The sequence below is a fragment of the Coregonus lavaretus genome (genome assembly GCF_964263955.1).
Source record: "Coregonus lavaretus genome assembly, chromosome: 18".
NCBI classification, from domain to species: Eukaryota; Metazoa; Chordata; class Actinopteri; order Salmoniformes; family Salmonidae; genus Coregonus; species Coregonus lavaretus.
In genome coordinates, this window is record NC_140005.1 from 41,463,658 (window position 1) to 41,585,553 (window position 121,896).

General features: G+C 42.5%; 2 protein-coding genes across 2 annotated transcripts; both read right to left on the reverse strand.

The window, feature by feature from the left end:
* Nucleotides 1-4,686: 4,686 nt before the first annotated feature.
* kcnk13a (potassium channel, subfamily K, member 13a) lies at nt 4,687-21,517 on the reverse strand (the record flags this gene model as incomplete). The annotated part of the gene is made up of 4 exons (XM_084181503.1): nt 4,687-4,845; nt 5,671-5,919; nt 6,223-6,761; nt 21,187-21,517. 4 exons carry the CDS (start codon nt 21,515-21,517, stop codon nt 4,687-4,689), a joined length of 1,278 nt encoding a protein of 425 aa, XP_084037629.1.
* Nucleotides 21,518-33,889: 12,372 nt separating this feature from the next.
* Nucleotides 33,890-118,147, reverse strand: tdp1 (tyrosyl-DNA phosphodiesterase 1). The gene is made up of 16 exons (XM_084181502.1): nt 117,907-118,147; nt 115,355-116,016; nt 115,214-115,257; nt 115,048-115,103; nt 109,116-109,212; nt 108,586-108,620; nt 103,366-103,458; nt 101,666-101,836; nt 101,429-101,507; nt 101,073-101,249; nt 89,475-89,523; nt 89,105-89,171; nt 84,366-84,473; nt 60,913-61,015; nt 58,966-59,071; nt 33,890-34,674 (listed from the first exon to the last, which is right to left on the reverse strand). Exons 2-16 carry the CDS (start codon nt 116,007-116,009, stop codon nt 34,601-34,603), a joined length of 1,914 nt encoding a protein of 637 aa, XP_084037628.1. The 5' UTR covers nt 116,010-116,016; nt 117,907-118,147; the 3' UTR covers nt 33,890-34,600.
* Nucleotides 118,148-121,896: the final 3,749 nt, after the last annotated feature.

The following is a 121,896-nucleotide window of genomic DNA, read 5'->3' on the forward strand; positions in this document are numbered from 1 at the left end:
GCATTGTGTGACAAGTGCACATTTTAGAGTGGCCTTTTATTGTCCCCAGCACAAGGTGTACCTGTGTAAGGATCATGCTGTTTAATCAGCTTCTTGAGATGCCACACCTGTCAGGTGGATGGATTATCTTGGCAAAGGATAAATGCTCACTGACAGGGATGTAAACAAATTTGTGCCCAACATTTGAGAGAAATAAGCTTTTTATGCGTATGGAACATTCCTGGGATCTTTTATTTCAGATCATGAAACATGGGACCAAAACTTTACATGTTGCGTTTATATTTTTGTTCAGTATAATTTCAGCTGCACAAGTCTTCTATTGGGTTTTATTAATTTGAAGTTTAACTTTTAAATCCTGTTTTGTGTGTCAATTATTCTATGTAATGATTACAGTGCTAACAATGTGGATCCTACAATGCTACCTAACATGCAGTGTTCACAATGGGCACAGCACGGCACTCACTGAATCATGGCTCTTTTAACAATAATAAAAGGTATTTAAAACAAACTGTCCAAGATATCTAAACTGAGATTGCCCCTATAGTCATTGGTTCCCCTCCATACAATGTAAAGTGCTTTATGCATCAGGAAAAGTGTCACAAACCACCACCATATTATTGCTATAATAATAGGCTACTGGTTTACACTTGGTTTGAGGTGTCTCTGACAATCCATGAAAAACCTATTGCAATATGAATATACACTTTTTTTAAACTAGATTTAGGGCTCTATTCAATCTGTATCGCTGGAGTTTTACAGATTGCATGCTAGAAATGTAAAGGTAATTTCCGATTGAGCTGACATGCAATGTTTAGCATGAATGCAGTCCCCGCTAACATGGGAACGTTGCCTTTAAATTAAAATCATGTTGTAATCCTGAATTTCCGCTATATGGATTGAATAGAGCCCAGAAGCAATTTTATAAATTTCACACAAGGTGTGTTTGTGTACGTGCTCATGTTTATATAGCTGATGCTCCATACATTACAGGCATGTGGGACAATATTTCCAAAGAACAACAACGCATAAATCAGTATCAGCTTTGCCTCTGTGATACACAGGTAGGCTATACCAGAATCGGAAGTCTGTGGATGTTCACTTGTCTCTGACATCAGATTTTATCAGATCCACCAAGGATTTTTGCAGGGATATGTTGTGCAATCTATGGCTGGAGATTCGGACATGGGCTGGATTTGTATAGAGCTCGCCAGCTTGTAGTCCTAAAAAACGGAAATGATTTACATCCGGTTCGTTCAGCCATTCCTATGGGCAAAGTGAATGGGGAAAGAATTGGGTTTTGGAATAAACGCAGAAAATAAAGGGCTCTATTCAATCAGATCCGCTTCAGCCAACATCCGCATTGCGGTTGTTTTGATGGTGTCTGAGCTGGAACTGCTTTAGAGCTGTCAAATCCACAAGTGGCTCCTGCCATTATACCTAAAGCAGACATTGCCATTGGCTGCACAGAGCATTAACAGAAACCCCATGCAGCGTTGTTTACAAGTTCAAACACTGGAATGTGAGATGTAATCTTCACCTCAATTAGGATGAGAGAAATCCTCATTTCGTTGAATGATTTTTCAATTTGAGCGCAATTATTTCTATATAGCCTACATTTTCTCGTTCTAAATGCTAGTGAGGCAGGTGTGGCTTCCTGACAATGATTGCAAGAGCAGCTGCTCACCGATTTGAATGCAGTTCCATTTCCGACACCGCCAAAACGTCAGCTATGCGGGGGTGCGTTCGTAAATTTACTCTGGCTATCTACTCCGATTTCAGAGCAGTCTCGTCTGAGTGTGCCAGAGCGCAGAATAACTGATTCATTTATGGACGCTCAACACCCGTTGAAAATGGCCTGTGTCAGTAAAAGTCGGCAAAGAAGCGTAATTAAATTGTTGCCAGCAGCACAGTTACAGTCACCAACACTCACATGAAAGCAGCCGAACCAGCTCCGCTAGAGCGAGTAAAATAGTCAGAGTGAGGTGTTCTCTCATTTGTGTCTGGAAGTAGCTAGCAAGCGTGCCAACGTTAGCCAGTTAGCTTGACTGCCGTTGTGAGGTCAGAACGCTCGGATCAACGCTACTCCTCGGCTAGAGCGTCCAGTGTGTGCGCTCTGAATTTATGAACGGACAATCTGACAACGCTCTGAATTTACGAACGCCCAGAGCGCACTCTGGCACTCCAGATTGAATTTACGAACACACCCCCGGGTGTCCGCTATCGTGGTTAAAGCTTGATCAGATTGAATCTAGGCCAAGGTTAACACAGGCTTATGAGATCTTATACATTTTGTTCTATGAGATAATATCAGTTAACATGACCTTTATGAATTATAAAGCCTTTGTGTGCCTTGTTTTTTAAATTACATAAATCCTTCACAATTCACAAAAAGTGAGGTTAGCTGATGAAGATGACCTTATAGAACAAAATGTACAAGATCTCCCAAGCCTGTGTTTACCACAGAAAACGAAAATGTCCAATAGGCTTTGTTCAACGAACCATGGCGGAGTTAGTGCCTACAAGAAGATGCCATTACTATAATTGCTCTCTATTATCTACGCTGGGTGGTTGCCATGGCAACATAAAGCATCATCTTTCACACCTGAATGTGTGTGTATTATGTACCAGCTGCTTTCCCTCGGGTCTATCCTGTTGAGAAAATACACTTTTCCCACACAAACTAATTTAAAAAGTTTGAGGGCTTGAGAGAAACGGTTTATCCCTGATGTTAATTTGGGTATGATACATTTTATGAAGTATTAATCTTTGTGTATTAGTAGGGCGAACTGTTTGACAGCGGCAACATAAACCTGTTTGATGTTTTTCGCTGCCTCCAGTGAAGTGCCAACTGCCACATCATAAGAAACAATGTGCTCTTACAAAGTTTAAAATAATAATACAAATAGAAACCTTAAATTATAGCAGTGACAGATTATGAGAATGCATTGCCAGAAGGTTGCAAGCCCCTCCAGAAAAGAGGCCTATACACTGCTGACATAATGTGCAATATGATCATAACATAAACTAACGTTAAAACACTCAAAGAAAATAACCAGTCAATTCAAATGTCTATCTCAACATCATGTTTATACAATCCCTTTCATTCTCATTAAATCCTAACACATTGCTCTGTTTACATTCTTTTAACACACTGTTACAGTGATTTCTTGCATCGTTTCAAGTAGCGCACAGGGACTGCAACAGGGAGAGCTGGGAAGACGATATTATAAACGCTTTTTATGTAAAACAAGGCTCCAAACCCTGCACTCGACAGTGTCACCGACGCCGTGCGTTATGTCGTGACTCAGGAGTCCCCTGATTTAAAGTGGCAAACTTCCCCGACACAAATTCAAAGAAGATCAACCGGAGAGAGGAAAATAAAAAAAAATAGCGTGGGGAAGAAGAAAAGGTCTTTTGATGCCCTGCATCATCCATTATTCAGGTGTGTGTGGTGACTCCATGTCTCCGCTCCAGACCACCCCACACACACACACACACACACACACACACAAACACGTTCTCCAGCTACAAACAACAGCTGTCCGATTAGCAATTCAGAGTCACATGTACATTAAGTTCTACCTTCAAAAGACACTGGGGCTCTTTAATAATGATTTCCTCCAAGGAGAAGTGGAGCGCTGACATAAATGCAATTTACATAGAAATTCTGTTTATATGCCTGCATACTGTAATTGATTTCCGTTTATCCTGACACATTGCAAATGTCTCCTTTTGAACTCTATTGAAAGGTGTTGGGTAAGGTTCAAATTAGTATGTGCTATTTCAAATAATAGATTTTAAGATATTGGTCATTTTTCTCTCTAAATTTTTCTTAATAATTTTTTAAAAAACCCAAAGAGAGTAAGTACTACTCTGTTACAGAGAAATGACAGCTAGCACTTTTATAATCAATCAAATGTATCAGTAGTGTTTTCCTTGTAGTTTATAACATTTTTGGAACAGTATTTAAAATATAGTGTAATATCTTGAAGATTTTTATAGCAGAGTGAAGGGGAGTTCATCAATCAAGATCTTTATGCATTTGACAACTGATTTCAACTTCTGAGCACCTATTCAAGCATAAAAGCATGATCTGTCTCCTACAAAAACAAACAAACATGAGCTGTCAATAACAAATACTGTACAAAGATCAATAAGGGAAAGGCAAACATGATCATGGACAAGACCATTTGGCGTCATAACCCCTAACATCTCCACCACAATGGCTGATGTGTCGCGGTCACTGAACATTCTGGCACAAAATGGCTGCCATGCATCACGAGGAGTGCCACACATTGCTGATAAACGATGAGTCATTATCACGCTATGTAAAGCTCTGATGAGGTCTGCTCTTTGAGACTCCATATGATGTTTTCTAATATTCTTATTGTAGTTGTTTTCTCTACAGTGTACAGTGTCTCTATGGATCATGTTCAGTGGGCTACAGCAATGGTTCCAAAACTGTGACCTATGTAAAGATTTTGGACCCGACCCAAACCAGATTTTTGGAATCCCTCCTTCAGTGAGCACTTGGTGTCCACTTTGTCTCTCGGATCACATGTCCTTGAGACGTCAACACATGGCTTTGAGAGACATAGTAGCGTATATTTTCATAGTTTATGACTTCTGCTTTGATCATTCTCTGTATGGTGTGAAGTAATCCTACATAATGACGGTAACCAGTCATCAGTCCACACTGGTCTCAGCCAGCCTGTTGTTCATGATGCCCAGCGCCCCTACTCCTCCAGAGAAACCATTCTGTCTGTTTTGGTTGGAGACGGAAGGCCGAGGGATCCCATTGATTGCTGCCTCCGACAGCTGCTTCTCCATCAGGGCCAGGTTCACCTGGAGAGACGAGCATAGGTTCCCATGACACTTTCATAACTAGATCAACGATAATACATTATAAAGGCTCCTACATGTTTATAACAAGATATGAAGCATACCTGCAGGCTTTAAAAGGTAGCAGCACCGCAGATATTGAGATGAGCGTGATGCAAGACTTTGCCCTCACACACAGTCCCACAGAGTATGTGCACATGTGTAAGGGTTCGCTTCAACGCTTCTTAGGGCTCGATTCAATCCATAGCGCAGAAGATCTGTGTTGTAGCCCGGTTTACATTTAAAGGTCATTTTCAATTGAGCCGACATATGCAGCGTTTACCATGTATGCAGTCTTCGTGAACGTGGTAACATTGCCTTTAAATGTCAATCGTGCAACAACGTAGATCTTCCTCGCTACGGACTGAATCGAGCCGATATTGTGTTTACTTTGTGCATGCAACGTCATCTCACCGAGTGTACCTTTAAGTGTTACCAGATTTTACTGTCCCTTTGCACAGTTAAATTAGCGCAGAATTTGCATCTCCAAACTGCTTGCTTACCAAAAGGATATACACAAATATATTTCCAACAATACAGACAACAGATCACACATTCCATATTGAATGACAGCACTAAGAAACATAGATCAGGTGCAGTCTGAAACGCTGATTTCAATTGGTCCCTAACCCTATTGGCCACACCGGGTACTAGATACTGTAAATACAGTCAAAACATGCCAAAGACCCATGCCCTCAATTTATAAAAGTGCAGGGGCAACACTTTTGACTAGAGATGAAAGTGACAGAGTGAACTTTTAACGTGCTTTTTACCCGGCGATGCTCTAACCTTATTGGCAGCCAGGAAGTCCCTCATGGAGATCATCTCCCCCGACATCCGCCGTCCTCCATCAGTCTCACTCTCGTTCAACGCGTCCGTTTCTATGGAGACAGTCCGCCGCGCCCGTGAGTGTCCGTGTCCAGTGCCGCTGGGCATCACGGCATTCCGGCGCAGGTGCAATCCCTTCGCGATCCCGGCGGGGCAGCAGCGGCCTCGGCAGCAGAAGATATCCAGCTTTCTCAGCAACCAGTTGAGAGTCTGCTTGAGTTTTGGGAAACATTGAAATTCTGTGACATTATTAATAATAGTGCTCTGGTAAAAAACTCACATACCTAGAGAAAGAGGCTGGAGAGTGTGTGTGTGTGTGTGTGTGTGTGTGTGTGTGTGTGTGTGTGTGTGTGTGAAAGAGAGGAGGAAGAGCAAGAGAGGGATAGCCAATAGGAAAGGACAGAGTAAAGAGAGAGTGAACGCACGCCATCTCCCACAATGTGTGTCCGTGCATGCGTGCAACCACAACTGCTCATAAAACAAACACACATAAATAAAACAGAAAATCATCACCTGCTTGATGACAATGGATATGATGTTGAACAGCGAGTAGATACAGCAGACACCCATCAATATAAACAGGAAGTTCCCCAGTCTGTAGGCTATCTGGTTCCCGTCGTACGTAACCCTCTGGCTGCTTACCATGTCCCCGAACCCGATGGTGCTAAACGCCACAAAACAGAAGTACAGCGAGTCCAGATAGCCCCACCCCTCCACCGCTGAATACATGGCCGAGGCACAGCAGGAGATCACTACAGCGGCTACACAGAGAATCAGCATCACGCAGTACACTGAAGGCTTCCATCCAGCCAGACTGTCCCTGTCTCTATCTCTGGGTCCTGGCGGTGGCGTCCCCCTAGGGCCATCGTGAGGCATGACGCCCTGGCGCCGGCGCTGCAGCGCGTGGCATGACTTGAGCACGAAGGCGAGCACGGTGATGATGCGCTCCAGGAAGAGGTTGAAGAAGAGGATGGTGGAGGCGCAGCCGATCAGGCCGTAGAAGATGAGGAAGACTTTGCCGCTGACCGTTGTCGGGGTGGTCATGCCAAATCCTGACCAGAGAGAGGGGGGAGGGGTGGAGGAGAACAGAGAGGTATGGAGGGAAGGGGAGATGGAGGGAGAGAGAAAAGGTAGATGTTCAGGAGAGAAATTAAAATGGTGAAGGTTCATTCATCATAATTACCTTACTCTCCCTGTCTGTTAATGCCCACCCCCTCATCCCTCGTACACTTCTAAGGAGAAGAAAGTAAACCAGGTTGCCATAGGTGACAATACCTTTTCTTGGCATCTCTCTCTCCATCGCTACACTCCTCCGTCCCATTGAGTTCAATGCTAATTTAGCGAATGGGTTTTTCATGACCATTCTCACAGATGTGCTCCTCAGAGATGAAAAGATACATCCCTAAGAACTCATCCTTTTAAAAAGAAAGAGAGCCAGGGCTGAAGAACAGGCTTGAGACTACTGGAGGAGAGGGAAAGGAGATGCTAGCTATACTATGCTAGCACTGCCTTTATTGGCTTCTGTTTGTGTGTCTAACGTTTCATTCTCTTATTGATATCGACGGAGGTATACGTTTTTGAGCCGTTTCCGCTCTACTTCCTGAACTCCTCCCGTCGATGCAATCCACTTCCGTTCTGCCGGGCTGGGTTTGTTTTGCTAGCTAGCTCCGTTGTGCCGACAAAGCACTGATATCGCAGTGACAAAGAGGATATAAAAATTACAATTACAACATGAAGAAAAGTGGTTCGGGAACGACGTGTGCGGTAGTTGGTTGCAAAAACTTGAGAAAGCACCTGAACGAGTGGTTAGATAGAGAGTGCTACGACCACAAACCAGCTACAAAGAGGCAATGTCCATGCGCTCCATTGTTTAAATTTTTTCGCAAGCCTGATACCGACTCGGAATCAAGGACCTGGCTGAAGGCATTGAATCTAAAGAAACCACCCCTCAACGTTTTTGTTTGTTCCTATCACTTTGTTGACCAAAAACCTACCAAGGATAATCCTTTCCCAGAGTTGTGGTTGGGATACAATCGCCCTCCCCAGCCAAAGAGGCGTCAACTCACCCAGCGGACCACTGCCTCCCCCCAGATAAAGAAACGCAGACTTGAATCTGAGGGTAAGTTCAGCAACTTTAGCTATGAAGCTGACAATACTGTTAATTATGAAGAAGTTGTCATACATTAACGTTGCTACCGGTATTTTGCTAAGGCAGTTGATTGTTTTGGAGATGGGACAAACAATGCCCACGATAGCTACATCATTAATTGTGTGTGTGTGTGTGTGTGTGTGCCTGCCTGCGTGTGCCTTAGTCTACATCATAAATACAATGCAAGGTGGCAGGCTGTTGTGATGATGATTGTGTGTGTGCGTGTGAGTGCAATGTTGTAGTACACATTTTTCCATTGTGATGTTTGTAGTGAGAGGACTCTATGCCTGCATTAATTTTGCTCCATCCATGTTTTCTCTTCCCCTTTTTAGATGCTCCAGAAACCTGTCAGCCTGTCTGTGAGGCCGAGCCTGCTACACCAAAATTTTGAGATGCCCAGACCCAATGGGAGGATCCGTCACATATTGATCACATTTACTGTTCAACAACACAGTCTGTTAAAGTAGACAAGGCCACACAGTGCGAGGCAGAAATGGGTCCTACTGTGACCAGCACCACGGTCATTGATGATGCTAGGTCCCGGCTGTATACAGGAGTGCTTATGGTTCAATTCTTCACCCTGGTGACGGTGTTGTTGCCTTTCAGTAAGCCATCAATTACCCTTCCTGTTGTTGACCAAATACTTATGACGTTGATGAAACTAAAACTAAACCTAATATTAGGAGATATTGCTCACCGCTTCAATGTGTCTACATCCATGGCAAGCATTGTGATTTGTCACTGGATTGACGTGATGGGTGAACAGTTCAAAGTCCTGATCCCCTGGCTTCCAAGAGAGACCATTCGTGCCACCATGCCCTTGTCGTTTCAGAGGAACTACCCTCGAACCACCTGCATCATTGACTGTGCCGAAAGTGCCATGCAGAGAGCCACAAACCACGACTCAAGGAGTGACACTTTCAGCCAGTATAAATCACGCAACACTGTGAAATATCTCGTCGCTGTGGCCCCTAATGGGCTAATCATGTTTATATCTGATGCCTATGCTGGCAGAAGCAGCGATAAGTTTATCACCATGGACAGTGGGTTCCTAGACTATCTGAGGGCTGGTGATGAGGTCATGGCGGACCGTGGGTTCACCATTCGAGACTTGCTTGATGAGAGAAGGGTCAGTTTGAACATCCCTGCTTTCACCTACAGGCGCAATCAGTTGACCAATGAGGAGACGACACGCACCAGGCGAGTAGCCAATGTCCGCATACATGTGGAAAGAGCAATCCAGAGACTGAAGGTGTTTAAGATTTTATCCCAGACTGTTCCCATCAGCATGGCACCGAAACTGGACAACATCTTAACCATCTGTGCTGGCCTAGTTAACCTGAAGAGTCCACTGATCAGTGAGGTTTATAATCTTGCCCTGTGTCCCTGTCTACCAACACCCAGCCATGTTGTTCATTAAATACAGATAAACACAACAAATACTGCGTGCATTGTATTTTTTAATATTATATATGAATATTTTCATAGTGATGTAATTGTGTGGGCTGCTTTTGTATTTTACTTTTTAATACCTGTTAAGATTAAACACGCAATCTTTCTTGTTGAAGCCATTTGTTTAGTTTCCTCAAAACAATTAATTAATCCAGTGTTATTTATGTACAGTATGAGCTTACTATGAATTATGAACTGTGTTAAAATAAATTGTAGCACTCTAAGGATTGAAATTACATCAAACTTTATTTTCACTCAAACAGTAGGCACACTGATATATTGCACAGCATAAAGAGATCATGTAAACAATGGACATCTGTTGGCTCCTGTGGGCATGACCTAAATAAGGCAGTTTATTTTGGTTTTAAAATGCTGAAATATTTACTGCAGAACTGTAACCTTCCCTCAACAAAATCATCAACAATTTTTCGGGAGCATGTGGGCAAAGTAGAATGTGCGCAGCCTTATGATATGCCCCTGGACAAAGCCTTGGTCGTAGGGTACTTCGATTTCTAGGTGCTCAGTTTTGTTCCAGATCACCAACTTGGAGTGCTGAAGCCCTGTGCAGTGCATCCCAATTTGTACCTGCATGTAGTAGCCTTTTCTCCAGTCAAAGTAGTAGAACCGTGTTCCCAAGCTAGCGTCGACATCGCTGTGTTTACACCGGCAGACGTTGTGCAAACAACTTCCGGCGGAAATGAAATGCATTTGTGTAGAGTTATGGCGCCACCCGGGATACAGCGCGTAAACTTGTCTATATCCTATAGCCTTTACCCTATAACCTTTCAAATAGCCCGTGGTCTCTGAAAAATACTTTTTCAAACCATTAGCATAATATTCTCCCTCCACACCAAAAAAACATGTAATTTATATACAGTTGAGGGCGAAAGGTAGCCTATCGGTTTGAGAGTTGGGCCAGTAACCGAAAGGTCGCTGGTTCGAATACCTGAGCCAACAAAGTGAAAAATCTGTCGATGTGCCCTTGAGCAAGGCACTTAACCCTAATTTGCTCCAGGCCGCCGTACTACTATGGCTGACCCTGTAAAACAACACATTTCACTGCATAAAACAACTTTATTATTTTAGTTTTACATTGTTTTGTCAGGTCTCAGAAAAAATTGTTTTATTGACAAATCTAATAAATAAGATTGAGTATGACAAGACCCCACACCACAGTATGATATTTATTTCAGCCTTGACCATGGGGAGAGAGAGAAGAAGCTTGTTGTCATTCTCACTAAACCTCAGTGTTCAGAAAAGAGTGGTATGTTTAATAAAGTTTGGTTTCCCTTGAAACATATCATTAAGAATGCATGAGGTGTCTGTCTGCATAGTGGGGCTAGCCTGGGGGGGTTACCCCATACTGCGCAAACAGCCTTTGAGCATCATCATGTGCTATATGAGCATCATGTACTCAACTTCAAACCTCAGGCTGTATCGTCCGCTGCCCATAGGTTATATACTGTATTTGTGTTACACACTCTCAGTAAAGGAAATATGGACGCCAGGAGGGAGGCAAAGTGCTCAACAGTATCTGATTTGTAATGGTTGACAGCCTACTGGAAACAAGAAAAAAAACAAGAATATATAGCTGCGAGCAGAAATGAACAGGGTTCACAGGATGACAGAAAGGACACAAGATCAGTTAGATAAAGCAAAAACTCTATCATGTAGGAACTATCTTCCTTTATGTGCAATCAGTGAAAGCATTAACATGTTTCTCTCAATACCACAAGGATGACACTAGTGAAGTTTAGTCTAGTGCTGTAGGTTGGTCTTTGAATGCAGCAGGTAATCATTCATAAGGTCATTACTTAATGTATTGAGCTTATATACAAATTCTGAGGTCAATTTGACAAATGGTTTAAGCTAAGATTTGTGAAAAAATCTAGTATCCTATAGATGTCACTGGTGCCAATTACATCTATTGTGCCAACAAATGGTCTGATGCAGACATCTAAGGTTGAAGTGACTTTATATTCACACAGCTTCTAAGGACATATAAACTCAGCAAAAAAGGACCCTGTCTTTCAAAGTTAATTCGTAAAAATCCAAATAACTTCACAGATCTTCATTGTAAAGGGTTTAAACACTGTTTCCCATGCTTGTTCAATGAACCATAAACAATTAATGAACATGCAGCTGTGGAACGGTCGTTAAGACACTAACAGCTTACAGACAGTAGGCAATTAAGGTCACAGTTATGAAAACTTAGGTCACTAAAGAGGCCTTTCTACTGACTCTGAAAAACACCAAAAGAAAGATGCCCAGGGTCCCTGCTCATCTGCGTGAACGTGCCTTAGGCATGCTGCAAGGAGGCATGAGGACTGCAGATGTGGCCAGGGCAATAAATTGCAATGTCCGTACTGTGAGACGCCTAAGACAGCGCTACAGGGAGACAGGACGGACAGCTGATCGTCCTCGCAGTGGCAGACCACGTGTAGCAACACCTGCACAGGATCGGTACATCCGAACATCACACCTGCGGGACAGGTACAGGATGGCAACAACAACTGCCCGAGTTACACCAGGAACGCACAATCCCTCCATCAGTGCTCAGACTGTCCACAATAGGCTGAGAGAGGCTGGACTAGAGGGCTTGTAGGCCTGTTGTAAGGCAGGTCCTCACCAGACATCACCGGCAACAACATCGCCTATGGACACAAACCCACCGTCGCTGGACCAGACAGGACTGGCAAAAAGTGCTCTTCACTGACGAGTCGCGGTTTTGTCTCACCAGGGGTGATGGTCAGATTCGCGTTTATCGTGAAAGGAATGAGCGTTACACCGAGGCCTGTACTCTGGAGCGGGATCGATTTGGAGGTGGAGGGTTCAATCTTGGTTTCATCAGACCAGAGAATCTTGTTTCTCATGGTCTGTGAGTCTTTAGGTGCCTTTTGGCAAACTCCAAGCGGGCTGTCATGTGCCTTTTATTGGGAGTGGCTTCCGTCTGGCCACTCTACCATAAAGGCCTGATTGGTGGAGCGCTGCAGAGATGGTTGTTCTTCTGGAAGGTTCTCCCATCTCCACAAAGGAACTCTGGAGTTCTGTCAGAGTGACCATCTGGTTCTTGGTCACCTCCCTGACCAAGGCCCTTCTCTCCCAATTGCTCAGTTTGTCCGGGTGGCCAGCTCTAGGAAGAGTCTAGGTGGTTCCAAACTTCTTCCATTTAAGAATGATGGAGGCCACTGTGTTCTTGAGGACCTTCAATGCTGCAGAAATGTTTTGGTACCCTTCTCCAGATCTGTGCCTCAACACAATCCTGTCTCGGAGCTCCAAGGACAATTCCTTCGACCCCATGGCTTGACTTTTGCTCTGATATGCACTGTCAACTGTGGGACCTTATATAGACAGAGGTGTGCCTTTGCAAATCATATCCAATCAATTGAATTTACCACAGGTGGACTCCAATCAAGTTGTAGAAACATCTCAAGGATGATCAATGGAAACAGGATGCACCAGAGCTCAATTTCAAGTCTCATAGCAAAGGGTCTGAGTACTTATGTAAATAAGGTATTTCTGTTTAGTTTTTTTAATACATTTCCAAAAATCTGTTTTCGCTTTGTCATTATGGGGTATTGTCTGTAGATCGATGAGGATTTTTTTTCTCCATTTTAGAACAAGGCTGAAACGTAACAAAATGTGGAAAAAGTCAAGGGGTCTGAATACTTTCCGAAAGCAGTGTATATTAGGGACTATTGTGATGAGTCCAAAAACTACATTTGGAGTGCATCTGACTTTTAGTCCATGAGAAGATTTTTTAAGATTATTTTGTCAAAAAAGTGTTACATTGTCAAAAAAGTGAATTGTTAATAGTTTCATTCTTTTTTAAGATATACTGTATATTTAAAACTTAACATGGTTCATCATGGTAATGTCTGATGACCCTAAAAACTCAAGTTGATAGGCAATTGTGGAGCTTTGGAGCACATTAAATGAAATGTTGGGCAAAAAGGCAAACTCCGCTCCATCATTCATTGAATCAGATGGCTCATTCATCACAAAACCCACTGATATTGCCAACTACTTTAATGACTTTTTCATTGGCAAGATTAGCAAATTTAGGCATGACATGCCAGCAACAAATGCTGACACTACACATCCAAGTATATCTGACCAGATTATGAAAGACAAACATTGTAATTTCGAATTCCGTAAAGTAAGTGTGGAAGAGGTGAAAAAAGTATTATTGTCGATCAACAATAACAAGCCACCGTGGTCTGACAACTTGGATGGAAAATTACTGAGGATGATAGCGGACAATATTGCCACTCCTATTTGCCATATCTTCAATTTAAGCCTACTGGAAAGTGTGTGCCCTCAGTCCTGGAGGGAAGCAAAAGTTATTCCCCTACCTAAGAATAGTAAAAAACCCTTAATTGGCTCAAATAGCTGACCAATCATCCTGTTACCAACCCTTAGTAAACTTTTGGGAAAAAGTGTTTTTGACCATATAAAATCCTATTTTACACTAAACAAATTGACAACAGACTTTCAGCACGCTTATAGGGAAGGACATTCAACAAGCACAGCACAGACACAAATGACTGATGATTGGCTGGGAGAAATTGATGATAAAAATATTGTGGGGGCTGTTTTGTTAGACTTCAGTGCGGCTTTTGACATTATCGATCATAGTCTGTTGCTGGAAAAACGTTTGTGCCATGGCTTTACACCCCCTGCTATATTATGGATAAAGAGTTACCTGTCTAACAGAACACAGAGGGTGTTCTTTAATGGAAGTCTCTCCAACAAAATCCAGGTAGAATCAGGAATCCCCAGGGCAGCTGTCTAGGCCCCTTACATTTTTCAATCTTTACTAACGACATGCAACTGGCTTTGAGTAAAGCCAGTGTGTCTATGTATGTGGATGACTCAACACTATACACGTCAGCTACCACAGCGACTGAAATGAAAGCAACACTTAACAAAGAGCTGCAGTTAGTTACAGAATGGGTGGCAAGGAATAAGTTAGTCCTAAATATTTCAAAAACTAAAAGCATTGTATTTGGGACAAATAATTTACTAAACCCTAAACCTCAACTAAATCTTGTAATGAATAATGTGGAAATTGAGCAAGTTGAGGAGACTAAATTGCTTGGAGTAACCCTGGATTGTAAATTGTCATGGTCAAAACATATTGATACAACAGTAGCTAAAATGGGGAGAAGTCTGTCTATAATAAAGTGCTGCTCTGCATTCTTAACAGCACTATCAACAAGGCAGGTCCTACAGGCCTTAATTTTGTCACACCTGGACTACTGTTCAGTCATGTGGTCAGGTGCCACAAAGAGGGACTTTGCAAAAATTGCAATTGGCTCAGAACAGGGCAGCACGGCTGGCCCTTGGATGTACACAGAGAGCTAACATTAATAATATGCATGTCAATCTCGACTGGCTTAAAGTGGAGGAGAGATTGACTTGATTACTACTTGTATTTGTGAGAGGTATTGACATGTTGAATGCACCGAGCTGTCTGTTTGAACTACTGGCACATAGCACGGACACACATGCAAGCCCCAAAAGACATGCCACCAGAGGACTCTTCACAGTCCCCAAGTCAAGAACAGACTATGGGAGGCGCACAGTACTACATAGAGCCATGACTACATGGAACTCTATTCCACATCAAGTAACTCATGCCAGCAGTAAAATTAGATTTAAAAAACAGATACAAATCAACCTTATGAAACAGCGGGGACTGTGAAGCAACACAAACATAGACGCATGCATACAAACATACGATCATATATGCACTATACACACATGTACACATGGATTTCGTGTTATAGATACACTACCAGTCAAATGTTTGGACACACCTACTCATTCAAGGGTTTTTCTATATTTGTACTATTTTGTACATTGTAGAATAATAGTGAAGACATCAAAACTATGAAAGAACACATATGGAATCATGTAGTAAACAAAAAAGTGTTAAACAAATCAAAATATATTTTATATTTCAGATTCTTCAAATAGCCACCCTTTGCCTTGATGACAGCTTTGCACACTCTTGGCATTTGCTCTACCAACTTCACCTGGAATGCTTTTCCAACAGCCTTGAAGGAGTTCCCACATATGCTGAGCACTTGTTGGCTGCTTTTCCTTCACTCTGCGGTCCGACTCATCCCAAACCATCTCAATTGGGTTGAGGTCGGGGGATTGTGGAGGCCAGGTCATAGCCCTTACACAGCCTGGAGGTGTGTTGGGTCATTGTCCTGTTGAAAAACAAATGATAGTCCCACTAAGCCCAAACCAGATGGGATGGCGTATCGCTGTAGAATGCTGTGGTAGCCATGCTGGTTAAGTGTGCCTTGAATTCTAAAAAAAATCACAGACAGTGTCACCAGCAAAGCACCCCCACACCATAACACCTCCTCCTCCATGCTTTACTGTGGGAAATACACATGCAGAGATCATCCGTTCACCCACACCACGTCTCACAAAGACACGGCGGTTGGAACCAAAAATCTCAAATTTGGACTCCAGACCAAAGGACACATTTCCACCGGTCTAATGTCCATTGCTCGTGTTTCTTGGCCCAAGCAGGTCTCTTCTTCTTATTGGTGTCCTTTAGTAGTGCTTTCTTTGCAGCAATTTGACCACGAAGGCCTGATTCACACAGTCCCCTCTGAACAGTTGATGTTGAGATGTGTCTGTTACTTGAACTCCGTGAAGCATTTATTTGGGCTGCAATTTCTGAGGCTGGTAACTCTAATGAACTTATTATCTGCAGCAGAGGTAACTCTGGGTCTTCCATTCCTGTGGCGGTCCTCATGAGAGCCAGTTTCATCATAGCACTTGATGGTTTTTGCGACTGCACTTGAAGAAACTTACAAAGTTCTTGAAATTTTCCGTATTGACTGACCTTCATGTCTTAAAGTAATGATGGACTGTAATTTATCTGCTTATTTAAGCTCTTCTTGCCATAATATGGACTTGGTCTTTTACCAAATAGGGCTATCTTCTGTATACCCCACTACCTTGTCACAACACAACTGATTTGCTCAAACGCATTAAGAAGGAAAGAAATTCCACAAATTAACTTTTAAGAAGGCACACCTGTTAATTGAAATGCATTCCAGGTGACTACCTCATGAAGCTGGTTGAGAGAATGCCAAGAGTGTGCAAAGCTGTCATCAAGGCAAAGGGTGGCTATTTGAAGAATCTCAAATTAAAATATATTTTGATTTGTTTAACACTTTTTGGGTTATTACATGATTCCATATGTGTTATTTCATAATGTTGATGTCTTCACTATTATTCTACAATGTAGAAAATAGTAAAAATAAAGAAAAGTTTGTCCAAACTTTTGACTGCTACTGTATGTGGTAGTAGAGTAGAGGCCTGAGGTTGCACACTTAATATGTTGTGAAATCTGTTATGAATGTATTGTAATGTTTTTAAAATGTATAACTGCCTTAATTTTGCTGGACCCCAGCAGCTAATGGGGATCCATAATAAATACAAATACAAAGGATTTAAATGTAAAATCTGATTTCCTTATTTAGCAATAACTCAGTCATCTCTTAACCAATCCCTTCGCTTTTCTCAAACGAAGTTAAGAGATGTATCATGGGCCTACATACCGAATTTGGTGTTAAAATTTCCAAGAGGAGGAAAATCTATCCTGACAGACCTTATTTCACCTTGAGGCAAGATTGTTCAGCATGTGGAAAGACACCTACATACAAAGTTTCAAGTCTGTAGGTCAAACGTGGCAACGGATATGAGGGTTTAATTGAGACTGCTTATAATGGTACCCCCAATCTGTGCCACTCTTTTTGACCAAACCAAATCAAATCAAATGACTTGCTTGGACGGAGCTCAAAAAAGGTTCCTATGGTTCATGAGAAGATTTTTGAAGTATTTTTAGCTATTTTAGCATATTAGCGTATGTGCTAATATGCATCTACTGGTATAGTGTGGCCATCTTTGAATTCATCAACGTTATTTTCTCAACATCTTTAAGGGCTATTATGACCAAATTTGGATTGCATATGACATTTAGTCCCATGAGATTTGTATGATTATTTTAAGCATTAGTGTTACTTAGTCAAAAAAGTGAATTGTTAATAGTTACCTTATTTTTTAAGATATCAATGTCAAACTTAACATGGTTCATCATGGTTATGTCTTTGATGACCCTTAACAGTTTCATGTTGATAGGCCATTGTGGAGTGGATTTACAAAGGATATAAATGGCCACGTAAAATTGGATTTCTTGATTTATCAATAACTTAAACATATTTTTGGCCAATCCCTTAGCTTTTCTCAAACTAAGGGCGTTTTCAAATATGGAATTAGATTCCCTAGTTTGGTTTCCTGGAGCATTCGTGAGAATTATACAAAATACGTTTAGGATGTGATTTGCGAGACACATTCCACATGGCTTTAGCATGCTAGCTTGTTTACAACGGTCAAAAAGTTGTGTGACTCGCGCTGCTGTGTCACAATACCTGGTACTCTGGTCCTGGATGTTGGACCCGCTACTCACGCAGGTCCAGGATACGTTTCAGCCAGGGTTCGTTTGCATTTCACACATGCTTTATTGCGCGGATCAGGGTACCAAATGCTCTAGGATCTGGATCATACAGAGATATGTGAAAGCGCACTAACTTAAGACATCTACCATGGGCCTACATTCCAAATGTTGTGTCATTTGGTCCTATGGTTCATGAGAAGATTTTTGAGCATATTTTTGCATATTAGCGTATGTGCTAATATGCATCTGCTGGTATAGTGTGGACATATTTGAATGCATCAACATTATTTTCTCAAACTCTTTATGAGTGATGAGTCCAAAGACCAAATTTGGAGAGCATCACACTTTTTTTCATTTTGATGTTTTTCAAAGGTTTTCCAAAATTTCCAAAATGGAGGAAAATCTATCCTGATGGACCTTATGGGCCCTTGAGATACATTTGTTCAACATGAGGAAAGATACCTACCTACATACAAAGTTTCAAGTCTATGTCAAAGGGGGCAATGGATATGCTAAGCTACAGGACTGTTTTGCTAGCTCCGACTGGAATATGTTCCGGGATTCTTCTGATGGCATTGAGGAGTACACCACATCAGTCACTGGCTTCATCAATAAGTGCATCGATGACGTCATCCCCACAGTGACTGTACGTACATACCCCAACCAGAAGCCATGGATTACAGGCAACATCCGCACTGAGCTAAAGGGTAGAGCTGCCGCTTTCAGGGAGCGGGACTCTAACCCGGAAGCTTAAAATAAATCCTGCTATGCCCTCCGAAGAACCATCAAACAGGCAAAGTGTCAATACAGGACTAAGATCGAATCGTACATTACACTGGCTCCGACGCTCGTCGGATGTGGCAGGGCTCGCAAACTATTACAGACTACAAAGGGAAGCACAGCCGCGAGCTGCCCAGTGACACGAGCCTACCAGACGAGCTAAATTACTTCTATGCTCGCTTCGAGGCAAGTAACACTGAAACATGCATGAGAGCATCAGCTGTTCCGGACGACTGTGTGATCACGCTCTCCGTAGCCGATGTGAGTAAGACCTTTAAACAGGTCAACATTCACAAGGACGCAGGGCCAGATGGATTACCAGGACGTGTACTCTGAGCATGCGCTGACCAACTGGCAAGTGTCTTCACTGACATTTTCAACCTCTCCCTGTCGGAGTCTGTAATACCAACATGTTTCAAGCAGACCACCATAGTCCCTGTGCCCAAGAACACTAAGGTAACCTGCCTAAATGACTACCGACCCGAATCACTCACATCTGTAGCCATGAAGTGCTTTGAAATGCTGGTCATGGCTCACATCCACACCATGATCCCAGAAACCTTAGAAACCCCCAGATCCACAGATGATGCCATCTCTATTGCGCTCCACACTGCTCTTTCACACCTGGACAAAAGGAACACCTATGTGAGAATGCTATTCATTGACTACAGCTCAGCGTTCAACACCATAGTGCCCTCAAAGCTCATCACTAAGCTAAGGACCCTGGGACTAAACACCTCCCTCTGCAACTGGATCCCGGACTTCCTAACGGGCCGCCACCAGGTGGTAAGGGTAGGTAACAACACATCCGCCACGCTGATCAGCAACACAGGGGCCCCTCAGGGGTGCGTGCTCAGTCCCCTCCTGTACTCCCTATTCACTCATGAATGCATGGCCAGGCACGACTCCAACACCATCATTAAGTTTGCCGATGACACAACAGTGGTAGGCCTGATCACCGACAACGACGAGACAGCCTATAGGGAGGAGGTCAGAGACCTGGTCGTGTGGTGCCAGGACAACCACCTCTCCCTCAAGAGGACCGAGCACGCCCACATTCTCATCGCCGGGGCTGTAGTGGAGCAGGTTGAGTGCTTCAAGTTCCTTGGTGTCTACATCACCAACAAACTAACATGGTCCAAGCACACCAAGACAGTCGTGAAGAGGGCACGACAAAACCTATTCCCCCTAAGGAGACTGAAAATATTTGGCATGGGTCCTCAGATCCTCAAAAAATTCTACAGCTGCACCATCAAGAGCATCCTGACTGGTTGCATCACTGCCTGGTATGGCAACTGCTCGCCATCCGACCACAAGGCACTACAGAGGGTAGTGCATACGGCCCAGTACAACACTGGGGCCAAGCTTCCTGCCATCCAGGACCTCTATAACAGACGGTGCCCTAAAAATTGTCAAAGACTCCAGCCACCCTAGTCATAGACTGTTCTCTCTGCTACCGTACGGCAAGCGGTACCGGAGCGCCAAGTCTAGGTCCAAGAGGCTTCTAAACAGCTTCTACCCCCAAGCCATAAGACTCCTGAACATCTAATCAAATGGCTACCCAGACTATTTGCATTGCCCCAAACTGCATTGTTGGTTAAGGGCTTGTAAGTAAGCATTTCACTGTAAGGTCTACACCTGTTGTATTCGGCGCATGTGACAAATACAATTTGATTTGATTTGATTTTGATTTGATTTATGAGTGTTTAAGTGAGACATAGGCCAATCAGTACCATTTTTTTTTTTTTACCAAACCAATCAAATGCCTTGCTTGGGAGGTGCTCAAAGGTGGCCACTAGTGGTTCATCTGTGACATTATATTTGACCAAGTTACTCATGGCCTAGACATTTTTTATAATAGGTGTTCACAGAAAATAAATATCTGCAATGAAAATAAATAACCTGAATGATTAATAGCCATATCATTTTTGGCAAAACTGAAGTCATCAGTCATTTCATCAGTAATTTGATGTTCATGTTCCTTCTGCCTTAATGCTAGCAATGACTGACAACTTCGGAGAAATAGGAGCTGCCAATTAACTGAACATTGATTTCTGAGACTGGGTCAACTTCATCTTCTTGAGAAGGGCCAACGTCAACGCTCTTTGTCACATAGAGAAAAGTATATTTAATATCTCCAATATGTATTTGTGTCTGTCTCCTTTATCTGCATGGTGATCTACAGTAGACTAAAGGAGAGTATTTGTAGTACGCAAAATGCCACCATGCTCATCTACCTTGATTGTTTCCTGTTTTATCTATTAAATCGCAGACCTGCCCATACATTTTTCCGGCATCAATTCACTATTAATTTCTCTCTCTCATTGATAGGGATGAAGATATAAGGGTTATACGGTTATTCACTTTGTCAAGGTGTCACAGTGTCCTGTCTTTTGAAGTGCAGTTAATTTCCTGAATAATTTTTTTAAGGTATGCAACATAAAAACAACTTTTCTTGTGATTTTCATCCCTGCTTCATTGCGCGTGAAAGTGAAACTGGTGCATAGCACTTATAAATTATTCAAATGGTGCATTTAGATTAAAAGTGAATTTCTTTGCAATACAGCACAGTCTTTACTGAACCTTCTGGCTTTGTTTCTGAGCTTACCTATGGTCGACACCACGGTACCGACAAAGTAGAAGGCGCCGGTAAAATCCCAGCGTGGTCTCAGTGTATCCACGCGGATACCGGCGATGTTCGCCTCCTCATAGAACCGGAGAAATGTCTCCAAGTCGGTCCGGTTAAGGTTGTGCTTCTGGGTGAATCTCTCGAAGCGCTGCACCCACTGCTCCTTCGCCTGCCTCTCCTTCGGCTGCTCCAACGCGGAGAACACCGCAGCACCGCACAACAGATACAGCACGATCAGCACCGCCAGCATCAGAAACCGCGCGTTATCCTCGTTCACCACACCGCAGCAGCAGCCTCTCCTGCACGCCATTACGGCGGCAGAGAGGACACCGAGGACCCGGGGAGAAGGAGCCTCCGCATCATCTCAGATGAAGGCACATGAAAGCCTTCCGGATAAGTCAGAATGTGGGTTGTTCCACCAATTCGGTGCCTTTTGAGAAGTGTAACTTGGTAAAAAAAAAAAGTTTGATTTCACTTAATTTTACCATTCTGTCATAAAGAGCACATGTTCAACTTCATAAAAAAACAGGTCTTTCCATCTCAAGCGGTAAAACAATTAATAATATATATATGCCTATTAACTGCCAAATAAAGTAACACGGTTGACAATTTCATCTTGAATCAGCTATAAATCCCCTTGTGACAGGGGGAATGGAAGCTTGTTGTGTACAACAGGGAGTGGCAAGTGAATGAATGCTTCACAAAGATATAGAAATTGTTAAAACATTTCTAGACTGTCTATCTATGTGTAGCCTCACCGAGAAGCAGGCTGACCACACTGCTCACGTTACATGCCCGAGCAGTTGTTAAATGAATTTACACATACATATAATTTTATCCAAACTGCTCACATGCGTCATCAAGCGTCTGCGTAGCCCAGGCGCTAAAATATAACTTTATTTATGCATGATGCGCTGCAAGTCCCGCCTCTTCCATCTCCTCATTGGTTTTTAGCACCATTCACCCACGTGGGTGATTGATAGATGAACTGAGGTCCACACTCCAGTCAGTATTGGTAATGCACCTTTAAAGTTGGTTGCCAACTGCCATATAAAGTCCGAAGAAGAAGACAGCTGAAGGATGAAAAATTACTACAAACTAACTAGATTTACCCTTTTATCTGTGGATTAATTGTCAGAGTAGAGGACCTTGTGCATTTCAGGTAAAATAACAACCCAATGTTTATATCCCAGGACAAATTAGCTAGAAAAAGCAAACTAGCTAGATAAATTGCCATGAATGTTTCATGCGTTTCGACCCGTCCACAAATCAATATATTTGGTTCAGAGTTCGTTTTGATATTTCAACCTGCGTGTCCTGATCGCATCTGGTGTGGATGGACAAAATCAAAATGCGCGCGATGGCACGCGCCCAGTCTAGTCAGCATGTAATCGGGAAAGCTTGGTGAAGTCCATGGCAGAAAGTATCTACAAAGGGGTGGAAACCAGTGACTCCTCACAACAAGTCAAGCCAATCAAATACCCTGCCTTGGGGTAAAAAATATGGCCGGGAAATTGCTGATTAAAACTATCGGCCACACTTGATACACTCAACTTTTACCATCGCCAGTAGGTAGACACGCCATAACATCTGTTTTTTTATTGTTGTAGAGAGTTCAAGTAGAAGAGTTGTAATGCCTTCATCGACTCAGAAAACAGTGACGAATATAATAGGCTACATAGCACCCCTTCTACGGGCATGTGGGGGAGGGTTCTTGAAATGTAACATCCCAATCAAAACGTAGCTCTGGAAACCAGTGGACCATTCTAGCCATTTCGGCAAATACAACATTCTCCAGACCTCCAAAGTTGGAGTGACCACAACGTGATTTTGGAGTTGTGGCTACGTGAGACTAAATATGAGTAACATGCAGACTAGACCGGGCGTGCGCCATCGCACGCATGTTGATTTTGTACACCCACACCAGACGCGATCAGGACACGCAGGCTGAAATATCAAAACTAACTCTGAACCAACTATATTAATTTGGGGACAGGTTGAAAAGCATTAAACATTTATGGCAATTTAGCTAGCTAGCTAGCTTACTGTTGCTAGCTAATTTGTCCTGGGATATAAACATTGGGTTGTTATTTTACCTGAAATGCACAAGGTCCTCTACTCCGACAATTAATCCACAGATAAAAGGGTAAACCGAGTTTGTTTCTAGTAATCTCTCCTCCTTCATGCTTCTTCTTCTTCTTTGAAATGTATATGGCGGTTGGCAACCAACTTTAATGTGCATTACCATCCCCAACTGGACTGGAGTGTGGACCTCAGTTTATCTTTCCAACACCCACGTGGTTAAATGCTCCTAAAAACCAATGAGGAGATGGGAGAGGCGGGATTTGCAGTGCGTTGAGCGTCACAAATAAAACCAAGTTCTATTTTAGTGCTTGGCTACGCAGAAGCTCGCGAGCGGTATGGGTGCAATGATTGAATAACATGTATGTGTAAAAAAAATTTGCAACGCTTGCGCACGCGACGCGAGCGGTGTGGTCAGCATGTAACATGATTGCCGTGTTATGCTCAACCCACTCCGTTTTCCACCACAAAACACAGCAAATGGCCAAAAAGAGTAGAACCATCTCACCTGCTTTTACACTATGTTTTGACTATTAGATGTTCAATGTTTCATAAAAAAAAAACATGTTTTAAAGGAATAGTTTTACCATATTAACAAGGTTGACCTTAATGAGGGACAGACATAAATGAATCATTGATAACATGAGATAAATAATAATCTTCAGAAATTACTTTGTCAAAGAAACAAAATAACTAGGGCTTTACAATGATGGTGAAAACTTGGAGAAATGTTGGGGTTAAGTGGGTTAAAGTTTTCCTAGAAATCACGGGGTGCATGGAAGGACATGTCAAAATGCTGAATTTAATATATGTATTTATTTAACCTTTATTTAACTAGGCATTTAATATGAATCTTTATTCATATTAAAAATCACATTCATTAAGTTCTCCATGTGGTCTATATTAAATGGCACTTCATTAAATATAACAGGCTTTTAAAATTCAATATTGGTGCACAATGTCTACTTAATATATCAAAGGGATGCAAAAAGCACTCATTTCGTGGAACGACCCATGTATAGTTCCATATTCTGGCAGAAGTCCCATAACTGTTGGGAATGTTTCATTTAAAAAGATACCCAATTACCTCGACTCTCACCTTATCATCCACAGGCAATTTTTTATGGAAAATAAATCAATTCTAAATATTAATATTGAAGGTAGACTCAGCGATAAGTAGATGCAGAAAGTAAACAGAATAGTGGGTCAATTTCTGCAACTAATAGAGTTGAAGTGCAAGGCTCAACTTCTCCGCAGTTTTGGTTCCGTGGCTGCCACACTGTAACAGCGTGAAGCGAACCAGTGCACTTGTGCAGATACTGTGTGTAACTGTGTCATCTCAATGGGCGCATCCAAGCAAATCCCTTTTGCCAAGTCGGTGACCATCGTTGGTTAGCGCCTTTCAAAGTGTGTTGCACTATGGTGATAAACATTTCCGACTTGTGCCTACATGTCGACTGCATGAATTTTACAAAAATCATGTGATCAAAGGTCATTAAGTTTTTACTGCAAGTTTCTGCAGTTGCTATTCACCAACTTCAAACTGTAGCCATCGCCTGCATTGTGGGAGGCTCTATTGTTAGGGTGTTTTCGTTAGACCCAGGCGAACTTGACCAAAGTCCTGACTAAAACAGGAACCAACTTTGTTGCAATTCATATACAGTGGATATGTGCAAATGAATATATTTGAGTCTCTCTCTCTCACCAATTGATTGTACAATGTACACACATACACTGAGTGTACAAAACATGAAAAACACCTTTTGCCCTCAGAACAGCCTCAATTCGTAGGGGCATGGACTCTACAAGGTGTCAAAAGTGTTCCACAGGGATGCTGGCCCATGTTGACGCCAATGCTTCCCACAGTTGTGTCAAGTTGGCTGGATGTCCTTTGGGTGGTGGACCATTCTTGATACACGCAGGACATGGTTGAGCGTGAAAAACCCAGCAGCGTTGCAGTATTTTTATTTTTAGGGGGTAGATCAGCTTTAATATTGCAGATAGATTGTAACTTCCATCAATGTAATTGTCTGCATCACTTCCAATCCCCCATATGTTTTTTTTCTCTCACATTTATATACAGTGGGGAGAACAAGTATTTGATACACTGCCGATTTTGCAGGTTTTCCTACTTACAAAGCATGTAGAGGTCTGTAATTTTTATCATAGGTACACTTCAACTGTGAGAGAGAGAATCTAAAACAAAAATCCAGAAAATCACATTGTATGATTTTTAAGTAATTAATTTGCATTTTATTGCATGACATAAGTATTTGATCACCTACCAACCAGTAAGAATTCCGGCTCTCACAGACCTGTTCGTTTTTCTTTAAGAAGCCCTCCTGTTCTCCACTCATTACCTGTATTAACTGCACCTGTTTGAACTCGTTACCTGTATAAAAGACACCTGTCCACACACTCAATCAAACAGACTCCAACCTCTCCACAATGGCCAAGACCAGAGAGCTGTGAAAGGACATCAGGGATAAAATTGTAGACCTGCACAAGGCTGGGATGGGCTACAGGACAATAGGCAAGCAGCTTGGTGAGAAGGCAACAACTGTTGCCGCAATTATTAGAAAATGGAAGAAGTTCAAAATGACGGTCAATCACCCTCGGTCTGGGGCTCCATGCAAGATCTCACCTCGTGGGGCATCAATGATCATGAGGAAGGTGAGGGATCAGCCCAGAACTACACGGCAGGACCTGGTCAATGACCTGAAGAGAGCTGGGACCACAGTCTCAAAGAAAACCATTAGTAACACACTACGCCGTCATGGATTAAAATCCTGCAGCGCACGCAAGGTCCCCCTGCTCAAGCCAGCGCATGTCCAGGCCCGTCTGAAGTTTGCCAATGACCATCTGGATGATCCAGAGGAGGAATGGGAGAAGGTCATGTGGTCTGATGAGACAAAAATAGAGCTTTTTGGTCTAAACTCCACTCGCCGTGTTTGGAGGAAGAAGAAGGATGAGTACAACCCCAAGAACACCATCCCAACCGTGAAGCATGGAGGTGGAAACATCATTCTTTGGGGATGCTTTTCTGCAAAGGGGACAGGACGACTGTACCGTATTGAGGGGAGGATGGATGGGGCCATGTATCGTGAGATCTTGGCCAACAACCTCCTTCCCTCAGTAAGAGCATTGAAGATGGGTCGTGGCTGGGTCTTCCAGCATGACAACGACCCGAAACACACAGCCAGGGCAACTAAGGAGTGGCTCCGTAAGAAGCATCTCAAGGTCCTGGAGTGGCCTAGCCAGTCTCCAGACCTGACCCCAATAGAAAATCTTTGGAGGGAGCTGAAAGTCCGTATTGCCCAGCGACTGCCCCGAAACCTGAAGGATCTGGAGAAGGTCTGTATGGAGGAGTGGGCCAAAATCCCTGCTGCAGTGTGTGCAAACCTGGTCAAGACCTACAGGAAACGTACGATCTCTGTAATTGCAAACAAAAGTTTCTGTACCAAATATTAAGTTCTGCTTTTCTGATGTATCAAATACTTATGTCATGCAATAAAATGCAAATTAATTACTTAAAAATCATACAATGTGATTTTCTGGATTTTTGTTTTAGATTCCGTCTCTCACAGTTGAAGTGTACCTATGATACAACAGACCTCTACATGCTTTGTAAGTAGGAAAACCTGCAAAATCGGCAGTGTATCAAATACTTGTTCTCCCCACTGTATATATATATATATATATATATATATATATATATATATATATATATATATATATACATACATACATACATACATATACATACAGTGAGGGAAAAAAGTATTTGATCCCCTGCTGATTTTGTACGTTTGCCCACTGACAAAGACATGATCAGTCTATAATTTTAATGGTAGGTTTATTTGGAACAGTGAGAGACAGAATAACAACAACAAAATCCAAAAAAACTAATAAATTGATTTGCATTTTAATGAGGGAATGCATGATTCCAGCATGATAATGACCCAAAACACACGGCCAAGGCAACAAAGGAGTGGCTCAAGCAGAAGCACATTAAGGTCCTGGAGTGGCCTAGCCATTCTCCAGACCTTAATCCCATTGAAAATCTGTGGAGGGAGCTGAAGGTTCGAGTTGCCAAATGTCAGCCTAGAAACCTTAATGACTTGGAGAAGATCTGCAAAGAGGAGTGGAACAAAATCCCTCCTGAGATGTGTGCAAACCTGGTGGCCAACTACAAGAAACGTCTGACCTATGTGATTGCCAACAAGGGTTTTGCCACCAAGTACTAAGTCATGTTTTGCAGAGGGGTCAAATACTTATTTCCCTCATTAAAATGCAAATCAATTTATAACATTTTTGACATGCGTTTTCTGGGTTTTTTGTTGTTATTCTGTCTCTCACTGTTCAAATACACCTACCATTAAAATTATAGACTGATCATGTCTTTATCAGTGGGCAAACGTACAAAATCAGCAGGGGATCAAATACTTTTTTCCCTCACTGCACATACTATATACATTTTATGGACACAGTCAATTTTACAATAATTATATTTCATTTGTTTTTACTCCTGAACTTCCTCTACCCTCAACCTCTCCGATCATTTTCATGATGTCCATCCGGTTTGCTTCTATATGCCATATATTTCTAACTGTGCTCTTTCACAAAGCTCTCAACCTATAAATTATATACTTATTATGGACACAGTATGCTTACATTATTAGTTATCTTGTTGTTATTAGTTGTTGTTAGTTGTTATTAGTCCCATCCTTCAACTCCATTCAACACCACCCATCTATCTCTTAACACCGTGGTCAAAAGTTTAGAGAATGACACAAATACTAATTTTCACAAAGTCTGCTGCCTCAGTTTTGATGATGGCAATTTGCATATACTCCAGAATGTCATGAAGAGTGATCAGATGAATTGCAATTAATTGCAAAGTCCCTCTTTGCCATGAAAATGAACTTAATCCCCAAAAAACATTTCCACTGCATTTCAGCCCTGCCACAAAAGGACCAGCTGCCATCATGTCAGTGATTCTCTCGTTAACACAGGTGAGTGTTGATGAGGACAAGGCTGGAGATCACTCTGTCATGCTGATTGAGTTAGAATAACAGACTGGAAGCTTTAAAAGGAGGGTGGTGCTTGAAATCATTGTTCTTCCTCTGTTAACCATGGTTATCTGCAAGGAAACACGTGCCGTCATCATTGCTTTGCACAAAAAGGGCTTCACAGGCAAGGATACTGCTGCTAGTAAGATTGCACCTAAATCAACCATTTATCGGATCATCAAGAACTTCAAGGAGAGAGGTTCAATTGTTGTGAAGAAGGCGTCAGGGCGCCCAAGAAAGTCCAGCAAGTGCCAGGACCGTATCCTAAAGTTGATTCAGCTGCGGGATCGGGACACCACCAGTGCAGAGCTTGCTCAGGAATGGCAGCAGGCAGATGTGAGTGCATCTGCACGCACAGTGAGGCGAAGACTTTTGGAGGATGGCCTGGTGTCAAGATGTGCAGCAAAGAAGCCACTTCTCTCCAGGAAAAACATCAGGGACAGACTGATATTCTGCAAAAGGTACAGGGATTGGACTGCTGAGGACTGGGGTAAAGTCATTTTCTCTGATGAATCCTCTTTCCGATTGTTTGGGGCATCCGGAAAACACCTTGTCCGGAGAAGACAAGGTGAGCGCTACCATCAGTCCTGTGTAATGCAAACAGTAAATCATCCTGAGACCATTCATGGGTGGGGTTGCTTCTCAGCCAAGAAGGTGGGCTCACTCACAATTTTGCCTAAGAACACAGCCATGAATAAAGAATGGTACCAACACATCCTCCGAGAGCAACTTCTCCCAACCATCCAAGAACAGTTTGGTGACGACCAATGCCTTTTCCAGCATGATGGAGCACCTTGCCATAAGGCAAAAGTGATAACTAAGTAGCTCGGGGAACAAAACATCAACATTTTGGGTCCATGGCCAGGAAACTCCCCAGACCTTAATCCCATTGAGAACTTGTGGTCGATCCTCAAGAGGCGGGTGGACAAACAAAAACCCACAAATTCTGACAAACTCCAAGCATTGATTATGCAAGAATGGGCTGCCATCAGTCAAGGTGTGGCCCAGAAGTTAATTGACAGCATGCCAGGGCGGATTGCAGAGGTCTTGAAAAAGAAGGGTCAACACTGCAAATATTGACTCTTTGCATAAACTTAATGTAATTGTCAATAAAAGCCTTTGACACTTATGGAATGCTTGTAATAATACTTCAGTATACCATAGTAACATCTGACAAAAATATCCCATAACACTGAAGCAGCGAACATTGTGAAGACGACTCAAAACCTTTGACCACGACTGTACTGAGATGTTTTACAAAAGTTCTGAACCGTTCTATTCTCATTGTTTCTACAGATGGTAAATTGAAAATATTTTTTTTTGCTAAAAGTATTATATTATTGATCGATTGACTATTACTTTTCAGATCACCCAGTAATGCTATCTGCAGGGTTAGCTCCAGGTAAATATTGCAATCCTTTAGCCATTCCTGGACCTGTGTCCAAAAACAAGCTACACATGGACAGTACCAAAACAAAAGATCTAATGATTCTGTCTCTTCGCAGGAAAATCTGCTGAGCTGATTCTATTGGTAGCAAGAATTGTATATAATAATTTAAATTGAAAAATTCTGAGTTTTGAATCCGGTGTCGTTTGCGTATCAGTTCATGCCATGGGATCGGTACGTCAAAAATCTCTTCCCAACTGCAGATCCTCTCAAGCTTTTGCAATCTATATGGGACGGCTGTCAATCCTTTGGTCCTTAAATGAAACTGGTATACTTTTTTATTTATCACAGTTTTCTTTAACCAATTATGTTCTTTAATGCAGAGCCGACAGACAAGTTCCTTACTTTTTCCCCCTTCCACTTCCATTTTTTGCGGTAATGCTGCAATTATTTGGTTGTAATTTTGGGTAGAGCAGACATTTCCATTTGTTTTTGTTAGCTGCATGTGCGACATAACTCCAACAGTCATACCCATGATATCATTTACGAAGATTATACCTTTTTTAAACATTTTGTCAAAAAAATAAGGTTTTTATCAATTAGTATATTAGAGTTTAACCACAATATTTGTTGCATTATTTGTTCTGTCGTTTCTGGAGGATTAAATTGAAATTGCAACCAACTTTCTATGGCTTGTTTTAGAAATAGTGATATTTGGGAGATTATTTCCTTTTCAAATAACTGAAAGTGAGAGGTTGTAATCTGAATTAATAAAGGGAAAAAGGCCATTCTTGAACATTGGGTGAGACAATCTTACTAATTTGCTAGAGAACCTGTTTGGATTTAAGTATAACTTTTGTATGACTGAAGCTTTTAGTGATACGTCTAATGCTTTAATATTTAATCATTTCTGTCCTCTGAATTCATATTCATTATATAAATAGGCCCGTTTAATTTTGTCTGGCTTGCCATTCCAAATAAAATGGAATATCTTTTTCCCATATAATTTAAAAAACTGTTTGCTAGGAGTAGGCAAGACCATAAGCAAATAGGTAAACTGGGATAATACTAAAGAGTTAATCAGGGTGATTTTTCCACAAATTGACAGGTATTTACCTTTCCATGGTAGCAAGATCTTATCTATTTTTGCTAACTTTCTATTAAAATGTATTGGAGTGAGATCATTTATTTCATTTGGGATATGTATTCAGAGTATATCCACATCACCATCAGACCATTTTATTGGTAAACTACATGGTAATGTAAAAATTGTATTTTTTTTGTGATCCAATATGTAATATAGTACATTTGTCATAATTTGGTTGTAATCCAGAGAGGTTATAAAATGTATCTAGATCCTCTATGAGGCTGTGGAGGGATTCTTGACACAAATTGGTGCGCCTGGCACCTACTACCATACCCTGTTCAAAGGCACTTAAATCTTTTGTCTTGCCCATTCACCCTCTGAATGGCACACATACACAATCAATTGAATCAAGGCTTAAAAATCCTTCTTTATCCTGTCTCCTACCCTTCATCTACAGTGCCTTGCAAAAGTATTCATCCCCCTTGGCGTATTTCCTATTTTGTTGCATTACAACCTGTAATTTAAATTTATTTTTATTTTTATTTCATGTAATGGACATACACAAAATAGTCCAAATTGGTGAAGTGAAATGAAAAAAATAACTTGTTTCAAAAAATTCTAAAAAATGAATAACGGAAAAGTGGTGCGTGCATATGTATTCACCCCCTTTGCTTTGAAGCCCCTAAATAAAATGTGGTACAACCAATTACCTTCAGAAGTCACATAAGTGTCACATGATCTCAGTATATATACACCTGTTCTGAAAGTCTACAACACCACTAAGCAAGGGGCACCACCAAGCAAGCGGCACCATGAAAACCAAGGAGCTCTCCAAACAGCTCAGGGACAAAGTTGTGGAGAAGTACAGATCAGGGTTGGGTTATAAAAAAATATCAGAAACTTCGAACATCCCACGGAGCACCATTAAATCCGTCATTTAAAAAATAGAAAGAATATGGCACCACAACAAACCTGCCAAGAGAGGGCCGCCCACCAAAACTCACGGACCAGGCAAGAAGGGTATTAATCAGAGAGGCAACAAAGAGTGGCCAGAAAAAAGACATTGCTTAAAGAAAAAAATAAGCAAACACGTTTGGTGTTCGCCAAAAGGCATGTGGGAGACTCCCCAAACATATGGAAGAAGGTACTCTGGTCAGATGAGACTAAAATTGAGCTTTTTGGCCATCAAGGAAAATGTGTCTGGTGCAAACCCAACACCTCTCATCACCCCAATAACACCATCCCCACAGTGAAGCATGGTGGTGGCAGCATCATGCTGTGGGGATGTTTTTCCATCGGCAGGGACTGGGAAACTGGATGGCGCTAAATACAGGGAAATTCTAGAGGGAAACCTGTTTCAGTCTTCCAGAGATTTGAGACTGGGACGAAGGTTCACCTTCCAGCAGGACAATGACCCTAAGCATACTGCTAAAGCAACACTCGAGTGGTTTAAGGGGAAACATTTAAATGTCTTGGAATGGCCTAGTCAAAGCCCAGACCTCAATCCAATTGAGAATCTGTGGTATGACTTAAAGATTGCTGTACACCAGCGGAACCCATCCAACTTGAAGGAGCTGGAGCAAACACGCCCAATATCTGCCAACTTAATTTTGCAGTCTACCTTTAAAGTTGCATTGTGTGTCAGATTTCCTTAGAGGTGCAGATACCCCTCGTGGGAACTGTATTTGATTGAGTCTGGCATGGGTACTGCAAAAGTAATTCCAGAGAAACATCCCCAAATGATCTGGAACGGCCTATATCATTATGTTCATTATGTTACGTAGTTCGAATTTGGGAAATAGGGTGAGTTCAGCTTCACAGTGCAAATGACATGGGACCTTTAAAAGTAGCTTCACGACTACCCTGCTGATTATCTGCTATCCATTAGCTGGTAGCCTACTGTAACACCTCGACCACACCTACAGGGTCTTGCGCTTTGGTACACCAGAAGTAGCCAACATTCATTTCCAATGGAACGCTGTGTTTGCCTTGCAGCATTGTGTTGCAGAGGCAGTTGCAGTGCGTTCTATGTGGTGCATATGTTGGATTTTTCAAAAGGTATGCATCAAATTGTATGCATATATGGCTTGACAGAAATGGTAGCAGAAGGTGAATGTTGAACTTTTGTTGCACACATATCCAGATGACACTGCTTACCATTTTGTGCAATGGTGCTGTAGGTGTGAACCAGACATAAGTGATCATCAGGTAGAAAACCACCTTGGTGTCTCAATCCCCATCCCGCTCTCCAGCCCCTCCTGTAATGCTGACTGACATGTCCTGCGTAGGCTACTTCCGGGTCTCTGATATCTCTCGCCATACACTGAGGACTGAACGAGTCTCCTGTGAGCGGTATACATGGCTACAAAGGGACACTTTAGCAGGGGACTGAGAGAAGAGCAATTCGGAGCAGTGCAGGAGACGACTGAGAAATTGAAAGGTGCACAGTTGCTGCGTTCAGCGACGGAGAGGATGAAAGTAGTAAGCTTCAATGTTGAGTTTTGTCAGCTGAGTATTGTTGTTCCGTTTTTGCTTAAGCCATAAATAATGAAAACACAAAACATTGTTGGAGCAATGGGGAACCCATGGTCATGGCAATAGAAGGTAGCTGCTATCACAGTTGCTAAGCAGCAGTTGATTAAAATTTGAACATCCCCCAAAAATCCCAGGCTAGATGAGTAAGCCTAGACTACAAATACCACAGAAAATCTGCAGCAATCATCATCACCAATTCTCCATTTGAGCTAAAGGTTTCTGACCAATTGCACCGTTGCTCTCATTTGGTTGAAAGGGTATGAAAGTACGACGTGTCTGGATTCAGTAGCCTTGAAGAGCTTTATCGGAGATGGGAGTCTGTGGCTCTAACAGACTTCACTCAAACAGATTTCTCTGCTGTTTTCTGCTTCTACTCCAAGGCTCTGCCAAGCACGGCTGACTGACTGATACAGCTGCATTGTTGTGATGGTCTGGAAGAGATGTATAGAATGTATCCCCCAGAATAAAATGTCATTCATTTTCTATATTATGCACATAATTGAGAGTCATCATCCTGGGGATTTTTAATTATTTTTAATAACAAACATGGCGAGTGATTTTTGTGCACATATTAAAAAAAGAAACTTACAGTACATGATTCAATGAATAGCTACAATAACAAAACTAATGTAATACCAACGTAATGACTATCACAACAAAAACATATACATACAAATTAAGACATCTAGGAGGTGGAGTGACCAACCCTCCTTCCGGAGAGCTACTGGGAATGCAGGCTTTTTTCCAGCCCTACTGTAACACGTCTGATTCAGCTAATCAAGGACCCACTGAGCAGCTGATAAGTAGGATCAGGTGTGTTTGAGTAGGGCTGGAACAAAAGCCTGCAAACAAAGTAGTTCTCCAGGAGAAGGGTTGGCCAGCGCTGCACAAAGGCAGGTAGGTAAGAGGTGCCTTCAGGTCAGAGTTAGAGTTATTGAAGACAAGTGAGAGACAGAAAGGTTTGAAAAAGTGAGGGGGAAGGGTAGGGAGAAGGTTGACACGTATGAGAGATGAGACGGTTAAAATTGTACAAAGGAGACAGAGTTGGACTGGACAGGTACTGAGAAGGAGAGAGAGAGAAAGAGTGTGTGTGTGTAACAGTGTCTCGCCCTCGATTCCATTGGATTTAGCCTGTCTGTGCACCATATGAGCAGATGGTGGAGGGTCTGGCAAGGGGTCCGGGTGACTGGATGTTTAAGGGAGTGTGTGTGTGTTGTCTGGCGTGGTGGTTCAGGAGGGGACCCAGATGTTACCGTGTGTGTCTGGAGCCTGGGTGTAGGGAATATTCCACATCCATGGCTGATCTGAGGAAACACACAAAAACACAGAAATCGAATTAGCATAATAAGAAATACCCATACAAAGATGTCAGTTTAAGCTAGAGATATGTTTTTTTGCATTGGATGTGTCTCAATCCACCACATCCGCATATGTCGCACTTCTGCATCTGCGGTGAAAAGTGACAGAGCGGTGTTTGTCAGACCATGAGACATCCCGAAAATCGGTCTTCTCACAAAATCGCCTATAGTGTCCGAATGTTTTTATGTACCTTTTTTTGATACTTCAAGGGGTCTTAAAATTCAAATAAAAAAAATCTAATAGCAAAATGATCCTGGGTATGACCTTAAAACAATTCCATATAGCAGGGGTGTGTCAGAAATATTTTTGCCATTTTCACCATCACAAATCTCGGCACACTTGCTGGCGTTGGCACGAAAGGGCTGGGTTTTGATGAATAAACAAGTTGTGGGTATGTCTAGGCTCGGCCCCTCACTGGCCAATCAGAACATGCTCAATGGCGAAATACAGTACCTTCGGACAGTATTCACACCCCTTCACCTTTTGTTACGTTACAGCCTTATTCTAAAATAGATGACATTTAAAAAAAAAAAATCATCAATCTACACACAATGCCCCATAATGACAAAGCAAAAACAGGCTTTTAGAAATTTGTGCAGATTTATAACAAATAAAAGACTGAAATATCACATTTACATAAGTATTCAGACCCTTTACTCAGTACTTTGTTGAAGCACCTTTGGCAGCGATTACAGCCTTGAGTCTTCTTGGGTATGACGCTATATACACCTGTATTTGCGGAGTTTCTCCCATTCTTCTCTGCAGATCCTCTCAAGCTCGGTCAGGTTGGATGGGGGAGTGTCTCTATTTTCAGGTCTCTCCAGAGATGTTAGATCGGGTTCAAGTCAGGGCTCTGGCTGGGCCACTCTGGCTGGACTGTGAGCTTAGGGTCGTTGTCCTGTTGGAATGTGAACCTTCATCCCATTCTGAGATCCAGAGCGCTCTGGAGCAGGTTTTCATCAAGGATCTCTCTGTACTTTGCTCCATTCACCTTTCCCTCGATCCTGACTAGTCTCCCAGTCCCTGCTGCTGAAAAACATCCCCACAGCATGATGCTGCCACCACCATGCTTCACCGTAGGGATGGTATTGGCCAGGTGATGAGCGGTGCCTGGTTTCCTCCAGACGTGATGCTTGGCATTCAGGCCAAAGAGTTCAATCTTGGTTTCATCAGAACAGAGATTCTTGTTTCTCATAGTCTGAGAATCCTTTAGGTGCCTTTTGGCAAACTCCAAGCGAGCTGTCATGTGCCTTTTACTGAGGAGTGGCTTCTGTCTGGTCACTCTACCATAAAGGTCTGATTGGTGGAGTGCTGCAGAGATGGTTGTCCTTCTGGAAGGTTATCCCATCTCCACAGAGGAACGCTGGAGCTCTGTCAGTGTGACCATCTGGTTCTTGGTCACCTCCCTGACCAAGGCCCTTCTCCCCCGATTGCTCAGTTTGGCTGGGCGGCCAGCTCTAGGAAGAGTCTTGGTGGTTTCAAAAATCTTCCATTTAAGAATGATTGAGGCCACTGTGTTTTTGAGGACCTTCAATGCTGCAGACATTTTTTGGTACCCTTCACCAGATCTGTGCCTCGACACAATCCTGTCTCGGCGCTCTACGGACAATTCCTTCGACCTGGTTTTTGCTCTGACATGCCTGTCTTTGCTATGAGACTCGAAATTGAGCTCAGGGGCATCCTGTTTCCATTGATCATCCTTGAGATGTTTCTACAACTCGATTGGAGTCCACCTGTGGTAAATTCAATTGATTGGACATGATTTGGAAAGGCACATGCTCTGTCAATTGTGGGACCTTATATAGATAAGGTCCCACAGTTGACAGAGCATGTGCCTTAAAATAGGTTTTTTTATTTTTAATAAATGTACACACATTTCTAAAAACCAGTTTTTGCTATATTGTGTGTAGATTGATGAGGGAAAATGCACTGTATGTGGTTGCTTCAAGTTGTGTTTTTATGGTATTTTATGTATTGCTTTGGAATCAACTCCAATTCCAATGTTAGTCTGTTATAGTTTGTTAAATGGCTTACAGAAACGAAAAAAAAATGTAGACCTATCTTTGCTAAATGCATTAACTTGAACCCATTTGCAGTCCACATTGTTCTAAGTAATTGCACGGCTTCAATAGCATTCACACTGATATAGCGGCTAGGCCTACTGAAAATTGCATTATGGCTGAGCATGGACATGCTAAACATTGTCAATAAGCAAGTTTAAATTAATTATTGATAAGGCCTTAAAAGAGAACGAATAATTCTAATCAAATATTAAAAGACCTTTCACACATCTCCAGAAGTTGCATTACATGCGTGCCAAGGACGTTGTCACCATAATACCAGGAAGTTTAATCATTCTAATAAGTTACATTGTAATAAAACGAAACGAAAAACAAGCAATCCGTTTTTTTTTTTTTACAACAATAAATAAATGTAATGATATCATAAAATCGCCAGGATAAAAAAAGACACATTGCTGTTGAACCTTCGTTATAGTAGGCCTAAGGCAGGGCTTGGGTTTTTAAACATATTAAATGGCAACCAAGCCATTTCTACAGGTTACAGACAACTTGTAAATACGAGGTTCACCGGAATTCACCCAAGGTTCTCATCTCTCGTTTCCTGATGGGCATGGACACGTAGCCTACATCATGGAGGGGGTTTTAAGCACGTCCAAAACGGGACCTGCACGGATAAAATGTGGGCCTGCCTACAATGCAGGGGCGCAATTTTCACTGGGGACACACACACATGTCCCCCACATTCTGAAATGGCAGTTTTATCATTGGAATGTGATACAAAACGAGGCAACGGTGTGCTTTAGGAACATGCAGACGCCTCCGAGCGGTTGGGTAGGCTGTTTGGAGTGTTTATCCGACTGGATAAAAAATAAAATAATTTATGTCCCCCCCACTTCTAAAACCAAAGTTGCGCCTCTGCCTCAATGCATAGGTAAAAGGGGAATGTCAGCTCACCGTTTTACTCCTCTCAAACGTGATATTTTAATAAAGCTTTGGTGATTAAGATTTATTTCCAAGCGGTCTCAGGAGCCAAACCCTTTATTGACAGTCTTGACTACTTCGCGACTGCATTGGGCAGACAAAAAAGCCTTAACTGAGAGGAGGGGAAAAACTGTTTATGTTTCTAAATACGAAGTATACAGGCACCAAAAGCACATTAGGCTACTGTTGTTCCATGCGCATATGGGCAGTGTGCGTCACGGCTGGATAGGCTGCATTTCCGCTGTCAAAATTCATACCATAACCAACTGAGTTACTGTGGTCTTAAATATCCCTATCAGCACTGCCTGAAATTAGCACTTTGGATCATGTTTTTAATTAATACAGCTGAAATATTTCTACCCTGTCCATCTGAGTGCAAGCGAGCTGATATAAGACCGGTAAATTGCCGAACCTGGCGTTAGGGCTGGAAAATGCCAGTGAGACAGTTTTTACATGACCTTAACACCAGCCGAAAATAGAGCCCCAGGTGTTACAGACGAAGTAACAGTGCTGCACTGATGAAGGACGGAGGTTTTGTTGATATTCAAAAACTGGTGATAATCAAATTGGCACGTCAGTGTGCTCCAGACCTCCATCACTGCTTATGTGAAGGTACAAGCATTGTGTTGACAAAACCCATTAAACCCCCAAAGCTATCCATCTCTGACGCAGAGTTGGATATGCAAAGCACATTTCAAGAGCAGGGACACAGTACACGTTGTATTCAGTGATGATACACCGCAACAGGTTGCTAAAGTTCATTGTCAAGGAAACATTTACATCACCACAATGCCAAATACATTTGAAACAAACAATGTGCCGCTTAGTTCACAGAACCGCGGTTATGTGAGTAGCCTCCAACGTCTGCTAGTGGTATGGACTCTGTGTTATATGTTATTTTGTCCCTTACGACGCATATTTACAGTGGCTTGCGAAACTATTCACCCCCCTTGGCTTTTTTCCTATTTTGTTGCCTTACAACCTGGAATTAAAATGGATTTTTGGGGGGTTTGTATCATTTCATTTACACAACATGCCTACCACTTTGAAGATGCAAAATATATTTTATTGTAAAACAAACAAGAAATAAGACAAAAAAACAGAAAACTTGAGCGTGCATAACTATTCACCCCCCCAAAGTCAATACTTTGTAGAGCCACCTTTTGCAGCAATTACAGCTGCAAGTCTCTTGGGGTATGTCTCTATAAGCTTGGCACATCTAGCCACTGGGATTTTTGCCCATTCTTCAAGGCAAAACTGCTCCAGCTCCTTCAAGTTGGATGGGTTCCGCTGGTGTACAGCAATCTTTAAGTCATGCCACAGATTCTCAATTAGATTGAGAGGTCTGGGCTTTGACTAGGCCATTCCAAGACATTTAAATGTTTCCCCTTAAACCACTCGAGTGTTGCTTTAGCAGTATGCTTAGGGTCATTGTCCTGCTGGAAGGTGAACCTCCGTCCCAGTCTCAAATCTCTGGAAGACTGAAACAGGTTTCCCTCAAGAATGTCCCTGTATTTAGCTCCATCCATCATTCCTTCAATTCTGACCAGTTTCCCAGTCCCTGCCGATGAAAAACATCCCCAGAGCATGATGCTGCCACCACCATGCTTCACTGTGGGGATGGTGTTCTCGGGGTGATGAGAGGTTTTGGGTTTGCGCCAGACAGCGTTTTCCTTGATGGCCAAAAAGCTCAATTTTAGTCTCATCTGACCAGAGTACCTTCTTCCATATGTTTGGGGAGTCTCCCACATGACTTTTGGCGAACACCAAACGTGTTTGCTTATTTTTTTCTTTAAGCAATGGCTCCTTCAGGGTTATCTTTGGTCTCTTTGTTGCCTCTCTGATTAATGCCCTCCTTGCCTGGTCCGTGTGTTTTGGTGGGCGGCCCTCTCTTGGCAGGTTTGTTGTGGTGCCATATTATTTCCAATGTTTTATAATGGATTTAATGGTACTCCGTGGGATGTTCAAAGTTTCTGATTTTTTTTTATAACCCATCCCTGATCTGTACTTCTCCACAACTTTGTCCCTGAACTGTTTGGAGAGCTCCTTGGTCTTGGTGGTGCCCCTTGCTTAGCGGTGTTGCAGACTCTGGGGCCTTTCAGAACAGGTGTATATATACTGAGATCATGTGACAGATCATGTGACACTTAGATTGCACACAGGTGGACTTTATTTAACAAATTATGTGACTTCTGAAGGTAATTGGTTGTACCGCATGTTATTTAGGGGCTTCAAAGAAAAGGGGGTGAATACATATGCACGCACCACTTCTCCGTTATTTATTTTTTTGAATTTTCTGAAACAAGTAATTTTTTTCATTTCACTTCACCGATTTGGACTACACTGCTCAAAAAAATTAAGGGAACACTTAAACAACACAATGTAACTCCAAGTCAATCACACTTCTGTGAAATCAAACTGTCCACTTAGGAAGCAACACTGATTGACAATACATTTCACATGCTGTTGTGCAAATGGAATAGACAACAGGTGGAAATTATAGGCAATCAGCAAGAAACCCCCAATAAAGAAGTGGTTCTGCAGGTGGTGACCACAGACCACTTCTCAGTCCCTATGCTTCCTGGCTGATGTTTTGGTCACTTTTGAATGCTGGCGGTGCTTTCACTCTAGTGGTAGCATGAGACGGTGTCTACAACCCACACAAGTAGCTCAGGTAGTGCAGCTCATCCAGGATGGCACATCAATGCGAGCTGTGGCAAGAAGGTTTGCTGTGTCTGTCAGCGTAGTGTCCAGAGCATGGAGGCGCCACCAGGAGACAGGCCTGTACATCAGGAGACGTGGAGGAGGCCGTAGGAGGGCAACAACCCAGCAGCAGGACCGCTACCTCCGTCTTTGTGCAAGGAGGAGCAGGAGGAGCACTGCCAGAGCCCTGCAAAATGTCCTCCAGCAGGCCACAAATGTGCATGTGTCTGCTCAAACGGTCAGACACAGACTCCATGAGGGTGGTATGAGGGCCCGACGTTCACAGGTGTTGCTTACAGCCCAACACCGTGCAGGACGTTTGGCATTTGCCAGAGAACACCAAGATTGGCAAATTTGCCACTGGCGCCCTGTGCTCTTCACAGATGAAAGCAGGTTCACACTGAGCACATGTGACAGACGTGACAGAGTCTGGAGACGCCGTGGAGAACGTTCTGCTGCCTGCAACATCCTCCAGCATGACCGGTTTGGCGGTGGGTCAGTCATGGTGTGGGGTGGCATTTCTTTGGGGGGCTGCACAGCCCTCCATGTGCTCGCCAGAGGTAGCCTGACTGCCATTAGGTACCGAGATGAGATCCTCAGACCCCTTGTGAGACCATATGCTGGTGCGGTTGGCCCTGGGTTCCTCCTAATGCAAGACTATGCTAGACCTCATGTGGCTGGAGTGTGTCAGCAGTTCCTGCAAGAGGAAGGCATTGATGCTATGGACTGGCCCGCCCGTTCCCCAGACCTGAATCCAATTGAGCACATCTGGGACATCATGTCTCGCTCCATCCACCAACGCCACGTTGCACCACAGACTGTCCAGGAGTTGGCGGATGCTTTAGTCCAGGTCTGGGAGGAGATCCCTCAGGAGACCGCCACCTCATCAGGAGCATGCCCAGGCGTTGTAGGGAGGTCATACAGGCACGTGGAGGCCACACACACTACTGAGCCTCATTTTGACTTGTTTTAAGGACATTACATCAAAGTTGGATCAGCCTGTAGTGTGGTTTTCCACTTTAATTTTGAGGGTGACTCCAAATCCAGACCTCCATGGGTTGATACATTTGATTTCCATTGATAATTTTTGTGTGATTTTGTTGTCAGCACATTCAACTATGTAAAGAAAAAAGTATTTAATAAGATTATTTCATTCATTCAGATCTAGGATGTGTTATTTTAGTGTTCCCTTTATTTTTTTGAGCAGTGTATTTTGTGTATGTCCATTACATTAAATAAAAATAAAAATCTATTTAAATTACAGGTTGTAATGCAACAAAATAGGAAAAACACAAAGGGGGAGGAATACTTTTGCAAGGCACTGTAAATGACCAGGCAGATGTCGATCATAGAAATACCACGGTTTTATTATACTGCCATTAAAATTAACGTGCAATTAATAAGATGGTATTTGGTAATTGTTGGTAGCATCATAATTGTGTTACAATGGTACAATGTAGCTATTTATAATGCAGTTAAAACCAGGGTATTTCCATGAGTCAGATCTATAACATGGTATAAATGATGCAATACCATGGTAATATTTAGGTACATGGCAGTACCATCATACTTTAAGGCTAAAACCATGGTACATTTCTATGATTCAGATCTACAGTGGGGGGAAAAAGTATTTAGTCAGCCACCAATTGTGCAAGTTCTCCCACTTAAAAAGATGAGAGAGGCATGTAATTTTCATCATAGGTACACGTCAATTATGACAGACAAATTGAGATTTTTTTTCTCCAGAAAATCACATTGTAGGATTTTTTATGAATTTATTTGCAAATTATGGTGGAAAATAAGTATTTGGTCAATAACAAAAGTTTCTCAATACTTTGTTATATACCCTTTGTTGGCAATGACACAGGTCAAACGTTTTCTGTAAGTCTTCACAAGGTTTTCACACACTGTTGCTGGTATTTTGGCCCATTCCTCCATGCAGATCTCCTCTAGAGCAGTGATGTTTTGGGGCTGTCGCTGGGCAACACAGACTTTCAACTCCCTCCAAAGATTTTCTATGGGGTTGAGATCTGGAGACTGGCTAGGCCACTCCAGGACCTTGAAATGCTTCTTACGAAGCCACTCCTTCGTTGCCCGGGCGGTGTGTTTGGGATCATTGTCATGCTGAAAGACCCAGCCACATTTCATCTTCAATGCCCTTGCTGATGGAAGGAGGTTTTCACTCAAAATCTCACGATACATGGCCCCATTCATTCTTTCCTTTACACGGATCAGTCGTCCTGGTCCCTTTGCTTCACAGTAGGTATGGTGTTCTTTGGATGCAACTCAGCATTCTTTGTCCTCCAAACACGACGAGTTGAATTTTTACCAAAAAGTTCTATTTTGGTTTCATCTGACCATATGACATTCTCCCAATCCTCTTCTGGATCATCCAAATGCACTCTAGCAAACTTCAGACGGGCCTGGACATGTACTGGCTTAAGCAGGGGGACACGTCTGGCATTGCAGGATTTGAGTCCCTGGCGGCGTAGTGTGTTACTGATGGTAGGCTTTGTTACTTTGGTCCCAGCTCTCTGCAGGTCATTCACTAGGTCCCCCCGTGTGGTTCTGGGATTTTTGCTCACCGTTCTTGTGATCATTTTGACCCCACGGGGTGAGATCTTGCGTGGAGCCCCAGATCGAGGGAGATTATCAGTGGTCTTGTATGTCTTCCATTTCCTAATAATTGCTCCCACAGTTGATTTCTTCAAACCAAGCTGCTTACCTATTGCAGATTCAGTCTTTCCAGCCTGGTGCAGGTCTACAATTTTGTTTCTGGTGTCCTTTGACAGCTCTTTGGTCTTGGCCATAGTGGAGTTTGGAGTGTGACTGTTTGAGGTTGTGGAAAGGTGTCTTTTAAACTGATAACAAGTTCAAACAGGTGCCATTAATACAGGTAACGAGAGGAGGACAGAGGAGCCTCTTAAAGAAGAAGTTACAGGTATGTGAGAGACATAAATCTTGCTTGTTTGTAGGTGACCAAATACTTATTTTCCACCATAATTTGCAAATAAATTCATTAAAAATCCTACAATGTGATTTTCTGGATTTTTTTCTTCTCAATTTGTCTGTCATAGTTGACGTGTACCTATGATGAAAATTACAGGCCTCTCTCATCTTTTTAAGTGGGAGAACTTGCACAATTGGTGGCTGACTAAATACTTTTTTTCCCCACTGTATACCATGGTATAAGTGAAAGTACCATAGTAGTACCATGGTATAAAATAAATTACCATAGTAGAACCTTCGTACATTTTTGTAAGGGACATGTGGACATTGCATAAACATGGCCAGCTTGAGTGTAGATACATCTATAAAAAAAAAAATAACACATTTGATGGGTGTTTTTGTGTTACAAAGACAAAACATTTTCTGCTGTAAATAGGCTATCATATTAATTTACTTCATATTAATTTGCTTCACTTTACCTAGAAAATTAAAATAAGTTCTGTGTAGAGTACAACCACAGACACAAATCTTTGGTACAACATCAGCTGTCCCAGAACTAACACGGCATTCTATTCTATTTCTATGGTCTATTCTAAGGATTTGGCTGTCTAACCACACACGGACATGCACAGCTCTCTGGGTGAGGTTCGGTCTTCCTTTAAGTCTCCAGTGGGTGATGAAGTAAGTCCCTTCCATCTATGTAATGTCTTACATGTTATGGACATGTGCAGTCAGGTGGCAGGAATGGTGGAGTGCATCCTGGATATTGTAGTGGGGTAATATTGATCATATATGCATATATTATATATACTTCACATGCAACTCGTAATAAGACTAAGCAATTAGCACATTAAATGAATTAGCAGACTCCATAAGATAAATAGCAATATGTAAGAGACTACTGTTAAACCATGTGCAATCAAGTATTATACGTTTAGTTGACTAAGATCAAGGAATGGTCATGGGAATGGAATTCTACACTGAACAAAAATATAAAATGCAACATGTAAAGTGTTGGTCTCATGTTTCATGAACTGAAATAAGAGCCTATACATTTTCCATACGCACAAAAAGCTTATTTCTCTCAATTTTTGGGCACACATTAGTTCACATCCCTGTTAGTGAGCATTTCTCCTTTTCCAAGATAATCCATCCACCTGACAGGTGTGGCATATCAAGAAGCTGATTAAACAGCATGATCATTACACAGGTGCACCTTGTGCTGGGGACAATAACAGGTCACTCTAAAATGTGCAGTTTTGTCACACAACACAATGCCACAGATGTCTCACGTTTTGAGGGAGCGTACAATTGGCATGCTGACTGCAGGAATGTCCCCCAGAGCTGTTGCCAGAGAATGTAATGTTCATTTCTCTACCATAAGCCACCTCCAATGTCGTTTTAGAGAATTTGGCAGTACGTCCAACCGGCCTCACAACCGTAGACCATGTGTAACCACGCCAGCCCAGGACCTCCACATCCGGCTTCTAAACCTGCGGGATGGTCTGAGACCAGCCACCCGGACAGCTGATGAAACTGTGGGATCTGTACACAATTCCTGGAAGCTGAAAACGTCCCAGTTCTTCCATGGCCTGACAGGTCACCCATTGAGCATGTTTGGGATGCTCTGGATCAACGCGTACGACAGCGTGTTCCAGTTCCCACCAATACCCAGCAACTTTGCACAACCATTGAAGAGGAGTGAGACAACATTCCACAAGCCACAATCAACAGCCTGATCAACTCTATGTGAAGGAGATGTGTTGCGCTGCATGAGGCTGATGGTGGTCACCAGATACTGACTGGTTTTCTGATCCACACCCTTACCTTTTTTAAAGGTACCTGTGACCAACAGATGCATATCTGTATTCCCAGTCATGTAAAATCCATAGATTAGGGCCTAATTAATTTATTTCAATTGACTGATTTCCTTATATGAACTGTAACTCTGTAAAATTGTTGAATGTTGCGTTTATATTTTTGTTCAGTATACAGTGCATTCGGAAAGTATTCAGACCCCTTGACTTTTTACACATTGTTACATTACAGTCTTATTCTAAAATTGATTAAATTACATTTTTTTCCTCATCAATCTACACACAATACCCCATAATGACAAAGTGAAAACAGGTTTTTAGAAACTTTTGCAAATGTATAAAAAATAAACAGAAATACCTTATTTACATAAGTATTCAGATCCTTTGCTTTGAGACTTGAAATTGAGCTCAGGTGCATCCTGTTTCCATTGATCATCCTTGAGATGTTTCTACAACTTGATTGGAGTCCATCTGTGGTAAATTCAATTTATTGGACATTAATTGGGAAGGCACACACCTGTTTATATAAGGTCCCACAGTTGACAGTGCATGTCAGAGCAAAATCCAAGGTCAAAGGAATTGTCCGTAGAGCTCCGTGACAGGATTGTGTTGAAGCACAGATCTGGGGAAGGGTACCAAAACATTTCTGCAGCATTGAAGGTCCCCAAGAACACAGTAGCCTCCATCATTCTTAAATGGAAGAAGTTTGGAACCACCAAGACTCTTCCTAGAGCTGGCCGCCCAGCCAATTTTCATTTCATCTTTATTTATCCAGGTAAGCCAGTTGAGAACAAGTTCTCATTTACAACTGCGACCTGGCCAAACTGAGCAATTGGGGGAGAAGGGCCTTGGTCAGGGAGGTGACCAAGAACCCAATGGTCACTCTGACAGAGGTCCAGAGTTCCTCTGTGGAGATGGGAGAACCTTCCAGAAGGACAACCATTTCTGCAGCACTTCACCAATCAGGCCTTTATGGTAGAGTTGCCAGACGGAAGCCACTCCTCAGTAAAAGGCACATGACAGCCCGCTTGGAGTTTGCCAAAAGGCACCTAAAGGACTCTCAGACCATGAGAAAAATATTATCTGGTTTGATGAAACCAAGATTGAACTATATGGCCTGAATGCCAAGCGTCACGTCTGGATTAAACCTGGCACCATCCCTACGGTGAAGCATGGTGGTGGAAACATCACGCTGTGGGGATGTTTTTCAGCGGCAGGCACTGGGAGATAGTCAGGATCGAGGGAAAGCTGAACGGAGCAAAGTACAGAGAGATCCTTGATGAAAACCTGCTCCAGAGCGCTCAGGACCTCAGACTGGGGTGAAGGTTCACCTTCCAACAGGACAACGACCCTTTAATAATGTTACATCCTATCAAACCATACATCCTATCGTCAGGTGCAACGTTAGCTATACAAATCTTCCTCTCTATGACATTACATGGCATTACACATTAGGGAGAGGCTATGTATTTAGATAGTTACATCACAGTATCATAGCTAGCTAGCTATCCAGCTACTTACCACACACTAGTCACAGCCATCATGTTGTACGTTCGTTGTTGTATGCAACCCATTCCTTACCATCTTGCACAATATTGTTGAGTGGCACAGCGGTCTAAGGCACTGCATCTCAGTGCTAGACGCGTCACTACAGACCCTGGTTTGATTCCAGGCTGTATCACAATCCGGCCGTGATTGGGAGTCCCATAGGGCGGCGCACAATTGGCCCAGCGTCGTCTGGGTTTGGCCGGGGTCATTGTAAATAAGAATGTTCTTAACTGACTTGCCTAGTTAAATTAAAAAAAGTAAAAAATGATGCACTCACTTCCAAATCTCGTTTTGGACGAGACTGACTTTATGAACAAAATTATCCTATTAATATTTCGATGCCACATCACCTATAATGTCAGACAGTTTCTATGTATAACATGGATAACTTATTCAAAAGGTAGCAGAGAGCCTACTCTGGAAATGTGATGTGTTCCAAACAATATGTCTAAAAATGAACAAAATCAAAAAGGGTACTTTTGAGATATTAATAATAATGGCCACTTTCATCATGACTTTCAAAACAATTGTTTGTGATACAAATGTTAAAAGCATGTTCAACATCCTTCCTCCCAATGAAGTTTTTCTGTGAGAATTGCCGGAACAATCTGAAATAGTAAAAGGCATAAGCTGACGCACACCCAAATATTTTTTGTATAGGTGCTGACTAACAGAGAGTAAACTATAAAAAGAAAGAAAGTCACACACTAATTTTGCTGTAATGTTTGGGAGCAAAATTAAAGTGTGTGACTTTATTTTTATAGAACAATCTGAGAAACCAGAATCGCCCTGTAGTCAAAAGTAGTGCATTATATCAAATCAAATGTTATTTGTCACATGCGCCGAATACAAAAGGTGTAGACCTTTCCGTGAAATGCTTACTTACAAGCCCTTAACCAACAATGCAGTTCAAGAAATAGAGTTAAGAAAATATTGACTAAATAAACTAAAGTAAAAAAATAAATAAAAAGTAACAAAAAAATTACATAACAATAACCAGGCTATATACAGGGGGTACTGGTACCGAGTCAATGTGCGGGTGTAGAGGTTGGCCAAGGTAATTTGGACATGTAGGTAGGGGTAAAGTGACTATAGGGAATGAGGTGAGATTTGGGACGCAGCCACAGACTGACGACCAGGCTCAAGTAAAAACAGTTTACCAAAACAGTTTTCCTAGAACTCCTAGAAAATCAAATTGATCACCTCTCACACAGCTCTCTCTATGTCTCCCATTCACTTTTCAATACGGTATCACCAGTCCTGGCCAAGTCAATATGGACCAGCATTACAACAGTGGTGACCATGGTTACCAGCAAAGTGAATGACAGTTCAGTTCCCCGAACAGTCCCAGCAGTGCTTTCTCTCCCAAACGCAGCAGCCATTCTGTGTGCACTGTACATATAATGAGCCTTCCTTTATTCCAGAGAACAATAGGTTGTTTCAATAGTGACATGTAAATGGATGATATTGAGTAAGGTTCTACACACTCAAAGGCCCTCAGGATGTTGCCATGTTTAAATAAAAGAAGTATCTTGTGAAGTGTGTACTACAGTGGGGAGAACAAGTATTTGATACACTGCCGATTTTGCAGGTTTTCCTACTTACAAAGCATGTAGAGGTCTGTAATTTTTATCATAGGTACACTTCAACTGTGAGAGACGGAATCTAAAACAAAAATCCAGAAACTCACATTGTATGATTTTTAAGTAATTCGTTTGCATTTTATTGCATGACATAAGTATTTGATCACCTACCAACCAGTAAGAATTCCGGCTCTCACAGACCTGTTAGTTTTTCTTTAAGAAGCCCTCCTGTTCTCCACTCATTACCTGTATTAACTGCACCTGTTTGAACTCGTTACCTGTATAAAAGACACCTGTCCACACACTCAATCAAACAGACTCCAACCTCTCCACAATGACCAAGACCAGAGAGCTGTGTAAGGACATCAGGGATAACATTGTAGACCTGCACAAGGCTAGGATGGGCTACAGGACAATAGGCAAGCAGCTTGGTGAGAAGGCAACAACTGTTGGCGCAATTATTAGAAAATGGAAGAAGTTCAAGATGATGGTCAATCACCCTCGGTCTGGGGCTCCACGCAAGATCTCACCTCGTGGGGCATCAATGATCATGAGGAAGGTGAGGGATCAGCCCAGAACTACACGGCAGGACCTGGTCAATGACCTGAAGAGAGCTGGGACCACAGTCTCAAAGAAAACCATTAGTAACACACTACGCCGTCATGGATTAAAATCCTGCAGCGCACACAAGGTCCCCCTGCTCAAGCCAGCGCATGTCCAGGCCCGTCTGAAGTTTGCCAATGACCATCTGGATGATCCAGAGGAGGAATGGGAGAAGGTCATGTGGTCTGATGAGACAAAAATATAGCTTTTTGGTCTAAACTCCACTCGCTGTGTTTGGAGGAAGAAGAAGGATGAGTACAACCCTAATAACACCATCCCAACCGTGAAGCATGGAGGTGGAAACATCATTCTTTGGGGATGCTTTTCTGCAAAGGGGACAGGACGACTGCACCGTATTGAGGGGAGGATGGATGGGGTCATGTACCGCGAGATCTTGGCCAACAACCTCCTTCCCTCAGTAAGAGCATTGAAGATGGGTCATGGATGGGTCTTCCAGCATTACAACGACCCGAAACACACAGCCAGGGAAACTAAGGAGCGTCTCCGTAAGAAGCATCTCAAGGTCCTGGAGTGGCCTAGCCAGTCTCCAGACCTGACCCCAATAGAAAATATTTGGAGGGAGCTGAAAGTACGTATTGCCCAGCGACAGCCCCGAAACCTGAAGGATCTGGAGGAGGTCTGTATGGAGGAGTGGGCCAAAATCCCTGCTGCAGTGTGTGCAAACCTGGTCAAGACCTACAGGAAACGTATGATCTCTGTAATTGCAAACAAAGGTTTTTGTACCAAACATTAAGTTCTGCCTTTCTGATGTATCAAATACTTATGTCATGCAATAAAATGCAAATTAATTACTTCAAATCAAATCAAATCAAATTTTATTGGTCACATGCGCCGAATACAACAGGTGCAGACATTACAGTGAAATGCTTACTTACAGCCCTTAACCAACAGTGCATTTATTTTAAACAAAAAAAAGTAAGAATAAAACAACAACAAAAAAAGTGTTGAGAAAAAAAGAGCAGAAGTAAAATAAAGTGACAGTAGGGAGGCTATATATACAGTAAAATAAAGTGACAGTAGGGAGGCTATATATACAGGGGGGTACCGTTGCAGAGTCAATGTGCGGGGGCACCGGCTAGTTGAGGTAGTTGAGGTAATATGTACATGTGGGTAGAGTTAAAGTGACTATGCATAAATACTTAACAGAGTAGCAGCAGCGTAAAAAGGATGGGGTGGGGGGGCAGTGCAAATAGTCTGGGTAGCCATGATTAGCTGTTCAGGAGTCTTATGGCTTGGGGGTAGAAGCTGTTGAGAAGTCTTTTGGACCTAGACTTGGCACTCCGGTACCGCTTGCCGTGCGGTAGCAGAGAGAACAGTCTATGACTAGGGTGGCTGGAGTCTTTGACAATTTTGAGGGCCTTCCTCTGACACCGCCTGGTATAGAGGTCCTGGATGGCAGGGAGCTTTGCCCCAGTGATGTACTGGGCCGTACGCACTACCCTCTGTAGTGCCTTGCGGTCAGAGGCCAAGCAGTTGCCATACCAGGCGGTGATGCAACCAGTCAGGATGCTTAAAAATCATACAATGTGATTTTCTGGATTTTTGTTTTAGATTCCGTCTCTCACAGTTGAAGTGTCCCTATGATACAAATTACAGACCTCTACATGCTTTGTAAGTAGGAAAACCTGCAAAATCGGCAGTGTATCAAATACTTGTTCTCCCCACTGTATATGGTTTACATAAGATTCAATCTGAGTGTGTGTACGTGTGTGTGATCAACGTTATTTTAGTCTCTTTGAACAGCTGTGTGTGTGCCTGCCACAAGACCACTTCAGAGAAGAGTGTGTGTAGAAGCCTGGTGAACCATGCTTACATTATGTACATGAATGAACTAGCACAGCTCAAGGACAGTACAATTTCACAGCCAATTGCTCATACACACACAAAGACAAACACACCACACACAACTCGTCGCTGTGTGCAAGCCGGCTCTTGACAGACGCAGCAGACACTCCAAAACACAGTCTCCAACGTCAGCCTCACACTATATCAGCACTACTCTCTCTCACTCCCTCCTTCTCTCTCCTCTCACCCCAGCGCTCACACAATATCTCTCTCCTCTCCTTCGGTCTCTCTCATCATCTTCTAGTCTCCCTCTCCTCTCCCTTTATTGCTCTCCTTTAATCCCAGTCCGCTCTCTCATCTTCGCTTCTCTCTTTCTCTCCTCTTCTCACTCAGTCTCTCTCCTCTCATCCTAGTCTCTTCATACTCTCTCCTCTCCACCTCTTTTCACCCGTCCTCATCATCCTCTTCACTCCCCCTCTCTCTATGCACTCTCATCTCTGTCTTCACATGAGCTTCTCTCTACCTCAGTCTCTCTAATTATCTTCTCCACCTCTTTTCTCACCCCTCTGCTCTTCTCACCCGTCTCTCTCCTCACACACTCTCTTTTCTCCCTCTCATAATTGGGTCTTTTCCCCCGCTCTCCTCTCATCAGTCTCTCCCCACCTCTGTCCTTTCATCCCTCACCCCCCCACCACCCCATTTTACACAAGTACATACCGTGCATTTTCTTCTTTTGGCGCTATACTCCAAAAGTTCCGATTTTATATCAAACAATTACTATGAAGTTCAAGTGCAAACTGTAAGCTTTAATTTGATGGTATTTTCATCCATATTGGGTGAATCGTTTCAAAATTACAGCACTTTTTGTATTTAGTCCCCCCATTTTAGGGAAGCCAAGTATTGGGACAAATTCACTTATTATTAAAGTAGTAAAAGGTTAAGTATTTGGTCCCATATTCATAGCATGCAATGACTACATCAAGCTTGTGACTCTACACATTTGTTGGATGCATTTGCTGTTTGTTTTAGTTGTTTCTGCCTAGTTTGTGCCCAATAGAACTGAATGGTAAATAATGTATTGTGTCATTTTGGAGTCACTTTTATTGTAAATGAGAATATAATGTTTCTAAACACTTCTACGGATCGTGAATAATGATGAGTGAGGAAGTAATAGACGCACAAATACCATACCTCCCAGAAAATGATAACCTCCCCTGTTATTGTAATGGTGAGCGGTTAGCATGTCTTGGGGGTATGATGTTTGTGCGTCTAACTTTCTCACTCATTATTCACAATTCATTCAGGATTAGCCGTAATCATGGTAGCATCCACATTAATGTAGAAGTGTTTAGAAACATATTATATTCTTATTTACAATAAAAGTGACTCCAAAATGACACAATACATTATTTACCATTCATTTCTATTGGGCACAAAATAATATTTTTACTACTTTAATACACATAACTGAATTTGTCCAAATACTTTTGCTCCCCTAAAAGTGGGGGATTATGTACAAAAAGCTATGTAATTTCTATGGTTTAAAATACACTGAAATGAAAGCTGACAGTCTGCACTGTAACCTCATAGTCATTGTTTGATATAAAATCCAAAGTTTTGAAGTACAGAGCTAACAGAATAAGTAAAATGTCACTGTCCCAATAATTACGGAGGGCACTGTATTTACAGAAGTTAACTCAGAACAGAAGGGTCACTTAATGCAACTACACTACATGACCAAAAGTATGTTGTCAGTCAAGGGGTGTGAATACTTTCTGCAGGTACTCTATATTGTAAAGTGCTTTCTGTCTTTGCCACAGGTGCTTTTAAAAGGAGCTCTGTGTGTCAGAGACCTGCGCGACTCCTTCCCTTTTCTGCTCTCTCCTCTCCACTCTCCTCTCCATTTTTTTCTACCGCTCCTCTACTTCCCTCTCCTCTTTTCTCTGTTCCAGCTCCCCTCTCCGCCTCTCATCTTCAGTCCTCTCCTCTCCTCAAACTACTGCTCGAGGCTTTGATTTGCAATGTCTGAGCAACAGGAGAGTGTGTGTGTGCGCATCAAGAAGATTGTCATGTAATTGCCTCTCAAATTACTTACGTCAGTGCAGGTTGAATTTAAATTCCAACCTTAGACTTAAAATGGCTTAATGTCAAAATTATAACATATTACGTTTGTATATGAGACCTGCATTTTCACTACCATACCATTAGCATCACATCAACTCATTTCCAGGGAGAGTGGCATGGTTTCTGCTCCATTTCAGAAGTTGATGACACCCTAGGTAACTATTGCTGCATGGTAACCGTTGCCGACAGTGATGGTGGTGATGAGTAGTGATTAAATGTCAGTGTGGTGGTGATTGGCAAAGTGATGCAGCCGTGTCATGATTACCCATCAGGCAATGCTCTCCTTCTCACCCAGCAATTAGACAGATGCAATCACAGTGTGACACGCTAGCACGCAAAAGGTACACGGGCAAGCACGCACACACAGACAAACACAAGAGGGAGTTCATATATCCAATCAGTGTCTGATCGTGTAATGACACTCACTGACCCTCTACTTTCTTTCTTATCTTCCCCAGCCTGAACATTTGTCTCCACCCTTCTGAGTCTACTTGTTCCTCTCAAGGTTTCTTCCTTCTAGGGAGCTTTTCCTTGCCACTGTGCCAAAACTTGCTCGAGGGAATGACTATAAAGCACTTTCTAAAAGGGCTATATAAAATAAAGAGTTTGGTTGATTGAATAATTCATAACTACTTAACCATGAGTCGTCATGGCAGAGGTGACAGCGTGCTATTGTTAAGTCATCATCTCCATAGCTGCTGTACTGTAAGCTGTAATTTACACTAGCTAGGGCCAAGTCACCCTGTCACAGTTAAATACCATGCCTCCCTCACCCAACCACTCAGAACAATAATGGGATGCTTCATCTGCTACTGCTGTTCACTGTCTAGCAGTTTAAGGTTTTCAGTTCCACTGGCATTAAAGGCTCTAGCCTAACAGAAACTCATCAGACCCCAAGTTAGAAAGGGAATAGAAAGTTACTTCTGAATACAAAAAGTTACTGATGAATAGAAAGATTTCTAGCGTGTGTGTTGTTTCTGCAGAAGACACAGAGCTTTCAGAGATGGGGAAGGGGTGGGAAAATGTGAGTCACTGTGACAGAGGGTTTCTTATTTGTGTGCGTGTACATTTGAGTTGGAAATTAGGGCTATTCGGAAAAACCCTTTCCTTAGTAGCACCGATGATACAGTGTGACAGCTAGTCAGGGATACCTTTCCAAGTTCCCTAATAGTGACTGACTCCTCTATACCTCAATCTCTTCAGGGTGTGTATTCATAAACAGGGCTCGACATTAACGTTTGTCCGCTTGCCCGGGACAAGGGAAAAAAATTGTCGGACAAGGATAATAGACTGAGCTTGCCTGAATGGACAAGTAAAAAAAAAAAAAAAAAAAAAAAAAAAAAAAAAAACACAAAGATTTAGATTTCTAACAATTAATCAGATCAATTGGATCACTGTCCTAAGGATGCGATGTGTTGTGCACTGTCAACTCCCAATCTCTGCACAGAGACACTTGTCTATCAGTGCGTAGGCTGCAAGTAGCGTACAGAGTTTGGGTGAAATGAATTGAGCTGCGAGTTGGAGTGGCTCGTCTGAAGACTCTTTCCCGTGGCCCACTGCGTTTTTACCTCAGCTGTCAAATGTGTGTAGCCTACTCTCTTGTCAGTGTTATCTCTGGGAGATGGAGAGCGGGAGATAGCAGTCTAATAAAATGTTTCTACAAGCACCGAAAGCTGGCAAGGCACCAGGAAAGCACCCCATCCGTCCACCACAACTACCAAACCTTGAACCAGCTGCTAAAAAGGCAGCATACGAGGAGAAAAGGATAAGAAAATTCATTCCAACCTGGAAAGAGAAGTTTCCATGGGTTTGACATGACATGGAGGGAGATGTCATGTACTGATCGACCTGTCAGGATTTCCCCAGTATTGCAGACATGTAACTTAATCAAAACGGTTTTAACTGTTCTAGCGAATGTTGATTTTAGCAACCCGTTACCGACTGAAAGGTTCAGGTTGGATAGCTATAAGTTATCTAGCTAGCTAATGTTAGCATAGAAGGCAGGCTAACGTTACTTGCCAGTCAATTAGCCATCAACAGGTTACATTGATCAGCTAATGCTAGCTATGCAGGGGAGTTTGGGATTTTGGCAATTAAGCCCTTTATCTTCTTCCCCAGTGAGATGAACTCGTGGATAACATTTTTATGTCTGCATGCAGCTTGAAGGTAGTTGATAACTAGTGTTAGCGCAATTGTTAACTAGCGTTATTGTGCTAGTTAGCTTTGGCTTGCGAAACTACGTCTCTAGACTAGAATAACCAAATGTGACAAATAGTGCTAGGCCTACATATTTTTAGCAGCTACTGGCAAAACTTGGGCCTGAAATTTAAATGGGTTCTCCTGAGATAAACTAATTGTATCAAACAAATTAAGTGGTTATAGAATACAACCTTTTAGTGTCAATGAAGGAACTTTTACACAGAATTTGCTTTCTTTTTATTATTTTGTGTTGAGACAGCCTGCAGGACATAGAATAGAATATGAACAACACACAGCCAGCGTTAAGGGAATAATAATTTTTCCAAGTGGGGTCTCCTGCATTTTCTATTGTAAATTTGGGATGTTGCAGAAAACGTTTGGGGACTCTTGGGTTATACTAATGCATTCCATCTTATTTCCATTTCAGGTCCTCCTCCTTGTACAAAGGAACAAGTGCTTTTAGGTATGACATATCAACTCACGCCAACAGCAAGCGCCACCAATCAACAGAGGCAGCAGCGTTGGCGAGATGGAGGGATACTCCACTACCACCTGTCATCCGAGGGGTCCAGCCGATGGAGGAGAAAATGTTGGCCAATATGACCAACATCATGCACACAGCCTACTACATGGCCAAAGAGGAGCACCCGTTCTCCCAGTTCACAAGTCTTCATGGCCTCATCCACAGGACTGGAGGGAAGCTGCCTGAATGCTACAACTCTGATGAGGCTTGTGCACAGTATGATTTTACAAAACATTCCTTTATCAACAGCCATAATCAAGAGCAAGCAAAGGCATTGGTTTAGTGTTTTTTGTTGTTGTTGTTGTTGTTTCTATCCAACACCTGACTTCCAAAACAACACCACAAATAACTAATTTTGTTTACTGTTCTCTTTCCCCCCATCAGCTTTATTGTGGTAATCTACGATACAGAGCGGGAGAAGCTCATGGAAAAGCTTACTCAAGCTAGATATTTCGGAATAATAGTTAATGGGGCAACAGACACAGCAACGCTCGAAAATGAGCATGTGTACGTCCGCTCCGTGGCAAAGTGTGTGAACGTGGTTTCTCAAGAATGAAAACGATCAAAACAGACGGGAGGTCGAGTTTGTCTACCTCACAACTGCAGAGGCTCATATTCCTGCCGGTGGAGTGTCCTCCCTTGGAAGACATTGATGCTGCCGCAGCTGCCAAAGATGGTGGTCTTCAAGTCTGAGAAAACATAGACCAGGGTTCAACCCCTAGTTGCCCAGACAACAGCGGCAGAGGGGAGATGACAAGTTGCAGGAGTTGGAGGAGAGCGAAGATGAGCTGGAGGAGGACTGATCACATACACCCACATGTGTCTATGTATCTCTGTCTATGTCTGCCTGCCTTCTAGGATGATATACAGGAAAGTCATCCTCATTTAAAGCAGTAAGTAGGTATACACCATGTCTGACTTCCTTAGTAAGTCCTATAAGTACTGTACATACATATGGTCATAAGTATCTTTTTTAAAATGTAATTGGTGGGTATGCGTGTTATTCACCAACATGTGGACTTCATTGTGTGAGTCATTGTGTTTTGTGACATTTTGATCTCTGTGTTTTAGAGATGCATTTCTTTATCTATGTATGTCGCTATTGTGAAGTACAGCGCATTCGGAAAGTATTCAGACCCCTTGACCTTTTCCACATTTTGTTACGTTACAGCCTTATTCTAAAATGAATTAAATAAAATGTTTTCCTCATGAATCTCCACACAACACCCCATTATGACAATGCGAAAACTGGTTTTTAGAATAAATAAAAAAACAGAAATACCTTATTTACATTAGTATTCAAACCCTTTGCTATGAGACTCGAAATTGAGCTCTGGTGCATCTTGTTTCCATTAATCATCCTTGAGCTGTTTCTACAACTTGATTGGAGTCCACCTGTGGTAAATTCAATTGATTGGACATGATTTGGAAAGGCACACACCTGTCTATATACAGGTCCCACAGTTGACAGTGCATGTCACAGCAAAAACCAAGCCATGAGGTCGAAAGAATTGTCTACAGCGCTCCGAGACAGGATTATGTTGAGGCAAATATCTGGGGAAGGGTGCCAAAACATTTCTGCAGCATTTAAGGTCCCCAAGAACACAGTGGCCTCCATCATTCTTAAATGGAAGAAGTTTGGAACCACCAAGACTCTACCTAGAACTGGCCGCCCGGCCAAACTGAGCAATCGTGGGAGAAGGGCCTTGGTCAGGGAGGTGACCAAGAACCCGATGGTCACTCTGACAGAGCTCCAGAGGTCCTCTGTAGAGATGGGAGAACCTTCCAGAAGGACAACCATCTCCGCAGCACTCCACCAATCAGGTGTTTATGCTAGAGTGGCTAGAAGGAAGCCACTCCTCAGTAAAAGGCACATTACAGCCCACTTAGAGTTCTCCAAAGGCACCTAAAGGACTCTCAGACCATGAGAAACAAGATTCTCTGGTCTGATAAAACCAAGATTGAACTCTTTGGCCTGAGTGCCAAGCGTCACGTCTGGAGGAAACCTGGCAACATCCCTACAGTGAAGCATGGTGGTGGCAGCATTATGCTGTGGGGATGTTTTTCAGCAGCAGGGACTGGGAGACTAGTCAGGATCGAGGGAAAGATTAACAGAGAAAAGTACAGAGAGATCCTTGAAGAAAACATGCTCCAGAGCGCTCAGGACCTCAGACTGGGGCGAAGGTTCAACTTCCAACAGGACAACAACCCTAAGCACACAGCCAAGACAATGCAGGAGTGGCTTCGGGACAAGTCTCTGAATGTCCTTGAGTGGCTCAGCAAGAGTTCGGACTTGAACCATATCGAACATATCTGGAGACCTGAAAATAGCTGTGCAGCGACGCTCCCCATCCAACCTGACAGAGCTTGAGAGGATCTGCAGAGAAGAATGGGAGAAACTCACCAAATACAGGTGTGCCAAGCTTGTAGCGTCATACCCAAGAAGACTCGAGGCTGTAATCATTGCAAAAGGTTCTTCAACAAAGTACTGAGTAAAGGGTCTGAATACTTATGTAAATGTCATAATTTACTACTACAGAATTTTCAGTTTCGGACAAGTATTTTTAGCTATTGGACAAGTAAATAATCAGTCCCACTTGTCAGTACTCCTTCATTGCCAACTACACCACATTGGATTTCCGAAAGAGTTAATACAGATAGACCATTTCTCAACACATTATTCCAGTGACTTACAGGCTGGATGGGGAGATGTCTCAACACTTACCTTCTACAGGCCTCTCTGTGCTTAGCATTTCATGCGCTGCTCCCAATGCAAATGTTAGCCAATCAACATTTGGCGAGGGACAGTTTGAGGCAGCAGATCTGTTCTAACCCCAGGCAATTATTATCAAATGAGTCAGAGTAGAGGACTCACACACCTCCACTTTCACTGATAAAACATTATTGTAGAGAAAAGTGCATTAAGAGATCGATCGGTCCACACACAGATATTGACGCAGTCACACACACTAGGGTTGAGCGGTATCCAGATTGTCATAAATGACTAAAAAATGTAAATGTCATACCGTTTCTGTACCATAATGGGGTATACAGTATCACCGGCAGTGCACACAAGGGGGCACTATTTATTTCCATTTTTAAAAAAGTATAAAAATATGCTAACAAATGCTAACAAAGTACTAGCGAATTCCTATAGCAGTCGTTAGCTAAATGCTAACAAGAGCAAGTGAACATAAACAAATTCCAAGGACAGACACCCCATCTCATAAAGTTTTACAACTATCTCAAGAGGTTTGCTGTGGTATTGAAAATCATACCGTGGGTATTTCAAAATACCTTGGTATATAGTAGATCAGCCAAGCATAACACACAGTCACACACGTCAGTGTGTAGTGGAGGAACAAGGAAGTATAAGTACCTTTACTCGAGTAGCGTTTGGGTGGCAGGTCGAAGGGCACAGGAAATGAGGTAGAGGAAGTGGTGGCAGGAAACACATCCATCTGGACGGGAAAGGTACTCATGCTCTGAGAGGAGAAAAATACAGATCCTAAATCATTATTTAGTACTTAACTAGATTAACCTTTAATTCAACACATAGGTAGGAAAGGACAAAAAATCTCTCTCTCTCTCTCTCTCTCTCTCTCCTTCTCTCCTTTGCTTCATAGCCACTAATTTGTACAATTAGTAGATGACATTGCATTCACCAACTGACCACAGCAGTACATACTGTTTTGCTGGCCCATGACCTAGTACAATATCAAGCTATCACAGATTAATTATCACGAAGGAAAGGAGATAAAGAAGGGAACACAACAAACACTAACGGAATGTAGCCTAACTCTCTGTCAGTGTCTAAACGTGGTCCAGTAGAGACAAGAGACAAAAAGGAGACCCTGGCGTGAATTACCAGCGGAGACATTTATCTGTGCACTAAACACGGCTCCCTCCAGCTGCTACGGCAACGTGATTTCGCCACCGAGGCAGCACCTCATTGGCTCTTAAGTACAGTGAAGCTGAGAAATGCTCATGGAGTCTCCTCGGCAGGACAGAGATGGGTTTTCAGGGGGGAATTACCCTTGAAGTTATTGGGGACGCAGTATGGATGCTACAGACAGCACAGCGGGGGTGGAAGGGAGCATATCTGTCCACTGCAGATGAGAATTAAGTATGCTTAAGCTGTCACTATTTAGGGCAAAACAAATGGTTTCTGTCAAATGAGAGAACGTGAAGTGGATGTAATTAGTCAAACTGATTCATTGATCACACTTTTAAAATTAAATGTATTCATCAAAAAGAAAAGAGCTCTCTCCATTCTGTCCATCCATCCATCCATGAAGACAAACAGGCAGACAGACAGACAGACTGACAAAGAGACGGTCAGACACCCTCAAACCCACACAAGTTGTGCTGTACTGATGCTGCATCAAATCAGGGACAAATCGGCTTATGTCCCAGAGAACAGAACGACCACACCGGGAGAAAGAGAGACAGAATACAGTCACAAAGACCAAGGGAAAAAAAGAAAGAAAGAGAAGAACACAGCTCCAAGTGAATGATTCTACTATTCACAACACACAAGGTAATGGTACACTAACCTGTTTAGCGTCTTATTAAATGGACCTCGTTCTTTTAAATAGAACAATACACAAAGAAGACTGGTCTTTTAAAGGAAGTCTTTGTGTGACTGTCCCTACTGAGGCACATCTGAGGTCTGAAGTGTTCCTCTCAAATGCAACAAGAGAGACACAATCAATGGTGACCCTGAATGTCAGAAAGTTGTGATGACTAGCTATATTCTTCTATAAATGCTTTCATTTCTTTCTATGGGAAAACTAGGAAGTGTTCTTTAATAGTGGGGGCTAGGCGCTTTGTTCTGGTCAGGTCAATGTTGAAGCTCTGGCCCTCTAAACCAGCGTCACCTCCACAACCATACTGTTGCTAAGCAACTGTTGAGGTAATTATTTTTACATTTACATTTACGTCATTTAGCAGACGCTCTTATCCAGAGCGACTTACAAATAGGTGCATTCACCTTATAGCCAGTGGGATAACCACTTTACAATGTTTTTTTTTTTTTTTTTTTTTTTTTTTTGGGGGGGGGGGGGGGGGTCATGCACAAAGTAGATGTCCTAACCGACTTGCCAAAACTAAAGTTTGTTAACAAGAAATTTGTGGAGTGGTTGAAAAACAAGTTTTAATGACTCCAACCTAAGTGTATGTAAACTTCCGACTTCAACTGTACATAAAAGGAGTATGTTTACCGAGCCCTAGTCTAGTATCCTAATTTAAGATCCATGCACATAACTCGAAGGCACATCTCCCTTGGACATCAATGTGTATGTGCGCGTGCGTGCGTGTCACTTACGAAGGCAGAGGGCACATAGAGGACTCCCAATTCGTATGATCGAACCATCACCTGCGTGTTGTTCTTCTCCAGAGCCCCCCACGCTGCTTTGGACAGGTTAGCACTGGGGACAGGAGAACACACACACATACGATAAAGGACACATGCACATAATATATTGAAACTAGATAGAAAAATGTATGACAACTACTACATACATGTATTTTCCCCCACATCGCACAAAATGGGTAGTTGACGTCGTCCCGACGTATTGAAAGGTTAGCGTCTCTCGTCTTCACATACAATAAATTGGCTAATGGACACCAGAAGTAAATGTCCCCTTAATGGGAAACCCTGTTGTGCGATTACGTCACCAAAGCAAAGTCTTGACCCACATCTACGGTAGAGCTGTACTCAACTCAGATGAATTGCATTTTTGTCAGAAATGACAAAGTTCATCTGGCCACACTTTCTGCGGTTAAGAAGATACAGTATCACTGCTGTTCTAGGGACTTTGGATAATACATGATGATACGTTACTAAATTGCAACACCCACATCAGAACATAAAGAAAAGAGCCTCCATATGGTTTTTTGACAGTGGTGTACAGTGCATTTGGAAAGTATTCAGACCCCTTGACTTTTTCCACATTTTGTTACGTTACAGCCTTATTCTAAAATTGATTAAATAAATAAAAATCCTCATAAATCTACACACAATACCCAATAATGACAAAGTGAAAACAGGTTTAGATATTTTTACAAACGGGACTGCCCCGGTGGATCTCACTTCAGACCAGTACTTTACGACCTCTCCAGCTTGCTGTTAATAAAGAATGATTCATTTAAGATTGACTTCAGGTGTCCCTGGTGGTAATTTCCACAACTATTTGGCGTCACAAACGAGATTATTGATTCTGCCTGCGGAGCTTTCCAGTGAGGGTCTGCGAGGAAAACCAGTGAAGCATTTTTATGAAGCGTGAGGGAAATTCCCATCTGACCAAAAGATGACGAGGACCCGCCCAGACCAGACCCTTACTGTGAGCTGCCCAGGAGGACACACATCATCCGCGAACAATTTAGGGACACGGCAACTGAATTTCAGTAAGTCAATTTAAATGAATCTGTAAAAAAATATGTAAAAAAAAAAAAAAAAAGAACAATAAAAAGGTATCCATTGTCTTATGGTGAGAAGGCTATTCACTAGTCTTCTGGTGAGATGACTAGAGCGAGGGCGAGTAACGGTCCCATGGAAAGCCCTGCTGAAAGCTGTCTGTAGGCATTTATTGAAGAAGTGTCTACGTGGTCTGCAGCCACAACAAATAGTACAAGGTATTATTGAGCACAGGGTGTTATTTTATATGTATAGGAAGTAGCGGCAAGAGAACCGTTGAAGATACATATGGTGCATAAGAAGTAACGACAAGAGAATCGTTGAAGATGCAGAGAGAGTAATAAGGGAGATTACTGAGAGTGTTTGGGAATAGTACTAAGTGAATGTGGATGTGAGTGTGAAAGAGGTGTGTGTCTGAATGAATACCCCAACCAGTTCTGTGAACTGAGTTTTTCGATCTATAACGTTATCTAGGGGTTCTGTCCACCACCGCCCGTCGATCTACAGCTGAGATGGGTAAGGGCTGTAACAATGAAGGCTAGAGTTCACACTGAGATTTCCTCGAGAACATGATATGTGTACCTCTCGGCTGCGCTGTGATTCTTGCTGGTGGTGTGGATGTAAATACCTAAGTTGATTTATAACGTTATATAGGGATTCTGTATGTGTGTGTGGGAAGATATGAAAAGAGAGATGAAATTGTATGTGTGTATAATCGGTTACTAGAGATCTGATAAAGTAAAAATGGAGATAAAAAAAATATATATAATAATATACACCAGCATCCTCAGTTTCCCCTGCTCTACCACTCCGCCCACTTCCTTAGTCTATGATAGCAGCTACATTTGACTTTTATTCAGTTTAGAATCAATAGTAGTACAATCAATCAAGCCCTTGTCATGCAAAAATAATCACGTTCAGTTTAAACTCTGTTCAACCCGCCTCAACCTGGCTTGACCTGAAGATTGATTGTTGGACATGACAGGTCCACACTCAATCTCTCAAACATACCCAAACCAAACTCTTCTCTTCCATCATGCTGTAATTACTCATGATTAGTCTGAACTCTGTTCTACTCTGGCTCCGCTCTCAGGACTTTGTTTGAGGAGAGTGGCAAAAGGCAACAGTCTGGTTTCAGTCTCTGATAAGGTAGGACAGCCATGGATTAGATAAGAGCGAGGAATTCGACCCGAGGTCAGTTCCCCATTTCACACACACACAAACCCAGTGAAAGGAACAAATTAAGTTCTTGCCTGTGAACAGAAAATTCGGACTATATGTTCGTCCTGTCTGTGATTAACTTTGTTTATCCAATAGTTTACTGAAAAATCTTCATCAATAGCCCTATTTGGCAAAAGACCAAGTCCATATTATGGCAAAAACAGCTCAAATAAGCAAAGAGAAATGACAGTCCATCATTACTTTAAGACATGAAGGTCAGTCAATACGGAACATTTCAAGGATTTTGAATGTTTCTTCAAGTGCAGTTGCAAAAATCATCAAGCGCTATGATGAAACTGGCTCTCATGAGGACCGCCACAGGAAAGGAAGACCCAGAATTACCTCTGCTGCAAAGGATAAGTTCATTAGAGTTAACTGCATCTCAGATTGCAGCCCAAATAAATGAATCACAGAGTTCAAGTAACTTTCACATCTCAACATCAACTGTTCAGAGGAGACTGCGTGAATCAGGCCTTCATGGTCAAATTGCTGCAAAGAAACCACTACTAAAGGACACCAATAAGAAGAAGAAACTTGTTGGGCCAAGAAACACGAGCAATGGAAATTAGACCGGTGGAAATCTGTCCTTGGTCTGATGAGTCCAAATGTGAGATTTTTGGTTCCAACCGCCGTGTCTTTGTGAGACGCAGAGTAGGTAAACAGATGATCTCCGCATGTGTGGTTCCCACCGTGAAGCATGGACGAGGAGGTGGGATGGTGTGGGCGTGCTTTGCTGGTGACACTGTCTGTGATTTATTTAGAATTCAAGGCACACTTAACCAGCATGGCTACCACAGAATTCTGCAGCGATACGCCATCCCATCTGGTTTGCGATTAGTGGGACTATCATTTGTTTTTCAACAGGACAACTACCCAAAACACACCTCAAGGCTGTGTAAGGGCTATTTGACCGAGAAGGAGAGTGATGGAGTGCTGCATCAGATGACCTCCACAATCACCAGACCTCAACCCAATTGAGATGGTTTGGGATGAGTTGGACCGCAGAGTGAAGGAAAAGCAAACAACAAGTGCTCAGCATATGTGGGAACTCCTTCAAGACCGTTGGAAAAGCATTCCAGGTGACTAACTCATGAAGCTGTTTGAGAGAATGCCAAGAGTGTGCAAAGCTGTCATCAAGGCAAAGGGTGGCTACTTTGAAGAATCTAAAATATATTTTGATTTAACACTTTTTTGGTTACTACATGATACCATATGTGTTATTTCATAGTTTTGACGTCTTCACTACTATTCTACAATGTAAAAAATAGTAAAATTAAAGAAAAACCCTTGAACGAGTAGGTGTGTCCAAACTTTTGACTGGTACTGTATGTGGTGTAAAAAGTATTAAGAGAATTGAATAGAATAATGGGTTACTAGATTTGATAAAGTAACAATGTATGAATGTATAATGGTTTACTAGAGTTTAGCTTGCTAGGTAGAGACTTATTATGGACAGAGCACTCCATCTACAGGGGACTGATAGACAGAGCCAGCCCAGTTATAGTGAAAGTTGATCCCAAAAAGACTCCAGCCTCGAGAGCTACCTTACAAAAGGAAGCTCCGTCCAAAGTTTCTCTTCCTTTCTGAATTGGCCAATGTATTTTCTAATTTCGGCGCATTACATATGAATCTCAATAATATACATTTAATAAGTGTGAAGCAGAGAGTGAATATCCAACAGAAATTGGTAATACAGTGATCCCTCGCCACTTCGCGGTTCACTTATCGCGGATTCGCTATTTCGCGGATTTTCATAATGCATTTTTTTTTTTTTGGTGCATTGTGCTCTGCATTCTGATTCGCTAAAAACTCACTCCCGCTTCTTGTATCAAAACATGCTACGAATTGTGCTATCATTTTGTCGTCTCGTGCAGTTATGTGTACGTACATAAAACAGCTTGGCAAATTTACATTAAGTTGGCCAAATTATCTTGTAATTTCGAACATCTCCTAAACCCATAATGTCGACGAAACGGCCTGGACCGACAAAAGCACCTGCGGATGGGCCCAAACGGCGGAAGATGCTACCTATCTCAGATAAAGTTAAACTTCTGGACATGCTAAGGGAAGGTAAATGACAAAGCCACAAAGCGACGATGAAAGAGAAGAGGGAGAAGAGGACACGAGAGATGAGGAGGAAGGACTAACGCTTGGTCGCTTAGCAACCATGGTGCGAATGGCCACTGAACTTAAGCGAGTAGCTGAGGAATGGGACCCTTTGATGAGCCGTTCATTACAGTTCTCCAACGTAATCGATGGTGGCATGTCGGTGTACAAGGATCTTTTTGCAAAGAAGAAAAAAGAGCGACAACAGCTGCCTATCACTATGTTCTTCTCCCGAACAAACACACCTGCACCGCGGGCTTCAGAAGAAGAGAACACTGCAGAGCGCAGTCAGGATGCAGCGGCCCAGTCTGAAGAGCAGTGAAACGGCCTACACGTGAGTCACTGTATTTGTATACATGTAATAGTTGCTAATTGTAAAAAAAAAAAGTTTTCTATTTCGCGGATTTCACTTATCGCGGGTCATTTTCGGAACGTAACCCCCGCGATAAACGAGGGATTACTGTACAAATATATAGAGTAACATTGTTAGGGTAGACTAAAATGAAAACAATGCCTTCCAATATGAAGAAAGTTATGTTTGTTTTGTTTGTTTTTAAACCTTGCAATAGGGGTAAAAGCAGAACATTGTTTGAGAGTGATCCGTGTGTATTAGCAGTAGTGATTGGGAGGGTCTTAAGAGCCCTAGTTGAAGGAAACAGATATGGAGGCTAGTGAAAGTAACAAAGTGAATGGTAATATTAGTGGCTTTCAGATAGCACTCTAATAATGCAATGTCTTAGTAATTTGAAGAAGTAAATGTTTCAATAGAAGGTCACATAACGAACAGAGGGATTGAGCATTGGGACTGATATTAAATTAGAGGCCGCCATCTGTTGTTTGGGTTAGAGATACGTTTCCTGTGGACCAATAGATAGCTGCCAGTACTTACTGAACTCAAACAGGCTGTAAGGGACATAGTGGGACAATTTGGGACAGAGGTATGAATAATTGAATAAGAGACAATTCTGACTATTTCCAATTATAATTTCTCAATTCGATTGTTTGAATATACCAGTGATTTAAGTAAGAAGGTAATGTCATCTAAAACAATCATCTGTTCCCAATATGTGGAACTGTGTCGAGAATTTAAGTAGATCCAAGTAAATGTTTTTAGTACCGAATATTGAGCTGATAAGCCAGCACCAACTTTTTGAAAGTCCTAGCAGATTTGTTAAACAACAGGTTTTATTACATTTTACATTTGAGTCATTTAGCAGACGATCTTATCCAAAGTGACTTACAGTTAGTGAGCGCATACATTTTTCATATTTTGACTAGTTGATGTCACAGGGACAAAAAAAGGTATTTGATCCCCTGCTGTTTTGTACGTTTGCCCACTTACAAAGAAATTATCAGTCTATCATTTTAATGGTAGGTTGATTTGAACAGTGAGAGACAGAATAACAACAAAAAAATCCAGAAAAACACATGTCAAAAATGTTATAAATTGATTTGCATTTTAATGAGGGAAATAAGTATTTGACCCCCTCTCAATCAGAAAGATTTCTGGCTCCCAGGTGTCTTTTATACAGGTAACGAGCTGAGATTAGGAGCACACTCTTAAAGGGAGTGCTCCTAATCTCAGCTTGTTACTTGTATAAAAGACACCTGTCCACAGAAGCAATCAATCAATCAGATTCCAAACTCTCCACCATGGCCAAGACCAAAGAGCTCTCCAAGGATGTCAGGGACAAGATTGTAGACCTACACAAGGCTAGAATGGGCTACAAGACCATCGCCAAGCAGCTTGGTGAGAAGGTGACGATTGGTGCGATTATTCGCAAATGGAAGAAACACAAAAGTACTGTCAATCTCCCTCGGCCTGGGGCTCCATGCAAGATCTCACCTCGTGGAGTTGCAATGATCATGAGAACGGTGAGAAATCAGCCCAGAACTACATGGGAGGATCTTGTCAATGATCTCAAGGCAGCTGGGACCATAGTCACCAAGAAAACAATTGGTAACACACTACGCCGTGAAGGACTGAAATCGTGCAGCGCCAGCAAGGCCCTTCTGCCCAAGAAAGCACATATACATGCCTGTCTGAAGTTTGCCAATGAACATCTGAATGATTCAGAGGAGAACTGGGTGAAAGTGTTGTGGTCAGATGAGACCAAAATGGAGCTCTTTGGCATCAACTCAACTCGCCGTGTTTTGAGGAGGAGGAATGCTGCCTATGACCCCAAGAACACCATCCCCACCGTCAAACACGGAGGTGGAAACATTATGCTTTGGGGGTGTTTTTCTGCTAAGGGAACAGGACAACTTCACTGCATCAAAGGGACGATGGACGGGGCCATGTACCGTCAAATCTTGGCTGAGAACCTCCTTCTCTCAGCCAGGGCATTGAAAATGGGTCGTGGATAGATATTCCAGCATGACAATGACTCAAAACACACGGCCAAGGCAACAAAGGAGTGGCTCAAGAAGAAGCACATTAAGGTCCTGGAGTGGCCTAGCCAGTCTCCAGACCTTAATCCCATTGAAAATCTGTGGAGGGAGATGAAGGTTCGAGTTGCCAAACGTCAGCCTCGAAACCTTAATGACTTGGAGAAGATCTGCAAAGAGGAGTGGGACAAAATCCCTCCTGAGATGTGTGCAAACCTGGTGGCCAACTACAAGAAACGTCTGACCATTGTGATTGCCAACAAGGGTTTTGCCACCAAGTACTAAGTCATGTTTTGCAGAGGGGTCAAATACTTATTTCCCTCATTAAAATGCAAATCAATTCATAACATTTTTGACATGCGTTTTTCTGGATTTTTTTGTTATATAGACTGATCATTTCTTTGTCAGTGGGCAAACGTACAAAATCAGCAGGGGATCAAATACTTTTTTCCCCTCACTGTATGTCAATGCAACAGGTCAAAAAGATAAGATTACAAGAGAGGGGCTCTGGGATTGTTAACTTCAGAAGGTGCCTATTCCGCTTAATGGGACAGTGAAGTATGATTCTGTATATGTATGGTTTTAACAAGACTTCCTCCCCAAGAGCAGTAAACTCGATTAAGATTAATACTTTTTCAGGACTGATTAAAATGAAGCATAGCGAAAACTAAGTACATGTTTATTTTCTTTCTTCCAGGACTGATGGAATGTCCGCTACCAAGTTTATTTTGACATGTTTACCAATGATTGTGCATCTCTCCCTTTAAAAGGCATCCTGAGGCAGGTGCCTTAGGAGAGCAGTTATTGAGACTGTGTACTACACAGTATAAAGGTACCCGGATCCGGCTGTTAAGGGAGCTCCCAAATTAAGTAAGGCCTGGCCATTTTGTTTGTTTTTACCCTACGTTTTACGGGTTAGAAAGGATGCACCTTAAAGGGCACACAAATGAAATTTCCTTAAGTATCTATTGTCCGAGTTTTGGTTGCACACATGTAAATTCTCTTGATAAGAAATGTCTTTAAATAATGTCTGTGGTACAGGGAAAGAAACACTCACTTAATGAGGTTGAATGACCTCTGACCTCTGTTCTGACTTTCTGGTGAGGCCTGTTAACCCTCACTAGAAAGGCTAGAGACATTGGGTGAGATTTAAATGTAATATGTAAACACTGATAATTGTGAAGAAGTTTACTAAATTGTTGTTCTGGCCTGTCCTCTCTCAAGGTTATGGGGAAGGTGACCACAGATGCTATCTAATGCATGGCGACAACGGCGTTCACTATGGTCCTTCACCACTTCTACCGTGAGACCTGAGTCCGAGCCAGCAAACTGTACACAGCATCCAGTCGAAGCTATCAACTGCCATTTCTCTCAGGAGTGCGACATGAGTCCACGTGGAGTGAGCATGGAGAGAGATCACGTCCAAACTTCTCTCATGCTGCTGGTGTACTGGTAGGAAAATGGACAAGACATAATGGACCGTAAAGGACAGCGGCGGCTCAGGTGAGAGATTCATCTGCTTGGAAAAATCAGATTATTCCCCAGATATTGAAATCGGGACATTATCAAGGGCCATCCACTTTGAACATGTGCCATTGGGAGGACAAACTGAAACACTATCTGAAGAAGGAAATTAAGAAATGCCAGAAGAATGAGTGCCAGGAGGGAGGGGGGGTGGTCAACCATGCCCATAATTGATTTAGGCTTGTCCAAAATTGTTTCTTTGGGTTATCAGGTTGATTGTGGAGGTCTGTACACTACAAAATGTATAGTAATTTAGACAAAAAATTATACCGATCTGTCATTAACATGCCACTCGTAACAAAAGCCCCAGCTGAAATGTCATTGCCAGAATCCATAAATGAAATTGTGTAATGAAGCATATGTGTAACTGTATGAAACGAAGGTCTTAAGTTAAAACATTCTACTGCAATGGTTTTACAAGTTGGATTGTACATCCCAGAATGAAGGGTTTGAATGTGTCTGTGGTTTAATGAATTGATTTTGTTTACTTACTCCTTTGATAGTTTAAGTAATAACCAAATTAATAACATTTTATGATAATTAGCACAAAGTGAGTGATAAGAGGGAATGTGGAAAATGTTATCATTGTGGTTTTCTAATAACCAATTTCTGTGTTCATACAAGTGACTGATTGTACGTGCCTGGGAGGAATCCTCACTATCAATATCTGCAATTTGGCAGTACGCCCAGAACCTTGTTTTGAGAACAAAAGGGATATCTCAGTTTCAAGGTCTCAGCTTGGCGAGAAGAAGCCTCATGAGGTATTGGTCGGTCACATGCATGAACCAAACGTTAATGATGAATTCATTATGAATAATTAATCAGCAAAATCATGCAAATATAACTTGTCTGTGTAAGCAGTATATAAGAGAACTAACGGGACTGCCCCAGTGGAGCTCACTTCAGACCGGTACTTTATGCATCCAAGTTTGACAGTGACCTCTCCAGCTTGCTGTTAATAAAGAATGATTAATTTAAGATTGACTTCAGGTGTCCCTGGTGGTAATTTCCTTGACACTATATAAGGTCCCACAGTTGACAGTGCATGTCAGAGCAAAAACCAAGACATGGAGGTCGAAGGAATTGTCCATAGAGCTCCGAGACAGGATTGTGTCGAGGCACAGATCTGGGGAAGGGTACCAAATAATCTCTGCAGCTGCGAAGGTCCCAAGAACACAGTGGCCTCCATCATTCTTAAATGGAAGAAGTTTGGAACCACCAAGAATCTTCCTAGTGCTGGCCACCTGGCAAAATTCAGCATTCGGGGGAGAAGGGCCTTGGTCAGGGAGGTGACCAAGAACCTGATGGTCACTCTGACAGAGCTCCAGAGTTCCTCTGTGGAGATGGGAGAACCTTCCAGAAGGACAACCATCTCTGCAGCACCCCACCAATCAGGCCTTTATGGTAGAGTGGCCATACGGAAGCCACTCCTCAGTAAAAGGCACATGACAGCCCGCTTGGAGTTTGCCAAAAGGCACCTAATGGACTCACAGACCATGAGAAACAAGATTCTCTGGTCTGATGAAACCAAGATTGAACTCTTTGGCCTGAATACTGAGCGTCACGTCTGGAGGAAACCTGGCACCATCCCTACGGTGAAGCATGGTGGTGGCAGCATCATGCTGTGGGGATGTTTTTCAGCGGCAGGGACTGGGAGAAGAGTCAGGATCGAGGGAAAGATGAACAGAGAAAAGTACAGAGCGATCCTTGATGAAAACCTGCTCCAGAGCGCTCAGGACCTCAGACTGGGGTGAAAGTTCACCTCCCAACAGCACAACCAACCCTAAGCACACAGCCAAGACAATGCAGGAGTGGCTTCGGGACAAGACTCAATGTCCTTGAGTGGCCCAGCCAGAGCCCAGACTTGAACCTGATCAAACATCTCTGGAGAGACCTGAAAATAGCTGTGTAGTGACGCTCCCCATCCAACCTGACAGAGTTTGAGAGTATCTACAGAGAAGAATGGGAGAAACTCCCCAAATACAGGTGTGCTAAGCTTGTAGCATCATACCCAAGAAGACGAGGCTGTAATCGCTGCCAAAGGTGCTTCAACAAAGTACTGAGTAAAGGGTCTGAATACTTATTTAAGTTTATTGTATTTAATAAATTTGCCAAAAAAATAAAATAAATGTTGCTTTGTCATTATGGGGTTTTGTGTGTAGATTGATGAGGGGAAAAAAATATTGAATCCATTTTAGAATGAGGCTGTAACGTAACAACATGTGGAAAAAGTCACTAAATGCCTTCTAGCATTTACTCTGAAGAGCACTGCCAAACCTTCCATCGTTGTAAGTCAAACATGCATGCACGCGCACACACAGAGACACAGAGAGAGAGAGAGAGAGAGAGAGATAAAGTCCAGTCTTTGACTGTACTGCCCATAATATCAAGTCAAAGGGCATAAAAACACACATAGCATAATAATGGGAAGTAGCAGGTAAGGTGATCCCATCTCACCTCTGCTATTTTTATTGTCTATGGAGCCCCTGGCCCAGGCAATTTGACAATCGAAAGAAATTACACCAATATCTATCAATTCTACGGATCACGTCATCTCATTATACGCCGACCATATCTTACTTTATCTAGACAATGTATCTCAATCCCTCCCAAAAGCTTAGAAGATCAGACAAATTAAGCTCCATCTCAAGTTATAAAATAAATCTAACCAAATCTGCCCTACTGATTCCAAACCCAGATGGAGGACTCACTCTACTTATGGAATCCTAATCGTTCCCATTTTAAATATTTGGGAATTCATATATTTCCTTACTTAGATAAAACCATTGCCAGAAACTTTAACAGAACGCTCAAATAAATTAAATCCAACCTCAGTAGATGGACTAATATACTAGTTGCTTTAACCGGCAGAATATCTATTGTCAAAATTTATATATTGCCCTTGTCTCCCCCTTCTGGCTATTGGGATAAAATTCATATTCAAAATTGATATGGCAAGGTAAGGGAGCCCGGACAAAATTAAACTTACAGATGGAAAGATGTAGGAGGACTATACGTACGAAACTTTACATTTTATTTCCAGGCACTAGCATTCAATCTTAAATTGGTATAGACATGATTCTTCCGCCCCCTGGCTGAGTAGAGAGAAATATGGTGTCTCCTATTGCTATTACATTTTTTACATTTTAGTCATTTAGCAGACGCTCTTATCCAGAGCGACTTACAGAAGCAATTAGGGTTAAGTGCCTTGCTCAAGGGCACATCGACAGATTTTTCACCTAGTCGGCTCGGGGATTAGAACCAGCGACCTTTCGGTTACTGGCACAACGCTCTTACCCACTAAGCTACCTGCCGCTATGGAAGAGGTGGTCTTCACTGATTTATCCCTGCACACTAAAACCGCTGGGCTCAAGCCCTTCAAGCTAATGTGCATTCATTTTGACTGCAACATTCTAACAGTGTAGTTAATAGATTTCATATATGCTATTGCAAAAATAATATTTTGGTTGTGTTTGTGAAGGGCTAAGGTAACATTAGAATACGATTCTTCTTTTATTTCAAATAACAGTAGCATTTTCATTAGTTTATGTTACTGTAGGCTATATGTAAAAACAAAAAACACAAAAAAATACTTTGGCGTGTTGGAACAGGGTAAGAGCATTTTATACACGACAAAATAAAAACAATACCCCAAAATACCCCAACCACCAAGACGCACGGTCAGCAAGACGTGCAGTGAAATGATGAAAACATCAGAAGCATAAACATCATTATAAGTGCCAAGTGTGCTTGATAAATAGTGAAAACCAGCACAAAAGCAATAACGGCATTATAATGAATATAAGTGTTGATATGACAGCAGTAAAAAATAGTCAACTATTTATATGTCGGATACCATGGTGAATTTGTCTGTTTCTTTGTCATCAAAATGGAGGTAACGCATGATCTCTCTGAAGCGATCCCGTGACATGGTTTCTCCAAAGAAAAGTATCCCATACATGTCTGACCAGAAGCTCTCCATATACACGCTCTTTCCACCAAATGCTCCACGGACATAGACGATTGAAATGAACACTTACAGCTCATCAACAGACAGATCCCAGGCAGTGTCTCATTGCTCTGTGTGCACCTTACCCACAGTACAGTCCCTAAATGCTGTCGCATGTCCATGTCACATAAACAACGAAAGCTGGTGAGTGCATTGCTGATGTTGTTTTTCGTTTGAGATGTAGTGCCTGCTCTCTGTGATTACATTTTGTGCTGATAATTGGCCCGTAGCATTGTCACCGGCTTGTTAAATGGGGCCATCACTTCCTCGCTCCTGTCTCAGGCACCTGCTCAGTGCGCACCATTCTGGCTTTTTTGCGCTTAGGCCTCGGAGGTGTAGGTTCAGGCTGAGGCTCAGAATCAGAAGAATAATCAGAGATGTCATCATTCTTTTCTTCCCCGCCATCTGAGTCATTTCCATTTAGATCTTGTAGCAGCATGTGTATCCATTGTATCCAATGTCATCTTGACATTTTAAATTCCGCACGTTCTCAGTGTACTCCAAGTAGGCCAGAGTAGACTGATAAATCTGCTTGGATTTTGGGGACTGATATAGGGTACATACAATTTTGAGATTATAATTCAAATATACCAATACCATAGAATGGTCTGCCCTGTTCTTCATAATTGGTGATTACATAATTATGCATCGTTCGCGTCTCCTCGCTCATCAACTCACCCATTCTCCCCCATCATACTTTACTTAATTTATTTCATCTGTTGTGTGTGAAATTAGTTTTGGTATAGTTTAGGTTCAGTTGAGGCAATTATCAGGGTGATTATCAAGTGGGAACAGCACATTCCACTGTCGGGAGAAGGAGGGGCAACGGGGGAAAACCATAAAAACAATGTAATGCCATAAAACTGGTTATAACTCCAGTTCTGTTTGTGATATTAAGATTCTAACAACGGCAGTGTGTTATATAAACTTGTTTAGGAAAAGTCAAGGATGGAGGGGGGCCTTTTAAATGCCAGAGTAATACAAAAATAAAGTTTAATGAGCAGTCAGAATGACCGCTTTAGCCGTTCTAGTGTTAAACAATGTAAACTACGCTTTGGTCCTATTTTTGCTGACAATTAGTTTGGCGCAAATTTGACAAACAACGTAACTGGGAATTAAAATGGCATCCACATAATGCCTCACAATAATGCCTTACGATCTGGAGGGCAGCCTTTTGCATCCCCCCAATGGTCCAAATGTGGAATCCGTACCCTTTCCGATATCATGGACAGTAATGGTTTGAGAACATTCCAAGATTCGAGAGACACATTACCAGGCAACTAGGGTTGAATATTTTCCTGGTGTTTTACAAATGTTCCATCCCGAAAATAAATCACTTTTCTCCCAGGTAACCCGGTATTTCCAGCCAAAACCAGAAGTGTCATTCAAAAGCATTATAAAGCATATAAATACCCACGGGGCGGCGCACAATTGGCTCAGCGTCATCCAGGGTAGGGGAGGGAATGGCCGGCAGGGATGTAGCTCAGTTGGTAGAGCATGGCGTTTGCAACGCCAGGGTTGTGGGTTCGATTCCCACGGGGGGCCAGTATGAAAAATAAAACAAATAATTTATGCACTAACTGTAAGTCGCTCTGGATAAGAGCGTCTGCTAAATGACTAAAATGTAAATGTAAATGTAAATAGGTCTATGTCTGGATTTGACTAGAGCTTTGATAGAAAATTCAAGCCTGATGATAGCTGAGCCTGATGAGCCCTACATTATAGACATTTAATGAGCCCAAGCCCAAAAAAGCCCAAATGATTGTGCCGTTATCCAATTCATTATTGATATATAGGCTACTGCACATTTCACACGACAGAAAAAAAATAAAAGCCCATAGATGTAGCTAGCTATATGCTCTCTTGGGTAAATAAATGAAACTAGCTCCAGTAGCCTCATCTGTCCACCTGGCTACCACTACCCTGGCCACCAGCTCTGCACCCTCCGCTGCAACTTGCCCATGCCCCCCCCGCTTCTCCTTCACACAAATCCAGACAGCTGATGTTCTGAAAGAGCTGCAAAATCTGGACCCCTACAAATCATCTGGGCTAGACAATCTGGACCCTTTCTTTCTAAAACTAGCCGCCGAAAATTGTCGCAACCCCTATTACTAGCCTGTTCAACCTCTCTTTCGTAACGTCTGAGATCCCCAGAGATTGGAAAGCTGCCGCGGTCATCCCCCTCTTCAAAGGGGGTGACACTCTAGATCCAAACTGTTACAGACCCATATCCATCCTGCCCTGCCTTTCAAAAGTTTTTGAAAGCCAAGTCAACAAACAGATCACCGACCATTTCGAATCCCACCGTACCTTCTCCGCTATGCAATCCGGTTTCCGAGCTGGTCATGGGTGCACTTCAGCCACACTCAAGGTCCTAAACGATATTATAACCGCGATCGATAATAGACAGTACTGTGCAGCCGTTTTCATTGACCTGGCCAAGGCTTTCGACTCTGTCAACCACCGCATTCTTATTGGCAGACTAAATAGCCTTGGTTTCTCAAATGACTGCCTCGCCTGGTTCACCAACTACTTCTCAGATAGAGTTCAATGTGTCAAATCGGAGGGCCTGTTGTCTGGACCTATGGCAGTCTCTATGGGGGTGCCACAGGGTTCAATTCTTGGGCCGACTCTTTTCTCTGTGTATATCAATGACGTCGCTCTTGCTGCTGGTGACTCTCAGATCCACCTCTACGCAGACGACACCATTTTGTATACATCTGGCCCTTCATTGGACACTGTGTTAACAAACCTCCAAACGAGCTTCAATGCCATACAACACTCCTTCAGTAGCCTCCAACTGCTCTTAAACACTAGTAAAACTAAATGCATGCTCTTCAACCGAACGCTGCTTGCACCCGCCCACCCGACTAGAATCACTACTCTCGACGGGTCTGACCTAGAGTATGTGGACAACTACAAATATCTAGGTGTCTGGTTAGACTGTAAACTCTCCTTCCAGACTCACATTAAGAATCTCCAATCCAAAGTTAAATCTAGAATCGGTTTCCTATTTCGCAACAAAGCCTCCTTCACTCATGCTGCCAAACATGCCCTCGTAAAACTGACTATCCTACCGATCCTTGACTTCGGCGATGTCATTTACAAAATAGCCTCCAACACTCTACTCAGCAAATTGGATGTAGTCTATCACAGTGCCATCCGTTTTGTCTCCAAAGCCCCATATAATACCACCACTGTGACCTGTACGCTCTTGTTGGCTGGTCCTCACTACATATTCGTCGCCAAACCCACTGGCTCCAGGCCATCTATAAATCACTGCTAGGCAAATCCCAGCCTTATCTTAGCTCATTGGTCACCATAGCAACACCCACCCGTAGTCTGCGCTCCAGCAGGTATATCTCACTGGTCATCCCCAAAGCCAACACCTCCTTTGGCCGCAATTCCTTCCAGTTCTCTGCTGCCAATGACTGGAACAAATTGCAAAAATCTCTGAAGCTGGAGACACTTATCTCCCTCACTAACTTTAAGCATCAGTTGTCAGAGCACCTTACCGATCACTGCACCTGTACACAGCCCATCTGAAATTAGCCCGCCCAACTACCTCATCCCTATATTGTTATTTATTTTGCTCATTTGTACCCCAGTATCTCTATTTGCACATCATCTCTTGCACATCTATCATTCCAGTGTTAATACTAATTGTAATTATTTTGCACTATAGCCTATTTATTGCCTTACCTCCATAACTTGCTACATTTGCACACACTGTATATATATGTATTTCTGTTGTATTTTTGACTTTGTTTTGTTTTACCCCATATGTAACTCTGTGTTGTTGTTTTTATCGCACTGCTTTGCTTTATCTTGGCCAGGTCTCAGTTGTAAATGAGAACTTGTTCTCAACTGGTTTACCTGGTTAAATAAAGGTGAAATAAAAAAATAATTAAAAAAAGTATTACATGGACTGGAATTACGCACATCGTTCAAACCATAATAAAGCGAGAGAACATGACATTCTGGTGCGGCACATACGGCCTACAAAGTTACAAGTATAGGCTAGCGAATTTGATTTTAATTTTGAAATATAATAGGGCCTAATTGTATAATTTAGAAAACACATTATTAGACACATATTTACACCTTTTCATTATTTCCCCTAATGGTATTAACCTCCTCTTTCTCTTTCCATTGTTGCTTCATTCCTTCCTCGTTTTCAACAGTTAAATGAAATAAATTGCCTTGCCCTTATCTTCATCATTCTAATTTCATCCTTGAATAATATAGGACTACAATAAGATGCAGAAGGCTTTCACTACTCTTCACGAAGATCAAATGGTTATGGGTCTGAATAAATAACTGCTATAGCATACCGCCATCGCGAGTTCGCTCTTCTTTCAAACTACCTGTGAGTTCTATTGGCTGCTGTATTTAACATTCAGCAAACAAGAGCTTGCCTCCCTCTTCAAATAGTCTATTGGTATAAGAAATGCAAAAATTCTAGTCTAGTTTTTCCTGCATGGGACTCCAAGAGCTAAGGAGTGTGTTTTAAGGAGAGAGGCCAGCAGAGTACAGGTGTGTGCATTTTGCGCAAGAGACAAAGCCTATAAATTATAAGCTTATTATGCATAATCCATCATTAATTAGCTAAATATAAGGCTAATACTGCATTGAATGTAAATTATTACCTGAAAGAGGTAGGCTAGGACATTATATATAGGGTTATATACAGTGCATTCGGAATGTATTCAGGCCCCTTGACTTTTTCCACATTCTGTTATGTTACAGCCTTATTCTAAAATTGATTCAAACGTTTTTTTCCTCATCAATCTACACACAATACCCCATAATGACAAAGCAAAAAAATAGGTTTTTAGAAATGTTTGCAAATGTATAAAAAAAAGCAGCGATTACAGCCTCGTCTTCTTGGGTATGACACTACAAGCTTGGCACACCTGTATTTGGGGAGTTTCTCCCATTCAACTCTGCAGATAATCTTAAACTCTGTCAGGTTGGATGGGGAGCGTCGCTGCACAGCTATTTTCAAGTCTCTCCAGAAATGTTGGATCGGGTTCATGTCCGGGCTCTGGCTTGGCCACTCAAGGACACATTCAGAGACTTGTCCCGAAGCCACTCCTGCGATGTCTTGGCTGTGTGCTTAGGGTCATTGTCCTGTTGGAAGGTGAACCTTCGCCCCAGTCTGAGGTCCTGAGCGCTCTGGAGCAGGTTTTCATCAAGGATCTCACTGTACTTTGCACCGTTCATCTTTCCCTCGATCCTGACTAGTCTCCCAGTCCCTGCCGCTGAAAAACATCCCCACAGCATGATGCTGTCACCACCATGCTTCCACCGTAGGGATGGTGCCAGGTTTCTTCCAGACGTGATGCTTGGCATTCAGGCCAAAGAGTTCAATCTTGGTTTCATCAGACCAGAGAATCTTGTTTCTCATGGTCTCAGAGTCCTATAGGTGCCTTTTGGCAAACTCCAAGCGGGCTGTCATGTGCCTTTTACTAAGGAGTGGCTTCTGTCTGGCCATTCTACCATTGGTGGAGTGCTGCGGAGATGGTTGTCCTTCTGGAAGGTTCTCCCATCTCTACAGAGGACCTCTGGAGCTCTGTCAGAGTGACCATCGGGTTCTTGGTCACCTCCCTGACCAAGGCCCTTCTCCCCCGAATGCTGAATTTTGCCAGGTGGCCAGCACTAGGAAGATTATTGGTGGTTCCAACTTCTTCCATTTAAGAATGATGGAGGCCACTGTGTTCTTGGGGACCTTCAATGCTGCAGAAATATGTTGGTACCCTTCCCCAGATCTGTGCCGATACAATCCTGTCTTGGAGCTCTATGGACAATTCCTTCGACCTCATGGCTTTGCTTTTGCTCTGACATGCACTGTAAACTGTGGGACCTTACATAGACAGGTGTGTGCCTTCCCAAATCATGTCCAAACAAGGTATCGTTTTTTTTACATTTAATAAATGTGCAAACATTTCTAAAAACGTGTTTTCGCTTTGTCATTATGGTGTATTGTGTGTAGATTGATGAGGAAACTAAATAATTGAATCAATTTTAGAATAAGGCTGTAACATAACAAAATGTGGAAAAAGGGAAGAGGTCTGAATACTTTTCCGAATGCACTGTATCAATCTAGAACAGGATGATCTATTTTAAATGCAATTTGAATGGAGTTGATGGAGAGAGAGAAAGACTGTGAGAGAGTGTTCACTGATTTAAAGCAACGATATTCGAGTGATAGGCTGGTTTAAAACTCTGCAGCTGCAGTTTAAAAAAATATATCTTTACAATAAAAAAATAAGCCGAAAACCAGATGGAGATGGGTTAATTAGACGCGCATTCGGTCTTTATATTACTGTAGCATAGACTAGGCTGCAGCAAATGTAGGCCTACCTGTCACATGAAAAGAAGTTACCATGATGAGATGATCGGTCTACATGCATTGTGAACTGCGCTCCATACTGAGATGGGTTGTCTGTCCCCACCCTGAGCGTTGATGATTCATCATGCAGAGGCCGTAGAGAAGCCAGATTATTTCAATTGACTGATTTCCTTATATGAACTGTAACTCAGTAAAATCGTTGAAATTGTTGCATGTTGCGTTTATATTTTTGTTCAGTATATTATTTAAAAGCATGTTTGAGATAAATCCAACATTTTCTCATTTATCAAGTATCCCTTGTGTCAAACTGACAGGGTTGACGATAACAGGGTTGACGATAACAGGGCTGAGGTTTTAGGTGAAGCGCGGCCATTAGTCCTCATATGGTGAAGAGCATGTGACCACATGGTGTTTATTAAAAAAGTTATTATACATATGTTCCACACATAATGAAAGTGTAATCAAATTAAAGTTATCCTAACATTAATTGAGTGAACAGGGTTGACATGTTAAGCTCAACCACCTCACCCAAAGATGATAAAACAACTATAAATAGCCCAAAAAGAGAGAGAAGTTACTTCCTTTTCCACCATGCTGTTCAGAAGACCCAAATCATGTAACCTGCTGTGAATCATTTAACTAAATGGTCCATTATTAAAAGGGGTAAATTGTTTGCATAACAGGGTTGGCCTGAAATTGAGGGACAGACGTAAATGCTTCACTAATCACATGAATATAAATAATAAACTTCAGAAATAACAGTCAACGCAGCTAAATAACTAGGCCTATACAATGATGGTGAAACTTGGATACATTTTTGGATTAAGTGGGTGGAAATCTTCCTAGAAGTGACACAGGGTTGATGGAGTGAAGTCAAAATGCAGAATTCTGGCACTTTGGCAAGCCTTTATTTATATAAAACATCTGATTTATTGAATTCTCCATGTGGTTTATATTAAAGTCCACTTCATTTAATATAACAAGCTTTTAAAATGCAATATTGGCGCATAACTTATACTTCAAATATCAAAGGGACGCAAAAGGCACCCATTTCGTGGAATGTCCCACAAAGCAAAAATGGGTGTAATATTAAGCTTCACTGCTTGCTATCAGCAGTATTTTGATTAATATAACAATTTTCTTACATTAAGTTATAAATATTGAACAATATAAACATGAATATTGAAAATATACATTTTTCTATTTGGCTAATTTGTCAATTCTCAAATCAAATTTTATTTGCCACATGCGCCGAATACAACAGGTGTAGACCTTACAGTGAAATGCTTACTTACAAGCCCTTAACCAACAATGCAGTTTTAAGAAAAAAAGTGTTAAGTAAAAAATAGGTAAGTAAAAAATTAAAATAAACATAATTAAAGAGCAGCAGTAAAATAACAGTAGCGAGGCTATACACAGGGGGTACCGATACAGAGTCAATGTGCGGGGGGCACCAGTTAGTCAAGGTAATTGAGGTAATATGTACATGTGGGTAGAATTAAAGTGACTATGCATATATAATAAACAGAGTAGCAGCAGTGTAAAAGAGGGGGTGGGGTTGGGTGTGGTGTGGTGGGGTGGGGGGGACAATGCAAATAGTCCGGGTAGCCATGATTAGCTGTTTTGGAGTCTTACGGCTTGGGGGTAGAAGCTATTAAGAAGCCTTTTGGACCTAGACTTGGCGCTCCGGTACCGCTTGCCGTGCGGTAGCAGAGATAACAGTCTATGTGACTGGAGTCTTTGACAATTGTTAGGGCCTTCCTCTTACACCACCCGGTATAGAGGTCCTGGATGGCAGGGAGCTTGGCCCCAGTGATGTACTGGGCCCTACGCACTACCCTCTGTAGTGCCTTGCGGTCAGAGGCCGAGCAGTTTCCATACCAGGCAGTGATGCAACCAGTCAGGATGCTCTCGATGGTGCAGCTGTATAACTTTTTGAAGATGTGAAGACCCATGCCAAATATATTTTTTGTTGTTGTTGTTGTTTTGTTGTATTTTTTTTATAAAAAAAGAAATGCATTGTTGGTTAAGGGCTGTAAGTAAGCATTTCACAGTAATGTCTACACCTGTTGTATTCGGTGCATGTGGCAAATAAAATTTGATTTGATTTGATTTGAATAGCATTCTCACGTAGGTGTTCCTCATGTCCAGGTGGGAAAGGGCAGTGTGGAGTGCAATAGAGATTGCATCATCTGTGGCTCTGTTGGGGCGGTATGCAAGTTTGATGGTTCGTCTGAGGGCATAGCGGGATTTCTTTTGCGTCCAGGTTAGAGCCCCGCTCCTTGAAAGCGGCAGCTCTACCCTTTAGCTCAGTGCGAATGTTGCCGGTAATTCATGGCTTCTGGTTGGGGTATGTACGTATGGTCACTGTGGGGACGACGTCATCGATGCACTTATTGATGAAGCCAGTAACTGATGTGGTGTACTCCTCAATGCCATCGGAAGAATCCCAGAACATATTCCAGTCTGTGCTAGCAAAACAGTCCTGCAGCTTAGCATCTGCGTCATCTGACCACTTCCTTATTAACCGAGTCACTGGTGCTTCCTGCTTTAGTAGTAATCAGGAGGATATAATTATGATCAGATTTGCCAAATGGAGGGAGAGCTTTGTACCCGTCTCTGTGTGTGGAGTAAAGGTGGTCTAGAGTTTTTCTTCCTCTGGTTGCACATTTAACATGCTGGTAGAAATGAGGTAGAACGGATTTAAGTTTCCCTGTATTAAAGTCCCCGGCCACTAGGAGCGCTGCCTCTTGATGAGCGTTTTGCTGTTTGGTTATGGCCTTATACAGCTCATTGAGTGCAATTTTAGGAACGGGCTTTCTGCTACTTTTAGAGTTATGATCCAATTTTTAACAATTACTAACAGAGTGAATGTGAAAATGGTCGCCCTCGGTTGGTGATTTGCAGGATGTGCAATGATACAATACAAAGGCCCTGCATGGTCAATTCGACATCTGCAGTGGCCGTACAGCATTTACTGCGATGCTGCCTCCGCAGAAGTCAGAGCATTCATACTTCTTGTGCTTTGCGGAGTATATGGTATATTTTCTATATTCATGTTTATATTTTTCTATATACATTTTTTTTAAAGAAAATTGTCATTGAAATCAAAATACTACTCATATTACAGAGGAAGCCGTAAAGCTTCATATGACACACATTTTTGCATTGTAGCACCTACAGATGAAACAATGTGGAGTCTTAAAGGAGGCCTGGGTACAGCCAAAATGTTACAACTTCAAATAATTATTTCTCAATTATGCCTTAAGATACAAATGTCACATATATGTCAACAATCCTTCCTCCAAAGGACCCTTCTATGGATTAAATGTCTTTTTTTGTTCTAGTTTCGTGAGGAATCACAGAGTAAGGTTACCATTTAGCTGCTAGGCAAACAGCTCTGAAATGACAGGGAACTATAGCCCATAGAGATAGGGTACCATTGACAGAATATGATGGGTAAATATACAGCCTTGTTTGTAATGGTTCTATCAGTACATGGGGAGATAAGTGCAGATAGCAGAGCACATAAACATATCACTCCTCTCTAGACTGCTAGACTCTATTGGCAGATCTGAGAGGAAGATTAGTTTTTCAGGAGAAGGATCAGAGCGGTGTGATCATAAATAACTGAGGAATAAAAACAGAGTGAACGAGTGGTGGTGTTGATCATGAAGTAAAATAAATCAACAACAATCACAGGATGAGGTGTTGACGTCAGCGATTTTACTTCAAGGTTTTTCCTGGCTTTTCATGTGGAAATTATCAGGATCATCCCCAAAATATCAAAACATCAACAGCCTTTTGGGGAAACAATGCACTTAACTGGGCATCCGTTTACAGAGTGAGTGTGTGTGTGTCTGGTTAAACAATAGCTCTGTGACTCTAAGACACAAATTGTTCCCCTTTCGGCTGGTAAGGGGGTGTTCCTAGGCAACTGCCTTTGTCTTGAGTTTGCAGTCATATGACTCTTGAGACTCTTCACACACACACACACACACACACACACACACACACTGTTACGGATACAGGTATCCTGTGTCTTTTTGTGTTTTTCCTCTCCTTCTGCCCTATTCACAGGTGTCCTGTATGTTCCTGATTGGTGGTCGTTGGGGTGTCTGCTGATTGCTAAGGTGGACCAATCAGTGAACATTCCTCTGCATTGCACCACCTGTTTCTGGTTTTTCAATCACACATCCCATTGTTTAAAAGCCGGTCAGCTGTGTTTGTTAAGAGAGACTAATTTCTGTATGTGAGTATGGATACTGTGGTGTCCTGTGTTTTGTGTACTCACTCATTTGCTGGTTACTCTGTTTGGTAACTTTGTGTGTTTCTGGGAAAAGGGGAATTTAAGCAAGTTGCCCTTGGGCGTACATTACCCGTAGGAAGAAAACTGTCTAAAAACACTAGTTAGACCTGAGCGGACCACCCACTGTACTTTTGTATGATTAGCAGTAGCTTAGCGGTTCTTGAGGCAGGCAAGATCAGTTTAGGGGTGTTTTACACTATTGTTTCATTTCTTGGGTCCTGCTCAGCCCTTTTTCCCAAACCTTTACCGTGTGTTCAAAAATAAACCTTTTATGTTTGATGGTAGTTTATGGTTGTCGTGTAGTTTTTGTTCTCACTGTTCCATGTCATGCTTCTAATTCGCATGAATTATGTTACGGGTCTCATGTCAATCCACCCTAGACGTTTAAAGCCACGGGGTTCGTAACACACATACACACACACACTCACACACAAAATCAGGCCTCTAACCTTGTGACAAGGAACCAGGCTAGTTGTGTGAAGTCTGGCGAAGCCCTCATGTAGGTCTTGATGTGCGGCATGGCATGACTCCTCCCCGTCGTCTCAGCTTGCCAGCGGCTAGACACACGCATACACAAAAAAAACCTAAGTACATCATTTGCTCTGGGTAGAAGTATCCCTTGACTTATTCCACATTTTGTTGTGTTACAGCCTAAATTCAAAATGGATTAAATAAATAAAGTCTGCACATATCTACACACAATACCCCATAATGACAAAGTAAAAACATGTTTTTAGAAGTGTATGCTAATTTATTGAAAATGAAATACAGAAATATCAAATTTACATAAGTATTCACACCCGAGTCAATACTTTGTAGAAGCACCTTTAGCAGCGATTACAGCCGAGCGTCTTTCTGGGTACGTCTCTAAGAGCATTCCACCCCTGGAATGTGCAACATTTGCCCATTAGTCTTTTCAAAATCCATCCAGCTCTGTCAAATTAGTTGATGATCATTGCGAGACAACCATTTTCAAGTCTTGCCATAGATTTAAGTAAATTTAAGTCAAAACTGTAACTAGGCCAATCATGAACATTTACTTTCTTCTTGGTAATCAACTCCAGTATAGATTTGCCTTGTGTTTTAGGTTATTTTCCTGCTGAAAGGTGAATTAATCTCCCAGTGTCTGGTGGAAAGCAGACTGAACCAGATTTTCCACCTCTGTTTAGCTCCATTCCATTTCATTTTTATCCTGAAGAAAGGGCACTTTGGCTGAGCTTATCCATCTTAACCAACAAAGAAAAAGTGGACCCCCTGGATGCCTCAGTGACACCCAAGGAGTTGTTGGGGCCTCTGGTTATTCTCAAGCATGCAACTCTTCCTCGCACTCTTGCAAGCAGGGGAATGTGGTGAGATATCGCACTCATAATATCATAAAACTGGGGTTACGCAAGTAACCTTAAGTTCTCTTTCAATGATTTCTTTCTACAGTGCATTTGGAAGGTATTCAGGTCCCTTGACTTTTTCCACATTTTGTTACGTTACAGCCTCATTCTAAAATGGATTCAATCGTTTTTTCCCCTCGTCAACCTACACAAAATACCGCATAATGACAAAGCAAAAACAGGTTTTTAGAAATGTTTGCAAATTGATAAAAAACAAGAAACTGAAATATCACATTTACATAAGTATTCTAACTCTTTACTCAGTACCTTGTCTTCTTGTGTATGACGCTACAAGCGTTGCACACCTGTATTTGGGGAGTTTCTCCCAGTCTTCTCTGCAGATTCTCTCAAGCTCTGTCAGGTTGGATGGGGAGCGTCGCTGCACAGCTATTTTCAGGTCTCTCCAGAGATGTTTGATCGGGATCAAGTCCGGGCTCTGGCTGGGCCACTCAAGGACATTCAGAGACTTGTCCCGAAGCCACTCTTGCGTTGTCTTGGATGTGTGCTTAGGGTCGTTGTCCTGTTGGAGTCCTGAGCGCTCTGGAGCAAGTTTTCATCAAGGATCTCTCTGTACTTTGCTCCGTTCATCTTTCCCTCGATGCTGACTAGTCTCCCAGTCCTTGCCGCTGAAAAACATCCCCACAGCATGATGCTGCCACCACCATGCTTGACCGTAGGGATGGTATTGGCCAGGTGATGAGCGGTGCCTGGTTTCCTCCAGACGTGACGCTTGGCATTCAGGCCAAAGAGCAATCTTGGTTTCATCAGACCAGAGAATCTTGTTTCTCATGGTCAGGGTCCTTTAGGTGCCTTCTGGCAAACTCCAAGCGGGCTGTCATGTGCCTTTTACTGAGGAGTGGCTTCCATCTGGCCACTATCATAAAGGCCTGATTGGTGGAGTGCTGCAGAGATTGTTGTCCTTCTGGAAGGTTCTCCCATCTCCACAGAGGAACTCTGGAGCTCTGTCAGAGTGACCATCAGGTTCTTCTCCCCAAATTGCTCAGTTTGGCCGGGCGGCCAGCTCTAGGAAGAGTCTTGGTGTTTCCAAACTTCTTCCATTTAAGAATGATGGAGGCCACTGTGTTCTTGGGGACCTTCAATGCTGTAGACATTTTTTGGACCCTTCCCCAGATTTGTACCTCAACACAATCCTGTCTCTGAGCTCTACGGACAATTCCTTCGATCTCATGGTTTGGTTTTTGCTCTGACATGCACTGTCAACTGTGGGACCTTATTTAGACAGGTGTGTGCCTTTCAATTGAATTTACCACAGGTGGACTCAAATCAAGTTGTAGAAACATCTCAAGGATGGTCAATTGAAACAGGATGCACCTGAGCTCAATTTCGAGACTCATAGCAAAAGGGTCTGAATACTTATGTAAATAAGGTACCTGTTTTTGCTTTGTCATTATGGGGTATTGTGTGTAGATTGATGAGGGAAAGAAATTATGTAATCAATTTTAGAATTAGGCTGTAACATAACAAAATGTGGAAAAGGAGAAGAGGTCTGAATAAATTCCGAATGCACTGTATATCTCACATGTGGGGATATGGCCAACTCCAGTATCACAAAGACATGCTCTCCAAAGCCAGGGTAGTCCCATCATCAGCAAACCTCAGAGATCCCGAAACTGAGGGAGTATGCGCCAAGAAGGTGCAGAAACAACCCATCGGGGAAAAAAACTCTGAACAAAGTGAGGGAAAGCCCAATACATTGCACACAAATCTCAGTTTAATGACATATGTCCCAAAAACAGTGCCCAAGAGGTAAACTCCTCTGTAGGAGGGCCCTTCCAGGCCCCTCCGAAGGCTATCACCCTTGCCATTATAAATCAATATAATATCCGGTAGGACATCGCCGAATAGCACAACATACTTGCCTGATCTCTCCAACAATCCAAGTAGATGCGTACTGGACAATGAGCCCCCTCCCAGACCTAGAAAGTATAGTAAGGAATGACTATACTGACTGATCTATAGCTCAATGGAGTGTTCTACATAACAGATCCTAGTCACCTTTGCCATGTGGAGGGAAAAACGCCCCTCAGAATCCTAAAAAGTGCTGAGGGGGTTTAACAGTGAGCCCTGGAAACCTGCTCTCCTGTAGAACAGGAAGCGAAAATGGTTAGGATCCCCCTGCCTTGTTGTGTAGTTTAGCAGTGCCATCTGGTACAAAAAAACGAAGCAGCGCATACCAGAGCTGGCTTGACTGTGGTAGCTCTCGCCATAGCAGACAGAGGCAAAAGGCCATAGGCAAGGGGAAAAGGGCCAGGATGGATGGTGAAAGACAGACTGCCGTCGTGCTCCGTGTGTCGGTGAGACCGGAGGGATGGCTGACATGCTGACTTCTGCCCCTGGCTGAAAAATCTGAGAAGGTGCCGGGGGGGAGAGCCTGAGGGAGGGAGGCACTCGTGGGGATCAAAAACTAAAGAAAATAGGGTTTTGTCTTAACGCAGCCCTGCCTTCCCACTGCTGCGAGAACTCGGAGAGGGGAAGGAGTAGCAAACGTTAAACCTGAAGAGAGGGGGTAGGGTAGAGAGCCTTAGGTCCTGCACACTATCCTCCTCAGCTGCCAAGGCTGCGCCCTAGGTTGGTCAACCCTTCTTACCTCCCTTAGGCTTACAGGGGTGGATACTTGCTGCGTGTGCAGCATAAGACTGCTTCCCTACAGGCATGGCCTTGGCAGACTGCTGCGTCGCCAGGGACCTCAGTCCCCCCCAAGGCCAACTTCTTGCCCCCTCCCAGCTGTGAGGCTGGGGCGAGATGCAGGATCCACCCAGCAAACAAATGTTAGCGCGTTAAGACGTCTCCGGAATGTCTGGAGGTTGTGTCATGGTCTATTTGAAGAATCTCAAATATAACATATATTTTTATTTGTTTAACACTTGTTTGGTTACTACATGATTCCGTATGTGTTATTTCATAGTTTTGATGTCTTCACTATTATTCTACAATGTAGAAAATTTTAAAAATAAAGAAAAACCCTTGAATTAGTCGGTGTAGTAAATACGATAGTTTTTTTAGTTTTTTATTTCCGAATGCACTGTAAACCTACTCCACATGGGCTCCCAGTGAGCTATGTCATATAAACCAAACACCTCTAGTTCATTAAATTAGCTGTGAGCCAATTATCTATTATCAGTGACTTTATTTACGCAATCAAATCAGGAGAAGCAAACCAGCCCTGCAGACCTCCAAGACAAAAGCTGGGCATAACGGTGTTAGTCAAATATTTAGTGACCCAGCATGATATGAAAGGAAGTACGTAAATGTTGACAATATGTTGACATTACGTGATCACTGGCGAGACATTTACGCTCTTCTGTTTTGCTTTCATCCAGCTCGCCACGTTGCTATGTAGGTAGCTAGCATTTAGAGAACAACCGGTCTCTTTCCTAACTAGTCAAAGAGAGTCGTAGCAAAGATATTTATAACCAACCCAAGATAGTTCATTGTGTCGTTTTCAATGGAAGCAAATGAAGCATAGTGGGCAGAACAAACAAGGAGGTGCGCATTCTAGCATGTGTTTGTATTTCTGTTAGGGAATGCCTTCTCTGTGAAGTGCACCCTAACTCAATCCGCCCTTGCACTCCTAATAACCAACACAATTTCTTGAAACTTTGGCAAAGGGTCATGTCTACAAAACTTAGTGCACTCTGTTCGTAACAGATTATTGTTTTATGATTTTCTTCAATGACAAAAATTCCAAACGGACGCTTCAGATTTATACATCTGGTGAAACATCTGGCTCCTTGTTCTATCTGTGGTAGTAGTGTAGAGTAGAGTAGAATAGTTAGACTTACTGGAAGTAGCTGTGGAGCCAGAGTTGTTTCTGAGCTGTCTGGAAGCTGTAGGGTAGAGAGCCACCGGCTGGAATGAAAATTACACTGTTAGTTCATAAAACCTTTGTAACAATGTCATAAAGCCTTCATAACAACATCATAACGCTTCGATGATGCTGTCAAGAACTACAATACTACATTAAAGCCTTTGTGAAACTTTCATATTGCATTGATAACAATGTCATAGGACTACAATCCTGTCTGCACCTGGTTCTGATAACTACAGTAAAGCTTACTCACTCACAACACCACTGTAAGCTTTGAGGCAAGAGGACAGGAACAGGAGAAAGTGAGATAGTGTTGCAAGGTGTGAGTGTGGCTGAATCTTTACCTGGATACCCCTCCAGACTGGTCCTCACATCGTCCACTGACGGGTAGACCTGTGGAAGATGGAACACATGTTAGCACACCACGTATCAAATACCTGGGGAATATAGAAAAACATGTTCACCATGTATCAAATACCTGGCTGGGGAACAAAGAACAGGCTCACCTCACATGTAAATCAATCAGACCATAACCTCCTCATCCTCCAGGAAAGCAGCCATGTTTTGATCTTCACTAACGAGCTCCCAACAGAGAGTATATGACCAGTATATGACTGTATGACCAGATGAATACAGGGGTCTCTCTCTTCACTTTACGTATCGTAACCTCAACAACCCTCACAGTTAGAGTGAGTCACAAACGCACACACACAGACACATAGGAGTGTGCAAGCTCACGCACACTTACAACATGCACACACACACTTAAGAGACACACACTAGGTAATAAATAGGCAAGGTTGAGCTAGGTCTGTCTATCTAGGCCTATTCTTAGACGGCATAATGTCTCTGTCTCTGTCCATCTGTCTGGTATGAAACAGTCACAGGGGGTGAGACTCAGTGTGGAGCCGTGACTTTCAGCTGACATTTGCTGAAAGATCCAGTAGAGACACCAATCAATGGGACACAGACCATCACAGGGACAAATTCTCTATTAACATCCCTAGGAAGACATTTTATTGAACTGCTGCATGGAAGTGATATAACATAGTGCCTTTGTGGTGTGACAAAGTGGGATTAAAATGGATTTGTACTTTTTTTCTCTACGACCTACAAAAAATACTCTAACATTAGTACAAAAAATATATATTATATATATATATATATATATATATATATATATATATATATATATATATATATATATATATATATATAGTGCCTTTGGAAAGTATTCAGACCCCTAGACTTCTCCCACATTTTGTCACGTTACAGCCTTATTTTAAAATGGATTTAAATAATAATAATCCTCAGCAATCTACACACAATACCCCATGATGACAAAGCAAAAACCTTCTCTTTTTTTTTGGCAAATGTATTAAAAATAAAAAACATACCTTATTTACATAAGTATTCAGATCCTTTGATATGAGACTCGAACTTGAGCTCAGGTGCATCATGTTTCCATTGATCATCCTTGAGATGTTTCTATAACTTGATTGGAGTCCACCTGTGATAAATTCAATTGATTGGGCATGATTTGGAAAAGGCACACAACTGTCTATAAAAGGTCCCACAGTTGACAATGCATGTCACATCAAAAACCAAGCCATGAGGCCGAAGGAATTGTCCGTAGAGCTCCGAGACAGGATTGTGTCGAGGCATAGATCTGGGGAAGGGTACCAAAAAATGTCTGCAGCATTGAAGGTCCCCAAGAACACAGTGCCCTCCATCATTCTTAAATGGAAGAAGTTTGGAATCACCAAGACTCCTACTAGAACTCGCCACCCAGCCAAACTGAGCAATCGGGGGAGAAGGGCCTTGGTCAGGGAGGTGACCAAGAACCTGATGGTTACTCTGACAGAGCTCTAGAGTTCCTCTGTGGAGATGGGAGAACCTTCCAGATGGACAACCATCTCTGCAGCCCTCCACTAATCAGGCCTTTATAGTAGAGTGGCCAGACGGAAGCCACTCCTCAGTAAAAAGGCACATGACAGCCTGCTTGGAGTTTGCCAAAAGGCACCTAAAGACTCTCAGACCATGAGAAACAAGATTATCTGGTCTGATGAAACCAAGATTGAACTCTTTGGCCTGAATGCCAAGCGTCATGTCTGAAGGAATCCTGGCACCATCCCTACGGTGAAGCATGGTGGTGGCAGCATCATGCTGTGGGGATGTTTTTCAGCGGCAGGGACTGGGGAGACTAGTCAGGATGGAGGCAAAGATGAACAGAGCAAAAGACAGAGATCCTTGATGAAAACCTTCTCCAGAGCGCTCAGGACCTCAGACTGGGGCGAAGGTTCACCTTCCAACAGGACAACGACCCAAAGCACACAGCCAAGACAACGCAGGAGTGGCTTCTGGACAAGTCTCTGAATGTCCTTGAGTGCCCCAGCCAGAGCCCGGACTTGAACCCGATCGAACATCTTTGGAGAGACCTGAAAATAGCTATGCAGCAACACTCCCCATCCAACCTGACAGAGCTTGAGAGGATATGCAGAGAAGAATAGGAGATACTCCCCAAATACAGGTGTGCAAAGCTTGTAGAGTCATACCCAAGAACACTCAAGGCTGTAGTCGCTGCCGAAGTACTGAGTAAAGGGTCTAAATAGTTATGTAAATGTTATATTTCAGTTTTTTATTTGTAATACATTTGCAAAAATGTCTAAAAACCTGTTTTTGCTTTGTCAATTAGGTTAGTATTGTGGAGTAACTACAATGTTGTTGATCCATCCTCAGTTTTATACAATCACAGCCATTAAACTGTTTTAAAGTCACCATTGGCCTCATGTTGAAATCCCTGAGCGGTTTCCCTTCCTCTCCGGCAACTCAGTTAGGAAGGACACCTTTATCTTTGTAGTGACTGGGTGTATTGATACACCATCCAAAGTGTAATTAATAACTTCACCATGCTCAAAGGAATATATTTAAAGTTAGCTTTTTTTTTTACCCATCTATCAATAGGTGCACTTATTTGCGAACCATTGGAAAACCTCCCTGGTCTTTGTGATTGAATCTGTGTTTGAAATTCACTACTCGACTGAGGGACCTTCCAGATAATTGTATGTGTGGGGTACAGAGATGGGGTAGTCATTACCAAATCATGTTAAACAATATTAAAACATTTCTGCTTTTCATTTTGTATTCTTTGTAGAAAATAATAATAATAACAATTCCACTTTGACATTATGGGGTATTGTGTGTATGCCAGTTAAAGAAAATCTAAGTTTAATCCATTTTAAATTCAGGCTGTAACACAACAAAATGTGGAAAAAGTCAAGGGGTGTGAATACTTTCTGAAGGCATTGTATACAACAATATTATAAAACTGCACATACCCTGATCACACAATGGTAATGTTTCTACATTATCATTTCAGTTATTTCCGAATCATGGTCGTGAATAATTGTTGATGTTCCTGAACGCTACAATACAAACACCATACAATAGGAGAATGACGATATGGAACATTGTGTTGTTGGTGCATTTGCAGTAAGTAGCCTACAGCAGTCACTTGTCTGCTTTCAATTTCATGTCCTTCCAAGGGAAGGACATGAACAGACTGGGACTGTTGTGCTTTGCATAATCACTAGTAAACAACAATATGTAGAACAGAGATGAAATATGCCGATATATTTCTGTCAGGTACTGTGGTGGGTTGGACAACAGGGGAAATGTCCTCACACACACACACAGATTGTGCCTGAGCTCGCACAAACAAGGAGACAAACATACAGCACGTACGCACACACCAACAACCAACCACCCAACGAGTCCACCCACGCCCTCTCTAACACACATATACACACACCTCGTCTGAATGCTAGTTTTAATGAAATCAGCGGGGACCCCGAGTTAATAAAGGCCAGGGGCATCATTTATAAATGGTGGCAAAATGTTACACAAAATATCTCCATGCACCATTTCTGAAAAGACTGCGCACGCACAAAAATATCTCGATTTATAAACTTGCCACATGCCATACATACACGTTTCCCGTTATAAATCCCACATACGTAAAACTGTGCTCGCGTGAACAAGCATTATAACTCCGCCTTAAAAACGCACATCATTCACCTTTTATGGTGACAATAACGCCTTTATTTTCTGTATACTTTGGAAATATTGGAATTAGGCCAAGACAGTATCTAAAGGCAATGGCAAACTTAATCAAATGTCTTTGGAGGTGTTAGCAGAATGTTTTCTTTTGCAGTGACATTTGTTGTATCTGATCGTTTCTGAACGACAAAAACAATAGCAAATTGTTGTGGACCTGTAAACAGATCGTTTGAATTCAATAATGTTTTGCATTTACTTTTTCCAAAACCTAAATATGCTGCACTGCCCATGAATTCTGAAACACTGTCTACTTGGAAACTACGGTAGAAGGGGGGGATGGAGAGAGAGAGAGAGAGAGAGAGAGAGAAAGAGAGTGATAGAGAGAGAGAGGAGAGAAAGAGAGCGAGAGAGAGAGAGAGAAAGAGAGTGAGAGAGGCGAGAAAGAGCGAGAGAGGAGAGAAAGAGCGAGAGAGAGAGGAGAGAAAGAGAGCGAGAGAGGAGAGAAAGAGCGAGAGAGAGAGAAAGAGCGAGAGAGAGAGAAAGAGAGCGAGAGACAGAGAGGAGAGAAAGAGAGCGAGAGAGAGAGAAGAGAAAGAGAGCGAGAGAGAGAGAGAAGAGAAAGAGAGCGAGAGAGAGGAGAGAAAGAGAGGGAGAGAGAGAGGAGAGAAAGAGAGGGGGGAGAGAGAGAGAGAGAGAGAGAGAGAGAGAGAGAGAGAGAGAGAGAGAGAGAGAGAGAAATAAAGAAAATAGACAGGAGAGAAAGAAGAGAGAGAGACACGCACAGGTGCAGATTCATTACTCTATGATAAAATAACACCCTTCCCAATTAGATGCATTCTGTCATCCTCTCACATAATCTTATAGTTCTGACTAGCAGGAAAAAGAGGGAATGAAAGGAAAGACATAGAGAAGATGCATTTGAGTGACAGTGTAGCAGACATTGGTTGGTTGAGTGCTGCTTAATGGTGTGTTGAGTGCTCCTCTAGCACAATGCTGTTCTTTTAACTTAGGCACCTAAGTCTTGAGTGGATACAGTAATTTTTATAATATTTGCAGGTGTGGTTTTAAAGCACTGTACTGCTACCAGTGATGTATATAAAGACTGGATTGCTGATGCTATGTATTGGCCATTGAGAAGCTTTGAAGCCACAAGTCGGCCATATTGGCACTCCCCAGCTGAAGCAGTCCACCATAGCAAGGACAAAATTAAATGTATTTAAGTATGTTGTTGTTGTACTGGGGACAGTAACATTAGTAATTTCCAAAAATTATACTTTAAGTAAAATGTTTTAATATATTTGTTCATGTTTTTTATATTTTTATATTTAGCTTACATAATATAATTTAAAAGTATTTATTAAGGCAGGGATGGGCAACTTTGATGGAGGTGGGGGCCACACAAAATTGGAACTCATCATGAGGGGCCGCGGTGGCTCGTGGGTCTGCGTACCCACATCCTTACCCACACAAGCAATTCTACTCACTTTGACATGGGGCTGAGAGAAACATTTTCAGTTTTAAAGCTAATTTCCTGCAATTCTACACATTTTGCCATAGGGTAGAGACAAATGTTTGCAGTTTTTATTATGATATAAGATGATCAATGGGCCCCCCCAGTCGGTAATTCGACCATGCTTACTACAATTTTAGATAGCTGGCCGCTAGACTAACTTACCAATCTAAAAGACAAATGCTGACATGGCAGGGCTCGACATTAAGGCTTGTCCGGGGCTATATAGATTTCAGTTGTCCGAATGGACAAGTAAAAAAAAAACAATATCAACCAATTACTCAAACAATTACCCCGCCAGTAAGATGGCGCCGACAGATATGTCAGCTCTGCTTCTAGCAACTTTGCAGTATTTTGTTTTGTTGTGTGTTATTTCATACATTATTAGCCCAGAAATTACATACAGCCGGAAATAACTTTTGGATATCAGAGCGGCGGTAACTCACCAGCATTACGACTTTCCCGAATTGGATCTTTTGTTCGTACCCACCAGGGCAATTTAAATGATTCCAGAGGCTGATCCAAAACGCCACCGGCAGAGAAGAGGTATTCTGAGTGGACTTCCAGTCCGACTCAGGAGGCGTGCACACCATCCACCGCTTCCGACTATATTACTCACTAATGTTCAGTCTCTGGATAATAAAGTAGACGAGCTCATGGCGAGGATCTCCTTCCAGAGAGACATCAGGGATTGTAACATACTCTGATTCACGGAAACATGGCTCTCTCAGGATATACGGTCTTCGTCCATACAGCCATCTGAGTTCTCAGTACATCACAAAGACAGGAATAAAGAACTCTCCGGGAAGAAGAAAGGCAGGGGTGTATGTTTCATGATTAACTACTCATGGTGTGATTGTGATAACATACAGAAACTCAAGTCCTTTTGTTCACCCGACCTAGAATACCTCACAATCAAATGCCGACCGTATTCCCTCCCAAGATAATTCTCTTGGGAGGTAATATATACAGCCATGTATATTCCCCCTCAAGCCGATACCACGATGGCCCTCAAAGAACTACACTGGACTTTATGCAAACTGGAAACCACATATCCTGAGGCCGCATTTACTGTAGCTGGGGATTTTAACAAAGCACATGAGGAAAACGCTACCGAAGTTCTACCAACACATTGACTGTAGTACTCGCTCTGAGAAAACATTGGACCATTGCTATTCAACTTTTCAAAATGCCTACAAGGCCCTCCCCCACCTTCCCTTCGGCAAATCTGATCACAACATTTTGCTCCTCCCTTCCTATAGGCAGAAACTCAAACAGGAAGTACCCGTGCTAAGGTCTATTCAACGCTGGTCTGACCAATCGGAATCCATGCTTCAAGATTGTTTTGATCACGCCGACTGGGATATGTTCCAGGTACCCTCCGAGAATAACATTGACGAATACACGGATACGGTGACGAAGTTCATCAGGAAGTGTTTAGGAGATGTTGTACCCACAGTGACTATTAAAACCTACACAAACCAGAAACCGTGGATAGATGGCAGCAGTCGCGCAAAACTGAAAGCGCGAACCACCGCATTTAATCATGGCAAGGTGACTGGGAATATGGCCGAATTCAAACATTGTAGTTATTCCCTCCGTAAGGCAATCAAACAGGCAAAACGTCAGTACAGAGACAAAGTGGAGTCGCAATTCAACGGCTCAGACACGAGACGTATGTGGCAGTGTCTACAGACAATCACGGACTACAAAGGGAAACGACGTCTTGCTTCCGGACAAGCTAAACAACTTCTTCACCCGCTTTGAGGATAACACAGTGCCACCGACGCGGCCCACTACCAAGGACTGTGGGCTTTCCTTCTCCATGGCCGACGTGAGTAAGACATTTAAGCGCGTTAACCTTCGCAAGGCTGCCGGCCCAGACGGCATCCCTAGCCGCGTCCTCAGAGCATGCACAGATCAGCTGGCTGGAGTGTTTACGGACATATTCAATCTCTCCCTATTCCAGTCTGCTGTTCACACTTCCTTCAAGATGTCCACCATTGTTCCTGTACCCAAGAAAACAAAGGTAACTGAACTAAATGACTATCGCCCCGTAGCACTCACTTCTGTCATCATGAAGTGCTTTGAGAGGCTAGTTAAGGATCATATCACCTCTACCTTATCTGACACCCTAGACCCACTTAAATTTGCATACCGCCCCAATAGATCCACAGACGATGCAATCGCCATCACACTGCCCTATCCCATATGGACAAGAGGAATACCTATGTAAGAATGCTGTTCATTGACTATAGCTCAGCAATCAACACCATAGTACCGTCCAAGCTCATCATTAAGCTCAGGGTCCTGGGTCTGAATCCCGCCCTGTGCAACTGGGTCCTGGACTTCCTGACGGGCCACACCCAGGTGGTGAAGGTAGGAAAAAACACCTCCACTTTGCTGATCCTCAACACAGCCCCCTCCTGCACTCCCTGTTCACCCACGACGCCTCCAACTCAATCATCAAGTTTGCAGACGACACAATGGTAGTAGGCCTGATTACCAACAATGACGAGACAGCCTACAGTGAGGAGGTGAGGGCCCTGGGAGAGTGGTGCCAGAAAAATAACCTCTCACTCAACGTCAACAAAACAAAGGAGCTAATAGCGGACTTCAGGAAACAGCAGGGGGAGCACGCCCCATCCATATCGACGGGACCGCAGTGGAGAAGGTGGAAAGCTTCAAGTTCCTTGGCGTACACATCACTGAAAACCTGAAATGGTCCACCCACACAGACAGTGTGGTGAAGAAGGCGCTACAGCGCCTCTTCAACCTCAGAAGGCTGAAGAAATTTGGCTTGGCACCTAAAACCTTCACAAACTTTTACAGATGCACAATTGAGAGCATCCTGTCGGGCTGTATCACAGCCTGGTACTGCAACTGCACCGCAGGGCTCTCCAGAGGGTGGTGCGGTCTGCCAAACGCATCACCAGGGGGAAACTACCTGCCCTCCAGGACACCTACAGCACCCGATGTCACAGGAAGGCCAAAAAGATCATCAAGGACAACAACCACCCGAGCCACGGCCTGTTCTCCCCGCTATCATCCAGAAGGCGAGGTCAGAACAGGTGCATCAAAGCTGGGACAGAGAGACTGAAAAACAGCTTCTATCTCAAGGCCATCAGACTGTTAAATAGCCATCACTAAGCGGCGTCCACCCAGTTACGCAACCCTGCACCTTAGAGGCTGCTGCCCTATATACATAGACTTGGAATCACTGGCAACTTTAATAACGGAACACTAGCCACTTTAAGAATATTTACATATTTTTCTTTACTCAACTCCTATGTATATACTGTATTCTACTGTATTTTAGTCTATGCCACTCCGACATTGCTAATATTTATATATTTCTTAATTCCATTCTTCTACTTTTAGATTTGTGTGTATTGTTAGATACTACTGCACTGTTGTAGCTAGAAACACAAGCATTTCGCTACACCCGCAATAACATCTGCTAAATATATGTATGTGACCAATACAATTTGATTAGATTTGATCAGGCAGCGGCGCTAACGCAGTGCACAGCAGGGCAGTGTATGGTTGACATTCTGAGTAAATTGCCTATATACCTATTTTAATAAAAATGTTAGATTTACACAAAGCAAGAGAAAAATGTAGACAGAGGTAAGAGTCTCACCAAAGCAGCGCAAAATATCCGGTCAGAGAATGTTTTTTCTTTCTCTCTCTCGAATGTCGGATGATCTGGGCCAATAGCCGAAGTCTATTTTTATAGCGGACACTCGTGTCTTATTTTCGTAGAAACCCAAATGTCTATTTTCTCTCCATTTTATATGAATATGACATGGCCTTTTAAGCCACTTTGAGTTTAATGCATGCTAGATTTCTCCTGCCGCGTTATTTCATGATCAAACAATAAAATGAATCTAACAGAGGCTCTCTCAGAAAGTTTTAAGTTGTTTTTGAATAACCCAGAGACATGGGAGGTCTAAGGTAATAATGAGAGAGATAGAAGAAACAATAGCAAGATATAAAATCAAATGAGAAATTTGAACAAACCTTACATTTGAGCAAAGCATTATAGCACAGAAATGATGCATGCGAATCCAGAAAAAATATCCTTCCTTGCCATAGCGAACCAGATGGCCAAAAGCCTAATCCTACTAACTGAAATATCATAAAAGCATTAAGACAAATTAAAGTTATGAAGAGTATTTTCCAAACTATTCTAATAAAAAGAGTTTAATGTCCTAAAGTTGCAGCATTTCAGAATAATAATTATGAAAATCTGAGTCTATGCTATTCTCATTCACAGATTTATTTTGAATGACAAATATTTTAGGCCACAATAAGTGAAATTGAGCAAATAATACAAAGAAGGAGAAATCTAGTGAGGACTCAAAAGAAAACGTAGGCTACAGCTGAGAAAAGCTTATGAAAGAAATGTGTAGTTGGCATAGGCCTATTTCCATATTATTCTAGCAATGCGCAACCTACCTACAACGCATATAGTAGCCTAGGCCAATAAGAGAGGAGGATGAGGAAAAAATGTGAATCAATTTATAAATATGCAGTTCTGAGGACAGCAGAGTTACTCTGTAGCCCATGATGATTTACAACCCATCACAAGATGCACAGCCAGCAAGGGTTACTTGCACCATCTACTTTTTATGTACAATATTTTGGATGGCCACTAGGGGGGCGATAACATTGTCTATGGCCAATAGGGGGCGATAACATTGTCTATGGCAGGGGTGTCAAACTCATTCCATGGAGGGCCGAGTGTCTGCTGGTTTTTGGTTTTTCATTTCAATTAAGACCTAGACAACCAGCTGAGGGGAGTTCCTTACTAATCAGTGACCTTAATTCATCAATCAAGTACAAGAAAGGAGTAGCACCCAATATCAGTCATCTACTCTATTTATTATTTATGCATAGTCTCTTTAACTCTACCTACAAGTCTAGGTCCAAAAGGCTTCTTAACAGCTTCTACCCCCAAGCCTTAAGACTCCTGAACAGCTAATCATGGCTACCCGGACTATTTGCATTGTCCCCACCACACCACACCCAACCCCACCCCCCTCTTTTACACTGCTGCTACTCTGTTTATTATCTATGCATAGTGACTTTAACTCTACCCACATGTACATATTACCTCAATTACCTCGACTAACCGGTGCCCCCGCACATTGACGCTGTACCGGTACCCCCTGTATATAGCCTCCCTACTGTTATTTTATTTTACTGCTGCTCTTTAATTATTTTTTATTTTATTTTTTACTTTAGTTTATTTAGTCAATATTTTCTTAACTCTATTTCTTGAACTGCATTGTTGGTTAAGGGCTTGTAAGTACGCATTTCACTGTAAGGTCTACACATGTTGTATTTGGCGCATGTGGCAAATAAAATTTGATTTTATTTGATTTTTAGTGTATATATAAATCGTTGACTGCCACCAGGGCCAGCTCTAGCCTTTTGGGGGCCCTAAGCGAGATTTTGTTGGGGGGGCCCCCACCTCGCTGGCAAAACATTTTAGTGGCCCCCTTCTTGACGGAGGAGAGAAAATGTTGCCGTTTAAAAGCAAGTTTTCTGTAATTCTACACATTTTGCCAAGGGGTGGAGCGAACATTTTGAAACTTTATAACTAATGTCAAGCAATTTTACACGTTTTGCCATCGGATGGAGAGACATTTTTGCAGTTTAAAAGCTAATTTCCTGCAATTCTGCAAATTTTGCCATGACTTATGCCATGTTAATATGATATCTGATTGAGAGTGACTAACACAATCAAATGGGGGCCCCCTGGAGGTCAGGGCCCCTGGGCACGTGCCCTGCATCCCTGGTCTGTAATTTGGCCATAATTACTACAAGGTTTAGATGGCTGGCTAGACTAACTTACCAATCTAAAAAAAAATTGCTGACATGGGCTAATTGAGTGACTGTCAGTGACTGACATAACTAGAGAAAAACTGTTGATGCACAACCAAATTTCGCAACTGCCCCTTGTGTATACTTCTATATAAACTTTCAACAGTCAGTTGAGACCCTGACTGAGTCCCCCCCAAAAATGTTTTTCTTTTATTTAAAAAAATGGAGACCGCTTAAATAATAATAATAATAATAATAATAATAATATGCCATTTCGCAGACGCTTTTATCCAAAGCGACTTACAGTCATGTGTGCATACATTTTTACGTATGGGTGGTCCCGGGGATCGAACCCACTACCCCTGGCGTTACAAGCGCCATGCTCTACCAATTGAGCTACAGAGGACCATGCCCCTGATTGCCACCCTCTCCAGAGTGGCCAGTTAGAGACGACAGATTTACAGTGGCAGGTTTTTGGAACGTACCAACTAAGTATACACAGAGGGGGACTAGTACAGTATGGGTGTTTTATAGAACGTACCAAGTGCATGGGGGGATCTGGGCGAAGAGACGATTTGCCCAGGGTGGTCAGGGTGCGCTGGAACTCCCCTGCCAACCACTTGGTCTTGTCCAATCCCATGGAGCCGATGCTGGAGAACTGACCAATGACGGGCCACTTCTCTTCGTTGGGGATGGGCCGTGTGTGGTCGTGCAACAGCTATACAGAGAGAGACACAGAGAGAGGGTCAAAACTGAGGAAAACACGTGTTAATGCTGGGCTGGAACAAAAGCCTGCATACACAATGCAGCCATCCAATCCCGGTATAGAGCATTTGAAAATGTCACAACTATTTCATCTGAGAATGTATAAGATAGAAGTAAAAGAAGAACTCTTACTTTTCTCAACCTCAGGTGACCCCACCTCTCCATGTCTGAGCCCAGGTACCTCCCTGGAGTAGAACCTATCAGATACACCCTTAGGAGGAGAGAGGAGGAGCTGTCAACATCTCAAATGTTCAGTTGGCATGAAGTGGGAACACCCCCCAAAATGATTTATTATGGACAAGGTAGTACCTAATCTGTGTCAAATGTTTTCTGCCAATTGAACATGATCATCGTTTAACATAGTCTCACCTGGTCTCAGACAGGTCATGCTCTCTGATCCTCTGGATCCAGTCGGTGAGTTCGGGGGCACGATAGGCCCCCAGGTACTCCAGGAGGTCCCGCTTGAAAAGGGTGGGAGACTCCCCCGCAGTCTCTGGACTCCCCTCGGGTAACCGTAAATACAGAGGACTCATCCACAACCTGAGACACACACGCAGAGAGATACTGTCACAATTCAACATCTGTTAAATATTACTGCACACAATACAATAACACAACCCCTAGTCATCAGTGTTCTGATGTATCCCCATGAGCCTACATTTACCCTCAATGACGTGTTTTTCATTCATCATTCTAACTAAATAAAACACAGCAAGACAATCTCACAACATCAACACACCCTGCATAATATTCCTTTAGTCATTTGTCATCCACAGCATGACAGAGGCTGAAAGCCAGGGTGGAGTGACAGACATCGCAGGCGTGTGTGATGTGACCCCAATGACGGGGCAGGCTGCTACAAAATAAAACAGGACGGAACTCATAATTTTTTTTTTGGGGGGGGGGGTAGAAGGATTACTTTATCCTATCCCAGGTATTCCTTAAAGAGGTGGGGTTTCAAATGTATCCGGAAGGTGGTGAGTGACTCCGCTGTCCTGGCGTCGTGAGGGAGCTTGTTCCACCATTGGGGTGCCAGAGCAGCGAACAGTTTTGACTGGGCTGAGCGGGAACTATGCTTCCGCAGAGGTAGGGGAGCCAGCAGGCCAGAGGTGGATGAACACAGTGCCCTCGTTTGGGTGTAGGGACTGATCAGAGCCTGAAGGTACGGAGGTGCCGTTCCCCTCACAGACACCAGGAACCCCTTCTAGGTAGATGCCAAAACCAGACATATACTACAACCATTTCAACACGATGATCAGATAGAGATAGAGTGTAAAAGCGAATGTGATTTTGAGAGTGTGTGTGTGTGTGTATTAAATGAGGGATGATGTGAAGGAGGAGAGACAGGTAGGGAAGAGAGAGTGAGAAACCATATTCAGGTAAGGGATGAGTTAGCCAAACTATAGTTCTGTAATGGCTGCTCTCTCTGTTAGAGTCTCTCTAATGGATCTGGTTTCAAGGGTTAGGGAGAGGTGGAGTAGAAAGGAAATTACCTCAGGGGGATCACCTGAATGAAAGAATAAAACAAAAATGGGATGATTACATCTCTACTGTTAGTGTAAGAGATGGACATTAAAAAGAGATGAACTGCAGAGATATTGAATAGGCCTATGTGTTTCTGTAAAATAATCAGTGCAGGTTCCTATGAAAGGATTGGGACTTGGCCATGAAACTTGTGCCCGTTACTATTTGGGTATAAAATGCGCCTCATTTCAGCTTGCTGCGTGAGTTGTCATGGAAACCAAGAGAAAATGTGTTATTAACGTGGGAATGAATACACATCACGACGACAGCTATTCAACTCAGATATGAGACCAATGTTGTTGTTTTGTTAAGCGCAAACCACAAACTAACAACTTTAAAGACACCTGGTTCTCCGGTAATGCAAGAACTAGAGCAAAAACAGGAAATCAATAACTTAGTAATGAATCAACAATAAAATTATGAAGTTTAAGTTCACTTTATCTCAACTGGGAGAGTAGAAACTGTAACCTAGCATAGCATTCAGTCTAGTTTAACCAGACTATAGAAACGGTAGTCTTCAAACATGGCCACTGTCTGAGACTCACCCCTGTGTTTTCTGGTACCAGTCTGCTCTGATCATGTTGGAGGTAAGGATGACCACTCTGAAGCCTTCCTCGTACCACAGCAACATCATTTTCCTGTCAACACAAGATGGAAGACACATGTCAATTGAAGACACACTATACACAAACGTGCACGCAGATGCACACACATACATACATACAACCACACAGGCAACATACAACAACTGAACCACAACAACATGCAACTTCAAGGTGGTCATCTGTAGCTCAATTGGTAGAGCACGGCACTTGTAACGCCAGGGTAGTGGGTTCGATCCCCGGGACCACCCATACGTAAAAATGTATGCACACATGACTGTAAGTCGTTTTGGATAAAAGCGTCTGCTAAATGGCATATTATTATTATTATATTCAAGAGACTTTGCTGATTTGTATTCTGTATTTATCCAGTGAATCTGATTAAGATGCAACACCATCTTCACTGCTCTGTTTTGAATAATGTATCTCATGTATTATCAATGTACTGTATTATCAAACTCCTGAAACCTTACCTAACCTCAGCAGGTGAATCCACCATGCCTATCCAGGGTCATTCATACAATCTATCATGTAGCATTAATACACAGTAATAGCCCTTATAGAACGAAGAGAGTATATCATTCCACCACATCAGTATTCTGAGGGAGATAAACACTAAGTGCATTTTAGCTAGCAGGGCAATTTCACGCCAGGATGGCCAAAAGATATTCATGATGTTTTGGATTTTCCTGAAATAAAATTCTATGTAAGGTCCTTCGTGGGAAGAATGTTTGGCATACCTTCAATGTTGGTATCCAACATTATTATTGAAAAACAATTGATTCAAGTTTAAGAACATGTGTGACCTTTTGGCCTTACCCAGGCCTTACACAAAAATGAGTCTATAGATGCTACAAAGCCAGTTTTGGTGTCATTTGAAACCTTACCGTGTGCTCTGAAATATGAGTAGTGTTTAAAATATTTAAGGACAATTAAAAATATAAACGTAAATATCTCAAAAGTACCCTTTTTTATTTTGTTCATTTTGAGACATAATGTGTTAAACAATATACTCTACAAGCACATCAAATTTCCAGAGTGGACTCTCTTTAAACATATAATTTCGCATTATAGGCCATTAACCAATCACAGCCCTCCTTTAGTATTGCAAATTCAGCAAATCACCAGCAGAGGGAATTTCCTTTGAATCCATTTTCCCATTCACTGTGTTGGTGGTGCTCATAAAATGTATATGATAACTTATTTGCCATTCTGGCATGGAAATGCCCAGCAGTTTAATGTGTTGAAACTCTATTGACCTGAAGGAGCTGAAGGTAATGAAGACTTACGATTCACAGACATTGGTTTGGTGTTTATCCAGGTTTGAAAAATATACCATTTAGAAACTCCAGGCAGCGGAATATATTAATGTCAAACACTCCTACAGAGACCCTGTGTTAAGAGGATTTGAAAAACCTTTCCATTAAGCTCTGGGAGGAAAACCTTTTCATTATTCAATAATTTTGAGTGAGTGAGTGAGAGAGTGAGAGAATGAGAGCGAGAGAGAGAATGCTCCTCTGATTGGTCATCTCGTTGTGTTTGTGACTGTGTGTATGTACCTCTCTGTGTACACTACAGTTCAAAAGTTTGGGGTCACTTAGAAAATAAAAACACCAGTCTTAATGTCAACAGTGAAGAGGCGACTCCGGGATGCTGACCTTCTAGGCAGAGTTGCAAAGAAAAAGCCATATCTCAGACTGGCCAATAAAAATAAAAGATGGGCAGTCTGAGACATGGCTTTTTCTTTACAACTCTGCTTAGAAGGTCAGCATCCCGGAGTCGCCTCTTCACTGTTGACGTTGAGACTGGTGTTTTGCGGGTACTATTTAATGAAGCTGCCAGTTGAGGACCTGTTAGGCACCTGTTTCTCAAACTAGACACTAATGTATTTGTCCTCTTGCTCAGTTGTGCACGGGGGCCTCCCACTCCTCTTTCTATTCTGGTTAGAGCCAGTTTGCGCTGTTCTGTGAAGGGAGTAGTACACAGCATTGTACGAGATATTCAGTTTCTTGGCAATTTCTCGCATGGAATAGCCTTTATTTCTCAGAACAAGAATAGACTGACGAGTTTGAGCCATTTTGAGCCAATAATCGAACCCACAATTGCTGATGCACCAGATACTCAATTAGTCTCAAGAAGGCCAGTTTTATTGCTTCTTTAAAATCAGCACAACAGCTGTGCCAACATAATTGCAAAAGGGTTTTCTAATGATCAATTAGCCTTTTAAAATGATAAACTTGGATTAGCAAACACAACGTGCCATTGGAACACAGGACTGATGGTTGCTGATAATGGGCCTCTGTACGCCTATGTGCAGTTGAAGTCGGAAGTTTACATACACCTCAGCCAAATACATTTAAACTCAATTTTTCACAATTCCTGACAATTAATCCTAGTAAAAATTCCCTGTCTTAGGTCAGTTAGGATCACCACTTTATTTTAAGAATGTGAAATGTCAGAATAATAGTAGAGAGAATGATTTATTTCAGCTTTCCCAGTGGGTCAGAAGTTTACATACACGCAATTAGTATTTGGTAGCATTGCCTTTAAATTGTTTAACTTGGGTCAAACGTTTCGGTTAGCCTTCCACAAGCTTCCCACAATAAGTTGGGTGAATTTTGGCCCATTCCTCCTGACAGAGCTGGTGTAACTGAGTCAGGTTTGTAGGCCTCCTTGCTCGCACACACGCTTTTTGAGTTCTGCCCACAAATTTTCTATAGGATTGAGGTCAGGGCTTTCCAATACCTTGACTTTGTTGTCCTTAAGCCATTTTGCCACAACTTTGAAAGTTTGCTTGGGGTCATTGTCCATTTGGAAGACCCATTTGTGACCAAGCTTTAACCCATTTTCCTCCAAACATAACGATGGTCATTATGGCCAACAGTTCTATTTTTGTTTCATCAGACCAGAGGACATTTCTCCAAAAAGTAAGATCTTTGTCCCCATGTGCAGTTGCAAACCGTAGTCCGGCTTTTTTATGGCGGTTTTGGAGCAGTGGCTTCTTCCTTGCTGAGCGGCCTTTCACGTTATGTCGATATAGGACTCGTTTTACTGTGGAAATTAATACTTTTGTAACCGTTTCCTCCAGCATCTTCACAAGTTCCTTCACTGTTGTTCTGGGATTGATTTGCACTTTTCACACCAAAGTACATTCATCACTAGGAGACGGCAGGTAGCTTAGTGGGTAAGAGCGTTGTGCCAGTAACCGAAAGGTCGCTGGTTCTAATCCCCGAGCCGACTAGGTGAAAAATCTGTCGATGTGCCCTTAAGCAAGGCACTTAACCCTAATTGCTCATGTAAGTCGCTCTGGATAAGAGCGTCTGCTAAATGACTAAAATGTAAAATGTAAAATGAGACAGAACGCGTCTTCTTCCTGAGCGGTATGACGGCTGCGTGGTCCCATGGTGTTTATGCTTGCGTACTATTGTTTGTACAGATGAACGTGGTACCTTCAGGCATTTGGAAATTGCGCCCAAGGATGAACCAGACTGAGGTCTTGGCTTATTTCTTTTGATTTTCCCATGATGTCAAGCATGGGAGCATCAAGCATCCTCAGGTACACCTCCAATTGATTCAAATGATGTCAATTAGACTATCAGAATTTTCTGGAATTTTCCAAGCTGTTTAAAGGCATAGTCAACTTAGTGTATGTAAACTTCTGACCCACTGGAATTGTGATACAGTGAATTATAAGTGAAATAATCTGTCTAAACAATTGTTGGAAAAATTACTTGTGTCATGCACAAAGTAGATGTCCTAACCGACTTGCCAAAACTGTAGTTTGTTAACAAGAAATTTGTGGAGTGGTTGAAAAACAAGTTTTAATGACTCCAACCTACGTGTTTGTAGACCTCCGACTTCAACAGTAGATATTCCATTAAAAATCAGCCGTTTCCAGCTACAATAGCCATTTACAACATTAACAATGTCTACACTGTATTTCTGATCAATTTGATGTTATTTTAATGGACAAAGAAATTGCTTTTCTTTTGAAAACAAGGAAATGTCTAAGTGACCCCAAACCTTTGAACGGTAGTGTATGTGTAGCCTATGTGTGTGTGCCTCATATTGTGTAAGTGACTGTGTGTACCTCTGTCTGTGTGTGTGTGTGTACTCAGCCCGAGGTCGAACTAATCACGTAGCAGCAAAGTACAACCCACCAGAGCAGACACAGGTGTTTTAGACGAGGATTATCTAGGCATCAATATTTTATTTACCCTCTACAGAAATCTTTCAAACTCTCTCAAACAGGGAGATATTACATTTACATTTTAGTCATTTAGCAGACGCTCTTATCCAGAGCGACTTACAGTTAGTGAGTGCATACATTTTCATACTGGCCCCCCGGTGAGAAACGAACCCACAACCCTGGCGCTGCAAGCGCCATGCTCTACCAACTGAGCTACAGGGGACTTATCACCTCCCGAGGCACCCAACCTCAGTCTACCCGTACCTGAATAAACCATAGGAATCGTTCAACGCAGCGACAGGGAGAAATCAAACATATCAATATTCAGCAATGGAAACAGAGGCTTGCTCTCCTGTTTAACACTTAGGATAAAACGGCATAGTTAAGATGAAGACTTAAGCAGTGTTGCTCAGACAGATCAGATGCAGGTAGCATACGGCATACAAAGTAGTTTCTCACTATCCATTTATCATGTCATGTAACACACAACCTGGCTTTCAGTTTGTTCTCATTTTGACATTTAGAGTGGTTATTGAGTGTAATGATGGTGGTGGTACAGAATACTGATGCAGGCTTACTTGGATGTTGACTGGGGGTATGATAGGTGACTTTTGCACACTACCTTAAATTTGAGATCCTTCCTCTACGCCCGGCTCGGGTAACATTAATGTGCATTAAAGGTACACTTAGCTAAAGCATCATTTGTTTGGGCTCCAGCTCCACAGCATTTAGATTTTTTTTTAAAGAGACCCCTGGCCCTGACTACGTGAACTAGTTCTTCAGAGACCAATTAAATAAATTTACCTATGAAACAATATTCCGCTCAGGCCTTATGAGTCTCCACCGTTTGATGGAGAAAATTAGCAAAACCAACTCAGTGAGACAATTCTTCAAAACTCCCGATCAAATTACAAGAGTACATGGATGATATATTGTGCGTGGGGAGAAAATGAGGGGAGAAAAGGAACACTTACGTGTGGTGTGTTCCGAAGGCAATATCCAGTTTGGCCTGTTAGGAGACAGACAGTAAATCCAATTGAACACAGCTGAGGCACCAGGATGGCTCATTAGGATAATGCACTATAGTTGGCTGGCTAGCAGTAAGAGGCTGCTTTTTGGCGATTAGGTAAATTACTTAACTTCAAAAACTTTTACAGAAGACTGTGTGATTTAAATAATACCTCAAAAGAGGTCAGGAATGAAAGATTAGGAGAATGGAGCAGAAGAAATAGGCTAAGTCGATTTGATTCGTTTGAGTTTATGTTGTGAGTCAATGTCTCTTTTATCAATGACTCCCTCTGGTGGGCTATGGTGTAAATTACAACATGACACTGAATGTTGTGAATATTTACATGGGAAACAAGGGCAAGAGGACAGTGGAAGAGAAGGCGGCAAGAGGGGAAGTTGAGAGAAGAGGGGAAGCCGGAAGAAGGGCAAGTAAAAAAAGAGAGTGATTGCAGAGGAGAGGAGGAAAAAGGAGAAGAAGGTTAGAGAGATGTGTTACCTGGCAGAAGCGGACTTGGCTGTAGGGCTGGGCTTGCTGCAGCAGACGGGCCTTGGCCTCTCTCTTGTCTCCGTGGACAATTAGAACAGGCCTATCTCTGTAGAACAGACAGGACAGGGCATCACCAACAGTAATAGGAGCAGGGTTTATACACATCACATCACATTTTATTGGTCGCGTTCACATACTTTGCAGATGTTATCACGGGTGTAGCGAAATGCTTATGTTCCTAATACCTAACAATACAAAATAATACACGCAAATCCAAAATAGAAAGGAATAAAGAAATATAGAAATATTAGAACGAGCAATGTCAGAGTCTGGAATATAAATATATATGTATTTGTGTAGACATTATGGACATTATATGAATTGAAAAGGTCTGTACAGCAGTAGTTATATAGGATGAGCCTTGACTAGAATACAGTACATTACATGGTCAAACGTTTGTGGACACCTGCTCGTTGAACATCTCCTTCCAAAATGGAATGGAGTTAGTCCCCTCTTTGCTGCTATAACAGCCTCCACTCTTCTGGGAAGGCTTTCCACTAGATGTTGGAACATTAATGCGGGGACATGCTTCCATTCAGCCACAAGAGCATTAGTGAGGTTGGGCACTGATGTTGGCGATTAGGCCTGGTTCGCAGTCGGCGTTCCAATTCATCCCAAAGGTGTTCGATGGGGTTGAGGTCAGGGCTCTGTGCAGGCCAGTCTTCCACACCGAACTCAACAAAACATTTCTATATGGACCTCACTTTGTGCACAGGGGCATTGTCATGCTGAAACTGGAAAGGGCCTTCCCCAAACTGTTGCCACAAAGTTGGAAGCACAGAATCGTCTAGAATGTCATCATATGTGGTAGCATTAAGATTTCCCTTCACTGGAATGAAGGGGCCTAGCCCGAACCATGAAAATCAGCCCCGGACCATTATTCCTCCTCCACCAAACTTTACAGTTGGCACTACGCATTGGGGCAGGTAGCGTTCTCCTGGCATCCGCCAAACCCAGATTCGTCCGTCGGACTGCCAGATGGTGAAGCGTGATTTATCACTCCAGAGAACATGTTTCCACTGCTCCAGAGTCCAATGGCGGCGAGCTTTACACCACTCCAGCCTACGCTTGGCATTGCGCATGGTGATCTTAGACTTGTGTGCAGCTGCTCGGCCATGGAAACCCATTTCATGTTCTTGTGCTGACGTTGCTTCCAGAGGCCGTTTGGAACTCGGAGGTGAGTGTTACAACCGGGGACAGATGATTTTAACATGCTAGGCGCATCGGCACTTGGCGGTCCCGTTCTGTGAGCTTGTGTGGCCTACCACTTCGCGGCTGAGCTGTTGTTGCTCCTAGACGTTTCCACCTCACAATAACAGCACTTACAGTTGACCGGGGCAGCTATAGCAGGGCAGAAATTTGACAAACTGACTTGTAGGAAAGGCGGCATCCTATGACGGTGCCACGTTGAAAGTCACTGAGCTCTTCAGTAAGGCCATTCTACTTCCAATGTTTGGCTATGGAGATTGCATGGCTGTGTGCTCGATTTCATACACCTGTCAGCAACGGGTGTGGCTTAGATTGCCGAATCCACTAATTTGAAGGGGAGTCCACATACACTGTATATACAAAAGTATCTTCAATAAAAATTATTTATATTCAGGGTTGTTACTTTTTTGGGGGCATGGGCTCATATATAGGCCTATGCGTATGCATAAGCTCTAATATGCATATGGATGTTTTGAATTAATCATCAACTTAGAAAGCACTGTCTATTTCGTTGTGTTAGGCTTTGAAACGACATCCACAATGACCATGTTTTACACTGTTTCAACCTGCTGTTGAACTTCTTTCTTCAAATTGATCAATCACAGTGAGATTATTTTTTAAAAGCACATACTGTTTTGAAGATAACTGTTTGATGTGATTTTCGAGAGCATTTGCATTGATGTCAGAGTGGTTAGAGGGACAATAGAGCCCTGAGTATCAGGCCATTAGCGACCTGATGATCGTTAGCGAGTTGGGTACTACTAACTCATGTCCAGAGTGCATAAGAGGAGATTACCGAGACTCAAAGGTCACGTAGAATTTGAGTAATGACTGCTGGTGTGGCGGTAATACTGTCACTGCAACAGCCCTAACCTTGACTTGGAAGAGTTCCAGTGTTGGATAGCCATAGCCAGCTAAGTAACATAGCATCCCTCTCTGTTTGAGCCGGGTGTTTGAGTAGGGTTAAACTAGCTAGCTGCATTAGCTATCTAAGTAAGTGAACGTGAAAGTGACAAAATACTAAATATAGCTAGCTCTCGCTCTTTCTTGCTTCTCCTTAATTTGTTAAGAAATTAATTTGTTAAAAACTGTTCAACTATTGTCTTCCTCTCTCTGAGTCAACTACTCACCACATTGTATGCATTACAGTGCTGGCTAGCTGTAGCTTATGCTTTCAGTACAAGATTCATTCTCTGATCCTTTGATTGGGTGGACAAGAGCTGATGGGTTGGAGAACGTCCTCCGGAAGGTGTCATAATTACTGTGTAAGTCTATGGAGGACGGAGACTAGCTGTCCTCCGGCTAAACAATGGTACTACCGTAGAGAGTGCTATTGAGGCTATTGTTGACCATTGCAAAACAATGTGTTTTAATCAATTATTTGCTGACGTGAATATATTTAGTATAGTTTTATCTGAAAAGGATAACTATAATGTTTCACTATTTTTATGAAATTCACTGAGGAGGATGGTCCTCCCTTTCCTCCTCTGAGGAGCCTCCACTGGTTGGAGGCCGTTGGTTGAAATTTGATTTTCTTGTCGGTTCGGCCTCTTGTCGGTTCGGCCAGAGTGTGGGTTTGTTCCCAAAGCATATCGTTGGTGCCACGTGGGGAAAGGGTGGGGAAAGACAGCGCATCTCAGTATGGAGCGCATTTCACAATGTATGTATCATCTTAGCTGGTAACTTTTTTTCTTGTGACAGGTACATTTTCTGCAGCATTAACCAGGTTTCCATTCAACCTTTTTATGCAAGTAAAGTACATGTCGTGTAAAAAACTTCATGACAGGCCTGATGGAAACAGAACATGTCTGTAAACTTTCCAAATGTCCCACAAGGTGGGATGTTAGTGTTGGTAAAATGAATAATGTGAGAAAGGTCAGTGGAAGCGCTTTTATGCGTAAATATTGATATAATAACCATCATATCGAAGTAAACTTGGAGTCATACAATGACATGTTGTGTGGTCCTCCCACTACTACTCGTCGTGAAAGCATGCAGTTTATTAGGCTACAGATTAAATTAATTATGATGAACTTCACAGGGTGGTGAAAGTGCAAGTTGAGGAGCTTGATGCTCCTTTCCAATAAATATCAAGGGTCTTATTCTGGTGAAATGATCATCGTACTTGGTTGCCATTTGACAAATAAAAATAATTTTGCTCTTTAGTCCATAATAATCTCATGTAGGCTATACGTGCTGTTAGTTAGAGCGCATGTGCCAATACTGGAGTGGGCACACTCACTATATAACACAACACTCTTTGTGAGATAACCATCAGTCGATTTGAAAATGTGATGGAAACCCATTTAACTTGTATTTTTAATTTGGTACACCGTACCTTCTCCGCTATGCAATCTGGTTTCCGAGCTGGTCATGGGTGCACCTCAGCCACGCTCAAGGTCCTAAACAATATTATAACCGCGATCGATAAAAAACAGTACTGTGCGGCCATCTTCATCGACCTGGCCAAGGCTTTCGACTCTGTCAACCACCGCATTCTTATTGGCAGACTAAATAGCCTTGGTTTCTCAAATGACTGCCTCGCCTGGTTCACCAACTACTTTTCAGATAGAGTTCAATGTGTCAAATCGGAGGGCCTGTTATCTGGACCTCTGGCAGTCTCTATGGGGGTGCCACAGGGTTCAATTCTCGGGCCGACTCTATTCTCTGTGTATATCAATGATGTCGCTCTTGCTACTGGTGACTCTCAGACCCACCTTTACGCAGACGACACCATTTTGTATACAACTGGCCCTTCATTGGACACTGTGTTAACAAACCTCCAAACGAGCTTCAATGCCATACAACACTCCTTCCGTAGCCTCCAACTGCTCTTAAACGCTAGTAAAACTAAATGCATGCTCTTCAATCGAACGCTGCTTGCACCTGCCCGCCCGACTAGAATCACTACTCTCGGCAGGTCTGACTTAGAATATGTGGACAACTACAAATACCTAGGTGTCTGGTTAGACTGTAAACTCTCCTTCCAGACTCACATGAAGCATCTCCAATCCAAAGTTAGATCTAGAATCGGCTTCCTATTTCGCAACAAAGCCTCCTTCACTCATGCTGCCAAACATGCCCTCGTAAAACTGACTATCCTACCGATCCTTGACTTTGGCGATGTCATTTACAAAATAGCCTCCAACACTCTACTCAGCAAATTGGATGTAGTCTATCACGGTGCCATCCGTTTTGTCACCAAAGCCCCATATACTACCCACCATTGGGACCTGTACACTCTCGTTGGCTGGCCCTCACTACATATTCGTCGCCAAACGCACTGGCTCCAGGTCATCTATAAATCACTGCTAGGCAAATCCCCGCCTTATCTTAGCTCATTGGTCACCATAGCAGCACCCACCCTTAGTATGCGCTCCAGCAGGTATATGTTTACAATAATGTTTATAATGTTTACATATCTTGCACTACTCATCTCATATGTATATACTGAATTCTATTCTATAATATTCTACTGTATCTTAGTCCATGCCGCTCTGTCATTGCTTGTCCATATATGTATATATTCTTAAATCCCATTCCATACTAGTTTTGTGTGTATTGGGTATATGTTGTGAAATTGTTAGATATTACTACAATGTCGGAGCTAGAAGCACAAGCATTTTGCTACACCCGCTATAACATCTGCTAACCACGTGTATGTGACAAATACAATGTGATTTGATCTCACTGGTCATCCCCAAAGCCAACACCTCCTTTGGCCACCATTCCTTCCAGTTCTCTGCTGCCAATGACTGGAACGAACTGCAAAAATCTCTGAAGCTGGAGACTTATCTCCCTCACTAACTTTAAGCATCAGTAGTCAGAGCAGCTTACCGATCACTGCACCTGTACACAGCCCATCTGTAATTAGCCCACCCAACTACCTCATCCCCATATTATTTATTTTGCTCATTTGCACCCCAGTATCTCTATTTGCACATCATCTTTTGCACATCTATCACTCCAGTGTTAATACTAAATTGTAATTATTTTGCACTATGACCTATTTATTGCCTTACCTCCATAACTTACTACATTTGCACATACTGTATATAGATTTTCTATTGTGTTTTTGACTGTACGTTTTGTTTACCCCATATGTAACTCAGTGTTGTTGTTTTTATCGCACTGCTTTGCTTTATCTTGGCCAGGTCGCAGTTGTAAATGAGAACTTGTTCTCAACTGGCTTACCTGGTTAAATAAAGGTGAAATAAATAAAATAAAAAAACATGGTCATTTAACTGCAAAAGGTATTTTTATGTGCACTATGTCATCACGCACAGCCTTTTATCTGCAACAAGTCAATTTGATGGAAACATCTCTGGTAGGAAAAGGTGTATATTGTTTTTTTGCGGATTTTAAAATATTTGCATGAAATATGTCGTCAATTGGATGGAAACCTAGCTATAGTAATATTAGGCTTAATATATCTGAATGATAGATCAATATGAATGAACGTCTAATTGACACATCTCCATCTGGCTTTCTGGGGTCACCTTCTTTTTTTAAAATCGTAATTATATATATCAGGACCACATCGGACTGATATGAATTGCAATTTAGGCCACGGGTGTTTATTTTCCGATGAGTTTGTTCTGGGGGTGTTGGCACTGAATCTGATGGTTGTCTGCTGTATAGAGTTTGAGCTTAACAAAGAGTAGGGCATTACCTGAACTCAGGTGGGTACTGCTGCAACATCCAGGCAATGTCAAAGCAGTAGTTGAACTACAAAAGAAAGGACAGATAACGTAACTAAAATAGGCAAACCTGCTTTCATCTCCTTCAGTCAACCGAGCAACATATTTCAGTACTAGTGCATCTCAATGATCTCATACCTGCACAGATTCCTTCAGTGTCCCGAACAAAGGAGAGAGGATTTCTGAAATAAGGACACAAAAACATTGACGATTACCTTGGGAAACATAGAAGTCTCTACTGTCAACACAGAAATGAGAGCAGAGAGAGTATTAATTCACCTTTGATGTGCAAAGCCCCAGTGTTGTACCTCTTTTCCAACCCTGTGACCTTGTTGAGGTAGAACCTGTAGGTGTCATTGACAGGAGGCACGCTAGTCTCAAAGAAGTCATCCGGTTCGTCAATGTAGTAGGTTCTACCATGGGGGCTGGGAGGCCTTTCCTCCACCTTTACCTTCTTCGGCTTGGGGCTCAACCTCTTGGGAGGCGGGTCTTTCTGTCCTGAACTTTGACCTTTAGCCTTATCATCATCATCATCATCATCATCACTTTCTGAGAGAGCCCAGCCGGAAATTGAATCATCAACCTTCTTCCTCTTACCAGCCAGAAAGGGGCTGGATTGGTTGGATTCATACTTTACTGGCTTCAATTGGCTGGCCTGTGATGCCTGTCTGGCCTCAGAGCCAATAGAGAGGGGGGGGGCGGCAGTCACTGGGTCAGATTTAGGTTCAGGTTTCACCTCTATGGAAGGTGGAAGATCAGGATCATGTTTGGGTTGGTGGAAGTAGGAGGCTATCTTGGGGGAGTTGTGGTTGGAGTCTGAAGATGTGTGTTGGTCAGGCGGGGGGTTGTTGTTTGAGGCAGAAGGGCGTGGGTCATCGTTGTCGTCATCGCTGCTGGAGAGTGTCCATTTCCCGTGCTGATTCTCCAGTGACATTTCTGATCTGCGAGAGGTGAGAGAAAGGGTGAGAGGTCAACGTTGATTGGTCATGGTCATTAGTCAGCAACAGGAGGCCCATGGTTGTCAGCTTTACAATCAAAGGAACAATTGGTCACTGATCTAAAGTCAGTTTTGCCTTCCCATCAAGTGAATAATATTATGTTTAGGATTGAGAGAAAAGGCTGATCCTAGAACTGTGGTTAGGGGCCACATATATAGGGCAAGTTATTGACATCACCTGGCCTTTACCACCACTGGTATACATACTACATCCGGGTATTACAATTATAGCCTTTACACTAGTCATGGGGAAGATATCCCCAGAGGTGGACTGGATATTCTCAAAGAATTCGGCCTCTAGTTATTAGAAGGGAAATACTGTAACGTTACTATAACTGTTAACGTTACATTGAAAGAGAATGCACTGTACAGCAATGTGTCAGTGCCACACAGACTTTAATACAGACAACACCATTTTGTATACATCTGGCCCTTCATTGGACATTGTGTTAACAAACCTCCAAACGAGCTTCAATGCCATACAACACTCCTTCCATAGCCTCCAACTGCTCTTAAACGCTAGTAAAACTAAATGCATGCTCTTCAATCAAACGCTGCTTGCACCTTCCCGCCCGACTAGAATCACTACTCTCGGCGGGTCTGACTTAGAATATGTGGACAACTACAAATACCTAGGTGTCTGGTTAGACCGTAAACTCTCCTTCCAGACTCACATTAAGCATCTCCAATCCAAAGTTAAATCTAGAATCGGCTTCCTATTTCGCAACAAAGCCTCCTTCACTCATGCTGCCAAACATGCCCTCGTAAAACTGACTATCCTACCGATCCTTGACTTCGGCGATGTCATTTACAAAATAGCCTCCAACACTCTACTCAGCAAATTGGATGTAGTCTATCACGGTGCCATCCGTTTTGTCACCAAAGCCCCATATACTACCCACCATTGTGACCTGTACGCTCTCGTTGGCTGGCCCTCACTACATATTCGTCGCCAAACCCACTGGCTCCAGGTCATCTATAAATCTCTACTAGGCAAATCCCTGCCTTATCTTAGCTCATTGGTCACCATAGCAACACCCACCCGTAGTATACGCTCCAGCAGGTATATCTCACTGGTCATCCCCAAAGCCAACACCTCCTTTGGCCGCCATTCCTTCCAGTTCTCTGCAGCTAATGACTGGAACGAACTGCAAAAATCTCTGAAGCAGGAGACTCTTATCTCCCTCACTAACTTTAAGCATCAGTTGTCAGTGCAGCTTACAGATCACTGCACCTGTACCCAGCCCATCTGTAATTAGCCCACCCAACTACCTCATCCCGATATTGTTATTTATTTTGCTCATTTGCACCCCAGTATATTTATTTGCACATCATCTTCTGCACATCTATCACTCCAGTGTTAATACTAAATTGTAATTATTTTGCACTATGGCCTATTTATTGCCTTACCTCCATAACTTACATTTGCACACACTGTATATAGATTTTCTATTGTGTTATTGACTGTTTTGTTTATCCCATGTGTAACTCTGTGTTGTTGTTTTTATCGCACTGCTTTGCTTTATCTTGGCCAGGTCGCAGTTGTAAATGAGAACTTGTTCTCAACTGGCCTACCTGGTTAAATAAAGGTGAAATAAATAAAACATGTAATAAAATATTATAACTCACAACTACATTGAACTGTTTTGTAAACCGTACACGCCCACTTAGTTTCTAGGCACATTCTTGCAAACAACATCATGAGAAAATAGCTTTCAAAGTCAAACTACATAAAAACTACATGCAAGACTAATTGCAAGTAATGATTTAACTAGCCAGCCAGCAAGAAGAATGTCATTAGCAATTCAATGATGTGGTGGCGGGAAATACTCACTGTCAGGAGTTGAATTGTTGCAGTTACGGGCTAGACAATTTTCTCAAAAGATATTGCTACAACAATGCATAAATCATTGATCTAATACCAGGAACGCGAATACTTCCGACGTAAGTGGCTTATTGCATAAATCATAAACCAGTCTGATAGCTATGTAATATATTATTGAATGATAAATGATGTTTTGATTTTTAGAAGCGTCTCGTGGACATGTTTTGCTAAACAGTGTACTGAAAAGTCCATCCCCAGCGGAACATGAAGTAAGTAACATTCGTTCCTATCTCGTGACGTGTAGCTGACTTTTAGTCGAATTCCTTTTCACAATACTGTAAAAGGCTCTACATGGTCAATCTGACATCTGCAGTGGCCCCCACAGCATTTCCAGCATTTACCTCGCATTTCCAGATCAAGCATAAATTGGCTTTAAAGCATTTACTGTGATGCAGCTTCAGCAGAAGTGAGGCGTCCGCATTGTTAAAGCCAATGTATGCCCGATGTCCACCAGATGCATATGCGTTTTGTTTTGCCTGCTGTCTAGCCTACATTTTCAGTGCTTGAGGCGAAGGGAGAGGGATAACTGGGCCCAAAATCTATCTTCTCCAGCAGGTGGCGTTCTTTCCGCTCACCAAGCGAGGAGTTTTTGTATGGAGGTCGTTTCCACCCACAGTTTTTATGCGAGTAAAGTAATAACATATAAAAAAAAATCACAACAGCTTTGAGGGAACAGGTAGTTTCGGTACAATTTTATAAATGCTGACAGATAATTAGTTTGTTCGACATGGTGGGATCTTTGTGTCAGTAAAATTAATTATGCGAGAAAATAAATGGTGGTGGAAACGCCTTTATGTGCAAATAGCCTAAAAAACATAACATTGAAGTAAATTTGGAGTCACGTGATGACTCAGGAAATCATGCCATTTTAGGCTACAGAAGAAAAAAATGATGTACTTCACAGGGTGGTGAAAGTGCAACAAGTTTTTCATTAAAAACTACTTCATTAAATGTTGTACAGTAGTTACACCTAATGGAAACAGGTTATTTTTTACTTAAAATTAATATTACAGATTTACTTAATTTACTTTTGTTATTCAAACACTGTTAGAAATGATTATGTCAGATTGACAAAATGTAGGCCTATTTAAGTATTCATGTTTCTAACAACTGGGTCAAATACCTCCAAAATGAATAAATTACTCCTTTCCAATAAATGTCAAGGGTCTTATTCTGGTGACATGATGATCAATGCTTGGCTGCCGTTTGACAAATAATCTAGCTCTTTTGTCCATAATAATCTCATCATGTAGTAGGCTACCCGCACTGTATCTGCAAACTGTTGGCTAGAGCGCACATGCCAAGACCAGAGTGGGCACTATTGCTATATAACCAGTGGCATGTATTCATGGATGCCAAGGGAAGCCAGGCTTCCCCCAAAAAATTGACCAAAAAATAAATAAAATAATTATATTTAGTCTCTGTGTTTCATAATTTTCCTTCAATTCGCAAGAGGCTGAACGCATCTCACTGGAGAATGCATCCGAGCGAGCAAAACAGCGCCCCTCTGTTGCTGTATGTGTAGGCCATCTATCTGATGCGGTCTGGTCCAAAATAGTATGACATGGTTGTCGACATAGCATTGAATGCAAGGGAAGCCAAATTGCATTTGGCCTCCCTTGATATTTTTGTAAAAGTATAAAATAATAGCCAATCAACGTTGAGTGAGCTCAACTGTGAATGGTCCTGGCGCACCAAAAAAAAAGAAAAAAAAAGGGAAGCCAGTTTGGATTTGGTGTCACTCCTATCAAATTGCATTGAGAGCATATATTATTGACAGAAACAACTTGAATTGTTGCAGCTCGTTTTATTGTTGTCCTCCAGTGACTAGCTAGCAAAAATTGGCCCTTTCCTAAATTTGCCATGGATGGAGATAGGGATTTGGACTTGTGGTTTTACTTTATTCTCTGTACTGGCCAATGATTATGTTACGCGGAGTGGAACAGGGGAACCCAAGAGCAGACTCAGACGAGGAGACTGGGATGAAGAAACCAAAGTATTTATTGAAACACAGGGGGAAGATGGAGTGCAGGTCAGGGGAAACTGCTGGAAACCAGGTGTGGAGGTTGAGGCTGGAGTGAGGGGGGTTGTGACAGGGGGAGGCGTTCCGGAGGTTGAATCCAAGGGAGTAGTAGAGTGGGAAATCCAGGACAGAGTAGCAGGATGACGAGGCGTGGGACTGGAGACAGGGACCAGAGTTGGAGCGGCAGAACTGTAGCGGAGAGGAAAACAGCGTCAGGCAAGGAAAACAGGCACAACAGGATATGAATAGTAACAAACTGCTAGAAGCGTAGACTGACTGAGCAGAGATTACAATCTGGCAGTGTGGAAGTGGCAGGACTGAGTATTTGTAGAGGTCTTGCTTATGGAACAGGTTGCAGCTGGTGGGGATCTGCTCTGACTCCAGCACACCTGTCGTCACACCCACAGCGAGAGAGAGGGAGAGGGTACTGGGGGAGTGGCGGCAGGTCAAGGAGACACAGGATGAGCAGTAGAGTGCGTTGCAGGAGCAGATGTGACTGTACCCCCCCTCTACGGGCGCCACCTGGTGCCTGAGCAGGCTTGTCTGGGTGTGAGGTATAGAAATCCCGTAAGAGGGAGGGGTCCAGAATGTGACGGCGGGGCACCCAGCAGCGCTCCTCAGGCCCGTCTCCCTCCCAGTCCACCAGGTACTGCCAGCCACGACGGAGCACGTCCAGAAGCCACCGGACGGTACAGGCAGGAAGGTCATCGATGAGCCGAGGGGGTGGAGGAGCTGCTGCAGGAGGAGACAGGTTTAATCAGGGATACGTGGAAGGTAGGATGGATCCTGAGAGAGGCTGGGAGTTTCAGGCACGCCGCAGAGGGGTTAATAACACAGTCAATTTCAAAGGGACCAATGAATCGGGGGGAAAGTTTCTTTGATGCCACCTTCAATGGCAGGACCTTCGATGAGAGCCATACCTTTTGACCCAGGGTGTAGACGGGAGCTGAGGCCCAGCGACGGTTAGCTTGGGACTGGGTCCTGTCGGAGGCACGAAGAAGGGCAGCCCGGGCCTTCCTCCAGCTACGGTGACAATGGTGCAGATGGTCCTGGACAGAGGGAACCGCAACCTCAACCTCTTGGGCGGGGAACAAGGGGGGTTGGTAACCCAGAGCACACTCAAAGGGTGACATACCTGACGAGGTGTTGGTGAGGGTGTTGTGTGCATATTCAACCCAGGGTTAGCTGAGCGCTCCAGGAGGAAGGGTTAGCAGAAGTCACGCAGCGTAGGGAAGTCTCCATCTCTTGGTTGGACCGTTCGGTCTGGCCGTTGGTCTGGGGGTGATATCTAGAAGAAAAACTGACATTGATTCCAAGAGCTGGACAGAAGGATCTCCATACCTGGGAGGTAAACTGGTGTCCTCTGTCGGAAACAATGTCAGTGGGGATGCCATGCAGACTAAACACATGGGATACTAATAGGTCCGCAGTCTCCCTGGAGGACGGGAGCTTGGAGAGGGGAATGAAGTGAGCCATTTTGGAAAACCTGTCAATAAATGGTGAGGTTACCGTTAGATGGGGGAAAGCCAGTGACGAAGTCCAGAGCTACAGTGAGGGAAAAAAGTATTTGATCCCCTGCTGATTTTGTATGTTTGCCCACTGACAAAGAAATGATCAGTATAATTTTAATGGTAGGTTTATTTGAACAGTGAGAGACAGAATAACAACAAACAAATCCAGAAAAACGCATGTCAAAAATGTTATAAATTGATTTGCATCTTAATGAGGGAAATAAGTATTTGACCCCCTCTCAATCAGAAAGAGTTCTGGCTCCCAGGTGTCTTTTATACAGGTAACGAGCTGAGATTAGAGCACACTCTTAAAGGGAGTGCTCCTAATCTCAGCTTGTTACCTGTATAAAAGACATCTGTCCACAGAAGCAATCAATCAGATTCCAAACTCTCCACCATGGCCAA

Coding starts and splice junctions, on each gene's coding strand:
- tdp1 (XM_084181502.1), bottom strand. CDS start 116,009: ATGTCACTGGAGAATCAGCACGGGAAATGGACACTCTCCAGCAGCGAT. Junction 101,508..101,665: donor CATGACCTGTCTGAGACCAG/GTGAGACTATGT, acceptor TCTCCTCCTAAG/GGTGTATCTGATAGGTTCTA. Junction 61,016..84,365: donor GCCTGGTTCCTTGTCACAAG/GTTAGAGGCCTG, acceptor TCCTGTCCCCAG/TGCTAACCTGTCCAAAGCAG.